Source organism: Zalophus californianus, chromosome 2 (assembly GCF_009762305.2).
Source record: "Zalophus californianus isolate mZalCal1 chromosome 2, mZalCal1.pri.v2, whole genome shotgun sequence".
Lineage (NCBI taxonomy): Eukaryota > Metazoa > Chordata > Mammalia > Carnivora > Otariidae > Zalophus > Zalophus californianus.
The window spans coordinates 67,315,659-67,459,837 of record NC_045596.1 but is presented as its reverse complement, the minus strand read 5'-3'; the positions used below and the strand labels follow the sequence as shown (position 1 = coordinate 67,459,837).

At 40.4% G+C, this 144,179-nt stretch overlaps 1 protein-coding gene across 4 annotated transcripts; it reads right to left on the bottom strand.

The window, feature by feature from the left end:
- Nucleotides 1-76,782: 76,782 nt before the first annotated feature.
- GPAT3 (glycerol-3-phosphate acyltransferase 3) lies at nt 76,783-143,949 on the bottom strand. 4 transcript variants are annotated; one of them, XM_027600585.1, is made up of 13 exons: nt 143,823-143,949; nt 142,679-142,969; nt 135,229-135,295; nt 104,892-105,162; nt 101,087-101,161; nt 93,160-93,249; nt 91,360-91,453; nt 87,511-87,626; nt 86,082-86,137; nt 85,208-85,293; nt 83,266-83,394; nt 82,261-82,340; nt 77,844-78,050 (listed from the first exon to the last, which is right to left on the bottom strand). In XM_027600585.1, exons 2-13 carry the CDS (start codon nt 142,817-142,819, stop codon nt 77,954-77,956), a joined length of 1,302 nt encoding a protein of 433 aa, XP_027456386.1. In that variant the 5' UTR covers nt 142,820-142,969; nt 143,823-143,949; the 3' UTR covers nt 77,844-77,953. The 4 variants fall into 4 exon arrangements, with proteins under 4 accessions (XP_027456384.1, XP_027456386.1, XP_027456385.1 ...); XM_027600584.1 differs by lacking the exon at nt 143,823-143,949 and adding an exon at nt 143,302-143,439; XM_027600586.2 differs by lacking the exon at nt 143,823-143,949 and adding an exon at nt 143,118-143,137.
- Between the last annotated feature and the right edge of the window lie 230 nt (nt 143,950-144,179).

Sequence of the window (144,179 nt, the reverse complement as noted above, 5' to 3'; positions counted from 1 at the left end):
ATATTATACAAAGTAGAAAAACTTATACACTAAAAATTGTAAAACATTAATGAAGGAAATTAAAGAAGAGACAGATAAATGGAAAGACATCCCATGTGCTTGAATTGGAAGAATTAATGTTGTTAAGATGTCCATACTATGCAAAGTGATCTACAGATTAAATGCAATCCCTATTAAACCCGATGGCATTCTTTACAGAATTTTTTTAAAATCCTAAATTCAAATGACTCCAAATAGCCAAAGCAATCTTGAGCAAGAAGAGCAAAACTAGAGGCATCACACTTCCTGATTTCAAGAAATAGTGCAAAACTACAGCAATCCAAACAGTAGGGTACTGGCATAAAAACAGACATATAACCATCTTAATTCATTCAGGCTGCTATAACAAAATATACCACACACTGGGTAGCTTACAGACAACAGAAATTTCTCGCCCACAGTTTTGAAGGTTGGGAAGTCCAAGATCAAGCCACTAGCATGGTCACTTTTTAGAGAACACCCTCTTCCTTTTTCACAGCCAGTGCCTTTTCACCGTGTCCCCACATGGTTGACGAGATAGAAGTCTCTCTGGAGCCTCTTCTATAAAGCACTAATTTGTTCAGGAGGGCTCCATCATCATGACTTTAGCACCTTCAAAACTGCTACTTCCTAATATTATCTTTGGGGGTTAGTATTTCAACATATAAAGTGGGAAGGTAGGATTGGGGGGAGGGATACAAACATTCAGACCATAGCATAAGCCAAAAGAACAGAATAGAAAGTCCAAAAATAAATCCATGCCCAGAAATAAATCTTTGATCTTCAACAAGAGTGCCAAAAATACACAATGAGGAAAGGATAGTCTCTTCAGTAAATGGTGCTGGGAAATCTAAATATCCACACAATAGAAGTATCAAATTGAACCCTTATCTCAGAATATATACAACAATCAACTTAAAATTCATAAAAGACAAATGTAAGACTTGAGACAGTAAAACTACTAAAAGATAACATAAGGAAACACTTTCCTGAGATTGGCCTGGGCAATGTTTTTTTCAGATAGGACCCCAAAAGTGCGAGCCACAAAAACAAAAATAGACAAATGGGATGGCATCAAACTAAAACGCTTCTTGGGCGCCTGGGTGGCTCAGATGGTTGGGCCTTCGGCTCAGGTCATGATCCCAGGGTCCTGGGATGGAGTCCCGCGTCGGGCTCCCTGCTCCACGGGGAGCCTGCTTCCCCCTCGGCCTCTCTCTCTCTCTCTCTCTCTCTGTCTCTCATGAATAAATAAATAAAATCTTTAAAAAAAAAATAAAAAATAAAACACTTCTTCACAGCAAAGGCAATAATCAACAGTAAAAAGGCAACCTATAAAATGAAAGAAAATATTTGCAAACCATACATCTAATAAGCGGTTAATATTAAAATTATAAGGAACTCAACCAATTCAATAGCAAATAAATAATCCAATTTTAAAATGGCAAAGATGGCAAAAGATCAGCATGCCTGGGTGGCTCAGTCAGTTAAGCATCTGCCTTCAGCCCAGGTCATGATCTCAGGATCCTGGGCTTGAGCCCCGCATCGGGCTCCTTGCTCAGTGGGAAGCCTGCTTCTCCCTCTCCCACTCCCCCTGCTTGTGTTCCCGCTCTCGCTGTGTTTCTCTCTGTCAAATAAATAAAATCTTTAAAAAAATTTTTTAAAAAATGGGCAAAAGATCTAGAGACATTTCTCAAAAGAAGACATATAAAAAGACAACAGATTAATGAAAAGGTGCTCAACATCATTAATCATTAAAGAAATGAAAATCAAAATGATGAGATATCACTTCATACCTGTTAGAATAGCTATTCTTATAAAGACAACAGATAATAAATGTTGGTGAGGATATGGAGAAAAAAAGAATCCTTGTACATTATTGTTGGGAACATAAATTCATACAGTCATTATGGAAAACAGTATGGAGGTTCCTCAAAAAATTAAAAATAGAACTCCCTGCGATCCAACAATCCCACTTCTGGGTTATATCCGAAAAAAAAAAAAAAAGGAAATCAGTATTACGCAGAGATATCTGCACTCCCATGTTTACTGTGACATTATACCCCCCCACACACACACACAATGGGGTATTTTCCGCCTTAAAAAAAGAAAGAAATGTTTTCATTTGCAACAATATGGATGGACCTTGAGGGTACCACGCTAAGGAAAATAAGCCAGACAGAGAAAGACAAACACTGCATGATCTCACTTATATACAGAATCTAAAAGAGTCAAATTCATGGAAGCATAGAAAAGTGGTGGTTTCCAGGGTTTGGAGGAGTGAGGGAAATGGGAAGATACTGATCAAAGGGTATAAAGTTTCAGTTATGCAAGATGAGTAAGTTCTAGAGATCTAATGTACAGCCTGGTGATGATACTTAACACTATGTCGTATACTTGAAATTTGGTGACAGCAAGTAAATCTTAAGTGTTCTCATGACAAGCACAAAAAATTGTCAACAATATAAAGTGATGAATTTGTTTGTGGTGATCATTTAAAAATGTATACATATTGGAGCACCTGGGTGGCTCAGTGGGTTAGGCGTCTGCCTTTGGCTCAGGTCATGATGCTGGGGTCCTGGGACTGAGCCCCACTTTGGGCTCCCTGCTCAGTGGGGAGCCTGCTTCTCCCTCTCCCTCTGCCCCTCCCCCCAGCTTGTGATGTCTCTCTCAAATAAATAAATAAAATATTTAAAATATATATATATATATCAAACCATCAAGTAATACACCTTAAATATATACAATGTTTGTCAATTACACTTCAATAAAGCTGAAAGGAAAAGGAAAAAAAGATTACAGAGCCATAATTAGACTGAGAGATGACCTCCCAATGGAAACCCAGAGACCACGGAGAATACTTTCAAACTTCTGAAAAGAAATAACTCAAAATCTAGAGTTCTGCACACAGCCAAAATGACCTTCAAAAATGAAAACGACATTTTCATGCAAATTAATCTATAGTAACAAAAAGACGATCAGTGGTTGGGGCAGTACAGGGAGAGAGAGGGATTACCAAAGGGCAGGAAGAAAGTTGGGGTCTGTGAATGTGTCCACTATTCTTATTGTGATAGTTTCACATCTGTATGTATATGACAAAACTTACCAAACTGTATACTTCAAATATTTCCTGTTTATTGTATGTCAGCTGTATCTCAGTAAAGCTGTTTTTTTAAATAAATAAATAAATAAATAAATAAGACATTTTCAGGCAAACAAAACTGAGGGACTGTATCACCAGCAGACTCACCCTAAATTAAATTCTAAGGCTTGTCACTACCTGTTTTTTTTTTCAGATTTTTATGTAAATCTGTTGAAGAGGGGAAATAATGGTTAAATTGAAATCTAATAGGTAAAATTAATCTTGGTATCACTCTTTAATAAATTAATAACTGTATAGACATTCTTGCATGTGTTAAAACTTTAGTTTCCTACAAATTAACTTTTTGTAGTAAAAATAAATCCTACTTTGTGAAAATCCATTAATCTTATCATGTTCTTGTTCTTACAAATAAGGAAGCAGGGTTTCGTATAGGGTGGCAAGAGGTTAAGTTAATCCTTTTTTGGAAGGGGAAAGGTGAGGTGAGGTAGTTTGTGTTGCTATGCTGTAATTCACAATCTTGGGATCTTTTGTTCAGAGCTATAATAACACATAAACATTCAAATAATCATCCTTCTTAGACTAAATTTTCGGTCTGGAATTATTATTTTGCTTGCCAATGATCTACATGGTAACCTATACCAAAAATCATACAGAGCACTGTGTGTTTTCCCAATGAAGTACTAAAAATATTCATAGGCTCTGCTTGTTCTCGTTCATGGTTTCCACCATGCTCTATTGGCATTCTAAGTACCAGAGGGTACAACCTTGGAAATACCAAGAAAAAGGAAATAGGGGTACAAGAAGAAGGAAAAAATGAGAGCAAGGTTACAATTTATCAGGATTTATATAAAGCAAGGAGAAAGGCTGTTATTTTATTTTTTTTTTAAAGATTTTATTTATTTATTCATGAGAGACAGAGGAGGGGAGAGAGAGAGAGAGGGAGAAGCAGAGGGAGAAGCAGGCTCCCAAGGAGCAGGGAGCCCGATGCGGGACTCGATCCCAGGACCCTGGGATCACGACCTGAGCCGAAGGCAGACGCTTAACCATCTGAGCCACCCAGGCGCCCGAAAGGCTGTTATTTTAATGTTTGTCACCAGGGTGCCTCTTTGGGGAAAAAAAAAAATGTCTTTATATAAGGACATACTTTGAAAGCCTACTAAACAGGTAAAAAAATAAGACCCCAAGACTAAGGATTGGCTAGAGAGAGTGAAATGATCCTCTCGGCCAGAGAAAATTAGGCAGATCTGAGAAGGCTATAGAGCAAGAGGAAGGGAGGAGGCAGGAGAAAGGGAGAGAGATAAGGAAGCTGGGCAAACTGGCAGGTGGCTGGAGCCTATCTAAGAAGCTGATTAACGAGGATATCTAAAGGTCTTTAAAAAATAGGATGTTAGTACTTAGTTTCATGCTGTTTGTGCCTCTGAGCTATAAACCCCCTCCAACATTCTAAAACTTTTAATACATTCTGCTATAAACACAAATTCCCCATGAGAGTTATTTGAAGAAAAATCCATGAAAAGGGCCAGGTTCCATATTTGTCATTGGCAGAAAAAAGCTGTAGAAGATGTAATGTTCATGAAATTGAACGTTCAGAGAGGTCAGGAAGATAGTCAAAAGTGAGTTTGGAAATGTAAACTACAGGAATTTGTTGAAATCGTGACCAAGTGCTGAGCTTCTCACAGAGTATTGGGAAGTCTATATTTCATATAATCTCACAGACGAGGTGACTACAGTTGACATCTGGATCCCATGTCTTTTTTTTTTTTTTAATCCCCTCTACCATCAAAAGCATTGAAAAGAATATCTGAGAAACACAAGCTTAATTGAAGATAACAAAGCTACCCTATAACGATCAAAACAGAGTGCTCCCATGAAGCAAGTCAACATCCAGAAACCTTTAATAAATATCTTCTGGCTACCAACATTGCCTCCTTGCTTCAGCTTTGACTCCAATCTCTAACACTATGCTTTGCACATAGTAGGGACCCTAGAAACTACTGCTGAACTAAATTAAATGTATGGGCTAAGAGCTTGTTCTTATTAAGATCTTCTCCTTAGTAAAGAGTATAACCTCATTAAAGTTCTCATTAGTGGGTATTCATGCAAGCAGGCACGACTAAGGACTTTCAAGCATCATAGGGCATAAAAATACCATTTTAGAAATGACTTGTTTCTGGAATTTTTTTTTTAAAGAACTGTCATTGGAAGTTTGGGGGAAAAACACACCTGGTATCTGAAGAAACGTCCTCACTGGCACAGGGTTTGAATGCTTGCTTGTGGACACTCACGCATATACACAGTGAGTAGAATTCCAGAAATGGTAAGCACTCCTTCTCACTAGATGACACATTGAATGCAGATCATATAGGTGAGATGATTGAAAAGGAAAGAGGCTGAGTGGGTCACTGTATAACTGATATAGAAATGAACAAACAAAAATACTGAAGAAAATTTTAGAAGAGAAAAAAATAACAGAGAAAAGCTCTTTCAACCATTGCTAGAATAATTAAATTTGCAGGAAAAAAAATCCGTGTTCTGCTCCCAAATACCTGTTCACTGAAACAGCTCTATTATGAAAAAGTTGAATGAAAAATATACAAACTAATCAAGAGTTTATTTCAAAAAGCAATTTCCTTATATAGCAAGAGAAAAAAATTATGAGCTCACAGCTCTATAAAGAGGAAAGATCACATTTGTTTAAAGGCCTTCGTTCAACTGAGCTACTCTGTAGAAAAGACAGAATTTATATCTGGAAGTGGAGAGAAAAGGTCAGTATTCCAGGAAGAAGGAAATGAGAAAGAGAGAAGAAAGGTGGAGGGAGGGAGGGAAACGGAGCAGATGGTAAGACGCCATGTATTCTTCAGGATTCCCCATCTTGTAACATCTCCTCAAATATTTAGTTAATGCTGATGAAACTTACTAGATCTCTGTTGAATGTCATCGTATTAGGGAGGGGAGAGAAAACCACTGAAATAGAGTGAACTTTGTGCTCAGGTGGTAAGAGTATTTTTTTCAAAAAGTTTTTTTCAACTCTCATAAAACACATATTAATGACTTAGGTAAGCTGGTTCAGGGAGCATCGGAGGAACTGGGTATCTATAGCCAAGTGAAAGAGAATGTCAGAATAAGATTGTTAGGTTCTGTACAAAAGAAGTAGTGTCCTACAGGGTGATAAAAGCATAGCCCTAGGATAGAAATCATTTATATTTCTATTAGAAAAAAAATTCAGAAGCTAACATGAATTTCACCGTCTGGGCTCTGAATCATAGCAAACAGTAAGCCAAAAAGATGTATTCCCCCTTTCAAGGGGGATGACAAAACTGTGGCCTGGAGGCTCGCCACCTGGTTTTTGGAACACAGCTACACCCATCGGTTTGAATATTTCTTATGGCTGCTTTCAAGCTACAACAGCCAACTTGAACAGTTGTGATAGAAAACTGTAATGGCCCTACAGTCTAAAATATTTACTATCTGACCCTTTAAGGAAAAGCCTGCCTAGATGACTAAATAAATTACTACGATGGACGGTAAAAAATAATCCAATAGGACATTGAAAGGACATGCTGCCCAATCTGCCTTGCTTCCAAATTTTGAACAATTTTTCTTAACAAGAAAATTTAGGGGGGCTAAAGCATAACTTTTTGCTGCAAGTTTCAGACCACAAAAGTATGAAGCTTAGAAATTAGTAAAAATCAGGGAAGAGCTTTGAACTTTCACAGACAATGGAATTAACTGGAGCCATAATCCAATTATACTTCTAAGGGGCAAGATTGCTGCAGGTGGTCTCTAGATAATATAGTAACTAATGGAGTCAGTATACATTGTCTACACTTTCTCCTTCTCTTTACAAAACACAGTGATAACTGTTCATAGTAATAATCCTGAGATACAACACAATTCTGAAGTCTGGTAGTGCTTCATGAAAAGTTCTCTAACTTGCTGAGCAAGTTCCAGCAATAGCATGTTCTCTTAGCCTGAATCTTATGGTACAAACACTACGTAATACACAACCTGTGACAATGATTTTCAAATTGCACTCTGTAGGGGAAGGTGAAAGCAGGAGAGAGAAGTCAGCAACAAAGATTCCCAACTCTTATTTTCATCCCAGCATCTGCCTTTTACCAATTTAAAATAACAAGTTTCCTCTTTGAACTAAGGCCTATGTGGAGAGAAAAAAATTTAAAAAACACACATACAAAGCAAGTAAAAAAAAAAAAAAGTGCCCAAAGATGATGCTTAGTTGTCAAGAATATTCAATGTAAAGAGAACAAACAGAAGTGAAACAGGATATTACAGCAGATCCTACAGCAATTAAAAGGATGCCATTAAAAGTACTCAAACATTATTAAAGTACTGTGAACAACTTTATCCTCACAAATTTGACAACTTGAAAGAAATGGACCAATTCCTCAAAACTCACAAACTACCAAAAATCAGCCAATATGAAATAGGCAACCAGAATAGTCCTACAATCACTAAAAAGAACATGGATTCAAAATTTAAAAACTCCTGAAAGAGAAATCTCTAAGTCACAATGTTTTCTCTTAGAATTTTGCCAAGTTTAAACAATCAACACCAATTTAACACAAGCTCTTTTAGGAATGTGAAAAGGAGAGAATACCTCCCAACTTCTTTTATGAAACCAGTATTACCTTGATACCAAAACCAGATTAAAAAAAAAAATAGTCCAAAAGGAAATATATAAATCAATATTTGTCATGAACTTAAACACCAAAATCCTAAAAAAATATTAGTAAATTAAATCCAATAATATATTAAGGAAATAATACACTATGACCAAGTGGCATTTATCCCAGGTATGCAGTCTGGTTCACTATCCAAAAATCAATCCATGCAATCTACCATATCAACAGGCTAAAGAGGAAAAATCATATGATCACATCTATTGACAGAAAAAGCATTTAACAAAATTCAACACTCATATATGATTTTTTAAAAATAGGCACACTAGGAATAGAGAGAAAATTTTTCTATTTCACACAGATTGAGTCATGTGTCTTGCCTCCAACAACAGACCATACCTGATGCTAGGCTCAGGGAACCAACTCTTACCCCACAACCTTTGCTCCTAAAAGAGCATCTCCAAAAAGCGACAGCCAACATCCTACTTAATAGCAAAAGGCTAAATGCTTTTCCTCTAAGATTGGGAACAAGGCTTCCACTCTCACCAAAATATTCAATTTAAAATGTTCATATTTAAAGTAGTGCTGGATGTTCTAGTCCCTGCAATAAGGCAAGAAAAAGAAAGAAAAGGTATACAGATTGGAGAAAAAAAGAAATAAAACTCTATTTGCAAATGACATAATTGCCTATGTAGAAAATCCCAACGAATCTATAGAAATAACTCCTGGAACTAATAAATATGTTCAGTGAGGTCACAAGACACAAGATCAACACAGAGAAATGAATTCCATTTCTATATACTGACAACAAATAAGTGGAAACTCAACACCATTTACAATTGCTCCTAAGAAAATGAAATACATATAGATTTAACAAAATGTGTACAGAATCTGTAAAATGAAAATCATAAACTGCTAATGAAAGAAATCGAGTAAGATCTAAATACTTGAAAAGATGAACTGTATCATGGATTGGAAGACTCAATGTACTAAAGATGTCCATCCTCTTTTAATTGATCTATAAATGTAATGTAATTCCTACCAAAATCTCAGCAAGCATTTTGTTGACATCAAGGAGCTTATGCCAAAATTTATATGGAAAAAGAAAGCTCCCAGAATAGACAAAACAATTTTTAAAAAAGGAAAATAAATCGGGAGTGATCATTTTTCCCAATATTAAGGCTTACTATATGACTACAATAGTCAAGACTGTATAGTATTGATGAAGGAATAAACACAAAGATCAATGAAACAGAACCTTAGAACCCAGAAAAAAATCCATGCAAATATGCCCAATTATTTTTTTAACAAAGGAGCAAAAGCAGTTCAATGAAGGAGAGATGATCTTTTCAACAAAGAGTGCGGGACCAGGTGAATATCCATTTAAAAAAAAAGAAAGAAAGAAAGAAAAAAGAGAAACTTGACCTAAATCTCACACCTTATACAAAAATTAGTTTAAATAGGTCATACACTGACATGTAAAATATAAAACTATAAAACTTCCAGAAAAAATACATAGAAAATTTGGGGGACCTAGGACTAGACAAATGTTTAAAGAATTAACACCAATTTAATACAATCTCTTTTAGGAAAGTAAAAAAGAGAGAACACTTCCCAACTCATTTTATGAGGCCAGTATTACCCTGACACCAAAGCTAGATAAAAACAGTAGAAAAAAGAAATATATAAACCAATATTTGTCATGAACTTGTACACCAAAATCCTAACAAAATATTAGTAAATTAAATCCAACAATATAAGACCAAATTCATGATCCACAAAAGGAAATATGGATGAATTTGACCTCATCAAAATGTAAAACTTTCCTTTGACAAAGTCTATGTGAAAAAGACAAAAAGTCAAGACTCAGACTGGAAGAAAATGTTTGCAAACCACATATTTGATAGAGGACAGGTATCTAAAATATATAAAGAACTCACAAAATTGAATAGTAAAAAATTCAAGCAGTCCAATTAGAAAATGGGCAAAAGACATGAAGATACATTTTGATAAACAAGATCTACAGATGGCAAATAAGCACACGAAAAGGTATTCAACATCAGTAGCAATCAGGGGAATGCAAATTAAAACCACAATAAGAGGGGCGCCTGGGTGGCTCAGTCGTTAAGCATCTGCCTTCGGCTCAGGTCATGATCCCAGGGTCCTGGGATCGAGCCCTGCATCGGGCTTCCTGCTCGGCAGGAAGGCTGCTACCCCCTCTCCCACTCCCCCTGCTGGTGTTCCCTGTCTCGCTATGTCTCTCTCTGTCAAATAAATAAATAAAATCTTCAAAATAAATAAATTAATTAATTAAAAACTAAAAAAAGTAAAGAAAAACCACAATATCACCACACAACTATCAGAATATCTAAAACTAAAAATAGTGATGACACCAAAATGCATCCAATCCAGAAACCTAACATGACACATCTTATTAGAAAGCTATGCTTGCCGTTTGTCACTTAAATATACTGTTTTCCTTATAGTTTATTTAACTCCAGGCTCAATTTTTTTTTTAATCTCTATGTGGGATAGAGGCATCTTAATAATAAATTTGTAATGTGTCTTTGGCCACTGTTCGTACTGAAAGTAGGTAGAATATAAGTGGTTTTAAGCAGAGCTCTACACCTGTACAATCAGGGTCCAGATCTGGACTGTACCCCTTACTCCCTGTGCGGTATGGAGAGAGTTGTTTCAATTCTTTTATGCCTCAATTCTCCATCTGTAAAATCAGTATAACGATAGCTTCAACCTCAAAATACGGTATGATTAGATGAGTTAAGGCATGTAAAAAGCTTTGAACAGTGCCTGGCACATTGTAAGTATTAAATGAAAGTGCACTCTATTACTTATGTCCTTATTAACATTGCCACAATGAGAATTTGTTCTCTCTCCATATCCTTTATCCCATGACAAGTGCAAAATAATGGGCCACCATAAATTGGGAGGCATAAATAAAATCTCTCATATGATTTTCACACTGAAAATCCCTCACCTTCTGTATAGTATTTCATGAAATGGCTCGGGGTAAACAATTCCTGTCAAGATTCCCAACAGAACCAGAAGTGGGAAACACTGGGAAAACTCTAGCAAAGAAAATTGCCTATGAAATTGGCCTGATTCCTGCTTCTGCAGGTTTTGGATAAGGCACCAGACTTCGGGGCAGTTACTGGATCTAAATCTCATCTCTTTGGATTTTGTATTTAAAGAAATGATACGATTTTTATAAAAGGACAATAGCAACCTGGAATGGATATTTTCCTTCTGCTAAAAACTTAACAGTACCTTCCTCTCCCACCTGATGTCACCTGATTAAAGCACTCACCATGTCTTTTCCTAGTCAGAGCAATCAGTGAGCATGCAAATATAATCCCTTTAGGAGTGGAGGTGGGGGTAAGACAGCAGAGTATGACTAGGTAGAACATGTTAGCATTATTAAGAAAAAAAGTCTGCATCTCTTCCTCTTCCTTTAATCCATTTATTAATTCATTCACAAGTCTCTTAAAAGTTCCTCTATATGGCAGGCACTCTTCTGGGTGCTGAGAACACAACAAAGAGTAAGTGAAGAGAAGATCCCTGTGCTCATATAGCTCACAGCCTCGTGGGGAAAGCAGACAACATAAAATTACACTGTTGTATGATGCCATCCACGAACAGGAATAGCAGGATGATAAAGAAGCACATAGGAGAAGCACCTTACCTGCGTCTGTAGGATCAGAGCATGCCTTCTGAGAGCAGTGGCATCTACACTAAAACTTAGGGTAGAAGTGAGGTGCCCAGTTAGAGCATTTTTTAATTAGGGAGACTCCCACTTTTTACAAATCAGAACATGCTGAAACACTCATGGAAAGGAGCTAGCGGAGAAAGACAGGTTAAAACCTCAAAGAAAAAGGAGAAAACCAATAGACTCAGTACCCCCAAAGCAGAGGTAGAGGTAAGATGTAGAGAACATGCAGAGATTTGCCCCAGAAGGGAGAGGCGGGAGAGTGTAAAAGATCTGGGTGAGGGGTGGTTGAGACCAGCCCAGAGGAACCACAAGGATTTCTCAGCAGCAGGGAACACAACTGGGGTTGGAGACCATGAAGAATTGAAATGAGATGGCGTCTCCTTTTTGGTGCCCCTGTGAGAAGCAAGGGAAACCTGGATGCTATCTGCATCTGGAATAAGGTGTTCTTTGAAAACACATTCAGGAAGCCAATCTGAAATGGCTACCTGTACGATTCCAATTATATGAGTTCTGGAAAAGGCAAAACTATGGAGATAGTGAAAAGATCAGTGGTTGGCAGGAGTCGGGGGTAGGGATGAATAGGTGGCATACAAAAGATTTTCAGGGCAATAAAATTACTCAGCATGATACTACAATGATGGATTACACATCTGTCCAGACTCACAGAATATGCAACACCAAGAGTGAACCCTTAAGGTAAAGGATGGACTTTGAGTGATTGTGACGTGTCAATGTAGGTTCATCAGTTTTAACAAATGTACCACTCTGGTGGGGGATGTTCATAATGGGAGAGGTTGTGTACACGTGGGGGTAGGAGGATATGGGAAACCTCTGTGCCTCCCTCCCAATTTTGTTATAAACCTAGAACTACTCTAAAACAAGAATATGGGGGGCGGGGGGCACCTGGGTGGCTCAGTCAGTTAAGTGTCTGACTCTTGGTTTTGGCTCAGGTCATGATCTCAGGGATGGAGCCCCACATCAGCTCCATGCTCAGCGTGGAGTCTGCTTGAGAGTTTCTGTCTCTCTCTCCCTCTGTCCCTCCCCCGGCTCGTGCTCTTGCACTCTCTCTCTCTCTCTCAAATAAATAAATTTAAAAATCTTTGAAAAAATGTTTTAAAAAAGAAAAAAGAATATTTTTAAAAAACAAAAATCTTTCAGGGCTCTGTACCAATACATAAATAATGAGAAATTCAGAAAAAGAACCTCAATACATCCCAATGCTTCTTTTAAAAAGAAAGCACTAATAAATCATCTGACTTAAAAAGCACTAAACAGAACTATAAATGCAATGCATACAAGGCATCTCATTTCTGGGTTGAGATCCAGAGAGAGGTTCCCTCTGCCACATAACACATCAGGGGCGGAGCCTGAACACACATCCTGTTGTCTCCTGACTTCCAGTCTGTGATGTTCCCATACTTTTTATTTTTTCCATTAGATACTTCATTAGATACTTTTCTGTTCTACTACCAACACCAAAGCAACATTATAAGATGTTTCAGTTTAGTCGGTCAACAAGTTGCTAGCCCAGCCCAGCCCAGCCCAATTTATGTGCGGAACTGATGGTTGGTTTTGGTGTCATGCAGACCCAGCCTAAGTGCTGGCCATCAGGGGCTCCTACACACTTCTTAGAGATTAAAGCACAGGCATCATTTGTCTCTCCAAATCCTAGCTGCTGGCATCCCTGGATAAAGAAGGAGTGAGAAGGGGTTAGGGAATTCTCAAGTCAGATCAAGCAAGAATTTCTGGAAAGTGAAAGGCCGGTAAGTTGTTCTCAGATCCACAGACAGGGCTGCCTTCCCAAGCCTGGAGAAGCAACACCTCCACATCGAGCTGCCCATGTTCTAAGTCACTGAAGCCAGCCCATGCCTCTTCTTCTTCTCCTCTATTTCAGACTTTCCAGGACAGATCAATAGAAGGACAGAGCAAGAGGTGCTCCTCCATCACACATCCTAAAGACAAGGCATCTTGAATGAAAGCTTCTATTTCCTATCTAGTTTCTAGGCAAAGGGTTAGTGCTAGCACCCCCCGCCCCCAAAAAATGCGGTCACAAGATTTAGCTCTAGCCCTTCACGCATACTTCCATTTCCCCACCACATCAGCCACCCCACTCTGGACCTCCACCCTCTAATGCTCCCCTGAAATACTCTCATCCTTTCCTTCCTCTCCCAAAGCACATCCAAATCAAAGCTCTCCCTCTCTTCGTGTATGATATCCAAGCCAAGCATTAAGCAAGGACAATATGTAATTAATACATTATTTCATGTGCACTGTTATATATATTATCTGCAGTTCTGCACAATCGCTCTGTGTACAGTTTTGGAGCTCGACAGTCCTGGGTGCAATTCCTGCCCCTATCACCTGCCAGCGTTGCAACCACGGGCAAGCAACTCCCATTTCCTCATTGATAAAAGGGCGATAGATACAAGGATATCTGCCTCATCTCATCACAGCCTGCACAACCAGCAGAAAGAAGGAAAACAAGACTTATTGTGGCAAGGGAAGAAATTTTCACATAAGAATTTTATCTCCTGCTTTTAAGAAAAAAGAAGACCCCTCACTGCCCCAGCAACGACGTACTAACTGCTGCTCGCAGCCAGTGGAAAACCACCACTGCCTCAAACTCTTGTTCTTCTTCAGTGAACTTTTTGTTCAAAACCATCCTCCTCAGCTTCGTCCTCAAATGTAATAAAAGCTGACCTTCCCCCAAAGTGTGTGTGTGTATCTGCTTCACATGAGTGTTATGAGAATTAAATGAATATGCGTAAGTGCTGAGACGAGAGCCAGGCACATGAGAAACCTCAGTAAGTGGTGACTGTTGTTATTTCTGATTCTCACTACATACCTGTGATGCAAACAGGGTTTTTAATCACCATTCTAGAGCAGTCACGTGACTTGCCTGCCCAAGGTCACAAAGGAAAGCGTGTATCCTTTTTCCCACCAGAGCCCTCTAACAATATCCCTTTAATCTTCCTCCATCATTTAAAAATAATAATAATGACAATAATAATGATAGCTAATACTGTGCTATATGAGGAAACTGAGGCACAGAGGGTCAACGGTACCAGCTAATAAGTGGCATAGTCAAGAACCAAACCCAATTAACCTGGGACTAGAGCCCAGGCTCTTAATTACCACACTGTTAAAGGGGCACCGTTTCATTCATTCATTCCATACACAATTCCAAACCTGTGCTACGCTTGGAAACTACAGGATGTATAAAATAGTCCTCGACATACAGTAGCCTGCAATCTAGTAAAGACAAATTACCATACAATCCGATAAATGTTGTTTTAGTGGCATGAGTAAGGTGCTTCAGAATCACAGAGCAACTAATGGTGTCCGGCCCAATCAAGGAAGGCTGCATACAGGAGGTGCCCTTTAAGGGAAGGGTGAAGATGGAGCAAGGCAGGACATTCCAGGCAAAGGAAATGCCATTTGTAAAGGCTTGGAAATTCAAATGTGCAGATGCACTGGGCCCAGTGAGAAGTTCACTGTGGATGGATTAAAAGTGCATGGAGACACAGCTGGAAAGATGGATAGGAATTGCACTGGAGAGGTCCCAACATTCTAAACTAAGAAGTCTGAATTTTATCCTTGGAACAGGAGAGAGGAAAACTAGGTTTTTAAACAGCTGTGTGGAATACTGTGATTTGATCATTTTTAGAATAACCCTGGAACATGATCGGCTGGACTAGGAACACATTGGCAGGATGTCCAATTAATAAATGGTTGAAATGGTATAAGAAAGATAATTCCAAGTATGGTTGACCATCAGAATGACCCAGAAAAGTGTTTTTAAAATATGAATTCTTGGGCGCCTGGGTGGCTCAGTTGGTTAAGCAACTGCCTTCGGCTCAGGTCATGATCCTGGAGTCCCGGGATCAAGTCCCACATGGGGCTCCCTGCTCAGCAGGGAGTCTGCTTCTCCCTCTGCCCCAACCCCCTCTCATGCGCTCTCGCTCTCTCATTCTCTCTCTCAAATAAATAAAATCTTTAAAAAAATTAAAATAAAATAAAATAAAATAAAATATGAATTCTTAGGCTCCACCCAAATGAGTCAAAATCAACAAAGGTAAACTTGGGGAAACTGTGTATGTATTTAGGGGGGTGGGGAATGTCTCCATGTGTGTGTTTTACTCTCCAACTGATTCTGAAGGTAAACCAGATTTGGGAAACTCTCATCTTTAAAGAGGCCCAGTAAGAGTCCAAAACAGTAGCGGGAAAGATAAAAAGAGGCTAGATTAAAGATACAATTCTGTATTACAGAATTTTCAGGATGTTTGTGGGAGTGTAGTTGATACAGGATCCTCTTAATGAATCCCAGGAGATATAGGGGAGCTGCCTCTCAGGACCTAAAGTAAGATAAGAGGAGCCAGTCAACCAGCATGATATTCCCAAGCTATTACGGAGACTCTAATAGTATATAATTAAGAATTACATCTATGTATCAGAGGAAACCTTGCCTTGCCCTACCTAACACTACTTCACTCACACTTCCATCCTTTCTCTGCTCTCTGCTCTAATTCCAAATCAGTGTCCCTACTAAGACCCAAATCTTGTCACTGAAATATCACCATGGCTCTTAAAACTTTTTTTCAAGCCTGTTGATTAAAAAAAAAAAAAGCCAAGTTGGAACGAATGTATTCTCCCCAGTAAATTAGCTACTTACTATTCCCTGACCTATTTTTCCTATCACAGTCTCATTTGATTATTCCAAGCAGACAAGTCTATTTTCCTCTTTTGGCAAGCAGATGAGGAAGGTGGGATGGAAGTTATATTAAGAAAAAAGTAAGTGCACTGTAGTGCATACTTGAAAGCCTTTCTGAGATAAAAGGACGGAACTTAGCCGGGGAAAGTCACAGTGTCAAGCTTAAATGCTTTCTCTACCGGTGTGCTTTGGGGGGGGGCGGGGGGACACATAACCTGGAAAGCCAGTTCGGGCAATTATATTACCGACAGGGAGTTTTATGAGACAATATCAGAGGGGAAGTGCGATGAGGCTATGTCAAACCATAGACTGCACACACACACACACACACACACACACACACACACACAAATGGGATCGTAGAAACAGGGACAAATAAAGTTGGCAATGAAGAGGGCATCAGTTTAATTGCTTAACCTTTCCTTTCGACTGCATCTGTAAGTGGAGCAAAATGTCACCTCCAGTCCTCCAGTCTCCTGAAGGCCCCTGGTGCTTAGTGGGAAAACAAGGACCCTGGAGCCACCAGCAGGCAGAAGAGGGAGCTGACGGCCCACGGAGAAGTCAGGACCAGTCAGTAACAGGGGAGATAAAGCGTATAACCCCTCAAGTGCTGTATTTCAGCCTTCCACCGAGTCCAAAATGGCAGGTGGCAAAGCTCTGACCCCAAAAGAAAATGATTTGCACTGTTTGCACTGGTGGGAGAATTCATGGAAGAACGGTTACTTTTGCTTCACGCTTTGTAGGCACCATTAGAGATCGCTGGGAATAGACGTATGGGAAAGGGAAGCTGTCTTTGCTGGGCAGCTCTGTGCATGGAGCCTTGGGGACCTGAAGGCTGTGAATTCTAATTCTAGCTCTGCTGCTGATTTTCCATGGGACTTTGAAAGGATGCACTTCATATCCTAGAGCTTCAATTTTCTTCCCGGAGAGGTGGGCCTGAACCTTACCAAGAAATGATTATGAAGCATGCATTTCATTCACACGCCCAGAACAGCCTTAGCACATGGGTTATTCCCAAGAGTAGCAAATTAAAATGTTTCTAAGCACAAGTTGGCTAGAAAAACCAAAATACTAACATGACGGTAAATACATGTTTTACTTAAATCTCATCTTAAAAGAGTGGCATTTTTTCCTAAAAATCATCAAGTGCTAAATGAAATAAAATATCAAAGCTCTTTGAAGAAACATTAAGTGCTATTCAAATACTGGGCCATGTCATTATTATTACTAAGAAAACAATTGTGTGAGGGGCGCCTGGGTGGCTCAGTTGGTTAAGCGTCTGCCTTCCACTCAGGGCGTGATCCTGACGTCCTGGGATCGAGCCCCCGAGTCATGCTCCCTGCTCAGCAGGGAGTCTGCTTCTCCTTCTCCCTCTGTTTCTGCCCCTTCCCCCGCTATTGCTCTTTCTCTCTCTCTCTCTCTCTCAAATAAATAAATAAAATCTTAAAAATAAAATTGTGTTAAATCCTGAAGGGTCATGCTAGCTACACCCATCCTCCACTAATACTTCCATTTATTCCATATTTATTTTTCAAGTACCTTTCTTGTGCCTGGCATTAACCAGGCACTAAGAATGCAAACATGAACTGTAGCCAGACACAAAAGGACAAGTATTGTATGATTCCATTTATAAAAAGTATCTAGAATAGGCAAATTCATAGCAACTGAAATTCAAATAGAGATTACCAAGGGCTGAGGAGAGAGAAAATGGGGAGTTACTCCTTAACGCTTATAGCTTCTGTTTCAGGTAACAAAAAGTTTTGGAAATGGATATTGGTGATGGTTACAAATGTTGGGAATTATGTACTTAATGCCACTAAATTGTACACTTAAAAATGGCTAACATGGTGGAGCACCGGGGTGGCTCAGTTGGTTAAGTGTCCTACTCTTGATTTTGGCTCAAGTCATGATCTTAAGAGTGGTGAGACAGAGCCCGTCTTCAGGCTCTGTGCTGGGCGTGGAGCCTGCTTAAGATTCTCTCTCTCCTTCTGCCTCTTCCCACCCCACCCCAACCACCTCCCCTCCCCAAGCTGGGAAAAAAAAAACAAAAAAGGGGCTAACATGGTAAACTTCGTGTTATATTTTACCACAATTAAAAAAGAGTTGAAACAAACAAACAAACAAAAGAAGACGTGAAATGCATGATCTTTCTTCCTCCTGACAAACACAGGACACTTCCCTCCCAGCCAGAAAACTCTGCTGTTGTGGATCCCGGTGCTTTCTGCTCCCCAGGAAGTTTTCTCAAGGTTCTTTATCATCTTGTGTTCTGACACTAAGAACCTACTGGATTCGGGTTATTTCTAGAATATTGAGTGTTATCAAACTTTCATTATCTTGGATGTTCACTGAAGCTCTCTTCTCACAGCTGAGTAAATATTCTTCCAACAGGAAGCCTGACAGATGAATTGAATTGTCTTGGCCCCGAAATGTATTTTCACGTCAGAACTCAGACAAGTGTGACAGTTTCTTCCTCTAAGCCCCTCTTTTGAATAGTTTAGCATGACTCAAGGCTCTCCCACCTTCCCACACCTTCAGGTCATTCTTTTCCAAGACAATTTGCCATTAAGAGAGAACATCCCCTCACAGGAGAAGGAGCAGTGTCCAGGCCCTGGGAAGGAAGGTGGATGATCTGTCTAACTTGGAAAATCAACTCTGGAAAGCTGAATTCTGATTCTGGTCCTGTTCCTAGTTTAACCATAAGACCAAAGCCAAACCTTCCAATTCCTCCTCTTGGAAAAGGAGAGATTATAACACCTTCTAAAAACCTCACTATAATTTAATGAATCAAATCCTAAGGGAAGGGCGCCTGGGTGGCTCAGTTGGTTGGGCGACTGCCTTCGGCTCAGGTCATGATCCTGGAGTCCCGGGATCGAGTCCCACATCGGGCTCCCTGCTCAGCGGGGAGTCTGCTTCTCCCTCTGACCCTCCCTCCTCTCATGCTCTCTCTCTCTCTCATTCTCTCTCTCAAATAAATAAATAAAATCTTTAAAAAAAAAAAAAAAATCCTAAGGGAATATGTTATGAAAAAGATTTAAACAGAGTGAAATTATTAGGTAATTAGTTCATGAATTAAATCTCTTTCATTGGGATCCAAGATTAACCCAATTTACAATATTTACAGTTATTAGTGTTATAGTCAAGGTACTGAATTTAGGGTTTACTTGGCGTAGTACCGGCTGATGTGTTTGTTGTCTTTCTCTAAGATTATAATTTAGACCTATTTTTACATATCAGTTCTGTAACTCACCTTGAATCTCAACTTCACAGACACACCAATTTCACTAACTTGTCAAGTTTTTAAATTCATGCCCCACCCTGGATTAGAGTTGTTCAACCTTATCTCTAGAAACATTTTAAACTAGCAAATTGGAATCATTCTTTGTTGTGATGGGCTGTCCTGTGCATTGTCGGATGCTTAACAGCATACCTGGTCTGCATCCCTCTCCTAAAGTTGTGACAACCCAAAAGTGTCTCCAGACATTACCAAATGTTCCCCAGGGGGCAAAATTGCCACCAAAACTACCCTTTCCCCTTGAGAACCGCGGTCCTAGTTAGACCCTGTTTCTAGCGTCTAACACTGAATAAGCACTTATGACAACACCACCATTCATTCCCTTCATAACTCCTAACTGGCCACCATTTGTCTCACTTCTGTCCTTTGGAACACCTTCCCTGCTCCGAGGAATAGGGTAATTCTTGTCCAAAAGTCTCATCTATGCATATAGCCCAGGCATGAGATAGTCTGAACAGTATCTAAAAGAGACTCAGTCCCTTAAAAGCCTCAATCATTCCTGAAAATATTAAGCTAGGAATATTTAAGTTGATTTTGAGGTAAGGTTTACAGATGAGAAACAGATAAAATAAAACCCGACTCAAACCCTCACCACAACTCAAAATGAATCTTAGCAAAATCCTTTTAGAAAACGAAACAAAAAGTTGTGTGACCTTTTCAGAAACCATCACTCACTTCATATTGTCTCAATCCGATTTCAGTGAGAATTAAATACTGCTTGTGTGTCAGACCCTGTATTACAAACCTCTTTAACTTTTTTAGCAAAAGCACATTCTTTTTGGAAAACCATTCCCGACTCTGTGTGACAAATGTGTCTAATTTCAGTCTGACTGGAAATATTTTCCACATACTTTCTGACCCCAAGACCAGCTTCGTAAATCTCAGATGGTATTTGAGAGACTACAGTGTGATTTAAAATATTGGAAAACTTGAAATTTCAGGAAACTGATGCAAACTGTTTAATATTTACCTCTCACTTTCAAATTTCCCAGATCATCTAGTGAGCTGTTTTCAGGGTGTTTTTTCCAATTGATTGCCAAGGTAAACATGGCTTACATTTGAGGGAGGGCACGAGGAGAACGATATTTCTACAATGCACGTTGCTTTCTACCTCTGCCACCTGATCAGGCCTGCAAGTGGGGGGAAACACCCATTTTTGGAAAAGTAGATAAAATCTCTTAGTTTTAAATACCATAACTACATGACCTGAGGAAGTACAATTTTTTATTATGTAAAAAATAAGTTCCATAAATTCTTTTCATCCAGTTACTAAGTACCCATTGTGTTTTCCAAGGAAAGATGTAAGCAGACAAAAGTCCAGGAGTTAAAATTTCAATTCTTTGGTCTCAACTACCTATCACAAGGCATTAGCGAACAGGAGCTGAAACAGTGTGCTTAAGCCCAGACATGTATTGTTAAATGTGACATGCTCAATTTATCATTAGTTATGAAGTGAAAACGGATGAATACACATTCAATTTAGTTCAGCTGCTTTCTTCATTTATCACACTCTTTCATCATCCATCATCTTCCCCCACCCTTTTGATTTGAACAAATAACACACTTTCATAAGTTTAATCTAATTAATCATAATTGTAAGGTAATGTTCCCTTAATGAACCATACATCTGATTTTACAAAGTTTGTTGCAATTTTAATAAAATGTGCTCCAGATAGAATCTATAAATGTTCCCTTTGAAGCCCAACCACCTAATCATTCCTCTGCCTAACTCATGTTTCTCAACTCTGCACGGATGCACACACACGCACACATGCACACACACACACAGGCACACTCTTCTTTCAGGGTTGATGAAGATGTAACAATACTGAGAGTCACTGGAGTGTGTTGGTCTTCTACAGAACAACTGTTTCAGTAAATTGGAAAGTGTTCATCGTTTTATGAGGTGAGATAGGAAGTTAGGAAAATTAATTGCAGAGTAGGGGGAAAAAAGGAAGGAGGGATGGAAAGGATTCCTCTTCCGTTGTTACGAACCGGAAGTTGGACCTATATGGTAACTACAAAGACTAAGACAGAAATATAAAAAAGAAATTGTTATTTGTGGGTGGCAAATGATGCTACAAATCCCCAAATCCTCTCTTTCTAATATAACTCCAAAGAAAATCTCATAGGAGAGGTGATAGTCTAAAAACTATTGCAGTCACATATCTTCCCACACATTTGAGCAGGGGGAAGAAGAGGAGCCCCTACATCTGCACAAGCTTTGGTTTAGGGGACAAAGCACCAGAGAACACTTAAAGCCAGAAGAAACATTAAAGCCATTTTACTCGAATCCTGTGCTTTTTAAAATGAGGAGACTGAAGCCACAGAGGTCGAGGGACTTGCCTGAGCTCACAGAATTCAGTGGCAATAGAATCAAGACAGCCACAGAAGCCCATGTGAGCTTGCATTCACCTCCATGTCACAGAAAATTCACAAGTCTTTCCCTACCTGAGACTTTCTATTCTATCTGAAAAATAATGTGGCACACGCTGGAAAGAAAAGTAGAATTCTTTAGAGCCCAGGCCATAATAGTAATATGAAGAAACAATCTCAGAGCACTTGAAAGCCAAGGGCCACAACGATACTACCTGAAGGGGCCCAAAACCTCTCTACTGCATCTCTCTCATCCTCTCACAAAAGATGGTGCTCCACGTCTCACACGGAGTGTTGCCGCGCTGCCTCGGCCCAGAGCACTTTGAGTTCCTGCCCCAGCAGGGGGGCGGGGGGGTGCTTTTCTTGACTGACTAGCTGCTCTTTATAGTCCTTCTCATGGGTATGATGAGGTCGGCTTCTCTCTTGCAGTCTCGTTACTGACACTGGCACCATTTGCCCTAGCTTCCTCCTTGTGCTCCTGACATTCTAGCCCAGGATATTTCTTAACTGCTCTTTTTCCACGTGAGGGCAAGATGATGGCCGAACTAAAGAACCAATTAACATAAATATAAAGAATAGGACCTATTAGTCATTCCCACACTTTCTGGTTTAAGGGCTGAAACCACCCAATAGTCCTGACATCCACCTTGGTAAAATGCTTCTCTGCCCTAACACTGATTACAAATTTCATTCATTATCTGCCTTGGAGCCAATCTCAGCAATCAATGCACAAGAAATGATCACACACTCACAAACAAAACACACAGACAAGGTTAATTCCTTTTTAAATGAAAAAAAGTGCTGATACCAGTCCTCCCGTACACTGCTACTAAAAGTATAAACTGGCAGGTGTCAAGCAGAGCGAGGAAGCAACACTGTCACACTCATCAAAACTTTAGATTTTGGCTGATGCTTTGATAGAAAAATTCCAATTCCAGTAATTTCTTCTAGGTAAATAATCAACGTATCACAGCTTGAAAGCTTGAAACACTGTTAAAAAAAATTGGGGGTGGGGCGCCGGGGTGGCTCAGTCAGTTAAGCTTCGGCCTCCCGCTCAGGTGATGATCTCAGGGTCCTGGGATCTAATCCCCCCTCCCCTCCCCCCTCAGGTGGGCTCCCTGCTCAGCGGGGAGTTTGCTTCTCCCTCTCCCTCTGCCCCCCACCTCGTGATTTCTCTATCCCTTTCTCTCTCTCTCATCTTTAAATAAATAAATAAAATCTTTTTTAAAAAAAATTAGGGGCTATTTGAAATGACATTGTAAAATAATGTTAAAAGCCTTAAGGAAATGTTCACAAAATATATTAGGTTAAAAAAAGGTAAATGAGAAGACAGTATTGTAGTATTATCTTATTTTTTAATTTTGTGAATATATTCTTTTTGTAAACAGATTTGATAAATATACACTAAAATGTAAGCATTAACTATTTTCATGTGTAAGAATTATAAAAATTATAATTCATTAATTAACTGTGTAAGTTATAGCGATCTGTTTAATTCTCTTGTGAAGTTCTGAAAGCGGGACTTGGCCTATCTTGTTTACTGTTATAGTCCCACTACTTTGCATGTAACTAGACAGCCATAATAGTAACAGCTTTCCTGAGAAACAGTGACAACTAGTGTGCTAAGGAAACTAGTGAAAACTCTATTCATTCAGGAAGTCAATGGAAGTTAGATAAGAAACTCACATATTTGCAAATCAGAGATCAGCACTGATAAGCATGCTTTAAGGTTTCTTCCTTTCAATCAATAGTTAATTGAACAGCTCCTGTGTACCAAGCATTCTAAAGTTCCTTGAGATGGAGGAAAGAGATGAGCACAGTGAAGAATAAAGGGAAAAGAGAACCTTTTCCTTCAGAAAAATTACAAATTTTATTGGAAAAACAGAGCCTATAAGCATGTAATTCCATATAAGACAGAATGAAATGTGATACAACAGAGCTATAAATTAAACGCCATGAGAGAAGAAAAAAGAGGGATTAAATGCAATTGGGTGGTGGGGAGGTCAGAGGAGGCTTCAAAGAGGGGCTGACACCCTTAAAAGATCCATGGTTGAATTTCGATACATGGAGAAGAGGGAGGTCTTTTCTACATTTAACCTTGAATTAGAATAAAACTAATTCCCAATAGCCTGGCATTTAATCACTGCAGAATCAAAAGGCCAAGCAGACTCGCTAAACATTCAGGGACAGATTTTTTCTAACCCAGAGGGCGTGCAGCAGCAACAACAAATTACAAACTTTGCCCCATAGTTGGATGCCCATCCAGCCCTCACCTGCCCAGCCTGCCGAGGAGCAGAGACAGGTTCTGAGCATTCAATTTACTTTTTTCCAAAGCATTTCTCACCAGCTGATTAGCATTACTTTATGTGCTTTTTGTCTCTCATCACTAGAATGAAAGCTCCAAAAAGGCAGGGATTTTTGTCTATTTTGCTCTCTACAGCAACCCCAGCACCTAGAACAGTGCCTAGAATATGACAGGAATTCATAAAATACTTGTTAAATCAATTAATAATTGTGTGTGGTGTGGCACATGCAAGGTATGCCACCCTCTGGGGGAATACCATCACCACCATTGAGACAAGGAAACTAAAGAGACCCCATGAAAAAAAAATTTTTTTTTGTTCCTTTTCCTGCTTCTATTCTTGCTAAGACCTACACCCCTACCTTACTCAAGCCTAATAGAAAGATAGTGTATGTCCTCCTTGTAAAGGTCAAGGAGTTGATGATTTCTTGGAGTCGTCTAGCACAACAGATAACATCTAAGGAGTGACCTGACAGAGTTGTCATGAACATTTTCCAAGCCCACTGACTCACCAATACCCCTGGCTCCAGGGCATAAGTGACTTATGGAGGACAACCGAGCACTTGCCCTGTTTGGAGCAGTTTCTGAATGCCTAAGAGGACATGTACCCCAGACCACCATCCTAAATAAAAACCCCAGGCCCCAAACAAAGACAACACTCACTCTTTTTTCCTTCCTGAGTCTCCCAGATGCTCTCTCTGTATCTGCACTCTCCCCATGTCTTCAATAAACTCTGCTCTCACTTCCTCTCAGCTTGCTTTCTATCCTGTGCAAAGCCAAGGACCCTCTTGGCTAGTCTTGTAGAACCCCCCTCTGGGTCCTCAGACCCAGTCAGCTTGCATCACTACCATACCCAGTTTAAGGGCCAACTAAAACCCTGAATCCAAAATGTATGTCCCCCATAGGTATGTGGAATTCAACTGGTAAATTCAGAACACTTTAAGAAATGGAGTACTTTCAGAGGTTCCCAAGTTCATTACCCTAGGAAAGACCTTAGATGGCCTGGTTCAAATCCCTCAAAAATTCCATCAAATTCATTCATTTCCTCACTCACTCCTCCATGCTTTCATTTATCCAACATTTACTAATTCTTGACCTGTTAAGAAGTATCATTATAATAAAGAATTTGTCTTGGTCCCAGGTTTCTGGGTGAGAGCTCTTAAACCCTTGGAATTTCCTGAGTGATATGAGTGTCTTTGTTATTCATGGTGGGTCCTTGGACCACACCTGCACTTATGCTACGGAAATGATTCAGGATATGGGCTGGCCAGGCCAGAAAGAGCAAGCATGTGACTAGAGGGTTGGGGCTTTGAGCTAAGTGATAATCAGCCCATCCTCCACAGAGGAAAGGAGGGTTGGAGATTAAGTTCAACCACATGGCCCATAATTCAGTCAGTGACACTCCAATAAAAAAAATCTGATCCCTAAAGCTTAGATGAACTTCCTGGTTAGTGAACACACTAATATGCTAAGAGAGTGATGTGTCCTGATTCTGTGTGTCAAGGACATGAAAGTTCTGTCTTCGGAACCCTCCCAGGCCCAACCCTATGTATATCCTTTATAATAATAGTGAAATAGTGAATTATCAAACATGAAGGGGTCATGGAAATCCCCAAACTATAGCCAGCTGGTCAAAAATGCATGTGGCCTAGGGTCCCCCAAACTTGTGGCTGCCACCTGAAGTAAGTACAGTGTTGTTGGATACTGTGCCCTTAACCTCTAGAGTCTGCATGCACTAACTCTGGGTGGTTAGCATTAGAACTCCACTGCAGTATTCCAAGTATTATTTTAGCTATGACCCCAAGGGAAGCTTCCACAGAGCATTCAAAGGTACACTTTGGGAAATCAGACTTAAAGAACTTAAGATACTATCCGTTTATCACCAGTAAAAACCCAGGATAGAAATAGCCCTTGGGACACCATCAGTTAAGCATCTGCCTTCGGCTCAAGTCGTGATCTCGGGGTCCTGGGATGGAGCCCTGCTTGGGACTCCCTGCTCAGCAGGGAGTCAGCTTCTCCCTTTTCCTCTGCTCCTCCCCCCACCTGTGCTCTCTCTCTCTCTTCTCTCAAATAAATAAAATCTTAAAAAAAAAAAAAAAGAAATAGCCCTTGGTTATCAATTAGTTATATTACAAAGCAGGAAGGCTCCGTCTGGGAGAAGAATGCTTTTCCCTGATGGCACCATCACTACAGTAAGGGGACAGGGGCACTGGGAAGACTCTCCAAGTTCATCTAACAACCCACCATTTGGCTGAAGGCTATAATTCCAGCATTCCTTTGTTGGGGGCTGGGGGGGGGGGGGGCGGTTCCACGAGCACTTGTATATCCTGCAGAACTGGTGTATTGGAATTCTAGGGGAAATCCCAGAACTGAGGTTTTTACTTTCAAGTACCCTTTTCTAGGTAGGAAAGCCAAAAATGCTCTCAGAATATTATATCTCATGAGATATCAAAGGCCAACATATATTAACTGACCCTTGAAGAACCATCTTGGAGCATGGTAGTGGCTGCTCCAAACACAGCAAAATAAAATCCTGTAGGCCTGCAGCATGCGTAGAGTTCTAGCCTGGGCTCAGCTATGTACAGCTGCTAACTGCATTCTACAATGACAAGAAAATCAGAGCAATACATTGGGCCCAGAAACTGACATTCTTATCCTAAACAGTGATACACATGGTGTTATGGATTATAAGATAAGAAAACAATTCTGACATTAATTTCCCAGATGAAACCTTAGGCAGTTTCCTAAACTTTAAGAGCCCCATTTTTCTTATCTGTAAAATAAGGATGACAACCTATGTCCCACATGCCTTAAAAGATTGTTGTGAAAGAAATGGAAGCTATTTTAAAAGTATGCTCATAGTCAGATGTGGATTGTTATTATAATACAGCCCAAGGAACTACTGAACTTGAGTCTGTTACAGAAAATAGTTATTGCTTATCTTATCTACTCATAAAGCCTTTCCTACTCCTTGACCAAAATCTATAACATGTATGAAAGGTCAAAAATAAGACCGAAGAGAATGGTTAAAATTAACAAGTCAGGAAACGACAGATGTTGGCGGGGATGCGGAGAAAGGGGAGCCCTCCTACACTGTTGGTGGGAACGCAAGCTGGTGCAGCCACTCTGGAAAACAGTATGGAGGTTCCTCAAAAAGTTGAAAATAGAGCTACCCTACGACCCAGCAACTGCACTACTTTGGTATTTACCCCAAATACTACTTTATTTACCTTGGTATTTACCCCAAAGACACAGATGTAGTGAAAAGAAGGGCCATATGCACCCCAGTGTTCACAGCAGCAATGTCCGCAATGGCCAAACTGTGGAAAGAGCCGAGATGTCCATCAACAGATGAATGGACAAAGAAGATGTGGTCCATATATGCAATGGAATATTATGCAGCAATCAAAAAAATGAAATCTTGCCATTTGCAATGATATGGATGGAACTAGAGGGTATTATGCTAAGCGAAATAAGTCAATCAGAGAAAGACAATCATCATATGATCTCACTGATATGAGGAATTTGAGAAACAAGACAGAGGATCATAGGGGAAGGGAGGGAAAAATGAAACAAGATGAAACCAGAGAGGGAGAGAAACCATAAGAGACTCTTAATCTCAGGAAACAAACAGGGTTGCTGGAGTGGAGGTGGGTGGCTGGGTGATGGACACTGGAGAGAGTATGTGCTATGGTCAGCGCTGTGAATTGTGTAAGACTGATGAATCACAGACCTGTACCTCTGAAACAAATAATACATCATATGTTAATTTAAAAAAAAAAAGCCAAAAAAAAAAAAAAAAAGACTGGAATTGTACTTTTTTGGAGACCTTAGCAAAAAGAAATTTGGAAGATCTAAAACAGAAACAATTGAGGGAGTCCTTGAGGGCTTGTCTCCTTTGCTAGTAAGCCGGAATAAAATTTTCAAGAAAACTTTCAAGAAAGCTGGGATTAATAACGATGATATACCATGTAATGAACAATTTAAAATTAATCCTATCTACTTATATAATGCATCACTGTCCAATTTCACACTGATTAACCTCTTTCAGCCTTCCAACAATGCTATGAGGCTTTTTAAATATGATTCTATAAGTCCAGAAATGCTAATAATTTGCCCAAGGCCACAGAGCTAGCAAGTATCACCCGAAAATAGCAGATCATGGATAAAAATAGCTCATATTTACTGAGTGCTTACCCTGTGTCAGACACTACTCAAGGCATTTTCACACACTTAATTTGTCTAGTCTTCCCCTAAACCCTGGAAGATAGGTCATACTGTTGTCTAACTAAGGAACTAAGAAAGGGAGAGATTGGAAACTTCCTCACAGTCACAAAGTTAATAAGTGATAGAACTAGGATTCAAACTCAGAAACTACACACTTAGCACCAACTCCATCAGTAAAATGGTAAGATGAAACCTACATTGCTGGGTTACTGTAAGGACTTTTAAACATAATAAATGTAGAAGTGCTGAATCCCTTACCTGGTATGTGATATTAAGATACGTTACTGGAATCTGCTCCTGTGGGGCCAGATCTTCTGATTCCTGACCAGACTCTTTCCCTGACATCTCATCTTGGGGGGTAGATGGCATTCTAAGGTTCCAAGAAATAGTTATCAATATGGCAGGGAAAATTACTAAATTAGAATGTAATGACCTTCAATGAGATCTTGGGCCAAACTTGGCCAAAACTGTAAGGCATAAATCTCTATGTCAAACATAACAAGTGAGAGTCAGCCTGTGGTGGTAACATGATGTAACCTGGTTTTGTTCCTGTCAATCTGGGTATCTTGTCACCTCAGTGATAAGAGGTGGTTAGCATTATTAGCTTTATAATTTCTCTTCTCAATAAAATACTCCAAAGTAAAATCATGTGGGCTTCCTATAGATCTTAGAATGAGAGAAAAAAATTTAAATAGTCTAAAATTTATTTGCAAGTGTATCACCTACAACAATGTCTAGGATGAGTTGAGTTGAATGAATGAGACAAAATTACCATCCTTTATAACCCTCTACTGGTATTGCTTCTTAAACAAAAATGATCAAGATTTTTAAAGGGCAAAATGATTTTTTTTATCTTTTAAATTCTTCAATATTAAGAAATTTAGCATCTAGATGAGCTCAAAGACAGTGCAGAATTACTATAAATATATGACAATTCCAACATCTAAGAAAAAGGTATTATCCTTATTTTTGGTCCATTCACTAATTTTTTTTTTTTAAAGATTTTATTTATTTATTTGAGAGAGAGAGAGAATGAGAGATAGAAAGCACGAGAGGGAAGAGGGTCAGAGGGAGAAGCAGACTCCCTGCTGAGCAGGAAGCCCGATGTGGGACTCGATCCCGGGACTCCAGGATCATGACCTGAGCCGAAGGCAGTCGCTTAACCAACTGAGCCACCCAGGCGCCCCATTCACTAATTTTTTAATTAAAAGTTCATATTACAGAAATTATGAGAGTTTTATATAGTATTATGCCTAAATATTCTAAGTATTTTTTTTAAGATTTTATTTATTTGAAAGAGAGAGAGAGCATGAGCAGGGGGAAGGGAGGAGGGACAGAGGGAGAAGCAGACTCCCCACTGAGCAGGGAGCCTGATGCAGGACTCAATCCCAGAACCCTGGGATCAAGGCCTGAGCCGAAGGCAGATGCTTAACCGAAAGCCACCCAGGCGCCCCTAAGTATTTTAGAGTCTGTAGTAAGCCTACAATTTTATTTACTCCTACCTAATTTTGACATTGTTATTATGTAAGCCAATAATTCTTTTTTCCTGACATCTAGAAATGTAGACATCACCAATTTTAACAACAATTATTTCTGGATGATGGAATTCGTATTATCTATTGCTTTTATTTTGCATATTCTTATTTTTCTGGAATTTAATGATAAGCATTTTTACAAAAATAATAAATGTATCATGTTTAATATCTTCCTAACAAGGCTATCATGTATTCAATCATTTTAAAAAGTCATTCCTGAGCACCTACTATATGCGAGGAATTTTTTTATACATTCCCTATCTAACAAAGATTAATAAGATAAAACCTCTAAGCTAAAGGATAGAAGGAGACAGACTTTTAAGACAATAAGATCAATAATGTGTCCAACTGATGCCCAAAAGAAAAATATACTAGGCTCAGTGGGGATAAGGATGCAGAAGAGGGAGGGCAATCTATCTGGGAGAAGAGCGTGGGAGAACCTTCATAGAAGATGTGAACTTTCATAACAGAACAAAACCTACATCCGTCCACCGTCTGCATTCTCCCAATTTTTATAAATTTATCAATTCTGTGAACAGGCTATATTTCATCTAAAGGGTCTACAGCATAACTTTGACCTAAGAATCAGTTAAGATTCCAAATCAGTATGATTCCAAGTTGAAGAAAGGACTCAGGAGTGACCAATGGCTTATAATTATATTCTGGGTTCTTCACCATAATCCAAGGTAGCTAGTGAAAGGCAGACATGAGGCGGCATAGATATTGCTATGGGAAAATAAAGGAGTTTTTTTTTTTTTTCCATTCTCCTAAAATAATCAGTTACTACAGTCACAAACTGAAGAAGACTAAAATTTTTGTCTGCCAGGTGATGCAAAACTGTGCAAAAGGGGCACTTGGGTGGCTCAGTTGGTTAAGCAACTGCCTTCGGCTCAGGCCATGATTCTGGAGTGCCTGGATCGAGTCCCGCATCAGGCTCCCTGCTCGGCAGGGAGTCTGCTTCTCCCTCTGACCCTCCCCCCTCTCATGTGCTCTCTCTCTCTCTCATTCTGTCTCAAATAAATAAATAAAAATCTTTAAAAAAAAAAACCTGTGCAATGAACAGAAAATCATGGCGGAAAAAAGCAGAGAAACCAGCACAGCCAAACCATCATAGCTAAAGTGTCATCCTCACCATGTAGTTATTCTGTTTATAATTTTTATCCTCTTGAGATATGCAAGCTTTCCAGTGCTACATAACAAATAGGAAACAAGCTCGGGCTTATCCCAGCCTGAATCATACTCCTCACATCATGGCAGGGCCAACTACAGACTGTTGTGGTCAGAGGAAGAAGAGAGAAAGGAAAAACCTAAACCAAGACTTCTCCCTACCTCTTCCCAGCGCTGGAGTCATAGGCTGCATGCCCAGTCCCTAACCCTTTCCCATACCACTTCCCAGAGTCACCACCTTGTCCTGCGTGGAGGGACAAAGTGCTTAGGAGACTCGCTGAGTCTGGATTTTTCGCTGAGGTATAAACGAATCTTCAGTTGTTTCATGGATCTGAAAACTCATCATCAGCTCCTATATTTGCTGCCTTTTCTTACTGGAAATGAACAATGAAAGGACTGATAAGGATCAGAGTCATGGGTAAGAGGTTGGTACCTTCCACCTATTTCTCTTTGTTGCTGGGATTAAAAATCTTTATAAAATTGAAATAGTTCTGTCACAGATATGATGGTAAGGCACTCAATATCCATTCCACCCTCCCCCTGGTATGTCTTCCTGTACTGAAAAGCCTGAAAAGCTACAAAAGCACAGTTGATAAACAACTGGAGTTCTAGATGCGATTTTGGTTTGACCCATCCAATGAACATGTGCAGTATCTGGAGTGTGGAAGTGGTGGAGGCCATGCTACTGTTTCCTTCCACCATTTCCACTCTTTCTGCAGATAAGCACATTAGGGAGGTTCAGCAAGATGCCCCATAATGTGAAAAATGGGTCCAAAATTTTTAATCACAGAAAATTCAGGCCGGTATTATGAGATTAATGTAATGACTAGAGCAAGCCCACCCAGCTAGCCAGCTGGGAAGTTCTGAGGTTCCAGCTGTACAACTAAAATTCACTCTGTCCCAGCTCAGGCTTGGTGTCAACAGTGGCAATTGTTTCTTCAGCTTTAATATCAATGATAATTCCAAGACAGTGACAGCAATGCCAGAAATTTCCCAATTAGTTTGTAGCATCTTTGTCAGCTCCAGCCAGAGACTGGGTTGGGAAGAATACTAAAGATTCAGGGACCCTCCTACTAGGTCAAGATAGGATGGCCTGGATTTCTCTACCTGGTCATCCCCTTCCCTCATTCCCACTTGCCCCAAGAGAGAATTGAGGTTTTTAGCCCACTCGCATTCTCAAACAGAGCTGGCTAGAAGAGAGCAGCCAATCACATTATATCTGTATGTGCATTACTGTGGGCTAGTGTTATAAGATTTGATTTTTCCACAGATCTTGTCACTAGCTTTGTGGAACTTAAGAGAAAAGGAATGAGCATCAATTTTGCCATGTGAATCATAGCAAACACAACATGGTTCTGGTATAAGAGATAGTAGTAAGGACAACCCAATCACTGGGCTTCATCACCCGCTGCACCGGCAGGAGACCCCACCCTCCCTCACCGAACCAGTTTCCTTGCCTCCTCCCTCTACCCTTCCATGTTCCCACGATTTCATCAACCTTGTTAGGATTCTTGCCCAAGGCAAACAACAAGGCATACCCTTATTTCAACTATCCCCCCCCAAAAATATTTGTGGGACCATTCATGAAGGGGTCCCTTGTTTCATTTCTAGGCCTTCAACAGAAGGAGATAGGTGTCTGGACATATTTTTCCCCACATAATCATTACAACTCATAGTAATCAGTTACTCTTGGTTTTATATTTAAGTGAGGTATGTGGCTTTACGTGTATATGTTAAACCATATGAATTTGCTGTTTTTATAGGGTAAAAATGATGAAATATTGGTGATTTTATATGGCTCAGCCTAATATTTTAATACATTTTGGAGCCAAGCTGTGGACCATATATAATGTTACCTACATAGTTTCAAATAACTGGAACTTACAAAAGAATTTCTGACAAGTATTTCTATATTAGTAAGATGATTCAGAGCAGCTATAGTGTTTTATTTACCCTGTATTTCTCACAATACTTATCATAATATCTTACATATTGAGCTTCTCAATAAATGTCTGTTGAATGCAAGATGTAGTTATTTATTTATAACTATACCTTGCTCTTCAAAGGACTTAAGGTCTCATTTTACAGACTAGAACTCATTTTAATAAGGGCTAATACCCAAAAATCGTACACAATATTTTCAAAAGAAATTTTTGAAGGGGAGAGCCTGACATGGGACTAAACCACTTAGAAAGATTTTAAATCATAATCAGTTCCAAATTCTAAGCTACCCTATCTACACAGAATGGCTGTCAGACACCTCTCCTTGCTTGAGTTCCCAAACTTCAGGGTAATCAAATCAGGCTGAAATTATTGTCTGTTACTTTAGGGTTGGGGTGCCAATCTGGACCAACTGCCAAGCCTGAGAAGTGGAAGATAAAAGTGGAAGCATCCTTCACTCAGACTGAATTGACTCATGGAGAATCTACAAAACATCAAAAGATGTAGACGATGTAGATGATGGATGGATTCAAGGATGTGCAGACAGATAAAAGGATAGATAAATGCATGGATAGACAGAAAGAGAGACAAATAGTTAATACGCTCTTGTAAGGAAGAAAATGAGGAACAGGAAGATATGATGCATGTCTCTTGTTCCCTACATATATGTATATACACTATTGTCCCTGATCTGCACAAAGCTTTCTTTAAAAATAATGATAATAATAATAATTATTATTATATGTAATATCCATTTGCCCAGCTAAAGAGCATCCCTGCCTTAGCAAAGTCCAATTCTGCTGAGCACAATCTCCTGCTAAGCACAATCTCCTGCTAAAAAACAGGCTGAACCCTGATGATTACTAAATAAGAACATAATTAATTATTTCTTCAACTGAATAGTCCTGAATTCTACCACAAATCAATCAGTTCTTCTAGCCTAAGAAGCTCTGACTCTATTTTAGCTCAATGAAAACAAAATCAATGAAGGCCAATTATAGCCCATCTCGTTACAGTATGCAAATGGTGTGCCATACAAATGCTCAGTCACTGCCTCAGAGAAGACTGGGGGAGCCAACTGTGGGCTGCTGCTGGCCCCTAGCTGCTTAGGCCACACAATACTTGCCATACCCAGAGTATGCACGTGGGAGGCCAAGGCTAAGCTACCTTTATTCATTCTTTTAACAATTATGTATGTAAAGGCTTATAGGCAGAAGGCATCATGTTGGGTCATCACGGTGTTGGGGGCAAGTCTAAGGGCAGATACCTGATGGTAAGGGGTACCTGTTTCTAGTGTAACAAGATTCTGCATCTGAAAGCTGGTTTCTTTATAATTCGTAAGTCTGCAGCCTGATGTAGTGCCTGATGTAGTACCTAGAGATTTCTGAGCAAGGATAACATTGTATCACAGAGAGCCAGGCAAGGCTCAGGGGCAGACACAGGACTGATTAGCACAGAACACTGAGGGGGTATAAAATAAAGCTCATCTACTCCCCAGGATTCCCTGACATCCACCACAACCCAGCCACAAGGCTGAAATTTCTACTACTGCTATCACTCTTTGGGGCTAAATCTTTGCATCTCTTGGGAGCTCTTCTTAAAATACAAAGGCATCAGATGGAAAGAATACATCACTAAACTACTGTTTCCCAAACTTCAGGTATTTGTACACCACGTTTTTGTATCAGAGTACTACCTGCAGTATTACAGTTTACTTGCCATATTTCACTGAATCTAAAATGCCCTGAGATTGATCTTTCTTGATTTGACTATAGTCAAAGGCCATACCACCAGGCCATGGGCTTGATAAATGGCACCAATTGCATGATGCACCATGAATTTAGAGTCATGAAAATATTGGGAGAAGATGTGAATCTTTAGAATACATGGAATAGAGTAATATGTTTTTTCTTTAAGTCAATTCACTTTTTTTACTTAATAAATTTAGAAAACTTTTTTTCCACTGCATTTAAAATCAGCACCATTGGCATATATAAAAGGGAACTGCAAAAATAAACGCAATGAGAATATTTTTTAAAATTAATTCTAGCTAATATAATTAATCAAGGGTACATTTTTATTTATGCCCCCTTTTAGTGTGTATATTATACTTCTATACAAAAAGTCTAGGAAAGAATTCTGGCTCCCAAGGCTTTGAGCCCACACATAACTTTGTTACTTTGTTAAAAAGGGAGATTGACAGCTGTTAAAGGATTAAAAACACACTAGCACCAAAATGAAACTTTCTCCTCCACTGAATCAGATTTGAAAAGAAATTGAAAAGGGAATAATTTCCAGTTATATGATTATGTGACTCTATGTGATGTAATGCCACGTTCATGTGCCCCCTAAAATGTTCTCCACCATACCATTACATCTATGTGATGTAATGCCACGTTCATGTGCCCCCTAAAATGTTCTCCACCATGCCACTCACTAAGAGACAGTGAGGAACTACACTTAACTCCTTTAGAAAGAGTTTATCAGAATTAATAAACTGTCAATTTGGTAAGCCAAGGAAAAGATCCTAGGTAATGGGACAAAGGAAAGGTACATTTTGACAAGTGGGGGAGGAGGGTGGTGTGTCGGGGGGTGAGGGGAATCCCAAGACTTGAGCTTTTACAGAGAAAGCAGTCCAAGGGAAAATATCAGAGTGGACTAGGAGGCACTGAACTGCCCCAGAGAAGCAACATAAATGGCCTGGGCATCTGGGGAAGAGATGTTCTGGCATGTGTCCATAGAAAAAGGAGACAATTAAAGAGTAATTAGGAGAAATAAGACACCAGTCTTGCCAATTAAGTAATTTTGGCATCATAACCAGAATTCTCTTTGAAATGGGCACTGTTTATCATTTAGTGTTGTCAGAACATCACTCCTTCACAGAATCAAGGCACAGAAGGTTCTATGACAACACAGGAAAACAGTACATACTTAAAGACCCTGGAAAACAAGCCCTCCCTTTTGGTCTTTAATTGCTGTTATTTTAGTTCTATGTTGGTCTAACTCTCTTAATAGCAAAACATACCAACCCCTTCATGCTCCCCTCTGGAAAATATGAAGAACAATTAGCCAGAATGGTTTTCAAAATAATCCTTCTTCCACACTAGCTGCCTCCTTTCTAAACAAACAACCCACTTCCTTTAAGCAGAGATACAGCTACTGAGATACAGATCACGTAAGAGGCAAAGCCTGGGTTTCCCCAGTCAGTGTGCTCTGCAAGTCCGTATTCTTAACCAAGACGATGCAGGAGTGGAAAATTCAACCTTTTACTCCCACCATTGGCCTTTCCCACATTTCTTACTCCATTTATCATTTTGTGTTTCTTTCCTTGAATCTACTCATCTCTTTTAATGTACAGTGACCAAAATTGGTAATTATATTCTGAATAATGGTTGGTCAACGCCAAGTGTATCCTTGCCCTTTTCATGTCATACTCCTCTTAATTCATCTATCAATCATGTTCCCCTCTTAAATAATAGTATTACAAATTGCTGACACATATTCATTTAGAGTCCACAACACTACAGCCAACTGTTTTATACCCTTGGATGCAAATCACCCACGCCTGCGCATTGATATACAGATCTCACTTACTTAAATTATCTTCCTCCCAGTCTTCTTTTTCAAACATTTTCATTCTCCTAAAGTATGCATTACCTATTCCCAGAGCCCCATTCGCTCTTGATCATGCAGAAAGGTTTTTTAAAAAAGATATCAAATGCCCTGTGGCCTTTTGATGTCATCACTGAGTCTCTTTCTTTCCTATCTAATTAAAGGACAACACTCTGCTTTACTCTTGCTCCTGATAGGGTAAAAGAAAAAAAAAAGTTCTATTTCAGCTTTAGAAGTTGCATCTCATTTCCTGCTTTAGTAATTCTGACCTTACTTTTATGAACCTTTCTACAGGTATTTGTCCTTAAAGGTTCAGCTTTCTCTAAAATCTTTTCTATTTCAGAAGCTTATGTAATTCTTCAATAGGTCAATTAGAATTTTTTCCTATCTTTCTAACTTTCTTAGACGTATATGTGAACCTATCCTCCCTCTTGCCCTTGACAAAGTTCTGATAATGCACTTTAAGAAATCTAATCTCATGTTTAAGTAATAAGAAGAAAAAGAGATGAAAAGAAGGAGCCCAGGGGAGGAGAAAGTGTCTTAACAGAAAATGTCATATTGTGGCTGGGATTTGATTCAACCCTGAAGAACGCATGGTCACTTTTCTTGAAATATCTTCTTCCTTTACATCCTCATACTTCCCTTTTCTACAGTATCTTCGAGAAAGATATTCCCTATGATCTCCATGCAACCAATCCAAAATTTGTCCTTACCACTCTTCCCTGCTCTTAAACTGAATTCTCTACTTGCACCAGAGCCCATTTCCTCCTATAATGTCCTCAGCACAGTTGTATGAATGAAACCTAGGTCCCTACCATGCTTAATTAGAACCCCAAATTTTATGCAATACAGTTCTTTGACCACTTCCCAACATCCCCACTGCCAATACATTGCAATACAAACCACCCAGATAACTGCAAAATCCCGATTGTTGGCCTACTGCCCCTCTGACCCCTCTACAGACTCTTCTCCATACAGCAGAAGAGTGATCTCAAAACATAAATCACATCATGTTGATCTTTTGCTCTTCATGTTCTGTTGGCTCCCCTTTCTACCCAAAATAAAATTGAAACTCCTTATCATGGCCTACAAGACCTTCCATCATCTGACCACCCACCTTCTGACTCATTTGGCAGCAGGACTTTTGCACTTATTGTCCCCTGCCTGGAACATTCTTCCCTTCACATCTTTCTCTGTCTAAATGTCAGCCCTGATCACATTCACCTTAACCTGCTTTATTTTTCTTCATTCCAATGACCACCACCTGACATCATATTTATGATACATGTGTACATTTGTTTAGTAGGTCTCTTTACTTAGAATGTAAGTTCTCTGAAGGCAGGGATTTTGTCTGTTTTGTTCTCTGCTATATTTCCAGCAACTGAAATAGTGCCTGGCATAAAGCGAGTACTCCAAAAGTTTTTCAGAATGGTTAAATGATAAAATAATCTCTGATCTTTTTACCTCATAATTGGTCACATTCCTGCAGGTGCACAAATAAAACACTGTAATAAGAACAGATGACTTGGAACTCATGTCTTTGCTCCTATCAGAAGTCCCATACAGAAGAAAAGTATTTGACTTTATAATGATAATGCAGCTTGGAAATGTCTGTTGTGGAACACTACTCTGAGTCATTCATCGCAAGCTCACTAGGGAAAATAATTTGCAGTTCAGCTACGGAAGAAAATTTTACTTGGCCTACTGCTCTTTGCAAAGGTCAAAAAGGACAGCATTGTGATCGGGGGTCCGGAGGGGTAAGAAATCCTGAGGAAATCGTTATTCTGGATTGCATTATGAAATCTAGGAAAACATGAGAAGCTTGTTAAGTACTGAAAAAGAAGGCTAAAGTAAGGATGCTACTGGGAGAATGGGTTCCTTCTCTTGTGTACACAGCTACATATTCCAGTGACTTGAAAAGCCCAAATTAGAATCACTTGTGAATTTCATTTAACATTGGGTCTATTCTGAATAAAAGCTTGAGGGAGGGACGCCTGGGTGGCTCAGTTGGTTAAGTGTCTGCCTTCACTCAGGTCGTGATTCCACGGTCCTGGGATCGAACCCTGCATCAGGCTCAGAAAATTCTTATTATGTTTCCAAGTGTTTCACCACCATTAAGAATCAAGATGTGATCTATTTAGCAATTATTCATTCATGCATTCTGTCATTCAGTTAAGACATGGTCAATAAATATTTGTACGCTTACTATGTCTGTAGTATCAGGGAAATAGCATTACTGGCAGTAGGAGGAGAATGACAAGAAGGTTGAAAGACATGGTCCTTCATGTATCATATGACCTCACTGATATGAGGAATTCTTAATCTCAGGAAACAAACTGAGGGTTGCTGGAGCGGTGGGGGTGGGAGGGATGGGGTGGCTGGCTGATAGACATGGGGGAGGGTATGTGCTATGGGGAGCACTGTGAATTGTGCAAGACTGTTGAATCACAGATCTGTACCTCTGAAACAAATAATACAGTATATGTTAAAAAAAAGAAGAAGAAGAAGAAGAAGAAGATAGTAGGAAGGGACAAAGGAAGAGAGGGAAATCAGAGGGGGAGACGAACCATGAGAGACTGTGGACTCTGAGAAACAAACTGAGGGTTCTAGAGGGGAGGGGGGTGGGGGACGGGTTAGCCTGGTGATGGGTATTAAAGAGGGCACATACTGCGTGGAGCACTGGGTGTTATACGCAAACAATGAATCATGGAACACTACATCAAAAACTAATGATATAATGAATGATAATTAACATAACATAATAAAATTAAATTAAAAAAAAAAAAGACACGGTCCTTGACCTCACAGAGATCACATGGAGATTACAGATTACATTGTATTTGTCAATTAGGCTTTAAGCACTACTGTTCCACAGTGCTCTGTGGAACAGAGAGAGTTGATTATGATCCAAGCATCCAGGAATGACCAAAGGGTCTGAAGAGAAATGATCTGGGCACTTACATGACCATGGCCATGGAGAAGCAATGGTTTTCCAAGTGTATTACAAAATAAACAGCTCCTTTAAATTCATCGTTATTAAATATGCTTGTCTGTGAGAATTTGAGATGTTATTTATTTCTTAATGAGATTTTAATGGGTGTGGGCCTTTTAAATAGTTTTCAAGGACAGGGGCTGCTTTTTCCAATAATATTTAAATTGCCTTTTCTCTCTAAGTATTATCTGGTATTAGCAAAGTGCTGGATTCCAAATAATTCAGGTTCTGTGTTACAGTTAAATGAAATTAGTCATAGGATCAATATAGGTGAATGCCTTCCCGCACTGCAGAAGCTAGAAAGATAAATCCATTCCATTTCCCTGACTCATTTGAACACGCTTTGGGGACAAGAGCTGGGTTCAAACCTGACCTAAGGAGGGAGGGAGATAACCATTCTGCTGGCGCGCATTTAAACAGAAGACCCTGGCTCTGGAAGCAACAATAATGGAGTCAGCCTCCTGACCCCTAAACGTTGGCCCTGGTGGTATGTTTCTGAACCAACAGTGCAGGCTGTGGTTTCCAGACCCAGTCTCACAGCTGAGGTCGTGTGACCCTGGAACAAACAATGGGCCCCGAGGCCTCCTGATTCTCTCACTTCCTGACTGTGCTGAAGTCATAGTTCCTTGGTCAGGCCAGTTCAGGTTGTCCTTTTGGCAATGGCTCCTGGAGAGCCAGCCCACACCTGCTCCTGCAATCCCTGCAACACTTTTGTAAGCACATTTATTCCCTATGTTACATCTCTTTCTGCTTCAAATAGCCGAAGTTGTTTCCTCCTACATCCCCCCGAGGCCTGACTGACAGATCTCCTGACCAAAACTGTTCCCAGGTATTTCCTCAGGCAAGACTGGATAGCCTGTGTTTTTTCCACCTGTCTATAGAAAACATTCTCTAAGTCTTATCTAAACACTACTTTGTGTGGTATTTTAAGGTCTTTTTTCCTTTTACACCACTTTCATGACTCCTAAAAAAGAACATAAAATCCCTTTTATGTCTCCTGGTCCTCCCTCCTCCAATTTTAGTCAGCATCCATTTCCTGGTCATGGTAAGCTCCTCGAAGTGGATCTGTTAATGCAAGGGTAATAAATACAAGAACGTGCCTTGAAAACACTGGAAGGGGGCTGGGACAGACTGGAACCAAGAAACTCCATTTTTACTTCAGTACAAGTTATTTTGTTTCAAAACTCTTCACCTGAGAGGGGCATCTGGGTGGCTCATTTGGTTGAGCGTCTGAACCTTGATTTTGGCTTAGGTCATAATCTCAGGGTCATGAGATCAAGCCCCACATTGAAGATTTGCCCTCTCCCTCTTCCTCTGCCCCTTTTCCCCCCTCTCTCTCTTAAAACAAAACAAAACAAAATATAAAGCAAAAAAACTCTTCACCTAGGATTCCATACTTTGGTTGGTTGTTTTGTTTTGTTTTTTTGAAGTACAGTTGACACACGTTACATCAATGTCAAGTGTACAACATAGGAATTTGACAAGTCTATATGTTTTGTTATGCTCACTGTAAGTATAACTACCATCTGTCTCCATAGAATACTGTTCCCTTACCATTGACTATATTCCCTATGCTGTACCTTTTATAGGATTCCATACTTAATTGTAAGACAGAACACAGAGATAATGTAGTCAAACCTTCCAATGATGAGAAAATGAGGCTATTAGTTCTTCTTCAAACACCACCTTCCAACATGGAGCAAAATAATAATAATAATAATAATAATAATAATAATAATAATTGTTCCTACTTATATGTTACATCAGTAATGATTTCCAAACCTCCCATCAGCCCTAAGACATTTCCTTACTACAGATGAAAAAACTGAGGCACAGAGAGAGTAAGTAAATTGCCCAGAGTTTTAACTCAGTTTCACTCTAAAAACAAAATTGCTTCCAGTACATGCGTTCAATCCACACTGAATAAATCTTTTTTGAGCACCTCAAAGAGGTTGTGCTTCTCAGGGGCCCACACCTTCCATGGGCTAACATAGGAGATGGAGCTTTGAATAGGTTGGACACAGTTCTACAGCACACTTGCCTCTTGAGACAGAAGATGGCCAGTCATGCCCACTGCCATTGCTCAGGAAGCCTCATGTGAACAGCTCTCAAGGCATCAGAGACCATCCCTTTTAAAGATTTGGTTCTGACTTTTTCATCTTTGCTTTTCATGCCTGAGGTTGCAACCCAGCATTGGTATTTATTTGTTATGTAACCTTAGGCATGTTATTTAAACTCTTTGAGGGGCGCCTGGGTAGCTCAGTCAGTTAAGCATCCAAACTCTTGATTTCAGCTCAGGTCATGATTTCAGGGTTGTGGGAACGGGCCCTGCATCAGGTTCTGCACTCAGCAGGGAGTCTGTCTCAGAGGCTCTCTCCCTCTCCCACTGCCCCACCCTACCGCCCAGCCTGCTCTAAATAAATAAATAAATAAAGTCTTTTAAAAAAGAAAAAATAAACTCTCTGAGCTTCAGTTTCCTCATCCTTAAAGTGATCATAATAAAACTGCCTCATTTTAAAAAATCAAATGTAAGATTGTAAATGGAGCACTTAGAAGAGCACCGGCAGGTAGTAATACTAATATGCACTGCTGTGGTTGTTGCTATCATTCCTGCTATTACCCCTGTAGCACCACAGGATAGCAGAGGTACACAGAGTATTCAAAATTCACTGGAGTATGAGAAAATCCTAGGGTATCTTCTCAGAGTGAGAAGACCACAGGAACAGATTGGAACTCACTCATTTTAATCTAACCCGGTTTAAAGCTTAGCTTCAAGACATAAGTCAGTTCCTGATTTCCAAATTCGAGAGTTACTATAGTTTGTCTTGATAGTCCACACCAATTTCTGTCTCCCCAAATCAGAAGTATCTCAGTGCATTCCACTGGTCTCTCAAAAGGTAAGTCCCTTTATAATAGACTGTGCTATACGGAGATCCCAGCCTCGGGACTAAAGGACTTATTCCTCCAACTGCTGGCCGTGCTGCCCTCCAACAGCTGTCAGCTCTCAGCTCTTGGGAATTGCCCTCCGCTGGCTGAAGGCAACTGCCACAACCAGAGTCTTACCCTCTGCCCAGGATCAATGTGGGGACATGAAAATCCAAGCTGTGAGCCCAAGCTGGGGACGACTCTGAAGGGCTATTGCAGAAGCAGAGCTTTCCACGGGGTCAGCCACATTACAGCATAACACCTCCCCAGCAGGTGTCAATCCCAAGAGCCTGCCCTCACAAACTCCTTGCATGCTACCATCTGATTCAGAGTCCCCTTCCTGGAAATCCAGCCTGCAGCACCCACTCTGTAGTGTAAACTCCAAGTTTGCCACCCGTCAAAACTGTTCTCTTCACAGATACCAATCTCAGCTCAACACAGAGGGCACCTCTGCAGCTTCTGCACTTCCCCATCAGCAGTAGATGCCTCAGGAACTCTGTCCCTCTTCTGGGTGCTCTATTGTTGAAGGACTTTCACAGCAGTCTGCTTATAAACTGGTATAAGAATTTTAGTACCTCGACTCTATCAGCTTCTTGCGTAACAGCTTTTTCCCCCCTCCACCATTACGCATCCATAGGCTAAGGCAGACACATTCAAATAATGTTCCTCCCAAAATCTTACTCTGGGCTCATTTAGGGATTAGGCTCACGAAGCCCGGCTCCTACCTCATGTGGGGTGAGTCCTCTTTATACAAATAGACTTATAGGCTGAACCCGAGCTATCGACACAGCTGATGCTCACGTGGCTCGTCCAGTCCACAGGATTTACCATTAACTACTTCAAGTTGTTTTCTGGTGGAAGGGGAGCATAAATATTCACCTTCTGAGCAGAGAATAGTCTAATTCAGCCCACTTTTAGATGCAATTTGAAAAAGACTTTGAAACCAACAGAATTGTCTTTGTAGCAAAATTTACCCCTGGGAGGATGAATTTAGCACATTTACTACCTGGTGTGTATACAGCTTCCAGCTGTCCAGTAAGGAGGACATGCCATACATTGGCTTTGGTGCCTAGGGCGAGTACTTCAAGCATGTCTCTCTTCTCCTTGAGCACCAGCCTGGCCTTTAGTCATGTCTGCTTCCTGCTCTCACCTGGGTCTGAGCACTGGAGGAGGATTAATACTCAACTCCAGGACGACTCTCCCTTGTGCAGAAAGCCAGTGGAAGTGCCACACGGAGAGAAGAGCAAGAGAAATCGGGCGGTGCGGGCTTGTGTGTGCAGGATTGGCTTACACTTCCGGCTGGTCCCGCAGTCGGTCACACTCTGATGCTGCGCTGACAGTTGTCCATGCTGCACCGCCCCCCCCCCCAAGTGGAGTGATCAGGCCCCAGTTCTCAGCTGAGAGGAGCAGATAACACTAAGAGGGAAGAATAAACCACATCCCAGAGGAATCCCAGGAAGAAACTTTTTAGTTCTGAAGAAATCCTGGATCAACCGTTTTTTAACATAGGTCAGATTTTAATCCTACGGAATTTATCCAATGGACACTTTAAATCTGTGTAGCAGCTAGAAAATGGTTTGTGTAACTACAGTACACAACAATGGAAAGGAAGATTTTAGTTCAGGAGGAAAAAACGCACAAACTGAGCAGAGGAAGAACTACCAAGTGTTATTTCATCATAGCAAATAGATGAAATGCCTCTCCTATTATTAATAATGATAATATGCACAGCTACCACTTACTGGGTACCAACTGCGTACCAGGAATTGTGTTCAATTGCTTACATTAGCTCCTTTAACTCCCCTGACCAAACGACAGTGAAGAAATTGTGCCCCTGTTTACAGATAAGAAAATGGAAGTTTGCAGGGATTACGTGGATCGCCCTAGGTTACGCAGCTAGAAAGCAGTGGAAAAAGGGATTCCAATAAAGGACTGCCGGATTCTGCCCTTCACTTCTATTCATTGGTCATTGGCACTTTTCACACTTTGACAAAAACCAAGATAAACATCCTGCACTCAGCCTACTTTCTTCTTCTTCTATTAGTGAGCACAATCTATGCCAAGGCCTGCCCATCCTGAGATTCCCTCAGAGCCCTGCATGCTTAATTCCCGATGCCTCCTGTCTGCAGACCCTCCCCTGGCCAGCCTGGACTCTCCAGCAGGATGCCTCTCTGGCCGGGCTCACAGTTTCCTTCCCTCACACCTAAGGCCACGTCAAGGGGACGCACCTCTCAGAGGTTCCGCGCATGTTTTCTCAGTCAGCTACTCACTCTTAATATTGGAGACAAATACATAAGAGATTCCAGCTGATTTCCATCTTTGAAATTTCCAATAAAGCCCAAACCTCATTTTGAATTGAGGACGAACTCTTTCTGACTCAAGGGCTTACTTGAATATTTTCTCTTCTTAGATACTCTGTAAACACTGAGTTATTTGCAGCGCGTGTCACGTGTCACAACTACAGGTAATTTACGTTTCATTGGAAGAGGAATGTCCGAGAGCTGATCACCTCCACTCTGAAAGGACCACCCCATCCTTGTACTCTCCAGGCCTGTGTATGTGTTCCTTCAGCATTAGGCTGCTTTGCCTGCAGCTATCTGAAGACTACTCTTCTGGGTCAAAGTTCATTGAGAGCAGCTTTGTTTTGCTAATCTTCTGTCCTTGCAGGCTCTTTACAGAGGAAGTGCTTAAAAAAAGTTGAGTTGAGTTTTATATTTCTGTCATACAGAAACAAAGTCCAGAGAAAACCAGTCCTCTATGGATGCCTGAGTGGCTCAGTCCCTCAGTTCGTTAAGCGTCTGCCTTCTGCTCAGGTCACGATCCCAGGGTCCTGGGAGGGAGCCCCAAGTGGGGCTCCCTCCTCAGTGGAGTGTCTGCTTCTCCCTCCACCTGCCGCTCCCCCTGCTTGTGCGCACTCTCTCTCTCTGACAAATAAATAAACAAATCTTTAAAAAAAGAAAAGAAAAGAACACCCATCCTCTAGAGTGACCAACTCATCCTGGTTTACCAGAGGCTCTCCAAGCGTTTGGCACAGTCGCATGTCCTGGGAAGCCCCGGATGGCTGGTCACCTGCCACCATCTCTGGCAGATGTGCATCTACTTCTAGGGCTTCCCACCAGTCTCAGGGAATACTCCAAGGAAAAACCAAAATCATCATACGTACACATCGGGACTTTTCCAAAACACATAAAATAGAACCTAACATAGGTTTAGAGACATAATTAGCTACAAGATAAACTTAAAAAGAAAACGGGATTTTAGCCCTAAAGATATTTCTTTTCTATCTCTTTTAAAGAACTTCATAGTTACATCCTAACTACTGAAGATACAGTTGGAAGGGAAAATGACGGCAGGAAGAAGCCAGACCCTCAATGTGCACTGTCATCTCTTAGGACACCAGTGCGATGTGAACGAAACCACACCTGTGTAATTTTAGCAGCATACTGGACACATGTTTAAAAAAAAATCAATTGTTCTTAAGAGCCAAAGGGTTAAGGAGAGGTCGCAGGCACAATTGGAGAGCCTAAAAGCCAGATATTATTTTTGAGAGATTATAATAGCCTGGTGATCAGTTCAAGAAAATCGCAGTCATTCAAGATGATGTCTTACATGTACTGGCTTCTCTGTAAAATGAATTTACCTTTTCATTATTATTTACTGAGTGAGCCAGTATTTCATTTGTATGGATTTTATCCAGCAACTAGGGGGAAAAAAAAACACACAAAATCTAATAAAAAGATGAAGCTTCTGTACAATATTTTGAGTCTGTATCCTGTCTTTTGAGGTCACATTTCTGTCTTTTTTATGATGTTCATTTTTAGAAAATGAAAAAAAAATGTATACATATGGACATATGCATTTTATGTATTCCAATTGACAGTAAATTCAACCTGACAAGTATGGAGACAGACTTACCAGGAATGACAGCAACGAAACAGTGGTAAAAGTAAAATCGCAACCTCACAAGCAGGTTGGTCTCATCGGTTTATCATTTCAGTAATAATGTTGCATCTTCTCTGCTTGGGACAGGCATTTCATTTCTACCATTTCAGGATGGGTGGTGGGGATAGAGTACAGTTAGATTTGGCATGTGCCATTCCCTGTGCCGAAAGCTGAACCCCTGAAAACACGTTCATTAGCAAGTCTCCTGCTCTTGAAAGGGATCTTCACTAAACCCCCAACCTTTCCATTTCTCATCATCCACATGGTGGTAGAAAGCTTCACAGTTAAACATCTTGTTTATAATATCCTTGCATCATGGTGCCATCCAGGTCAGAGTTCACTAAAAAGCCTTTTAAAATTAAAATCTCTTGTGCAATTATTTTCCAACCTGTGTACCCCCAAAGGGCCACAGTGTCACTGCAAAGGGTCCATGACTCTATTTTGGATTCTCCCAATCAATAGACACTAAAAAAATACAGCTACTGGAAGTAACCGAAGGGTCCATCAACAAATGAATGGATAAGCAGACTGTGGTATATACACACAATGGAATATTATTAAGTCTTTAAAAAAAAAGGAAATTCTGACACATGCTACAACATGCATGAACCTTGAAGACATTATGCTAAGTGAAATAAATAAACTAGTCACAAAAAGACAAACACTGTATGATTTCACTGATATGATGTGCAGTAGTCAAATTCATAGAGACAAAAAGTAGAGTGATTATCAAGGGCTGGGGGGACATGGGAATGGGATTTATTGTTTAATGGGTATAGAGTTTCTGTTTTACAAGATGAAAAGAGTTCTGGAGATGGACGGTGGTGATGGTCGCACAACATTATGACTGTATTTAATACCACTGAACCGTACACTTAAAAATGGTTAAGATGGCAAATTTTATGTAATGTGTATTTTACTACAAATAAAATATTGAAGAAAAATACATGTAGCTACTACCATATAAGGGTTTTAAACTTTTTCACACAGAAACAGGGTCCTCATACCCAAAAAGGTTGGGAACCACCAGTCTAGTGGGAAAAGTATGGGTAGGAAACAGAAGCTATATTTTTATCCTATCTCAGACACTAACAAACTTTTGGAGCCTAAGCAATTTATTTGTCTTCTCTGTGCCTTTGTCTCTTTGGAAAAATGAGGACAGTGAAGGGAAGTTCATTGGAAAATATAAAAATACCCTTCAAAGGAAGTAGTTATGACTTACCCAGCTTCCTGCCCATTGCTAAAAACCATTACCCCAGATATTGAATTAGAAATATTCATTTCTCAAATAAGTACCCTATCCCCCTGGAACCATAATTATGAACCCCAATTTCACTGATTAGGGTTATTCATTCCAAGCCCACCCCTAACTGTCAATACTTGACACATTGTGGTTCCCAAGTCTTCAGCTGCTTTGTGAGCACCGGAAAGTTTACCTGTCAGACGACATTGCGTACAGCATGGAAACACATGAGGTGATATTCCCTTCTAATCAGCAAGCCATTTACGTGTCTGTATGGCCCAGATCTAGAGCCACGGAGGCAGCCCTGAACCTTATGGGTCCATCAGGAAAGAGCCAACAGTCATTCAGTACTCTCAGCCTGCTGCTGTAAAAGGAAAAGCTGGGCCATGTGTCACTGAGGTGGGGAGGTGGGACAGGTGTTGGCTTGTTTTCTCAACTAGCTATTACAAAATCTCCAGGCTCACATACCTATTGTTGATTTCCCCTAATTTGAGAACTCAAGCTGAATCCTAAAACTTAGCTCCAGCTGAAAATCAAAATTAAGCTAAAATCAAAAATAAAATCTGCAGTAATTCTGAACAATGGTGGTCTTTGAAGCAGCATAGTTGTCCACTTTAATTTAAAGATGAGCTTCAGAAATTCAATACTAAAAACCTATTTGAAACCACAACTCTGTGGCCCATCTTGATAGATATAAAATAACATTACTGCTTGTATGAAATAACATTAAGGGGAAAAATGGAATATAAAATGGTATTTTTAAGACAAAGTAATAGATTGATTATAACTATGCAGAATGCTTGTATGGACATTAGTAAAGATAGATTATTTTGAATTAAAAAATGGTTTAATGTTTGTTAATTTTGGTAAAAATTTGTTTACATTTAGAAGGAAATTAGAATGGAAAAAGAGATGTGCAGAAAGATTCACTACAACTTCAGTGGTGATCCTGTGATGCTAGCCCATTAAAAAGCTCCCTCAGAAACCTGTGACATACTCAGGGTCAAATGTCCATAACTCAGTGGTCATTTCATTATCTAAATCCAGTTGGTGTCATCGTAGTCATATGCTCCCCCATCACCTTTATTTTTGTCGTCCTTTGCTCTGCCCAGGTCGGAAGCTGCAAGTTGTTAGAGAACCAAAAGTACAGCTCCACTGGAAATGGGTAAAATCCCCCACATGTTTGGTCAGATGGTATTATCCATCAGAGCTGGAGGGACACAAAGCCAATCATGAGAGAGGAGTCTCTGCTGTATGTTAATGCTGACCTTCTCTGGAGCAACGTGCTCTCTTTAGCTTCTACACATGTCTAATCACTAGGGAGTTGTCTAGCTACACGAATTTTTCACATTTCTCAGCTAAATCAGTGCTACAAATGCACAATGCAGCACTTAGAAACATTACGTGAATTTATTAAATTCTCTGGAGGACTTTGGGTCCATAAAGCAGTAAATTGATTACAGGGAACTGAGGCCATAATATTTTCATCAGCAACAAAAGCAGCCATGCTCCCATATTGTCCATGGCATAGGAAGAGGAAGTGTTCCTCACTTCACTTAAGCCAGCGAGCTGAGAATCACACAGCAAATGAGGAGAAAGCTCCAGGATGCGCCGACATAATCTGTCATTTAATCAGTTTCTTTCAGGATGCCAGCTTTCTGGTACACCAGTTATAAGAAAACATGTGAGAAATATAAATGGCCTCTTTCTGCCCTGGATTTGCCTATGAATATTTTCAGAATTAGCTCCTGAGATGATCTGCTCATTGACTTTACTGTGAAATGGCCTACTGATTTTGCTATCAAAATAAGGAGCATTAGTAGCAAGCCAAGGGGAGATGATGGGTCAAGGTTGATGACATAATTTTGATACTAAACATCCTTATATGTGGTTTGGTGACCATGTGACTGACTACCAGTAACCCCTCCAAAGAGGGAAGGGACAATCCTAACATTTTCTAGGATGCCTAATATGCCAGGAAGTACTATAGGAGCTTTTCCCAGAATCCCAGATGCTTTTCAAGCATCACAAAACCTTATGAGCAAGGAATTATAATTCCTGTTTTTAAGTGAGGAAACCAAGACTTAGAGAGTAGTTAAATAAACTGCCCCAAATCACAGAGCTGATACATGGTTAGGTTGGGATCTGAACCACGACTGTGTGTTTCCGAAGATGTCCTTTTTCTATGACCCCACTTCAAAATATTTGCTATGTAAGTTTTCAATTAGCAATAATTGCGCCTTGGGTAAACCTCATTTTCTAAAACTTTGACTCTTGCAGAAGGTAACTGAGCAGCTCAGCACTTTCTCAAATTATACATGCCAGAGTATTAAGAATTACTTTGTGAGGGGGGCCTGGGTGGCTCAGTCAGTTAGGCGACTGCCTTCGGCTCAGGTCATGGTCCCAGGGTCCTGGGATCAAGCCCCGCATCGGGCTCCCTGCTCAGCGAGAAGCCTGCTTCTCCCTCTCCCACTCCCCCTGCTTGTGCGCTCTCTCTTTCTGTCAAATAAATAAATAAAATCTTAAAAAAAAAAAAGAATTACTTTGTGAGTTGTTTTTAAATATAGTAATTTCTGCCACTGCATGGGGCAACTTTCACCACCCTGAATCTTTCCGGATGATGAGAAGAAGGTAAATCTGGGGGCAATCTTGTTAGTGTCTTGGCACAGGAAGTGTCATTGTAGAGCCTTCTCCTAGAATATGACATTGATCATTTTATGGAGTCTTCGAACTTTCTGCAAGCATCCTGGAAAAGAGTCTGATTATAAAATTCAGGTATGACGGTGATTTTTATTAACCTATCACTAGATTTATTAAACATCTAAAATGACAATAGTGCTTCCCTCTGTTTGAAGGGTGTTAGCACAAGAAGCACAATCAGAGGGTCAGCAATTCTACTTCTCTGTAGCCTCCAGAATAGTAGATAAGGTCTCTGTATGAGGGAAGCAGGCACCTTGGATTTAGAGAATCCTAAGGGGAAGAAAGGACCATGCATTTAGGGAGTATTGACTTCCTTCCCTGCACCACAGCCCTTGGATCAAGACCTTGAGCTATGATGGAGAAGAAGCAGGGTCTCCATAACGCCTGAAAACAGCTGGGCTAATGGCTAACATCGAAGGACGGGCTCTGTTTTATTAATTTGTGGATTCCCAGTGCTTGGCAGACTGCCTGGTACATAGTAGACCCCCAATAAGTGTTTATTAAATTCAACTGAAATATTAAGACAGCTCAGCAGTTTGTCAAGTTATACCTATCAAAGTATTAAGAATTACTCTGTGAGTTGTTTTTAAATGTAGTAATTTGCAAGCACAAATGTATTTCATACGTGGTTATCCACTAAGCCAGGTTCAGTTCTTTCCAGTTCATCTTAAAGCCATATATTCAAGCAACCCTTGACCCTGGAACAAGAACCAGCCACTGTACTCGAATTTTTAGCATATATGCCCATCCAGAACAGTCTTTTCAAAACTGGAATTATCCCATCCATGCCAGGGCATATCATCAATTTGGAATTAGCCATGGTTTTTGTTTTCTTCTTCCCCATGCAATTGGCTGCAGTTGTATAAATGGCAAAGATTGTCCTTCCTTCTGAAAGGGAGTGGCTGGTTTTTTCCCCGTTATTGCATGTCTGTTGCTAAAAATCCTATCAGTCATTCAGAAACTAATCTAATTCACTTTTGAGATTAACGTTGTGAACTCCATCACAGTCCAAATCCAAAAAGCCTCAATTGCTACATGAAACAGCACCACCTACTGGTAGGACTGTTGCATTACAACCTCTTTTTTTTTTTTTTTTTTTTTTTTTTTGGCTCTGAAATCTACCTAAAATGCTGAATTTTCTCCCTTTGGGAAACTTTGACAAGTAACTTCACAAACAGAACCAATTAGAAAGACTTCAAATATAATGAATTTCTTACTCTATCTTACCTTCATGGAAACTACTCCTTGATTACAATACTTGTTTTTTATTTATTTATTTTTTATTTTTTTACAATACCTGTTTTTTAAAAAAAGGAAAATATCTCTACCTTTTTTTCTTGGACCATAAAGTTGTAAAAGACAAAAGTTTCCTGTAGGTCTGACACCAGTATCAGATGGATTCAAGCCAAGCACTTCGTGTCTTTGTGTTAAATTAGTTCAGCTGTACTATTCCACGTGTAGCAAATTTATTTCTTACAAAACACCAAAACTAGCTTTAAAAATAGAGTTGGTTTGGGGGCGCCTGGGTGGCTCGGTGCCTTCAGCTCAGGTCATGATCCCAGGGTCCTGGGATCGAGCCCCGCATCGAGCCCCACATCGGGCTCCCTGCTCGGCAGGAAGCCTGCTTCTCCCTCTCCCACTCCCCCTGCTTGTGTTCCCGCTCTGGCTGTGTCTCTCTCTGTCAAATAAATAAATAAAATCTTTAAAAACAAAACAAAACAAAAATAATAGAGTTTTTTTTTCCATCGTGAACACTTATTTTTTCCTAAACAAAACATTCATCCAACAAATATTTACTGATCACCCAGAGGCTTGAGGATACCACAGTGGACAACACAGATCTTGACCCTGCCCACATAGCCTAGAAGGAAAAATAGCCTGTACAATGTCAGAAGTTTTATAATGGAGGAAATATGGATCTGTGGGACCACAGAGCAAGGGCATCTAACACAGTCAAGGGGGACTCAAGGACAACTTTATAGCCGGTACTGCTGGTACCCCACCCAAATCCACTCAACCCACACTGAAAGTCATTGGTAACTTCAGTAGATAGTTGTAGTCACACTGATGGCTTCCTACATCAAGCACTTCCTTGCCCCCTCAGTAGATAATCCTGAAAGGTATTCCAGTCAAGAGCCTATGAAGTCCCTAGCAGAACATATGCAATTCGTATGTCAACAGGACTGTTAGGATGTCAATAAACTCAATAAATAACATCCATCTTCCCCACAAATGTTGTGAGGCGATTAAAAAATAAGATCAAAGAGTAAGGCAGGTAAGAATTGGATGTCACATTGTTAATATTGGAGAATGTGGCCCATACCTTTAGATAAGTGAGCTCCACAATATTCAACCTAAGAATCACACTCATCTTCTGAGTCCCAGGCACCACTGGAATGGAGGGAGCCTCAAAGAGACAGGGTCTGTCCCTGGTATATTTACGGTAAAAAGGGTCAGAGCAGAATGCGAGCTTCCTGCAGGCAGGCTCACTCCCAAGAGAAGAAGAGGAGAGTCTGGGCCCCAAGTCATGTTTACTCCTTCCACATTCACCAGACAGATAAGTGACTCCCCCTCCAGAAAGAAACAAAGAAGGGGAAAAAAAAAAAAAAAAAAGCCAAAAGTACTACACTAGCAGAGCTTCCTTCACATAGAATAAAATATCAACGATGGGAAGAAGTGTCCCCAACACCAACCAACCACCAACACTCCATCCTGTCAGCAACACCTTAACATAATTTTGCTGGTCCAGTGATTCCCCCACAACACCACTCAGTATGATAAATAAAACCAAAATATTTTAATTTCCATACTCTTTCCAAGTGATATTGGCCCCAATTAAGACCACAGTAAGCAATTACATGAGAAGACAATCATTAAATCAATGGTCTCTACAACATTAATAAGTGAATTTCAGCCATGTAGTGCCTGCCTATAGAAGGCATTAAGGAAAGCTTTGCTTTTTTCTGATTTTTCTTTTAACATTTTTGTCCCCTTAAGGCTCTAACACCATTAGATATTTATTTAGTCCTCGTAATAACCTTATGAGGTTAGTCCTGGTATTATTCCCACTACAGGAGCCGCCCCCTTCCCCATAGGGAATACATTCCAAGACCCCCAGGGGATGCCTGAAACCGCGGATAGTATGGACCCTTAAATATACTGTTTTTTTCTATGTATACATACCTATGATAAAGTTTAATTTATAAATTAGGCACAGTAAGAGATTAATAATAAAATAGAACAATTATAACAATATACTGAAATAAAAGTTATGTGAATGTGTTCTCTCTAAATACCTTCTCGTACTCACCCTTCTTGGGCTGACGTGAGTCGATAAAACGCCTACGTGATGAGATGAAGTGAGGGAAATGACGTAGCATCCTGACGCAGAGTTAGGCTACTATTGGCCTTCTGACGATTCGTCAAAATCATCTGCTCTCCCCTTGATGGTGGGTAACCGAAACTGCAGAAAGCAAAACCGCAGATGTGGGGGTAGCTGGGGCACTGTACCCAGATCAGGAAACCGAGATGCAGGCAAGTTGGAAAATTTGCGGAAGGTCACACAACTTATAGAAGTAGAGCCAGGATACAAACCTTGGTCAATCTTACGCCAAAACCCATGCTCTTAAAGCCCTAGCCTATCGTTCCCCTGTAATCATTAAGCTAAGTATATGTCTTAAAACAAGTCAATTTGCTTTAAATTGGAAATGCCAACAGGACAATGAGCTCTGAAACTAATTAATGAATAATGTAAATTGATTCCAATATCATTTCATGATTAATTATCCCTCAAGTGCACAAACCAAACTCTGCTTGGAACAAGAGACTAAGAAAACTAGAAAGAGAAAGAAAATGCATCCATCATTTTAGATAAGCCTTTGCCAAGTGTCTTCCGATTTGAAATAATCTTAGTAATATCTCTAACTCTTTGAGGTGCTATTTATCCCTATCCTCTATGACAAGGAGAGTCTTTTATTTTGGAGGTTTCGATTTTCCATAAGCACCACTTGTAAAATATATACAATTCTGGAAAATGCTGCAAATAGAACGTATATACACAATGCATACTGCAATTGCAGCCCCTTGCTACTTAGTACCATAATTATGTTTCATGCCTTTAAATTCAGAGAAGTCAGAGACATATTCCTACCCCCCAAAATTATACCTGACAAATATTAGGAATCAAATCAGCATTTATTTGAATGAATAAATAAATGGATGTCTCTGAAGTGCTTGACTTATGAAAATAAGTTTCTCACAGGATTTTTCTCCTTTGGAAATTTTTTTTTAAGATTTTATTTATTTATTTGACAGAGAGAGAGACACAGCGAGAGAGGGAACACAAGCAGGGGGAGTGGGAGAGGGAGAAGCAGGCTCCTCGTTGAGCGGGGAGCCCGACGCGGGGCTCAATTCCAGGACCCTGAGCCACCCAGGGTCCCTCCTTTGGAAATTTTTAAAGGTATATTAAGTGGACCCAAAGCAGATCAGTTCAAGTGAATTGACTTTATGGTCAAGCTTTGCCCCCACCCCCCAGGGGAAATAGTTGGAGCAAGAGAAGCCAAGTATCTGGCAACCAAGAGGAATACACACTATCCAGAAATCCTAAACTTGGCGTTGAATTCATCAATTCAATGTATCTTTGAGTTGTCTCCTCCTGAGGAGGGGGATGAGTTTGTGTGTTGTATTGTTCTCAGGAAACAAAGTATCTTGGCACTTTCAAAATTGCCTGCATGGGGAAAAGGTATGGATATGCGCTGTGTCCAAGTAGTGGGATGTAGTAGTGAGTTAACGTTACTCCTTCAGTTTGCTCAATTTCCCAGGAAGCATTCCCACACATTCTGTCACTGAGGTAACATGCTCATGTCACTAGGTCCCTTCTCCTTTGCCCCTCTCCCCGCCCCCCGCACAGGGGATGATCACCAGACTCAAGCTGGCTGTTCATGGTGTCTCGTTCCCCTTACCACATGATTGGTGCAAGGCGTGGCATGTGACACAAATCAGGCCAGAGTCCTTTCTTGAGACCCTTCTATTTGTTCCTGAGTCATAATGCAGAAACTGTTTGAAATCGGACATCTGGCAACAATCTTCTTTGAAGCAAAGGGAACTAAAACCAAACAAAAATGAGAAACAGAGGGGGCAGGTTCTGGTGACCCTGGGATCATGACCTGAGCCAAAGGCAGACACTTAACCATCTGAGCCACCCAGGGGCCCCCCATCATGAACTTTTTAAACACAATCTTTCTGGCAAGTTGAGGAGTTGAATTCAATATGTTCATAATGCTGACCACAAGATGGCACCTAAAGCATTCTTTCAAAAGCTTAACCAGACACTAGGGATGATTGCCAAATTCTAATGTTTTATTTATGCCCCACATAGATCCTATTGGGTTGCAATATTGTTCCATTCTAGAGGATTCCATATGCATTCTGGTAGTTAAGTGTTAAGACCATCTTGCACTTAACAGTCTTCAACAGATGGTCAAATCACCAAAATGGTGAACAAACGTAAAAAGGTGAGTTTTGGTCATTTCTTTCATAACAGATCTACCTGTGATGTGTTCAGAAAATTTAGTCATATGACCATGCTGTATGACAGCTGAAATCACCAAACCCTTATTACACACCCATGACATTAGCCTGATTATCTGTCCCTTTTTATGGCCAGACACAGCTCTATATTATTTTTACACTGTTTTCCCTGCTGAAAACTCAGAGTCACCAGCTTATGTCCCTGTCTATAAACCAGATTTAGTGTCTACCAACTGGTCCAAAAAGTCTTCTTGAAACTTGCCTTCAGTTTTCAGTCACAACCTACTTCACATAAGGTCAGCACAAAAATATACTACATCTTACAGAGTGTATCTTTGGATCCTGTTTTGTTTTGTTTTAAGATTTTATTTATTTATTTGATAGAGAGACACAGCTAGAGAGGGAACACAAGCAGGGGGAGTGGGAGAGGGAGAAGCAGGCTCTCGGCTGAGCAGGGAGCCCAATGCGGGGCTTGATCCCAGGACTCTGGGATCATGACCTGAGCCAAAGGCAGACGCTTGACGACTGAGCCACCCAGGCGCCCCTGGATCCTGTTTTAATGTGAGCTTATTAAAATGGAAAGACAAAGCCTCTTGGATAAAATACAAGGATCTCACTACCGGAATAAGTGTTTGCAAACCCTCTTTATGGGGAAAAGTCCTTCTCTGTTGCCCCTCTTTGAGAGTAAAACACCATCACATGTTATATCCTGATCACAGCCTATGATTTTTTTTTTTTTTTAGCATTTGGCACAATTTGTAATTATACACTTCAATTTAATTGTTTGCTTAATATTTTTCTCCCTTTCTTCATGGTTACTATCTCCATGAAGGAGGAACTATTTTTGTACCACTATGTACTTAGCACCTGTAACAATGACTGGTACTCAATAAATATTTATTGAATGAATAAACAAATGAGAGCATCATGATTCTAAGCCAATTTCCTGAATACAGAGTTACTATAAAACAGGTGCAATTATTTGTCAAGATAGGATCTGCCTTTCTCCCCCCACCCCAGTACACACGCACACACACACACACACACACACACACACACACACATGCACAGACACACAGACCCATCTCTGGCACTATCTTTTCTTGCTTAAAATGGTAGTGGGAAGAGCTTCAATCTAGAAATCTGACTCTCTTCTTTTTCATCTATAACAGCCTAACTCAATGAATGTTTATATGTAAAGGTACTTAGTAAGTTGCTACATGCATTGAGAGATAAGTGGGTTTATTGCTAATAAAGTGTTCCTTCTGGACAGTGCCCCTGCCCTTTTCAAGCACCCTTCTCCCCTCTTTCCACACCTGCTCCCTTAAATCCAGCAGCCTGATGACTAATGGTTTGGGGCAGGGGGTTGATGATGGAACAGAGAGCCTGATGACCCAAATCCCAAGAGGAAGTAACAGCCTGAAAAGAGTTTAATATGTTAAACTTCGCTCAGGTGTTGGGAGACCAGCCTCTCAATGAGTCTCCTTGCCATTCTTGAGCCTTTAAGGAGGTCCAATAAACAGTACCCGTCCCCTCTGCCTGACTGCTGAACTGAGCCAGAAGTGAGATAAATGGGTCAGCCTGCAGAGAAGCCAATTACCAACTTTATTCATAAAGGCTGGATTGGAGAACAATGCCTACCCTGAGAGTCCGACAGGCTTTCTCAGCCTAGACTTGATCTCAGAAGCTCAGCTGAGGGAAAGTGGGCAGACTCACGCATGTCATTCACTGCCTGGGCAGGAAAGGGCAAAGGGACCACACCTCGTTTTCAGGACTTTTCATGGGCTACCTCCCCCCAAGCCAGAAGCATGTCTGTCACACACTTGGCATCTTTTACTAACCTCTAACTAGATTTAGTATTTCCTTCAGTTTGAGTTATAAACAACAAAACTTGTAGTACTAGCAGTATCTGTGACTTAACCAATCAATACCACAAATATTTGCACAACACTTTACAGTTGTTGCAGATATCGTAAAATATTACATGAACTCATCACAACTTTCAAATTACAGTAGTTATTAGACCTACTTACAGACCTACTGAAGATGTGCATATATTACAAAGATTAAGCCATTTTAATAACTATATTTCAATATAATTGGTTTCCTTTGTGATCCTACTTATTTTACTTTATGCATTGAAAAGTATTTTTCTGAGCTTTACTAGACCAGCATATGATTACACGGCACAATAAAAGTTAATCATCCCTGTTCTAAGGGGATCCAATACAAGACTTTAAGCCGAATGACACGATCAAATTTGTCTTTCATAAAGTAAACTCTAGAGGCACCTCGGTGGCTCAGTCAGTTAAGCATCTGCCTTCGGCTCAGGTCATGGTCCCAGGGTCCTGGGATTGAGCCCCGTATCAGGCTCCCTGGTCATTAGGAAGCCTGCTTCTCCCTCTGCCCCTCCCCCTGCTCCCACACACACACACACACACACACACACTCTCTCTCTCTCTCTCTCTCTCTCCCTCTGTCAAATAAATAAGTAAAATTTTTTCAAAAAATAAAAATAAAGAAAACTCTGGGAACCTATACAGAGTGATCTAGGGTTAGGGGAAATTAACATGTCATACAAAGGTCTTTGCAATGTGGCATTCAATGCCCCTGCCCTGCCTACTGTCCTGCCTTTCTCCCACATCTATCTGACCTTCAGGACACCTGGTCTTCTCACTATCTCCCGTACATTTCAGGCTCGTTTCTTCTCTAGGACTCTGCACATCTTGTTCTCTCTCCCCTGAATGCCTGACATCCTCTCTTCCACATCATGAGCACCTACACATTCTTCACAACACAGTTCACATCACCCTCTCTTGGGAGCTACCCTCTGTCATATTCCCATAGCCACAGCACGTTGGACATAACTTAGCACAGCACATAACAGATGGCGTTCTTAGTGATCATGTCTCTCTGTCTCCCAGACTAAGCTGTAGCAGCTATTGTCTTGGTATTCACAAGCATGCAGTCTGCCAGCCCTTTTGATCTGTCTTGCCTCTTGCTGGTTTTGTTGTTTGCACAACAAAACCTATCTTTTGTGCTTCAGAGGCCTTGGTCCCCACTGCATACAGAAGCGTCTTGTGGGCGCCTGGGTGGCTCAGATGGTTAAGCGTCTGCCTTCAGCTCAGGTCATGATCCCAGGGTCCTGGGATCGAGTCCAGCATCGGGCTCCCTGCTCCTTGGGAGCCTGCTTCTCCCTGTGCCTCTCTCTCTCTCTCTCATGAATAAATAAATAAAATCTTTAAAAAAAAAAAAAAGCATCTTGTGCCTCTCCCCTTCCCTTTGGCCACTCTGCCCATGCAAGTCATCCTGGGTCCTTCTCCTCTTCACACCAAGGCCTCTGCAAGTTTCTAGTTGGCTCCCAATCAATCCATGCCCCTCTGGGTACCTGTTCTGTGCAACTTCCTGTGTGTATGGGGGTGAACGGGAGGGATTCTGTCCCAACATACCACATACGCCACTGTTCTGCGCTTCAGCTCTGCCACGTTAGCAGGAGGGTTGGGACCGAAGGACGTCTTTTCGAGACTTGCTGCCTCCAGACTTCACTGGGGAAATGAGGGGTAGGTGCTCTCTGCCCTGACATACTCCAAACTTACTGGAAGTGTCTCCCCTTCTAATCCTCCAACTCCACCACATGGCTCAGTGTAGGAGTCCCCTCTGAGGAGTTCACCAGCCTCGGAGCCTCCGTCATATGCCCTCTGAAGCTTGTCTTCCTACCTGTCACTTAGGCTTTGATGCCTGTTGGGTGGGGAACTGCTCCCACACCATTATGCATCCTTCTCTACACTACAGTTAGAAAATAGTCAATGCTTAGAGAGAGGGACAAAGAGAGAAAGAAAGAGAGAGAGAGAGAAAAAGAGAGAAAGAGAGAAAGAGAGAAAGAGAGAAAGAGAGAAAGAGAGAAAGAAAGAAAGAAAGAAAGAAAGAAAGAAAGAAAGAAAGAAAGAAAGAAAGAAAGAAAGAAAGAAAGAAAGAAGAAAAAAAAGTCAATGCTTAAGGACTCCTTTGCTTTCTCAAAAATCTGACTCTTCCAAAAGTAATCCTGCTTTCCAATATAAAAATGAATGCTGCAGGGGTGCCTGGGTGGCTCAGTTGGTTAAGCGTTTGCCTTCGGCTCAGGTCATGAGCACGGGGTCCTGGAATCGAGTCCCACATGCAACTCCCTGTTCAGCAGGGAGCCTGCTTCTCCCTCTGCCTGCCGCTCCCCCTGCTTGTGCACGCTGTCTCTCTCTCTGACAAATAAATAAAATCTTTAAAAAAGGAAAAAAGTATTTTAAAAAATGAATGCTGCAGTGTGTTTTTTAATCAATTCAGAAACTAATTTTTTACATTTTTCAGGGCCAAAGCAATGAATCCTGCCAACAGGCAGAAGACTAAGGGGGCAACAGAAAATTTGCAGGAAGAAAAGCATTTGCAATTTTATCTCACCACACTAGTCTGTTATGTGCAGACTTGGAAATGAACAATAAAAGTATTTGGGTATGATTTTCTAAGTCAAATAATGAGTTAAACTAAGCTAATAGAAGTCTTAAGAACTTAAGAAAATCTAGCATCATGGAAAGTCAGAGTCAGAAAAACCTGGAGAACTCATTTTTGTCTAACCCCTCTCACTTCAGAGATGAGACACTGAAGGTTCGGGAAGGGACAAACAGGTGGAATTCCATGACTCGCCCAAAGACACTTTTTATTTTTAGCTGCCATCTATTGGGCACATGCCAAGCGCACTACCATCACGATCACCGTCCTCCCAGCACCCCTGAGCATTGCTGTGATTAGGCTCATTTTACAAAGGAGTAACTGGGGGTTAGTGTATTCGCCCAATGTCATAATGCTACTAAACAAAGGGCCAGTTTTCAATCCCACGATGTTCGATGTGGCAGCCCAGGCTCCTCACCTAAACGTACTGTGTGTCAGGCAGGGCACTGAGGGCTGAGAACACAAGAGAAAACAAGATACCCCACGAGGCCCCGAGTTACTGGGTCTGCTGACGATACATGCTATTGTTAGTCTGCTATAGGCTGCAGTCATATTGCTGTCAGGTTAGAAACAAGGATTTCTCCTTTGAAATCTACTCAATAGCAGCTATTCACAGGCAATGTCGTTTAGTGCAAAGATCACAGACTTAGAGTCTGAAGACTCTGGTTCTAATCTCAACTTTGCTGCTTACTTGTCAAGTATGAGTCCTGTGCTGGCCTCTGTTTTCTATCTGTACAAGTATAAAACACCCATCCCGGCTAGCTCCGAGGTCTATTGTGAATTGCAATCATCATAGACTTGAAAGCCCTCAGCAAAAAGTTAAGAATGATTGTAAATACCCATCTGACATCACATTGCATATTCTCCCACAAAAGTTTCCAAACTATCTTATAAATGATTACAATCAGTTCGTGAAAATTTTAAAAAATCAAGGCACCACAGTGGTTCAGAGAGGGAGGTGAAGGATGGGAACAGAAAAGAACCACAGGTCAATACAATAGCATTAGTCATATTCTGGCTCTGAGGTTGATTGGTGGTTCTACGGGTATTCCATTTATTAGCGTGCTTCTTTTTTTTTTTAAGATTTTACTTTATTTACTTTTGAGAGAGAGAGAGAGCTCACAAGTGGGAGAGAGGGGCAGAGGGAGAAACGGACTCCTTGATGAGCAAGGAGCCCGATGCAGGGCTCCATCCCAGGACCCTTGGATCATGACCTCAGCCAAAGGCAAACTTAGGCTTAACCGACTGAGCCACCCAGGCACCCTGTACTCCTTAACATATACATGTGATACAGACATTCATTTTTATATACTAAATACTGAATAATAAACGCTAGAATTTTTAAACAAAGAAAGTAAGGTGTTACTGGACAAAGGCTGAAAAGAGGTTAAAACCATGTGGACTCTCTTCAGAGGAACTTTTGTGTTTGGGTTCTTTTATGGAGGGAACTTAAGGCCACACAGATTCTGTGGGTGGAGGGAGCATAAAAGCAACATATCTGACCTACAGACTTCTTTAAACTCAGATCTCACCACGTTTCAGCCTTAGAATAGTTCAGTGCTCACTTTTCCCTTTTGAATGGTAGGAGATCCTTCCCTCTTCCAAGAAAGAACTCTCATCTAGTCTAGAGAGATAACACATTTGTCATAACTATAAATTTATTTGGAAGAACAACTGGGCTTTAGACAGGCCATCTGGAGAAGACAAATGTTTCATGTAAGCATGTGGGAAATTTCACTGACAACATATGTAGCTAAATGAGTGGTCTTCACCGTTGCCAAGAGGAAAAATTCCATTACACACAAGGAAGGTATTTCAACCATCACCTCAAAATAAATACACATCAGTATTTTAATTTAACTAAAACATATGTAAGGTGTAGCTATGTTTCTTTTCAAGGTACTGACAACCAAATATGCAGCCTCTGCAGAGGGATGCATTGGATTCAACCCCACGGGACAGCCTTGAAAGCCCTGCATTCTTCTGCTCACATTTAAAGAAATATGTCTTCCTGCAACCTCCCCTGCTTTGCACACCTTCCACTCCTCCAAACACTTGATATGATGTTACAGAAGAGTATTAGACAGGAAACAAAAGTTCTAGTCCAACCCCCATCACTAATTCACAGAGTGGCCTCAAACAAGTCCTGTCACCACTGTTTTCATTTTATCCCCTCTAAAATGAAGAACTAATTCCTTCCCTATTTACATCTTAGGGTTTCTGTGAAGATACTATTAACACCTTGTGTTAACATAATATTGTACAATTTAATAAATGTTTCAAATAGATTGTTTCATTTAGTCACAACTGTATCCCCATTTTACAGATAAGAAAAGTGAACCTGTACTAGGGGAAATGTAGTGCTACAATAAATAAATCGGGAAAAGTCAGTGCCTTAACACAATAAGGTTTATTTTGCATTCACGTAACAGTGTGATGCAGGTGTTCCTGGTCACTGAGGAACTTTCTTGCCTGAGGTGGTTGAAGAGCCCAGGCTCCTGACTGGAGTCCTCTGCCTCCAGCTGGCAGACAGACAGAGAAAGAGTGGAGAAGTCACACCTACTTCCTAACAACCTCAGCCTGGTGGTGATCCAGTGACTTCCATTCACATTGTATTGGTCAGAACCAGTTATTGGCTAGATGCAATGGGGCCTGAGAAATGTTGTCCCTGGCTGATCAGCCACTTCTCAGTGACAGTGTTATTCTGTCAAAGAGAAAGTATAACTTCAGGGTGAACAGTTAATCACCTCTGCCACGATAGAGTAGTTATGTAATTACCTTAAGGCTATATAACTAGTAGATAAGCATAGTTATCTCTGCATAGCACACTACCGTAAACTCAGTGGCTTAAAGCAACACACGTTTGTTTTCTCACAGTTACTATGCATCAGGAGTCCGGACGTGGGTCAGCTGGCCTCACAAGTTACTACAGAGTCTCACCAGGCTGCTCAGTCAAGGTGTCAGCCTGGGCTGAGTCCTCATCTGTAGGTTCAACTAGGGAAGGATCCACTTTCCCACCCACATGGTTCTTGGCACCATTTGGTTCCTTGCAGCTATAGCATTCATGACAACTTCCTACTTCAAGGTCAGCAGTGAAGAGAGAAAGACTCCAGAGTGAGTAAGCTAGCAAGACACAGTGATATATAATGTAATGGGATCATGGAAATAACATCTCATCATTTTTGTTATATTTTACTGGTTAGAAGCAAGTCACGGGTCCACATACACCCAAGAGGAGGAAATCACACAAAAAATATGAATACCAGGAGAAGGGTTGTGCGTCCACCTTCAAGTCTGTCCATCACAATAAGAAACTCAAACCCAGATTTTCTGATTACAAATCCAATGTCCTTTCCATTTAATCACTTGTTCAACTTTTGATTCCATAGTCCTTATCTGTAAAACGGGGATAATATTTGTATATAACATACCCAGTTGTTATGATAAACAAGTGAAATAGTGGATGTGCATGCACTCTATAAGCCATAAAGTACAATGTGAATTTAATAAGCATTTATTGTTATTTTATCCCCTTGCTTGTGATGTTTCTTGCCTGTCTAAATCCTCTTCTCCCCTCAAGGACCACCTCAATGTAACCTCCTCCATGAAGTATGTGTATTGGTTGGGATTAGGTTCAGTTTCATGCAATAAGGAAACAAAATGATGACTCAAATAACATTGAAAGTGGAGCAGATAAGATAGATCCAAAAGTCATTGGGACCCAGACTCCTTCCAGATCTCTGGTCTGCCTTTGCCTGGAGTGTGGTCCTTGACCTCAAGGTCCAAAATGGCTACTGGAGCTGCAACCATCACATCGCAAATGAACCAGCTAGAAAGAAAAAATATTTTTTAGATACCTCCCAGAAGTACTTGGATTCATGTTCTTCTGACAAGAAACTAGTCCTATAGTCCTATAGTTATACATGGTGGCAACAGAGCCTGGAGGACACAGTTTTCCACTGGGTGTGCTGATATCTTAAATAAAAGTGGGGTTCCATGACTAAGAAGGAATTTGAGGACAATAAATAGTCTCTGCCACAAGGTGTTTTGGAAACAAGTATACACACATACCTGGAGGAAAGGGGATAAATACGTTTCAACAGCTTGGAACCAGATTGTGGAGAGCCTAAAATTCCAGGCTTAGGAGTTGGACTTCGTTTGGTATCTAAGAAGGAGCTATGGCATGATGAAAGGGGGCTTGAGGGAAGTTCAATGTAGTAGGGATTGCCTCAGACTTAGAGAATTTTAGTTCTAAAACTTTTGCAATCTAGCAAGAGATTGAAAAGGTCTGAATGCTGCTTGAATGGTGATGACAAAGAAGAATTAAATAAGAGAGATATTTTAAAGGAAGAACACAATTACGCGTAAAAATCACAACACTGGAAGCTATGCAGAGAGCCACCCTTATTTGAAATCAGAGTTCTTAAAACACCAACTACCATTACTGGCCAGCTACTAATCTACCCACACAGCAGGGGCCACATGCAGCCCCTCCATGAGGGGCACCCTTAACAATCTCAGGAGTCAGGGCTCGAAAGCCTGACTCACTGTCATGGCCCCTCCCTCCTCAGGAGGCTGGAGACATCTAGCCCAAGACCACAGAGATCTGCAGACAGCCTTAGCTTCTGCCTGGGGATATAGCAACAGACAACCTGAGGTGGGCGACCAGCCAGGTGAGGCATCCAACCTGGAAAAATAACATTTTTTTTTCCCCATCCAGTCAGAGGGTTGTCAGGAAAGATTCTACTTCAGTAATCATAGAAAGAAAGAAAGAAAGAGAGAGAGAGAGAGAGAGAGAGAGAAAGAAAGAAAGAAAGAGAGAGAGAGAGAGAGAGAAAGAAAGAAAGAAAGAGAGAAAGAAAGAAAGAAAGAAGGAGAGAAAGAAAAAGAGAAAGAGAGAGAGAAAGAAAGAAAGAAAGAAAGAAAGACGAATGAATGAATAGAAGTCCCTAAAGTTTTTGTTCAGAAAGTTGGGCTATAGAACAAGTGATTCATTCTCAAAGTATTTTGAACTGTTGCCAGAAGATCCACTTTCTTAATTTCATCCATAAATATCACATGACAATAGCAGAACAAAATCTCCTGAATTGGAATTTATTAGGAAGAGCAGAGCAAAGGAAGAAATTTAAAATCTATGACCACATAGAAATTTCCCATTATTTAAAAAAAAAAAAAAAAGACTGCTAATATGACATTATTTACTTCCTTAATAGAAGAAGAAGTTGACCTTCTGGCCTCAGGCTGTTGCTTATGTCTATGAATTTTCTTCTAATGATGTAAGCAATTATTTGATGAGACCACTTTCGAAGGAAATGAGATCAGTACTAGGCAATAAATGCTTCTTTCTCCAAAGCGAATCTCATAAGAATTCACATATCCACTTGGAATTGCTTTAAAAAAAAAAAAAACTGAACACATTAAAAAAACCAACTCTCATTTGGTCATCACTTCAGTGATTACTATGCCTTTGTTAGCTGAATGAGTTGTGCTGACAAGATACATGATTTTGATCCAAAACTCCCTCAACAACGTATTAAAAATAGCAGACCGAAAACGAACGGAGCATAGGCAACCAAAGCCAGACAAGTGTTAAAGGAGTCACACTATAAATAGAAGAAACGAGAAGATCGAGAGAAAACAAGGTCAAAGCAACAACCAAAATGCTTTTCTTTAATACAGACCAAGATTCCCAGGTGAGAAAATGGGTTACTTCTTACATTGTTTGTTTGGGGATTTTTTTTTGGAAGGTTGCCGTGGTTTACACATTCGGAGATGGTGAGAGTTGGTTTTTGTAAAGCAGCATTCTGTCCTGCAGTAGTGGCGTGTTTACAGAAGAAACACATGGCGACCTGCCTGCTCGTGCTCCCCCTAGAAGTAGGACTACATTGTAGGACCTCAGATTCCCCATATTGATAAATCCCTTTGAGAGTCTGTTAGATTATCCCTTTTATGTTCAGCGGTCAGAGTGGTTCAGAGTGGTGTGTTCTATGATGAAATTTACCACTCCACAACATTTTTTTTTTTAAGATTTTATTTATTTGACAGAGAGAGAAACAGAGAGTACAAGCAGAGGGAGAAGCAGGTTCCCGATGCAGGACTCGATCCCAGGACCCTGGGATCACGGCCTGAGCAGAAGGCAGACGCTTAACTGACTGAGCCCCCCAGGCGCCCCCCCCCCACAACTTTTACATAAATCTGTGCTTCCTGTTGAATATGGGGACTTCTCTCTGACTACAAAGAGTAGAATCGGGTATAGATTAACAATGAGGAATATTCAGGACCTCAAATGCTTTTTTCCCCATCTCACCCCGAAACGGTGGACAGAGACTTCTGGAAAGTCTTCCTCCGGTTCCAATGAGTTGGCACCAGCTGGCCCTTGCGTCAGACTGCCTGGCTCTTTGCCCTGGCACTGAGCAGGGATTGCGTGCTCTACCTCTGCAAGCTCCGTTCTCTGCAGAAATGCCCCACACTGGCTTCTGTGCCTCGGACGGCACTTCTGCACCAGGCAGGAAGCTTCCAGACGCTCCTGGGCACAGTTACCTGTCTCAGTTAGACTCAAGTTGAACGACATGAATATTTGTATTTTGTATTTAAATCATTAAAATTAGGTCTACAATTGAGGGAAGAAAATTCCTTAAAACTGCATGTTCATTGCATTACAGCTGTGCTATAATTTTTGTCCGGCAGAGCCCTCGGCTTTTTCATAGGGTGTCCTGGAAGGTATTTATTGATGGAGGCAAAGGGAGACCGAGTGAATGAGGCTCTGGCCTTTGGAGACCCATCCCGGATTCAATATTATGTTTTATGGACTGTGTTTTAGAGTTCTAAAGGAGGAAAAAAAAGAATTCCTTAGTTAAAAAACAGAAAAATGCTTGTGTGTGTATGTGTGTGTGCACGCGTATGTGTGTGTGTAGACCATGTGTATGTGTACATATATATATTACACGTGTTTATTTATAAAACCATTTGTTTTAGGGCTGTTTCATTTGCAACACACTGTAGCTATAAACTGAAGTGACTCTAAATGCAAACCCGCTCTAGCTTAAATAGGAGGAAAAGATTTTATCGACTTTTGTATCTGGAAAGTCAAAGGGTTTTCGGGCTTCAGGCATTGTTGAGTGAAAGGTATCAAACTATATCATCTGGATCGGTCTCTCTTTTTCTGTCTGCTTTCCTCTGTGTTGACTTCATTCTCAAGAGGTATTTTCCATGTGATAGTAAAGATGACCCCCCTAGGATCTCTAGATCTGGGTAGTTCTTTCCACGTGCAATCTCAGAAGAAAAACTCTATCTCTCTGTGTCCCTATTGCTCTTTCAGAAAGTCTCTGCTTGACACTCTTAGATCACATGTCCACCCTCGGACCAGAAAAAATCCTCTAACTCACCAGCCCGGGGGGCAGGTACCAACCTCTGTGGCAGGGGAAGTGGCAGGGAAGAATATGGGAAAGAGAAGGATAACATTTACCCACTGCCTCCAAGTAATATCAGACTTCAATCTGCTTCGTAGTCATGTTAGGAGTTAGTTGGACGGTTAGGTAGTCAGGGCCAGGGTTCCCAACAAGAAAATATGGCATCAGGACAGCTAAGATAAAACAGCACTGACATCCCGTTTTGCAGCTTGGACAGAACCACACTAGCATTCTGCTTTGCAGCCTTTTCAGAAATGACTTCTGCAAAACGTCCCAAAATAAGGCAATTAACCACAAAGCATTTGTCACGATCACGGGCAAGGGGCAGTTAAGACATAAGCCCCCAGATGTCAGCAAAAAAAAAAAAAAAAAAAAAAAAAACCAACAGCACAGGGACATTAACTTAATAGGTAGACAGATACGTCACCAAAGCCCTGACTGGCAGGACTCAGCACACCTGATTGCATAAGATAGTTCTGAAAAAGAGCTCATAAAAACCCCTACACTGGGGCGCCTGTGTGGCTCAGTCGGTTGAGCAGCTGCCTTCGGCTCAGGTCATGATCCCAGAGTCCTGGGATCGAGCCCCACGTCCGGCTCCCTGCTCAGCGGAGAGCCTGCTTCTCCCTCTCCCACTCCCCCTGCTTGTGTTCCCTCTCTTGCTGTGTCTCTCTCTGTCAAATAAATAAATAAAATCTTTAAAAAAAAAAAAAACCTACACTTAGAAACTCCGGGGACAACCCTGAAGAGCCCCCCCTCTCTCCAAGAGCTTTATACCATAGCTCAGTAAACTTTGCCTTGCTGCCCACCGCTCTTCGTCTGGTCTACCTCTTCATTCTTCAAAGCCGCGTGACCAAGAACCACGGACACTAAAGGCAGAGAAATCCTGCAACAGTAATATCACACCTCAGTCTTCAAAATGAAACTTGAAAGTGTAGGCCTAAAACATTTTCATATTCTTTATTAAAGCCAAAATAATATCCACCCAGGAAAGGGACCTAGTTATTAGAAGAGTCTATGTCTTAAATATGTCTTAAATACTTGTCTACGTGTAATTTGAAGAAGCATGTAAGGTTGAAAGCAAAGGTTGAAAAAAGATACACTCTGCAATCATGAATCAAAACAAACAAGCAAAAACCAGGAGCGGCTCTTCCACTTGCCATTTCTCTTCTCCTTCTCCTGAACAATTCAGGACTAAAGCTGTAGGCAGGGCAGAATCGGGTGGACCTCGTCAAGGTGGTGGGAAGGCCCCGGTGGAGCAGAGCAGGTGTCAGAGTCCACGCACGATGATGGGCGGCGGCGGGGGGGGGGGGGTTGGATGGCCCAGTAGGACGCCACAAAAAGACTATTAGCATGTCACTCCTCGTTGCTCCTGCCAAAGATGCAGAACATGGATCTGGGCATGAAAACATCATGAAAAACTCACCCACATTAGAGGGCATACTAAAAATAACTAGCCTGTAATTTTCAAAATTGTCAAGGTCATGAAAGTCAAGGAGAAATTGAGAAATGATCACAAATTTACCCATTCATTTAGCAAATATTAAGCTTACTGTGTAGTGGAGAATGCATAAAACAAATAACATAATGTTTGGAAATATGTGCGAAAGAAAGAAAAAAAAGCAAGGTCAGGGGATAGGAAGTGAGAGGGGCTGCTACATTAGGTAGGATGGCTAGGCAAGGAGGGGATATTTGAGCAAATGAAATTGGAAAGGAGCTTTGCAAATATCTAGGGGAAGAACATCCTAAGCTTAAGGAACAAGTGTCAAGATCCTGAAGCATGAATATTCTTGTTGGCCTCAAAAAAAAAAAAAAGAACAGAAAGGCCAGAGTGTGGGGAGAGGTTGAGCAAAGGAAAGAATGGTAGAAATCAGGCTGAAGGGGTGATCAGTGGCCAGGTCATATATAGCAAGGCCTTGGAGGTCAGGGTAAGATTTTGGATTTTATTCTCAGCGTGATGGAAAATCACCAGAGAGTATTGAATGTGGGAGTGACATGATTCAGTTACAACTTAAAATGCTCACACTAGTGGCTGTTGACCAAATAGACAATTTTTTTTTTTAAAGATTTTACCTATTTATTGGACAGGGAGAGAGAGAGCACAAGCAGGGGGAGCCTCAGGCAGAGGGAGAAGCAGGCTCCCCACTGAGCAAGGAGCCTGATGCGAGACTTGATCCCCAGGACCCTGGGATCATGACCTGAGCCAGAGGCAGACGCTTGACCGACTGAGCCACCCAGGTGCCCCCCAAATAGACAATTTTGGAGCCAAGAGCAGAGGCAGGGAGATCAGTTGCAAGATTCTTACTATAGACCAGGTTGAGGGGTGATGTTGGCTTGGGCTCAGGCAGTAAAGGTAGAAAAAGAGTAAATGGCTCCAAAAATGCAAGAGGGAAACATTTCAGAGGCAAACAGTTCTGTGATTATAAACAACCCTCTCCTATTCAGGTTTTTGTTTTGTTTTTGTTTTAGTTCTGTTTGGGCAGGCGGTGGGGTGGGTGGTGCGTGTACAGAACAGGGAATCCATTCACCTGAGTTTTCCCCAATTTCATCAGAAAGCACTTATTCATCCTTCCCAGCATGCTCAAATGTCCTCCCTCCCGCACACCTCCATCCCCTGCATTAATCACTCTCCAGTCTCCTACAGCACTTTCCTCCTGGGACAACAAAACAAAACAAAACAAAAAAAAAACCCATAGGCCTTGCCACTTCCTCTTGTACTCAGTGGTGGAGTCTCCACTTCCGGATTCTAAGCTTCTGTAATGCAGATTCCCGTCTTGGGCAACATAGAGCCTCAGGACTAACAGTCATACGCATTTCATCAACTGTGTGTCAAATATCTAAACAAAATCACTATTAGAAGCATTTTCCAAAAAGAGGTATTAAACCAAGGGATTTATTGGGGGAAGCTATGGTATCTCATTTGTCACTCCATTGGTGAACCAAACTACTGTAGAACCTACTGGATAGAACAGGGTTTCGAGGGGCGCCTGGGTGGCTCAGGCTCTTAAGCGGCTGCCTTCAGCTCAGGTCTTGATCCCAGGGTCCTGAGATCAAGCCCCACACTGGGCCCCCTGCTCAGTGGGAAGCCTGCTTCTCCGTCTCCCTCTGCCTGCTTGTGCACTCTCTCTACCTCTCTGTCAAATAAATAAATAAAATCTTTAAAAAAAAAAAAAAGAGCAGGGTTTCGAAGCCATTCCCCTGCCTCATCCTGAGCAAAATTCTGGCTCTTCAGAAACAGTTTGAGAACCTGCCTCATAAACAACCAGCACTGAAAATTCCTTCTAGTTAAATAATTTGGTACTCTTTTCACGTGTGCCTAATTTAGCAACAACTAGACCTCAAGGGCTGCCCCCATCAAAAGATGGTTGCTGTAATAAACAGGCCTTAACCAAGGTCAAATCCTCAGTGGACTCAGCCATAAGCATTGCCAGGTGTGCGTTCCTCAGAGCTTAGGTTCACTACCTTCTCCCAGCCACGGAGCGGCATTCCATTGACACCGTATAACTGTATCAGTATACTTTTCTATAAACTCTTTCTAAGGAATGTTTAGGCATTTACTATCCCAGTCTTATCTGAAAAAAATTAAAGGCCACTTTGAACTCATTGTGACGGTTTTGTCCAAACATGCTTCTTGCTTTTTTTAATTTTCCATCTGCTTCTGTAGATTTCCATGAACCCGGCCATTTGTCTTTCTTTATCATTGCTGTGTCCCCAGACCCAGAACAGTGATGGACACTGCAGGCACCAAATATACGTGTTTTACTTTATAAAGCCAGAGAAACAGTAATTTGAAAGCTTTCCCAACTCTAACCTGTGATTCCCAATTGATTTTTTTAGCTGGCAAGGATGTATCTTAACCAAGTCAAGGACGTAATTTTCAAAGCTTTTCCCAAAAAAAATCAAATTCACTTATTTTCAAGAGAAACACATAGTATATTTCACCTTGAGAGGAGACTGACTCTTTGGTCCGGCTCTTCCAGACCTCCCACTCCCTAATTATAACATGGGGTTCAAAGGGATCTAAAATATTTTAGTTCACCAAGATAGAACACGTGCTCTATTTGCAAAGCTATCCCAGGCCTTTCCCAGATATAGAGCCAAAAGGCCAGCAAAGTAGCCAGAATCGCTCTATGCTTCCTACAAGGGCAAGGGGGGAATTTTTGAACCCTATGAAGTGCCATAAAAGGCCTTGACAGGACCTCAGCCCAGGGTGTAACATGGGCATCATGAGAACTTGCAACTTACCACAGTGCAGAGATGCCACTGAGCCTGCAGCTACTTTCAGCTGCTTTCAAGCTATTAGGTTACTTATTCTCTCCAGATACTAAAAATCTAACTGCTTTTCCCATGTTGGTCTGTATCTTCCTGTGTGCCTTCATCAGAGTATTTAATTTATAAACAAACAGTTATGATTCTGAGAAATTTTGCTCTTTATATTAAAATAATGGCTCAGAGAAACTTTTTTTTTTATTTAGAGTTGTTGCTTTCTCAAGTTTTTATGTCTACCAACATATAACCCACCCTCTTTTTATATGATAAGGGAAAATGATTTTGAACGCTTTCGTAGACTAGCAAGGTTATGACTACTCAGGCCAAACACCGAGGGAAGACAGGCTAACCCAGAGACAGCCACAGAGCACAGAGGCTACCTGTTGGCTTTCTGGCGGAGGGCACTGGCTAAACCAAACTGGAGCAGCAGTTTCCAGAGCATCAGGGGCCTAAGGGACAATAGAGAAAATTGAATGCCTGTGCAAGGTGAGATCTCTAGTCTCCAACTACTGACCCTTCCCTTGAAGGTCGGATCTCAAAGGGGTACAGCTTTTAAGGAAGAAGAAAGGAGAAATCTCCCATCCCCCACTCCCAGATGCCCGCCAGCGAGGCTCGTTGTCAACCCTTAGTGCTAAATGAAAGGGAAAAATAATTCTCCCCGAAGGATTTAAAATGACTTGCCAATTAAAAGGGATGAACTGCTTATAAACACAATATGGATGAGTCTCAAGAACATTATGCAGAGGATTCAAAACCACAAGATGGTTCTCATTTGGGTTTATAGGCTAAATTCTCACTGTTTACATGATGGTTCAATAAACTTCCAGCCAGTAATTTAGTTTAAAGTGGTCCCAGATTGCTAATGCCCTAGAGCCGGGGTAGGCAAACTATTCTGGGTGAAGGACCAGAGAGCAAATATTTCAAGCTTTGTGGGCCAATCAGCCACTGTTGCCACTAATGGACTCTGCTGCTATAATGCAGAAGCAAACACGGACAATGTATAAATAAATAGGTGTGGCTGGCTTACAATAAAATTTTATTTACAAAAACAGGCAGAGGGCGGGACTTAGCCTATGGGCTATAGTTGGCTGATTCCTGCTCTAAAGGCCTAATGGATGATAAAAATCCATAGAAAATGACGGATCATCATGAGATATCTCTAAACACAGAACGAAATAAGACTCCATTAATGAGAAGCAGTGGGGGGGGGGATGGCTCATACCCTCAAAAGATGTAAGATTTTGGAATTATTGGAAAAAATATAAAACCAGTAAGCATAAGATACTTCAAAACTTATTCAAGAGTAAGTACATTGGAAAAAGAACCAACTATAACTCAGAGAAATGAGAAATTTAAAAACTAAAATTAAAAAATCAATGAAAGAACAGCAGATCAGATAGAACTGAAGAGGGCAGTGGTGAAATAGTACAACTACAGAAAAAAAGTCTAGAGAGCAAAGAAGTGGGAAATATAAAAAAGGGATTAAGAGACATGTAGGGCAGAACAAGAAGGTTTGACATCTGTTTAATCAGACTTCTAGCAGGACAGGAGTGGGGGCTGAGACAGAGACCGCATCTAAAGGGGCATCCGAGAACTTCTGAGGACTGATAAAAAATATCAATCCACAGATAAGAACCCAAACTGTCACAAGCAAGATAATTAACAAGAAATCCACACCTAGATACAACAGAGTGAACTTGTGCAATAACAAAAACTAAGAAATGATTTTAAATACACTAGATACAACCTTCAAATACAACCTTCAAAAAAACCATAATCAGGCTGGTAGCTGACTTCTCAATACCAAACACAGAATGATCTTTAATGTGCTCAGAGAAAAATAACTCAATCCGAACATAAACTTCTACATCCAGCAATAACTTTCAAGAATGAGTATAAAATATACTTTCAGAAAATAAAAACAGGGGTTAGTCATTATCAAACTGTGATCCCAGATGGTAAAATTAAGAGGTGAGGAATAACAAAAAAAGTGGCAAAAGTGTGGGTAAACATTGACTATATAAAGGAATAACCATGCTGCTGCTGATGACAATTTGTGGGATTATGTAAGTAACTAAAATTCATAATATCATATAAATTGGTGGAGGGGTGGTGGTGAAGCATTGGAATGCAAGTTCTAGGGTCCTTGAGTTGTTCAGCAGTGTAAGGATAGTGATCCATTTTAGACTTTGATAAGCATGCAAGATGAAATTTATAAGGTAACCACAGGACAAATAGAAACAAGACCATTGATCTCCAATTTAAGTAGAGAAAATTGGAAAGGGAAAGTAGTAAGTTCAAAAGAAGACAAGAAAGGAGAAAAAATGGAAGAAAGTACAAAATAAAATAATAAAAAATAAATCCAAATATGTTATTACACTAAATATAAATGTTGCTCTCCTACACTGCTGATAGGTCATGTACAATGGTACAACCTTTTTGGAAACAGTTTGGAAGTTTCTACACTAAAGTTAAACATTCTGATATTCTACTATGGAGAAATCCTAATTCCTACTAAACATACCAACTAGAGAAAAACTCTCGTGCGTGTACACCAGGAGACATTTACAACAAAGCTAAAAATAACACTACTGTCCATCAATAGTAAAAGGAATGACAAGTTGTGACTTTTCATGCCTTCTAGGATATAGAGTCATTCATATTCTTATTGGCCCGGGTAACATGTATCCAGGGTAATACTGGGAAATAAGTTTGCAATTGATCATTGTCCTTAAAGTGTACCTGCACACTTTTATATACACTTGTGTGTATTCTATAATCTCACAATAAATAAAGAGAAGATAACTGAGAGTCAGAGAATTGTCAAAGGCTGCAAAGCCTGTGAGTGCCAGAGCCACAATTAGAAAACGTCTTTGTGACTCTCAATCTCAACATCTTAACCATTATTCCAAAAAATGACATCAAATACTACGAGCATCGATCCACTAGAAACCAGTGTTAAATAAACAAAAGCAAGCCCACAGCTTCTGTCAAGATCTTTACCAGGGCCCCTAGTTTTCAGTACCAATCCCAAATGCCAGCTTCGCCCCACCTCCTATCACATCCTCCTCAGGCCTGGCAGAAAGCCACATCTCAGAGACAAAGTCTGAGCGCAACTCTGGCCAAAAGGCAGTCTTCATGACCACAGAACATTACCTATAGTCACGAGAAATGAAGAACCCTTGAGTTATCAATAGAATGCCCCAAGTGCAACATATGCATGGAAGGGATGATGGCAAACCTACCAACACAAAGCTGAATGTGCCTTGGAAAGTCTGCTTATCCAGGAAAACTTCCCTCACGACTGTTCTTTGCGTCAGACTATGATCCGGGACTATTTCCCATGCTTTGAGTATATTTACTGTTTCCTACCATGGTTGCTCATCCAATCCAGGATATTTCAGAAAATCTTGGCATTCCTAGAACCCTGTGTCTATAAATATGACCAGGACAGAGTTGGAATTTAAAAAGGCAAACTTGAGGCTCAATGAATGAATATGCAAGGTTAGATGAAAGGTCTTATTCTCATGTGATTTTTCTACCAAATTTTGCCTACCCTTGATATCCCGTTATAACTACGGACGACTCAGAAGTTTAGAAGACTAAACTCTGGGTAGAGTATTTCTAAAGCAGGTATAAAATAATATTAGGGAAGACAAATGCAAAAACGGGATTTCTAGGGAGCATATGCTAAATCTGAGCAATATTTGCTTTCTAAGAACATGTTTGCGGAGGCAAGGCAATTCCCCAAACAGCTTGAAAACTAGTTGTATAAGTCAAAGACCTACAAAAGTTCTTATTGAGATAGCATTAGATTTTCTAATGACTTTGTGATAGCATAATTGCTTAACAGTGCTGTTGGAAAGATAATTCTTATTGGTGTCCAAACAAACAGCCATTAGTTGTCCTATCAGCTTTTCCAAGAACGGGGCTAATTAATAAAGTGGCTTTATTAACTCAAGTTATATTGAATATGAAAAGTTAAAGGGAAAAAGGAACTCTCTGAGAAAAAAACAAGACAAAGAGTTACCCCAACACACATATTTGAATTTGCTGATTTTCAGTCAAGATCAAAGGGAAGAATCAGGGCCCCTGGTGGCCTCAATCAGTAGAGCATGCAACTCTTGATCTCACAGTGGTGGGTTCGGCCCCCATTGGGTGTAGAAATTACTTAAAAACAAAAATCTTTAAAAAAAAAAAAGATCAAAGGGTAAGAACAAAGGGAAAAAGAATGGGGGGAGCGTAAGAACAGAAGAATAGCTGACCATTAGGGTAACCTGTTTACAAATGTTCCTGTGGGAACAAACCCATCTGGTTCCATCAGAATATAATTGATAGGGCTATGCTGGACATACCTATAGTCAATTAAAAGAGAGTTGCCTGAGTTCACCTACAAATTAAGTGATGTCTATGACTTGCTCAAGGCAGAGTTCACAGGGTCAAAGTCCAGATAACTAGGTTTAAAAAAAAAGAAAAAACAAACCCAAACTAGCTGTTCATGTTCTCATTTCCCAGACGTTCCAGTCCAATAAAATCTAGCTATGTCATTGATATGAAAAACAAACAATCCTTGTTTATGGTAAGAAACAATTTAACTTACCCCAAACCAGAAGAGGGTAGAGGAGAGGGAAAACAATGCAACACACACTTAGAAATATAGAATTTATTTATAGTCACTGTAAGACAGTTTCACATTTTGTACATGGTTACCAGAAGAGATGTAACACTCTCAGAGTTTAACATGGCATTATATTGCTATCAAACATTGCTTATGCTGTGTGAGTTGGGAAACACTTATTTTCCCCTTTAAAAAATTTAAGGCTCAGTTTCCAAAAAGTAATTTTACCACTTATTTTTCTGTTTAAGAAACTGGGAACATTCTGAAATAAACCTCAAAGGGGTGGAGGGTGAGGGGCAGCACACACACCTGGCTCATTCATACTCCTGCTGAAGACAATGTGATTTGTCGTTGTTAAAGGCTCCTCCTGTTTGAAAATACGTTTCAGCACAAAACCAAATCAGTAGATGGGAGAGGCACTAGATAAAGATCTTTAGCGTACAAACAAGGAGGACTTAAAACTTTATCACCAGCTGCCAGCTAAAAAGTGTTTATTCAAAATTCGCCTACCTATAAATGCACACACACAGTAACCTCTTTGGTACAGCTTACCAAATAGTAGTTCTCTTCTAACACACCAGTAAAAACAAAAATATTTACATTTGCTTTCAACTTTCAGATGAAGTGGCCACAAATTCGTCCTTTCTCCTAAAAAACGTCCTCCATTTTTCTTTTTTGATCTTGCAGTAGAAGGTAACCATGGAGGTAACCTTGAACTGATGTGTAATCTCGCTGTTTAAGTGATTGAAGAGGGAGGTGAGGGGAGAAGGAGTGAGAAAATTAATCATGAAAAGAGCTTGGGGGATATTTTTTTTGAGAATTACCATATCAACGAGTTCGAAACACAGTGAATTCCAAAAGTGTTTTAGAAGCACTTTTTCCTGCACAAGTATTTCGTTCAATCAACGATGACATCATCATTTTACAAAAGGCAGGATCTGCTTAAACTCAGTAAACCTACCTTACAGTTCATGAAGTTAAGCTATAACAATAACAAAAGCTGAAAAGGGCCCCCAGTGGGTTCTGCCTCTGGCACAAAGAGGTAGAGACATCCATCCTGTAGAAAAGATTAACAACAACAAAAAACAAAACCAGTAAAACAAAACAATACTTTACTCCCTCACCAAAAAACCCCAACGCATTCCGTTTCTAGGGGCTGGTTCTGAGAAGCCAAATTTTATCACCAGGGTAGGATTCAGTCCAATTCAAAGAGATCCATTGCCCACAATCATCTTGCTGTAATTCTTCTGCTGCTCTTCCTTGAAGGTGTCCTTCACCTTTGCTCTCTTCAGCCCTCCATCCCTGGGAATAAAAAGGCAAATAAATAAAAGATACTCCCAATGATGCTTTTAAAGCATTAGCTGCTAACACACGGTTGTGCCGCGACACTTCAGTGGCTGGCTGGTCAGCAATGGGGCAAAGAACATGGGATTGGAAAGCACAAAGACCAAGATTTCAGCGTCTGTTCTACCGGTCACCACATGTGTATTACTTTGGGGAAGGAACAGTCTCTCTGAGGCTTGATTAAAATATAAAATAAAAAAATCAGGGGCACCTGGGTGGCTCAGTTGGTTAAGCAACCGACTCTTGATTTCGGCTCAGGTCATGATCTGAGTCGTGAGATCAAGCCCCGAGTCAGGCTCTGTGCTGGGCGTGGAGTCTGCTTGAGATTCTCTCTCTCCCTTTGCCCCTACCCCCGCCCCCTGGCTTGCACTCATGTTCTCTCTCTCTCTCTCAGTAATAATAATAATAATAATAATAAGTTAAAGAAATAAAATATAGAATAATATCTCCACTCAGTTTCTTTTTAGAAGTTAGGTTGCTATATTCAAATATTTGGAATTTATATTAAAACTAGGATTGTTTGCCTATCCTTTTCCCCAAGAAAAGCAAAGTATCGTTTCCTTTCATCTAACCAACCTATGTCTTACTAGAAAATCATCTGGGACATTTAAAATATACACACAAGTAATGGTGAGGGTACTGTATATGTATGAGTAAATTACTTAAAGATAAATGGGCTAATCATTATTCAAATCTAATCCTATGTCTACCAAGTTATATTTTCATTCAAAGCACTATATATTTCAAGTATTTGTAATCTTCCATATTCCAAAACAGACTCAGAATAAAAACAACAAAATCATAAATTGCATTTAATTAAGCAGTGGTTAGTGCCTATGTAAGCAGCATTCCTTAATTCAGAGCCTGTGAATCTTTGAACTCTGTCCAGGATGGTGAAAACACAGAGCTGCCTGGGTTATAAGGACTCTGCATGCCTTTCCTTCTTTGGACACACAAAGAAACACAAAGAAACAACAAATTTGAAGCTCTGGGAGGAGACTGGACTGTAAGGGGCCACAATTTCTCTCCTAATCTAACATTTTTGATTTTGAACTCCTAGGAGAGCATGGATGGTGAACTTGCTTACTTCATACTGTTTAATTTTAACCCAGTTAAGCACAAATGTTTACCAAGTGTCTTCTGATGATGATGAATGGATCATAGGTTAGCCCATGAACTCAATGACATGAAGACAGAACTTGACCTACAAACAAACGCCTGCCTGAACCACTGCAATGTTCTGGCCTCTAGAGTCAAATCCAAGACACAGCCCACCAGTAAATCCTCAACTTAAAATAGACTACAATCCACACATCTTCCAGGGGCTCCGCTGTAGGAAATTTCCATAAAACAAGGTTATAAATTGTTGTTAGTTCCCCAGAATTGTCCCCAAAAGCCTCTTTTATCCAAAGGAGCTGCCTCTAACTATTCACAGCATTTATATGAATTCTGAATAGTAAGAACCAAGTGGAGGAGGGATAGGTAGAAGAAAGGCCATTCTTTCTTTCCTAAGGTCCAGGCCAAAACTGACAAAAAAGTTAGCAATGTTTGCCCCCGAGCATCCTGACATTATTTTGATGCAACTCTCCTAAGCACTCAGAAAACTAACACTGTTCTGAGTACTCCAACTGTGACGTGCCCCCCCCCTCTAGAGACTTTAAAGTTTTACCCAATTCCCCTTTGCAATGGCAGCAGATCTGAGTTCCTAAGGAGGTCAGCAGCCATATATAAAAGCCTGTTTGAGATGATACAATCAAGTTCCCATTTAATCTAGGAAAAAAACAATGTAGACAGGTTCGTTGATACCCAATGTGTGAATGACAGATACACCTGGAAAGGCAGTGAGTCTTTTTTTTTTCCTAAAGAAGAGGCTAGGTAATTAAAAGTAATCTTTTATAACAAAATTGCATATGGCCCAATATAAGGGAATTGAAAAATTCTGAGGATCGTTTTTTTTTTTTTAAGATTTTCTTTTTTAAAGATTTTATTTATTTATTTGAGAGAGAGCGAGCACAAGCGGGGGTGAGGGGCGGTGGGCAGAGGGAAAGGAAGAAGCAGACTCCCTGCTGAGCAGGGAGCCCGACATGGGGCTCCATCCCAGGACCCTGAGATCATGACCTGAGCTCAAGGCAGATGTTTAACCCACTGAGCCACCCAGGTGCCCCCTAAAGATCATTTCTGATAGATTTTGCTTAAGTCAATCTGATTGAGTGTGGCTGACTTGGGTAGGCTGTTATCTTTCAAGGATTTCTTCCTTTCTTTGGTTTATGAAACTATTGATCCAAAATTCCAAGATTTTCACATGGCTTTGGGGCAGGAGCAGGGCTGAGAAGTCAGGTGAGAGAAAGCAGGGTAAAGAAATGAAAACAAGCAAAAAAGGGAGGCCAGATCCAGAGTGAACTTGGATCACTAGGGCATTTATAAACTAGGACCTGTGTAAGCCTGTCATTTGATGATGCTATGATGTCTGTAACTTAGTTTCACATATTCCAGCTTGGGTAGTGTGATACAAATGTTAGTTTTAACCTATTTTGCTCCTAATCCTGATGTTAGGGCCAGTCAAGTAGCCCTAAATCAAGGACTCATACTCTGGGGATGGTCAGCCAGGCATTGAATTAGAAGAGCACCCTCCAAAGGTGCCACTCTAAAGCTTCAGTTGTCTTTGTCTTTCAACAACTTCCCAAACCTTGTTAATTCACATAAGGAATTTTAGAAATGGGTTTTCACTATAGAAATTAGTGGCTTCCTAATTAGCATAACGGATGCCAGAAACAAGTTTCTTGGGTGAAACTGGTTGTACTCAAGATATATGAATGGATAAAATATTCTAGAGACATTCCCCACCCCTGCATAGAGGAGTGTAAGAATCCAGTTAGCTCTTATTCCAGAGGCTTAATTCCTGAGCAGTCCGGAGTCCCACTGGAGGTTCACAAGTTCTTGGTTGAACAGGCTGACAGCCTGACTCAGCCAAATCTTGCTCCTAGAGCATTACTATAATTGCCTCTAGTGAACTTTTCATGCAAAGTGTTTACAAAACACCAAAAAAAGATAAACAGGGGGACTTTATTAAACTTACAAGATTTGAAGTATGATTAATCTCCCATTATAACGTAGATATAGTTAACTCTCACTGATACAGACTAAATGTTTATGCACCACCCCCCAAATTCATATATTGAAGGCCTAACCCCCCAATATAGTGGTATTTGGAAATGGGACCTTTGGGAAATAATTAGGTTTAGATGAGGCACTAATCCTCAAGGTAGGATTAGTGCCCCTATAAGAAGAGACACCTGTGAGGATGCTCTCTTCTCTCTTCCTCTCTCCCTATATTCACGCAAAGGCAAATAGGTGGCCATTTGCCAGCCGAAAGGGAGAGAGAGCTCTGACCAGAAACCGACCTTGCTGGCACCCTGATCTCAGACCTCCAGTCTTCAGAACTGTGAGAAAATACATTTCTGTTGTTTCAGCCGCCCAGTCTGTGGTAATTTGTTATGGCAGGCCGAGCAGACTAATATACTCACCTACGTGCAACCTTCCTCAAACAAAAAATTAAATCCAGAGTTTCCATAACGAAAATATTTCACTTATTTCCTTTCAAGTTTTTAAGTTTTCTTCAATAGAGTTACAGCTAACATTAAGCATAAACACGACCCTTGCTCCCAGGGTCCATTCCCCACCCCCAAATCCATTCTCACTTTCTTCTTCAGTAAAAGAACCTTCAGTTTTAGCTAGATATATGGCCTTCCAGAACAAAGACGGCATTCGCCAGCCTTCTTTGCAGCTCTTATCACATAACTTGAGGTCTAGCCAATGGGCAGAGGTGGAAGTGTCCATCCCATGCTCGTAAAGAGACGGGCACATCCCTGTTTTCAGTCTTTCCTGCCAGCCACTCTCGATGCTGTGGAGTAGCACTGAAGTAGGCATCCTGGACCCTGTCATGGAAGCACACTGAGGACGGGATATCATAGAATGACCTGTTACACCAGCCTGCACTGGCCATGTTTAAGCAAGAGGGTAAACTTCTACCTTCTTTAAGCCATTGTCCTCTCAGTGTAAACCACTGTCCCTTTCAGCTAAACCTCTAGCTAACCAGCACAACCAATGACATTATTAAAAGTGATTTTTTAATTAAAAAAAATGATAGTACTTCTGAAAAAGGTCTTACCAGGGAAGCTCAGTCAATCCTCCTTGCACAGCAATGGCAGACTTAACCCTGTTAGCAAACTGGACGGCGTCTTCTCCTTCCTGGGGAAAAGAAAATTATGCACATCCTGGGAATAGAGTTTTCAAATAATTCTTAAATATATCATAGTCTCTAGATTTGTTTGAAAATGTAAGATTCAGGGGCGCCTGGGTGGCTCAGTTGGTTAAGCATCCGACTCTTGATTTCGGTTGGGGTCATGATCTCAGGGTTGTGGAATCCAGCCACACATCAGGCTCCACACTGGGCATGACGCCTGAATAAGATTCTTTCTCCCTCTGCCCCGCTCCCCAACATGCGCATGTCCTCGAGCTCTTTCTCTCTGTCTCTTTAAAAAAAAAAGTAAGAGTCACATTTTAGCTCAGTTCTATTCTCAATCATAGCAAATATCATTTGTTCTATCAAGAAAATTAAGTCCTGTATTGTTTAATTTTGTATCATGTATATACATTTATTATGCTCTTTATTAGTCTTATCCAATATATAACATTCCATAATATCTGTAGGTTCACTAGGCCAATAGCAACTATAAAAACTATTATGGAAAAGAGTCTCTGAATATAAAATAGCCTGATTTGAAGAAAGCTAAGTACATTTATTTATTTATTTATTTATTTATTTATTTATTTATTTTTGTAAATTCATTTCAGACAGAGAGATACAGAGCGAGAGAGAGAGCAGGAGCAGTGGGAGAAGCAGACTCCCTGCTGAGCAGGGAGCCCGATGCGGGGCTCGATCCCAGAACCTGGAGATTATGACCTGAGCCGAAGGCAGACACTTAACCATCTGAGCCACCAAGGCGCCCCACATTTTTTTTTTTAAATCACCCATTTGCTGAGAAGGCACAAAGGAAGTTCAGCTCTAGCTAATGTGAAGAAAGGAGGCACCCAGGATTTCAGGTAAAAGTTTTCTCGCCTTGATCTGACTGAATAAAGCACCAAAGACCAGTTGTTATCTATGGATAGATACCTCTCTGGTCATCGGGGGCATGTACCACACGTCACAGACGATGGCCCAGCTGGTCATCATGCGAAGCAGGTAGCTCACCATGTTGTATTTACTACTATTCCAAAATGCATCCCCAAACTGAGGGTTGTACTAAGAAAAAAGAAAAGAAAACACATTCCAGTTATGAACGAAGTGGTGACCTTTCTTATCCATGTCAGGGTTTCCAAGGTGACAAGTCAAACATCTCTATCAGACCCCAAGAGAAAGAGAAGCTACTTGGCTTGATAGAAATGATCAAAGAAGTAAACCAGGCCAGCTAACTCCTCTGACCTGAGCCCCAGAGTGTTGCAAAATGAGGGTTATCCACCTGAGTCTGAAAGATCTGTCTCCCCACTTAACTGAAGGTGGGTGAAAGTAGGCATGGTAACTGTTTTGCTTATTACTGTTTTGTCTTCGGTACTTAACACAATACCTGGCACTCAATCCCCTGGTACCTATCAAGCAAACAGGGCAAAATGTAAACAGTTGGTGAATCTGAGTAATGAGTACACAAATGCCTTGAGGAAGACCTTACACACAAGAGGTCTTCAGAATACGATGGTTGGCTAAATATCTCTAATATAATGACATCACAATTTTTCTACCAGCTAACTGTACAACTGTGAGGCAAATTACATAACATCTCTGAGACTCAGTTTACAAAATGAGAAAGTTTAACTGAAGTTGTGGTTTCTAAACATTTTGGCTTAGCAGCAAATTACAAATCATTTTCTTCAAATTACATCTAATGCAGAATTCCAGTATATAAAACAGATTTGAAAAAAGAAAAAACAGGGGCACCTGGGTGGCTCAGTCAGTTAAGCAACTGCCTTCAGCTCAAGTTATAATCCCAGGGTCCTGGGATCGAGCCCCACTTGGGGCTCCCTGCTCAGCAGGGAGCCTGCTTCTCCCTCTCCTGCTTTCCCTGTTTATGCTCTCTCTCTCTGTCCTTAAAAATTAAAAAAAAAAAAACAAAAAAAAACCACAGATGTAGAGAAAAGGAAACCCTGGTAAGGGTGTAAATCAACACAGCCACTGTAGAAAACAATATGAGAGAGTCCTCAAAAAATCAAAAATGGGACTACCATATGAACCAGCAATCCTGCTTTGGGGTATATAACCAATGGAAATGAAAACAAGATCTTGAAGAGATATCTGCATCCCCATGTTCATTGCAGCATATTATTCACAAGAACCAAGATCTGGAAACAACCTAAGTGCCTGTCAACAGATGAATAGATAAAGGAGATGTGGTGTATATATATATATATATATATATATATATATAGTGGAATATTATTTAGCTGTGAGAAGGAAGGAAATCCTGACATTTGTGACAATACAGATGGACCCTGAAAGCATTATGCTAAGTTACGTAAGTCAGACAAAGAGAAGTACTCTATAGTATCATTTATATGTGGAATCTAAAAAGCTGAACTGACAGAAACAGAGACTAGGAGGGTGGTTACCAGGGGCTGAGGAGAGAGGACAAAGTGGAGGAATCGGGGAGATGTTGGTCAAAGACTACGAACTTTCAGTTCTAAGATAAGTAAGTTCTGGGGACCTGATGCACAGCATGGTGACTATAGTTCGTAATACTGTATTATATACTCGAAAGTTGCTAAGAGAATAGATCTTAAACGTTCTCACCGTAAAAAAGAAATAGTAATTATGTGATTTGATGGAGGTGTTTGCTAAAACTATGGTGGCAATCGTTTTGCAGTATGTAAGTATATCAAGTCAACATATGGTATACTTTGAATTTACATGATGTTATATGTCAATTATATTTCAATAAAGCTGGGGCAGTAAAGGTATACAAGTGCTTGTTATTCTTACAGATTTTAAGGTTGAAGTTATATCAAAATAAAGTTACCAAGTCACTGCCCTTTTCGGGGGGCCAGGGAGCGGCATCTTATTTTACCTTAATTGCAACTGGATGTATGGTTCCTCCAATTTCAAAGCTTCCCTTTTTAAACATCATGACTGAAGTGTTGTTGATGCAAGTCCCTGCAGAGGGGTGGAAAGGAGGTGGTGAATATTTTTAAAGGTGGTCTTTTTTAAAATAAATTTTAAAAAGGAATTATTTTGATATAAAATAATCTAAAATATTCAAATCATGGCAAAATTATAGTTTACTATCATTTCATGAAATAGATCAATCCCCGCTTAAGTAAGTAATTCAACAGCTCTAAGCAAGTTTAATAAACTTTTACTTTGTTATTGAATGCTCTAGAGATATAACTTCGGCATAACAGCTGACAATTTTCAATACTTTAAAATAAAGACCTTTGAGAGGCCCCTCGGTGTCTCAGTCAGTTAATCGTCTGCCTTCGGCCCAGGTCATGATCCCAGGGTCCTGGGATCAAATCCCGCATCAGGCTTCCTGCTCAGTGGGGAGTCTGCTTCTCCCTCTTCTCCCTGTTTGTGCTCTCTCACTATCTCTGTCTCTCTCTCTCTCAAATAAATAAATAAAATCTTTAAAAGATTAAAAAATAAAATAAAATAAGGACCTTTGAAAAATTATGAACAATACCTATCCAAGTTCATTACCCAGAAATGACTTTTAAGATCAAAACGGCACGATGACTTCCAAAAACAAAAAACAAAAACAAAAACAAAACACCATGACTTCCATCAAATGTCAGAAGAAAGCAAGGGATTGCTAGCTCAGAAAAGGGCAGCTCATTCCTATGGGACAGCAGAGATCTGGACTAAGAATGCCAATTCTAGAATAATCCAAGTCCTCATACACTTTTCACGCTTGTTGTTATCAACTAAGGCTCGTCCTTTCTTACCTTCAGGAAAGATTAATATGGGTAGTTTTTTCTTATCAGCAATGTGTTCTTTTAGTCTGTGAAGAAAAATAAAGGATCAAAATGCTACCTTTATAAAGGTAGAGGTGTGAGTCCTCTTTGGTCTTCTTTACACTCCACTAGCACAAATATAATTGTATAGCAAGAAGGAGGGAAAAAATAAGACATAAGTAAAGGAAATCAACTCAAGTTGGCCCCTTTCTAAAAAACATAAGGTCATCTGTACTATTTCAATTTCTCTCCTTTCACAGTGAGCGATCTTCAGTGCTTTCCGCCTACTCTTAAAAAAGAATGTGAGGTAGTCATGTGACATGTGCTCTGATGCCCCCACATCAGGAGGTTTATGCCCTTTTCCAGGTACTTAAATTTTGTCATCTGAAAAATGAGAATACTGATGGCCGGACCAGTCTGCTTCGTAGCCATTAAGTATAAAGAAACTCCTTAAATGAGTAGGGCTCAGCTTTCCTGTGACACAGACATCATAAAGCTGAGAACGCAGCTTAGGTCCTGCCTTCCCTGCAGCCAGCCCTGTATTTCCAACTGCTCACCAGAAGCTGGGAAGGCTCAGATAGAAACGGTACGGCTGCCAGTATCCCGACGCTAAATCATCTCCAACTGCAGAACAGTTTTACTGACCTTAAACAGATTTCAACAAGTACTTTTCATTTTATTCTTTTTTTTTTTTCAGGGGCGCCCGGGTGGCTCAGTGGGTTAAGCGTCTGCCTTCAGCTCAGGTCATGATCCCAGGGTCCTGGGATCAAGCCCTGCATCGGGCTCCTTGCTTGGCAGGAAGCCTGCTTCTCCCTCTCACTCTCCCTCTGTGCTCTCTCTCTCTCTCTCTCTCAGATAAAAAAATAAAATCTTAAGGAAAAAAAAAAGCATAGCTCGCCTTCATGTTTCTAGAAGCAATAACCCAAGGGCCTTTGGTTAAAGGCTTCAGGCAAAAAGCTGTTTCCCAACAAAGGCTTCTGGTAGCTCATCTCTATCCCAAGCCCTAGAGGTTCCTTGTTTCATAAAGAGCATTAGCTCTGTCTGTCTCTAGATGGACTTAAGTGATAACGGACATCCAGCAAACAATCAGCCATCTCTTTACTCAGCAAACAGTTACCAATTATTTAACTTTCAAGGTAGTAAGTCTTAGTTCTGAAAACTCAGTGCCTGGACTATACCTAAGCCAGAGCAATACAGACGTATGGGCCTTCTAATCTCATATTTCCCACTATGACTACAGACTTAAAATTTTTAAGAACGTAGCTAAGACAGGTGATTCAGCAGAAAAAGCTAACCACAAATAAAGCTCTGTATATTTTAGGTTTAATCCTTAGTACTGCCCTGTCCTCTTTGGCAGGAAGGTCAAGATTTATCAGAATTTATGCTACCCCAAAGGATACCGAGTAATGTCACTGCTTACCTCTTAGTGACCAAGTGTCGATCCTTCATTTCTGAGCGTTCAAACCAGACATGTGGACAAGCCTTGACCATAGCTCTCTGAATAATTCCCATCAATCCACCATGGACCTGGCCAACCTAAAGTACCGTGAGAAAAAAAAAAAAACATGTAAAGGCACAGCAAGGCAAAGAGAGCTTTTTTTTTTTAAGTACCAGTAAGTTCCTATTCCCCACCAAGAGAAAAGATTGGCTTTCTTCTACTGACTGAAGTTCTTAGTCTAACCAAAGGACATGAATGGCCAAATATAAGCAAAAGGTATTCTTTAATAGCACCTTTGAATTTTAAGCTTAAAATGTTGCTACACTAGTTATACTCTAGCTTTAAAAAATTAGAAGTCTCTCGGGCGCCTGGGTGGCTCAGTTGATTAAGCGACTGCCTTCAGCTCAGGTCATGATCCTGCAGTCCTGGGATCGAGTCCTGCATCGGGCTCCCTGCTCAGCAGGGAGTCTGCTTCTCTTCTCCCTCTGACCCTCCCCCCTCTCATGTGCTCTCTCTCTCTCACTCTCAAATAAATAAATAAAATCTTTAAAAAAAAAAGTGGAAGTCTCTCGACCTAGTCAAGATAAGATAAATGCAAGTTAAAACTACACTGAAATACCATTTCTCACTCATTAGACTGAAAAGGACTTAAAAGCTTAACAATGCACTCTAAGCCAAGGCTATGGAAAATGGCACTCAGGGGCAGCTGGGTGGCTCAGAAGTGTAAGCGTCCGACTCTTGATTTCAGCTCAGGTCATGATCTCAGGGTCTTGAGATCAAGCTGGGTGTGGAGCCTACTTAAGATTCTCTCTCCCCGACGAACCATGAGAGATGATGGACTCTGAAAAACAAACTGAGGGTTCTAGAGGGGAGGGGGGTAGGGGGATGGGTTAGCCTGGTGGTGGGTATTGAGGAGGGCACGTTCTGCATGGAGCACTGGGTGTTATGAACAAACAATGAATCATGGAACACTGCACCAAAAAGTAATGATGTAATATATGGTGATTAACATAACAATAAAAAAATTTAAAAAAAAAGAAGGGAAACAGGTCAGAAATACAAAGGGAAAATGAGAAATAACGATTTTTGTTGCGAAAATCCCATTACCTATAAAATAAAAGGTAGTTTTCAATATTAAAAAAAAAAAAAAAAGATTCTCTCTCCCCTCTCCCTCTGCCTGGCCACCCCCCACCCCGCCCTGCTGGCACTCTTGAAAGAAAGAAAGGAAGGAAGGAAGGAAGGAAGGAAAGAAGGAAGAAAGGAAGAGAAAGAAAGAGAGAAAGAAAGAAATCGGCACTTATACATGGCTTGGGATGGGGGAGATTATAAACCCATAGAAGGAAATTTGGCAGTATCTATCGGAACTACATAACTACATACACATTTATCCTTCAGCTCAATAATTCCACTTCTGGGAATTTACCCTGAAGATATATCTCCAATGAAATGAAAATACATATGCACAAGGTTTTAACTGTAACATTATTTGTAATTTCAAGATATTAGAAACCATCTAAATGCTAAACGTAAGAAATCAGATGAATAAACTATGCTACATACACACAACAGAGTGCCATGCAGCTGGGAAAGGAGCAAGGTTGATCTCTACGACTGATAAGGAGTGATTTCCCAGAGTTACTGGGTTGGGTTTTTTTTCAGTTGGGGTTTTAATGTTTTTTTTATTTGAGTATGGCTGACATACAACGTTACCCTAGTTTCAGGCGTACAACACGGCGACTGAACAGAGACCTGTATACATCATGCTATGCTCACCACTCTGGCAATATTGCTAAGTGAAAGAAGCAAATTTGCCAAAGGGCAAATATAGCATGCTGCCCTTTTGTAAAATAGAAAGGGAAATATATACATCTATTTATTTCTACAAAAAGAGAAAAAATCCAAAGCAGTGAAGTTGGAGATCTACAAGGGGAGGAGGGAATGGGGCAAAATGGACATGGGCGGAAATGACGCTGTAGACCTTTATTATTTAATTTTGACAAACCAACAAGGATGGGATTAGCAAACCAACGCAAACTGAAGGAAGGGGGAAAAAAAATCTAAGACATGTAAAGATGGTATTTGACCACACACCCTCCATCTCTCCTCAAAGAGAACTGCACAATACTCTGGATTTTTCTTTCTTTTTTTTTTTTTTTTTACAACATTCGTTTTTGTAGTAAAACAGGTGAAGCAATTCTGAAACAATTTTAGATGTATCATAGGATTGAAAAAATAGGTAAATATGTTGATATGGTTGGGAGCCAGGGTATTCACTATAAATAAAGGGAGATACAAATACGGATTGGGAAAAGCAAGAAAGAACCCTATGAATTGCATGAATTGGTACAGACCCAAATTTCCAATATTATATTAATATTAGAAATAAATACTCAATATCATTAAAAATATACATAATTTATACACATTTTATGTAGAGAGACAGAGAGAAAGCCAGCACATGAGAATGCAAACGATAAAGCAAATGGAGCAAAATGCTGCCAACAGGTAGATGTGATTAAAGGGCATATGGATGTTTATTATTACAATTTGTCTATGACTTAGAAAATATTTGGACTCAGTCACCAATGAGTTGTATTCAACTTTTTGTTGACCAGGACACAGAATGAATATGGTCCCAGAAACAGAAAATCGTAATTTGGCAAGTTGGTTAAAATGCCCAAACCTCTGCTTTCTTATCTGTAACAAAGTATCAGCCCGAATCTCACTGGATTACGGGGAGGTCACATATAATGTATGTGGAAGTGCTTGACCACATAAATGCAAGGAATTATTACATACACCCGGAATGGTGCTGGGTGTATATAACAATCCTACTAAGGATTGTTAACAGGAGGGTCCTTGAGTGGGCTTTTAAACAAAATCATGCTTGTATGATGCACAAGTATGTCACTGTTTTTCTTAAGAAAGGGTACATAACTATTAACGGATTCCTAACCTAAAAATGGTTAAGAACTACCAATTCCCGTAAGTCTTTTCCTAGAAGTAGTTAAAGCTTCCTTGGATTCAGAATGGGCTCCACAACCTAGACAAAATAATGGATTAAAATGTGGTTGCCCAAGAGATATATATCTGAACTTATATTTTAGACGGATTAACTATCTGGCAATAAATTAGGAGTTTTTACAAAGGCCTTCAAAACCCCCTCAATGATTGAGAAAGGCAACGTGGTCTATATATTTGTCTTTCTTGCTTGATCTTCATTAAAAAGTCTGATTTTTTTTTTTAACTGTATATGATTCCCGGAAGGAAGACACAACTAATTGGCTGGTAAGGGATTTGCACAGCTCTAAGGAGGAAGACTTTAACGTCTCAAAGTGTTATTTATTAAACATTGCAGGGATTTTAGAAGCAAGATAGAATCAACCTTGCAAAGTCCTATCAAGCTCAAGTATGTCTACATTTCAGTAAGTCAAAATTTTTACTCCCTTTTTTTAAAAGACTGATTTATTTATTTTTTATTTTTCTTTATTTTTATTTTTTAAAGATTTTTGTTTTTTTTAATTTTTAAGTCATCCCTACACCCAACGTAGGGTTCAAACTCACAACCCCAAGATCAAGAGTCACATGCTCCACTGACTGAGCCAGCCAGGCGCCCTAAATTTTTTACTACCTTAGATATAATGGCTACTTTCCTTCTTTTTCTTGCACCACGTAGTGTTCATTTAATGTATTATATAAGTTATACAGCTACAGTAGTATAACCTAGTCACTTCCTAATATAAAACTTTCTAATGTGTGCCAAAATAAATTAAAAGTTTGAACAATCCACAAAAGATGCAATGACTTGAACTATCACTGAGCTGCTCTTACCATAGCATAGCATCCATCCGTGGTCAAGATCAAAACATCTATTGGGGAAGTGTGGTTGGCAACACAAATTCCTCCCTTCTGGGGTCTGTACTGCCTGCAATTACAAACAGTGGTAAATACTAAACCCGGAAATTTGTCATTATTTTGCAGAACAGTATGTATAGATTCATCTTATATTGCTTTAAAAAGTACATTAAAAAAATATAGTTTCAAAGTATATGGTCCCATCTTAAAAAGGTTATCTCCAGGCAGTATGATGGGAGTGGGATAAGAGTATAGGAAGGGGCTGATGACTTGCCCTTTATATATGTTTACATTGGTTTTTTGTAATGATCCATTTTCCTTTTATAATGAAAAAGGATAATTTAAAAAATATTAGACTGAGTTAAAAGGTTCCATAACCTTAATATTGTGATATGCAAGTTTCACTTATCTTAAGTATTTTCCTATTATTTCAGGTTTCATAAGCATCATTTTTAGTAGTTTCACAGTGACCCACAGAGTAAATTTACTATAGTTTCCTCCCTCCTATCCCCTTAAAGCAGAGGTTGACAAACTTCCTATTGAGGACCAGATAATAAATATTTTAGGTTTTGCAAGCCAGCCAATCCCTGTCAAAACTACTGGACTCTGCTGTTTTGGCACAAAGGTAGTCACAGACAATATATAAATGAATGAGCATGGCTATGTTCCAATAAAACTTTATTTACAAAAAACAGATGGCAGGCCCCATTTGGCCTCTAGGCCCATAAGTTAGTTTGCCGACCCTTGTCATAAAGTTCAACCAGTATTCAACTAATTAAGCAAAGTAGTCTTCATAGGCTCAATACAGAGAAGAAAGAGAACCAAATGCATAACAACTTTAGCATGCTTTCCTTAAAATTAGAAGCAATTCTATATATAATAAGTTGTGAACTCTCTATGTAATTAAATCACCTTTTCTGTAGATAGTATCTCTTCTGACCACAGTTCTACCAAAGCATTTTCTTCTACTCCTCATCCCAAAAACTCACAGCTCAAAGAAAAAAAACGTAATTTTAGAAATTTAAGGGGTCTTTTATGTCAATTACACATGGTAAAGCCAAAGGAGATAATGTCTCCCTTCCACAAATGAGATAGAAAGATCCAGTCAACAAAAAAGAGGGGCTTTTCTAGAACTTTTGAAACAATGAAATCAAATGTAAAAAAATAAAATTGGGTTAAGAGCAAAGTAATTCAAAAGCAATCAAAATTACTTCAGTCAGCTAATACCTTCAGTTAGCTACCATTCTCCTCTATGGTTAGGGGTGAGGGAAGCCAAGTGTGGTGTTATGTCTTAAGGCTCAGTTATGGAACGTCAGAAGTGGCGGGACTGAGACTAGAAAGCAGGTCTCAAGGCTTAAAGGCCCACCCTCCTTCCCCCACACTACAGGCCTGTCAACTGCATCACTTTTTACATCGACAGACCCAGTTCACACCCTGACTCTGCCATGAACTAGACAACCAGTCCCAGAGCTCCCCCTCTTCGCCTGCAGGACAACAGTGCCTGTCCCGGGGGATGACCTAGGAGAAGCACAGGCCTGGTCTGCACACCAGAAATGCCCAATTATTAAGTGTCATTACATTATTATGTGGTTCTTTCGACAAATGGATGGCTTTTTAAAAGATTTTTGTGCAAAACCATCATGTCTGTGACACTCTAAGCAGCAGGGATGAGCATACTGGAAGTACGCTGACTTCACCTGCTTCCTGCACCCACAGCTGTCAGTGGCAGGCTGGGTTTACGAATAGAAAGGCAGGTGAAAGCCCGCAGACACTCACTTGTTATGATAATGAATGGTACCGGAGAGGGCTCGCACACAGATCCGGCAGCACGTCAGGTGGACCACTTCACTCAGCCAGTTTTTGAGGCTGAAAGAAAGAGAAAACAGTTCATGGCACAGTCGTGGGCACTCCTAGGAAACAATACAAAAAAAGCTTCAGTGTGCTCCTTCCCAGTAGCATACACTGTTCTGAAACACAAGCACAGTTGACTTCTTAAAGTCTCATTGAGGCACTTAGGACAAAACTCCAATGGAAAAATAGCTCCCACCCAACGAGATTATCACGATAAATTCCTGACCACAAGAAGCTGAAGCATCTTTGCTCTCAGCCTGGTGAGCCTGAACATGTGTAAGACTCTCTTGCTGGGGGCAGAGCAAGATGGCGGAGGAGTAGGAGACCTGGATTTCGTCTGGTCCCAGGAATTCAGCCAGATAGGGATCAAACCATTCTGAACACCTATGAACTCAACAGGAGATCAAAGAAAAGAATAGCAACAACTCTCTGAACAGAAAAGCGACCACTTTCTGGAAGGTAGGACATGCGGAGAAGTGAATCCGAGGTGATATTTGGGAGGACAGATGGCAGGGGAAGGGGACTCCATCTGCCGCTTCTGGCAAGTGATAGAGCCGTGGAGCACAAAATCGGAACTTTTAGAAGTCGGCTCCGCGGAGGGACGTCGCTCCAGTGGCTAAGTGGGGGGGGGGGGGGGGAACCCTCACGGGACAGTGTGGTCTCAGGACCCTCGGGGTCACAGAAAGACCAGGGGTGCCTGAGTGTGGCAGAGCTCCCAGGTATCGGAGCAGGGAAGCCGGCTGCAGAGACGGAGCCGAGGCGCGGGCTCTCAGCCCGGGGTTGCCATAAACCATGATCCACAGCACAGTCAGGCCAGTGCTCCTACAGCAGGGACCCAACAAGCGGCAGATCTGGGGAGACTCCTCTTCCTCCCCCGGGAGGAGTGGTGCGGGAGCGCACCGCAGGGATCTGCTGGGTTTAGAGACTCCACACTGGGTCGTGAGCCAGAGATAGAAATGCTCGGTCACAGGCCAGGTGAGCATGGAGTGCGGCCGGAGACTGGGGAGACGGGAGTTACTGACTGCTTTTCTCTGGGGGGCACACTGAGGAGTGGGGCCCTGAGTTCTCATTTCCTCTGGGGTGGAGATTGGGAGGCCGCCATTTTCAATCTCGTCCTCCAAAGCTGTACCGAGAGCTTGCAGGGAACAAAAGCTGCCAAGAGCAAACCTGAGCAGATTCCTTAGCCCAGACCGGCAAGGGCGGGGCAATTCCGCTTCCGGCAAAGACATTTGGGAACCATAGCGACAGGTCCCTCCCCAAGAAGATCAGCAAGAACAGCCAGCCAAGACCAAGTTTACCAATCAATGAGAAAGCCTAGGGGAATACTGCACATAGAATTCATGTTTTTTTTTACCATGATTCTTTAGTCTTTAAAAGTTAATTTTTTTTGAATTTTTCTTTTTCCCTTTTCAACCAAAATCTTATCAATCCCTTTTTTAAAAAAACATTTTTATTTTTCATTTTTAGAGTCATATTCTATCCCTTCATAGTAGTTACCTTTATATTTGGCATATATATATATATATATATAAGTTCTCTCTTTAAAATTTTGAGATACAGTTTCTTCTAACAGATCAAAATATACCCTAAATCACTAGTGTATGGCTTTGTTCTAGTCTCCTGCCTGATCACATTCTCTCCCTTTTTTTTCTTTTTTTTTAAATCCTCTTCTTTTTCAAACAACTTCTTATCAATTCCTTTTATAAAATCTTTTATAATTTTCATCTTTACAGTCATATTCCATCCCTTCCTCGTAGTAACCCTTATTTTTGTACACATATAAGTTTTCTTTCTTTAAAATTTTGGGAGGCACTTTCTTCGACCAGACCAAACTACACCCAAAATCTAGTGTGTGGCACTGATCTATGCACTGGCCTGATCATATTTGATCATACTCTGGGTTTTTTTTGTTGTTGTTGTTGTTCTGTTTCTGTTTGTTTTTATCTTTTTTTTTTTCTTTTTTCTTTCTTTCCCTTTCTTTTCCCCCAGTTTCAGGTCTTTTCTGATTTGTTTAGAGTATATTTTCTGGGGACGTTGTTACCCTGTTAGCATTTTGTTCTCTCATTCATCTACTCTCCTCTGGACAAAATGACAAGATGGAAAAAATCACCTCAACAAAAAGAACAAGAGGCAGTACCAACTGCCAGGGACCTACTCAGTATGGACATTAGTACGATGTTGGAACTAGAGTTCAGAATGATGATTTTAAAGATACTAGCTGGGCTTGAAAAAAGCATGGAGGTTATTAGAGAAACCCATTCTGGAGAAATAAAAGAACTAAAATCTAACCAAGTTGAAATCAAAAAGGCTATTAATGAGGTGCAATCAAAAATGAGGGCTCCAACTGCAAGGATAAATGAGGCAGAAGAGAGAATTAGCGATATAGAAGACCAAATGATGGAAAATAAAGAAGCTGAGAAAAAGAAAAAACAACTACTGGATCACGAGGGCAGAATTCGAGAGATAAGCGATATCGTAAGACGAAATAACATTAGAATACTTGGGATCCCAGAAGAAGAGGAAAGAGAGAGGGGGGCAGAAGGTATATTGGAGCAAATTATAGCAGAGAACGTCCCTAATGTGGGGAAGGAAACAGGCATCAAAATCCAGGAGACATAGAGAACCCCCCCTCAAAATAAATAAAAATAAGTCAACACCCCAACATCTAATAGTAAAACTTACGAGCCTCAGAGACAAAGAGAAAATTCTGAAAGCAGCTCGGGACAAGAGATCTGTAACCTACAATGGTAGAAACATTAGATTGGCAACAGACCTATCCACAGAGACCTGGCAGGCCAGAAAGGACTGGCACGATATATTCAGAGCACTAAATGAGAAAAATATGCAGCCAAGAACACTATATCCATCTCGGCTGTCATTGGAAATAGAAGGAGAGATAAAAAGCTTCCAGGACAAACAAAAACTAAAGGAATTTGCAAACATGAAACCAGCCCTACAAGAAATATCGAAAGGGGTCCTCTAAGCAAAGAGAGAGCCTAAAAGCAGCATAGACCAGAAAGGAACACAGACAATATACAGTAACAGTCACCTTACAGGCAACACAATGGCACTAAATTCATATCTTTCAATAGTTACCCTGAATGTAAATGGGCTAAATGCCCCAATCAAAAGACACAGGCTATCAGATTGGATAAAAAAACAAGACCCATTGATATGCTGTCTGCAAGAGACTCATTTTAGACCCAAAGACACCCTCAGATTGAAAGTGAAGGGGTGGAAAATCATTTACCATGCTAACGGACACCAAAAGAAAGCTGGGGTAGCAATCCTTATATCAGACAAATTAGATTTTAAACCAAAGACCATAATAAGAGATGAGGAAGGACACTCTATCCTACTTAAAGGGTCTATCCAACAAGAAGATCTAACAATTGTAAATATCTATGCCCCTAATATGGGAGCAGCCAACTATATAAGGCAATTAATAACAAAAGAAAAGAAACACATCAACAACAATACAATAATAGTGGGGGACTTTAACATTCCCCTCACTGAAATGGACAGATCATCTAAGCAAAAGATCAACAAGGAGATAAAGACTTTAAACGACACACTGGACCAAATGGACTTCACAGACATATTCAGAACATTCCATCCCAAAGCAACGGAATACACATTCTTCTCTAGTGCCCATGGAAAATTCTCCAGAACAGATCATATCCTAGGTCACAAATCAGGTCTCAACCGGTACCAAAAGGTTGGGATCATTCCCTGCATATTTTCAGACCACAATGCTTTGAAACTAGAACTCAATCACAAGAGGAAAGTCAGAAAGAACTCAAATACATGGAGGCTAAAGAGCATCCTCCTAAAGAATGAATGGGTCAACCAGGAAATTAAAGAAGAATTAAAAAAATTCATGGAAACCAATGAAAATGAAAACACAACTGTTCAAAATCTTTGTGATGCAGCAAAGGCAGTCCTGAGAGGAAAGTATATAGCAATACAAGCCTTTCTCAAGAAACAAGAAAGTTCTCAAATACACAACCTAACCCTACAGCTAAAGGAGCTGGAGAGAGAACAGCAAATCAAGCCTAAACCCAGCAGGAGAAGAGAAAGAATAAAGATCAGAGCAGAAATCAATGAAATAGAAACCAAAAGAATATTAGAACAGATCAACGAAAGAAGGAGCTGGTTCTTTGAAAGAATTAATAAGATTGATAAACCCCTGGCCAGACTTATCAAAAAGGGAAATGACCCAAATTAACAAAATCATGAAAGAAAGAGGAGAGATCACAACCAACACCAAAGAAATACAAACAATTATAAGAACCTATTATAAGCAACTACATGCCAGCAAATTAGATAGTCTGGAAGATATGGATACATTCCTAGAGACGTATAAACAACCAAAACTGAACCAGGAAGAAATAGAAAACCTGAACAGACCCATAACCACTAAAGAAAATGAAAGAGTCATCAAAAATCTCCCAACAAACAAAAGCCCAGGGCCAGATGGCTTCCCAGGGGAATTCTACCAAACATTTAAAGAAGAATTAATATCTATTCTTCTGAAACTGTTCCAAAAAATAGAAATGGAAGGAAAACTTCCAAACTCATTTTATGAGGCCACCATTACCTTGATCCCCAAACCAAAGACCCCATCAAAAAGGAGAATTACAGACTAATATCCTTGATGAACACAGATGCAAAAATCCTCACCAAAATACTAGCCAATAGGATCCAACAGCACATTAAAAGGATTATTCACCACGACCAAGTGGGATTTATCCCTAGGCTGCAAAGTTGGTTCAACATCCACAAATCAATGTGATACAATGCATTTATAAAAGAAATAACAAGAATCATATGATCCTCTCAATAGATGCAGAAAAAGTATTTGAGAAAGTACAGCATCCTTTCTTGATTAAAACTCTTCAGAGTGTAGGGATAGAGGGTACATACCTCAATATCATAAAAGCCATCTATGAAAAACCCACAGTGAATATCATTCTCAATGGGGAAAAACTGAGAGCTTTCCCCCTAAGGTCAGGAATGCAACAGGGATGTCCACTCTCACCACTGCTAGTCAACATAGTACTAGAAGTCCTAGCCACAGCAATCAGACAACAAAAAGAAATAAAAGGCATCCAAATTGGCAAAGAAGAAGTCAAAATCTCACTGTTTGCAGATGATATGATACTTTATGTGGAAAACCCAAAAGACTCCACCCCAAAACTGCTAGAACTCATACAGGAATTCAGTCAAGTGGCAGGATATAAAATCAAGGCACAGAAATCAGTGGCATTCCTATCCACCAACAACAAGACAGAAGACAGAGAAATTAGGGAGTCAATCCCATTTACAATTGCACCCAAAACCATGAGATACCTAGGAATAAATCTAACCAAAGAGGCAAAGAATCTGTACTCAGAACACTATGAAATACTCATGAAAGAAATTGAGAAAGACACAAAGAAATGGAAAAACATTCCATGCTCATGGATTGGAAGAACAAATATTGTGAAGATGTCAATGCTACCTAGAGCAATCTACATATTCAATGCAATCCCCATCAAAATACCACCAACTTTTTTCAAAGAAATGGAACAAATAATCCTAAAATTTGTATGGAACCAGAAAAGACCTCAAACAGCCAGAGGAATGTTTAAAAAGAAAAGCAAAGCTGGCGGCATCACAATTCCAGACTTCAAGCTCTATTACAAAGCTATCATCATCAAGACAGTATGATACTGGCACAAAAACAGACACATAGATCAATGGAACAGACTACAGAGCCCAGAAATGGACCCTCAACTCTATGGTCAACAAATCTTCAACAAAGCAGGAAAGAATGTCCAATGGAAAAAAAGAGAGCCTCTTCAACAAATGGTGTTGGGAAAATTGGACAGCCACATGCAGAAGAATGAAACTGGACCATTTCCTTACACCACACACAAAAATAGACTCAAAATGCTTGAAAGACCTAAATGTGAGACAGGAGTCCATCAACATCCTAAAGGAGAACACAGGCAGCAACCTCTTTGACCTCAGCCGCAGCAACTTCTTTCTAGAAACATTGCCAAAGGCAAGGGAAGCAAGGGCAAAAATGAACTATTGGGACTTCATCAAGATAAAAAGCTTTTGCACAGCAAAAGAAACAGTCCACAAAACCAAAAGAGAACCGACAGAATGGGAGAAGATATTTGCAAATGACATATCAGATAAAGGGCTAGTATCCAAAATCTATGAAGAACTTCTTAAACTCAACACCCAAAGAACAAATGATCCAATCAAGAAATGGGCAGAAGATATGAACAGACATTTTTCCAAAGAAGACATCCAAATGGCCAACAGACACATGAAAAAGTGCTCAACATCGTGCAGCATCAGGGAAATCCAAATCAAAACCTCAATGAGGGCGCCTGGGTGGCTCAGTTGGTTAAGCGACTGCCTTCCGCTCAGGTCATGATCCTGGAGTCCCAGGATTGAGTCCCCCGTCGGGCTCCCTGCTCAGCGGGGAGTCTACTTCTCCCTCTGACCCTCCCCCCTCTCATGTACTCTCTTTCTCTCTCATTCTCGCTCTCTCAAATAAATAAATAAAATCTTTAAAAAAAACAAAAACAAACCTCAATGCGGTATCACCTCACACCAGTCAGAATGGCTAAAATTAACAAGTCAGGAAACAACAGATGTTGGCGGGGATGCGGAGAAAGGGGAACCCTCCTACACTGTTGGTGGGAATGCAAGCTGGTGCAGCCACTCTGGAAAACAGTGTGGAGGTTCTTCAAAAAGTTGAAAATAGAGCTACCATATGATCCAGCAATTGCACTACTGGGTATTTACCCCAAAGATACAAATGTAGGGATCCGAAGGGGTACATGCACCCCGATGTTTATAGCAGCAATGTCCACAATAGCCAAACTGTGGAAAGAGCCAAGATGTCCATCAACAGATGAATGGATAAAGAAGATTTGGGATAGATAGATAGATAGATAAGATATACACAATGGAATATTATGCAGCCATCAAAAAGAATGAAATCTTGCCATTTGCAACGATGTGGATGGAACTGGAGGGTATTATGCTGAGCGAAATGAGTCAATCAGAGAAAGCCATGTATCATATGATCTCACTGATAAGAGGAATTCTTAATCTCAGGAAACAAACTGAGGGTTGCTGGAGTGGTGGGGGGTGGGAGGGATGGGGTGGCTGGGTGATAGACATTGGGGAGGGTATGTGCTATGGTGAGTGTTGTGAATTGTGCAAGATTGTTGAATCACGGACCTGTACCTCTGAAACAAATAATACATTATATGTTAAAAAAAAAAAAAGAAGAAGAAGATAGCAGGAGGGGAAGAATGAAGGTGGGGAAATCGGAGGGGGAACCGAACCATGAGAGACGATGGACTCTGAAAAACAAACTGAGGGTTCTAGAGGGGAGGGGGGTGGGGGGATGGGTTAGCCTGGTGATGGGTATTAAAGAGGGCACGTATTGAATGGAGCCCTGGGTGTTATACGCAAACAATGAATCATGGGACACTACATCAAAAACTAATGATATAATGTATGGTAATTAACATTACATAATAAAAAAAAAGAGAGACAGAGAAACCAGGAAAAAAAAAAAGACTGTCTTGCTTTCCGTGAGTCCCTCGGTCCGTTTTCTTTCTTTCCTTCATTTCCCCTTTGAAAAACAAGTTCTCACCATATATAGGAAAGTGTGATGGCAAATCAAATACAGACTATGAATATGAAGTAAGCCAAATTTTAGTAAGTGTATCGAGGCCATAGATTTGCTGCAATATGTAGGGATCAAATATTCTTCTTGTGGACACATCTAAGAAAAGTGACAATCCTATTTATGGCTGAGTGGAAGGGAACATTTCACCTGCTGTCTGGCAGCTGTCCAACCAGTGTAGTTCCTATAACCAACAAACTGATCCCAATGAAAGCCAAGGTGACCCTGAAAGAGAAAAGAAAAGGTAATGCAAAAGTTAATCGCACAGTAAGGGGAAAAGGGAAATAACCTAAAAGTTCGTAAATAAGTTTTATTCTATCTACAATATGGAATATGGTGCTGCCATTAAAAGAATTGGGTAAATCTATAGATTCTGACATGGAAGAATGGTCCTGGGTACATTTTGAGAGGAAAAAAAAAAAGCAAAATAAATTTCAAAATAACATGTAGAGTGTGATACCATTTTCGAAATAATAGCATATAACTAGTTTATAGATGCACAGAGAAGGCCTGGAAATTTATTCACAAAACTATCAAACTCAATCTATGTAATCATCCAAGGGTTAAACAGGCTAGTGAAAAGAATAAATTAAAACACTTGCCCTTTTGCTTTTCTGAATTATTTTAATATTTTTAAATATACTCATATTAACTTCTTGTATATATAAGAAAAAAGGTTTATGTTGTATGAAGAACTCATGTGAGGTTGAAAGTAATTATCTTATTTTGTCCAGGATACACTGGTGGGCATAGTATGATTGTAACTATCTTCCAAAGGTCTAAAAATAACTTGTTTTCCTGTGGTTTTTTAATGACAGGGGGAGGTACGATTCAAATTTTTCTCAAAGGAATTTAAAATTTAGAGCAAATAGCAAGAAAGGCTCTTTCATAATAAGAACACCAAATTATAGCACCATGCAGAAACCCTTTAATGCAAATCTGTTGTCCCTTTGTAGGTCCATGGTAACTCAGAAGTTAGTAACAAGTTGACTGACAATACCTCTAATTCCACAGACACTTTCCATTTTTGAAAGTGTCGAATCACTTCAAAAAGAAAATATTTTCAGAAATGTACGTAGAATTACACAAAAAGATGAAATTGAAATTTAAAATCTTTCAAAATAAATGGGGCTTCCTTATAAACACATTGTTAAGGTGTTAAGCCTCATTAAAGTCTTAAAAAAAAACACAACAAAAACCTTGTTAAAGTCTTGGTTTAAGACCATGTGACAGAGCAATCTGAAGGCCAGATTCAGTTTTCTTTCCATGCAATATTTTCATGCTAACCACAGAACAATAACTAAATCACTGTTTAAATCTCATCCACTAATTATGCAAAAGTTTTAAAACATTTTCCTACCTTGTCTTAATGAGAATCATTTGTTCCGAACACACTAAATCAGAAGGGGTTACATTTGAACATGTTCAACAATGGGATCAAAACTATTGGAAGTTTTTATTTGCTAGATTAACAGGCCAGAAACTTCTGGTTTCCAGTTTAAGTGAGCCAACCTGAGAGCTCTCATAGATGTCACAAGTTTTCAGCCACAGTCTGTTTTTTTTAGGAGTTTTACTGAGATAAAATTTACCTATCATACAATTTACCCATTTAAAGTAGGCAATGGTTTGGGGCATATTCACCGAGTTGTACAACCATCAACATAATCAATTTTAGCACGATCTGCTTTTTGAGTGTTCACTTTGTAGCAATGGCTCATCTTATAAAGCATTTACGGAGCAATTCTTTCACACTAAAGAGAATGGACTGAGAGTAGGAGTCTTAATTCTTCTATTGCCTTCTTCTTGGGTGCTTACATTACTGGATTTTCCTACATCTGTGGTTTCTTTGCAAGAATCTACTATGTTACTTCTTTAGTTTGTGAGCGTTACGAGCACTAGTTTAATCTAAGTAGATAAAAGAATCATAACACCATTTGCTGGCACCCACAACAGGTGAAAGCTAACCGACAAACGAGAGCATCTCAAATACTCGGTCTTGCAAAAATCCTCACTCTTCCCTCAGGTGGCCTTGGATACAGTGCCTGACTCATGGGCCAAGTGCAGATGTAAGAGCTAATCTATATCGTCAACTTTACTGAAGTTGCATTTTTTTTAAGAATAAAAACAGAATAAATGGAAGCTCTAATTATAAATAGCCTAGAAATGTCTAATAAATAAAAGCTCAAATATTTCCTTCATGCATATCGATGGACAGTCTTGCGCACGTTCAGAGTACATGAACTGCCCCCCCCCAGTTGGGGAACACTGACTTAAGGTTCAAGCAAAAGTATATGTGAAACCCTGAATTTCATTTTGTTATCACAGCTAAAATGATTCCCAAAAGACATACCATGCCCTGACTAGCAAACTGGCAACATGGGCAAAAAAACCAAAAAAACAAAAAAACACACACAGAAAGAGCTTAGAAATATGCCTTTGCCTATACTTAAGCAATCTCTTCACTTGTAATAAACCTAAATGAGGCAAGTATAGGCCCCCCTGGGGATGGTCAAATGGTTTCAAGTCATGTGCAAATTTGAGGTGGCTAATTCAATTGCCTGGACAGTTCTATTGAGAGGGTGCCAAGGCTATGTCCAGGGAAGTGAAGCAAGACCATCAACAGCAATATTGTGACTGGTATACATGCCTCCTACCTGCCATCACCAGGCTGGACACACCTTGGCCACCAGTGCTCCACCCCACTGCCCAGCGTCACCTCTGCTACTCTTATGTTCCCCATGGTGGCTCCAGTAAACTGCACTTGAAAGTACCTCCTCATCAGGCGGCATTCCAACTCAGAACCAGAAGGGGACACAGATGGCGAACTTTTTTTTTTCAATTAACGTATAATGTATTATTTGTTTCAGGGGTACAGGTCCGTGATTCATCAGTCTTACACAATTCACAGTGCTCACGATAGCACATACCCTCCCCAATGTCCATCACCCAGCCACCCCATCCCTCCCACCCCCCCTCCACTCCAGTAACCCTGTTTGTTTCCTGAGATTAAGAGTCTCTTATGGTTTGTCTCCCTCTCTGGTTTCATCTTGTTTCATTTTTCCGTCCCTTCCCCTATGATCCTCTGTCTTGTTTCTCAAATTCCTGGTATCAGTGAGATCATATGATAATTGTCTTTCTCTGACTGACTTATTTCGCTTAGCATAATATCCTCTAGTTCAACCACGTCGTTGCAAATGGCAAGATTTCATTCTTTTTGATGGCTGCATAATATTCCATTGTAGATATATACCACATCTTCTTTATCCATTCTTCTGTTGATGGACATCTAGGCTCTTTCCATTGTTTGGCTATTGTGGACATTGCTGCTACAAACATTGGGGTGCAGGTGCCCCTTCGGATCACAACATTTGTATCTTTGGGGTAAACACCCAGTAGTGCAATTGCTCGGTCGTCGGGTAGCTCTATTTTCAACTTTTTGAGGAACCTCCATACTGTTTTCCAGAGTGGCGAACTTTTATTAAGAAAAGTGAACCATGATGGAACTAGGTGGGACAAATTCTGTCTTCCAGATGGCTCTCTCGGGTGGTAACCATTCTCAGTAATTTTTTTCTCTCCTGTGCAACTGTGAACTCCTACAGACCAGCAGGGAAAGGCAGTTACAGTTTGGTTGACACTCTGGTGAAGGCAAAACCGTAAATCCTTTCTTTTTTCCAACTTCCCTTTTCCATCTATCCACAAATGATTTATGACTGAAAGAACAACATGGATCCAGACTGACATATATTCCATTCTGAATACACAACTTCACTGGGGGTAAAAAATGTGAAAGGAGAATAGATACTTGATATGTTGGTATGGAGGTCACAAGGGGTAGTGTTTTGCAGGTAGGAAGGGGCAAAATTAGTGCCATAATACTCTCGTGAGACCATTACATACATGATTTAAAAAGAAAGCTGAACCAAGGATACCATCAATTACTGGGCAGGAGACATACCTCAGGGGTAGTAGGACACAGTAGCGTACTAGGACGCCCAGCACCCACACCATGGTGAGTCGCAGACTGATGTACTGGAAATTTATATTGGTCCTTGTGAGGAGATTCCATGACACAAGCTCCTCTGAGGAGAACCTCTGGGTCACTTCATCTTCCACAATGGCTTCCAAGCCCTTCTTGGAGAAATAAAACACGTCAGACAGCTCAAAGTCCCTTCCTCGCAGACCAGAGAGCCCTTTTTCCATGGGTGATTCATCTCTTTGGATAATACCTTAAAAGAAAGCATCAGGACATGAGAAAATGCCATAGGACACAAGAACTGACCAATGGGGCAACTTTGTGCAGAAGATGGTTCAACAAATTTAATGGGTAACGTGAAGCAGATTTCAAAAATAAAAGACAAGCAACTGCAGTGGGAAAGAGGTGGAATCAGTCTACATAAAATGACCTCTACCCAATGACTTTAATGCATTACAAAGAAATTTGGTCCTCAATAACCCTTTTCTTGTTGCATTGCCTCCTTACACACCATTAGGGAAAGAAGTTACAGAACAAACTCTCTGCAAGTATAGATCTAGACTGCGTAAAAACAAAACCTTCTGTTTTCCCCTGATAAAAACCATAAAGCCAAAAGTAAGCAAAATGGCAAAAGGTATTTACCACAAATGGCAAAAGGCTGATTTTTTTTAATATGTAAAAATGATTTAATAAGAAAATCAGTCTCAAGGTCATGAACTGAATTCATAGAAACATTAATAGTTAATAGACCAAAACCTCTTACTAGCAATCAAAGAAATGTGAATTAGACAAAGATTGGCCTATTTACATCATCAAATCAGCAACATTTTTGTTTAATGATAAAGTTCAATGACATAAATAAGTATTTTCACATTCAATTTGTGTGAACGTGGAACTAGTAGCAAGTTTCTCAAAATCCCTTTGGCATGAAGAGGCTAAAAATCGGTTTGTTGATGATTCAGTAATTCCAATTTTAGTAATCTATCATAAGAAAATCATCAGAAATGTAGGTAAGAATGTTCACTGTAGCATTTTCCATTATGATCGATCCAGACAAGATACAATGCATCTAATAAATACTGTAGTTAATAAATACCTTAATGTTAAGTGAAAAAAGGCAGGATCTAAAACTATAGTTTAACTTTATTAAATAGATATACATAGAAAAAATGTCAAGAGGCCACATTAAGTGGTCATCTGGGAAATATGATTAGATTTTCCTCTTTACGCTGTTATTGTCCTTCCCATAAAGAAAATAATTCAAAGAATTTTAAATAGCATAAATTTTGTAAATTGAAAAAAATGATCACTGCCACCCAGTTCTGACTACTAAAAAGAATCACAGATGAGAAGATCTTTAAATAAAGAGTGGTTATATACACAATGACATACTATCCAATCCTCCCTCTGGGGCATGTCGCAAAGGAATTTACTTCCTCAATTAGAAAAGGCTTTCCTTTTGAGATGGAGAGTAAGATATTAAATTCCCTGAAAGAAGATCCCCTTTGATTTTCTCACTTTCCAGTTTACTAGGAAATCAGCTGTGACTGGCAGTGCTGTATTACCTATCCCCTGGAGAACATGTATGTGCATCCATAGAAGGAGAGGTAATAATACATTTTGGTTTTTTTTTTTGAAGGAATAGCAGCATAATGCCCTGGAGTAGAAAGTAAAGAGGACCTGGAGTCCAAAATCAGGTTCTGTTTAGGACAGCCACCAGCTCTAAGATTATGCATAAGAGATAAAGTCACCTAACTTGGTGTCCTCCTTTATAAAATAGGAGGTGGGAAAATTTTTAGTTTATTTACAGGGCTCAAGTTTCATGATTTTACTTTTGGGTTCTGGGGGTAGTTTTTGTTTGTTGTTACCAACATGAAAATCTAATACCTTATCATCTTAAGAATTAGAGCAATAAAATAAGCTCTTGAATGATTAGATTATCTTTTTCTGTCATCAAGTCTAAGTGGTTTAACCTTTCCTCACCCTCTCTGAAAAGGATTTGATTCCTATTAGAGGATGAACCAAGACAGTGTCACTACTGAATTACCCTCTTGCTCTGTGGACAGCTGTAATACCTCAGAGCAGGTTACTCAATCCAATTACTGGCCAATATTCAGCAGCGTAAGAGTTTCGTTATTTAGCAATATATAGGGTTTTGTGGTTTTTTGGTTTTTTAAGTCTAGAAGGGGAGGGAAGAACAAATTATTCGGCAAATCTCCGAATGAAACACACTGGAGACAGCAGACAGCCCTTCTAAAAATAACCTTTTCCAGAGGGGCGAGAGATAAGAATGCAAGTTCAAGTTGCCTCATTTTTTAACTAGGCCAGGAGAGAAGAGATCTGTAAACAGGGGCCAGCCCCCAGCCCCTGCCCACTTGATGTGTAATATTCTCTCTGCCCCCTGACCTACTTAATTCTGTGTAACTCAAATAAAATAGGATTCAATTTTATATTTTTGTTAAGCCTCTTTCAAAGGTATGTGGGTAACTTCAATGCCTCTAATTGACGAAGGATTAATTTCCAGGATATAATAAGACATACAAAAAAAAGTAAAAAAATATTTATAGGGCAAACCATTCATAAAAAGAGTAAGCCCCCCCCAATGACTACACATTTTAAAAAGATGTTCAACTTCACTATCAGCAGAGAAACACAAACAAAAACAACAATGAGGGGGCGCCTGGGTGGCTCAGTCGTTAAGCGGCTGCCTTCGGCTCAGGTCATGATCCCAGGGTCCTGGGATCGAGCCCTGCATCAAGCCCCGCTTCGGGCTCCCTGCTCCGCGGGAAGCCTGCTTCTCCCTCTCCCACTCCCCCTGCTTGTGTTCCCTCTCCCGCTGTCTCTCTGTCAAATAAATAAATAAAATCTTTAAAAAAAAAATGAGATACTATTTCATACCCATAAAGACTGACAGAAATTTTAAATTGAGTCATATCAAGTGTTGGTGAAAATTTGGCCAATTGTAATGTAATTAGTATAACCATACTGGAAAACAATTTGGTACCATCTAGTAAATGTAAAGATATTCATAGCCAGCGACCCAGCAATTCTACTTCCACGTATAGCTCAGGAAGATTTTTGTTCAGTAATTTCAAATATACAGAAAAGTTGCAACGAGAGTTCACTTTACCCAGATTCATGAATTGCCAACACTTTGTCACATTTGCTTTATTGTTCTATCCCTGGATGTATAAAATGATACTTTTTTTCTGAACCACTTGAGAATAAATCACAGATCGTGCGCTTTGCCCCTAAATATTTCAGCACTTATTTCCTCCAGACACGAGGTTTTACTTATTTAATCACAATGAAATTGTCAAAATCAGGAAAGTGGACATTACTGCAAAACTAGCATTGATTGTACAGACCTTATTCAAATTTTGACAATGGTCCCAGTAATAGCCTTCGTATCATTTTTTTCCGGCCCAGGGTTCAACCAAGGATCTTACATTATACTTATATGTCATCTCTGTAGTCTCCTAATCATCGGAAAAAGTTCCTCAGCTTTTCTTTGTTTTTTTAAGACACTGACATTTTAAACCAATAATATGTTGTGTGTTAATTAACTGAATTTAAATAATAAAAAAGACATTGCCATTTTTTAAGAGTACAAACCATTTATTTTGTAAAATGTCTCTTTGGGTTAATCTGATGTCTCCTCATGATGAGATGCAGGTTGCACACTTTGGGCAGGAGTACTATATAAATGATGTGTCCTTCTCAGTACATCACATTGGGAACATGTGATCTGTTTGTCTCATGATTGATGACATTTAACTTTGATCACTTGGTTTGAGGTAGTTAGTTATTACTAGGTTTCTCCACTGTAAAGTTACTATTTTTCTCTTTTTGATTAGTAAGTGGAGAATTATTACCTATAAGTATCTATAAAAGAGAGATACTTTGAGACTACGGAAATATCCTGCTCCTCAAATTTTCACCCAGTGGTATTAGCAGCTTTGATGCTTCTTGCCTGAATAAATTGGTGCTATGTGCTTTTTTTTTAAGACTTTTTTTATGTTATGTTAGTCACCATCATTAGTTTTTGATGTAGTGTTTCATGATTCATTGTTTGCATATAACACCCAGTGCTCCATGCAATACGTGCCCTCCTTAATAAGATTTTATTTCCTCTTTTGAGAGACAGAGAGCACAGGAGCAGGTGGGGAGGGGCCAAGAGAGAGGAAGAAGCAGCTCCCCACCGAGCAGAGAGATCCCAGGACCCTGAGATCATGCCCTGGGCAGAAGCCAGATGATTGACCCACTGAGCCACCCAGGCGCCTCACTATTTGTCTTTTAAAATGGTATTTTTCTCCATTCCACCTTAAAAAAGAGCTTTTCTGTTATACTCTAAAAATTCTTATATAATTGTGCAAAAGTAGACATTGCTTACAATAGCAATCTAAAGGTACAATAGATAAATGGGTGTATAGCAATATATACAAATATCAAATTATTATGTTGTACACTTAAAACTAATATGTTGTAATTATACCTCCATAAAAATAAATAAAAAAACCAAAAGGAAGCTCATATAAAAAAGGAGATGGACACATACACTGTATACTACACAAGAGCTAAAAGAAATTAACTGGAACATTTACCAACTTAGGTAATTTGCAAACGTCAGCATGAACAAACAACTCAGGATGACTGATACGTGGAACGTGATGTTTTTATAGAGCCTGGCTAATGCAAAACAATAAATATTATGTGTTGTTTAAGGATACATACAAGTATAGGGAGAGTATGAAAATATGCACAAAAATAATAAACATGAAAAGCAGAGTAGTAGTTTCAGGGGTTGACAGGGTAATGGAATCAGGGAGTGATACACAGAAGATTTTAATTGTTTTTATAAAGTTTTATTTATTAAACTAAGTAGTGGCTACACATGTGTTATAACAAGAACAAAAAAGGTTACGTGGAACTGACAACTGTTCCTAAAATGAAAATCTGTATTGTCAGAGAGCTGGTACCAGCTTAGAAGCTCTTTCATAAGGCACACAAAATCTGAAAACGGGTATTATTATAAAATTCGATGTCAAAAGAAGCACTACTGAATACATAATATTACTTCCTTCCCTAATTATATTGACTACTGAGGGTCAGACTTACTGATTCAACTTACCCTAGGCATACCTTCTGAGAGAAAAAAAATATTTAATTTTGTCAACATAGAGGGAACACTCACTGTGTATGAGGCATCAAAGTACCGTTAGAAAGAAAAAGAGGCAATATTTCTTTTGGCATCAAGAAATGTTCGTAAGTAGACTAGAAGTCCTCAAAATATAGATATAAATACAGATCAGATTTAACTGGCACAGACACAGTTTTGATATCAGTTTTTATTGTCATTAAGGAAACCTAGTTTTATCACTAACAAATTAGTCCTGATCCTTCAGAGCGATCCACATTTCTTAAATTGATAAAACCCTGACTCTAGGAAACATTTCCTTTTATTTCATAAGTCGGGTTCAAAACAGTAAAGCCATAAACATTTGAACTTTGTCCTTATACCAAATGCTCTGGTGAACCCGACAAGGTCCATACTTGGATGAAAATAAAACGAGAAAAACTCTCTCTTTCTAATATGAGAGATTAATTACACAAGCTGCCCTGTGCCCTATGCCTTTAGCGAGTCATGGTACATAAATAATACCATTTTATATGAAAAGCCTGTTAAAAGAAATAGAGGTTGAAGTTAAAACCATCTCAAATATAATTAACTCTAAATTAGCTGAGTGAACTCTTGGAATGACTGCCCATTTATAAATCACAGTAGTTTTGCCATCCTCCAGGTGTAAAGCATGCTTTCTACGTCAGCAGTTAGGGAAAATTAGGGTCCACTACAGACCAAAAGTGTATACAATAGGCTTTATATAGAGGAGCTGATCCTTAACCTGCCAATGGGCTATATTCCAAAAGTCAGAAGCTCAGAGTTCAAAACACACGCTCTCCTGGAAACTTTGATTGAATTAAGCGCAACTAACCCAAAAGTATAGGTGATCCTATAGTAGTAGTAGTACATGAAATATAAATCTCCTTTAGCACTGTTTCTACCAGAAATTTTTTAATTAAATCTGGTTTGGAATTAACAAAAATACACTTCCTTGTCCTGTAGTGACTTAGAGGGGGTATTTGGGAATTTTCAGGGATATTGGTAATGTTCTATTTCTTGATCAAAATGAGAGGCACATGAGTAAGTTCACTTCGGGAAAATCCTTAAGTTGTACATTTATAATTTTACATTCTTGCCTGTGTCTGTTAAGTTTCAATTTTGAAAAAATTTTACTTGCGATCTGCTGTACAATATTGCCTATACTTAACAATATTGTATTAAGCACTTACAAATTTGTTAAAAGGATAAATCTCATGTTCAGTGCTCTTACCACAATTAAAAAAAAAAACCAAAGGAGGCAGTATCTGTAAATCCCGTTTCAGTGATTTATCCACTATAGGATTAAATACTTCTTCCATTATAAAAAAAAAAAAAGTTCATACCCCCCTAAGCAAGTGGGCAGAGAGGAGTTTATCTGTGGGGGAACCAACCACTGGTAGTGAAGGCCTTTTCCTGGTGTGAGGAGATCCTCTGAGGGGCTCTGGTCCATGGCAAGAAAGCCAGGCCTACATTCTACCCTGACCATGCCCCCAAAATCCTTCCTGACCCATCAGTGTGATAAAAGAAGAGACTAAGGCAAAGTAGTGTAAAGATTAACTGCATGGGGTTGGTGGGGGTGGGGGAGGTGGACCAATGCTTCTGGCTTTAAGAACAGAAATATTCAATGTCAAGCTCCAGAGGAACAGACCCACATTCAAGCAATCACTTGGATGTAGTTAGAGACTGAAAGGTCTTTACACACTATTCACACAACTAAGGGCCTAGGACGGACGCCCCAGACCAGCAGGCCCTGTCCTTGTTCTTGTCGATCAATCATCACACAGATTAATACATCCGTCAGTCCATCAACTACATAGTCACCTAACTGCACAGCTTTCCAGCCCTCTTTTTGTCTCCTTGGTTCACAAAAATTTAGCTGTAATGCTGCAAGGCTAAGCTCTAAATACATCATGTGCAAAAACATCCCTGGGCCATTAGTCAAGTCATAATTTCTGGCATGCAAATTAAGCAACTTGACTATGCTTATTTCGCAGTGAATCCTTTGTGTTCCTGATTACCGCTGCTCACCTTCCTAAGTACTTTTTAAAAAATCCAGTTTATTGTTATTAACTTAGTTAAGTGTAACAATGGTGTCAGGGTTATATTTAAAACAAAAGTCAGTTTTTTGAGATGTATACACTGAGGTACTTGAAGGTAAAATGGCATACTATCTAGGATTAGTTTTAAAATGGTTCCATAAAAGGATACACATTAAGGTGAGAATATGGTGTTTCTGATCGCTTATCTGTATTCTCTAATTTTCTATATTGCTCATATACTGCGTCTGTAATTAAAAATTTTTTTTAAAGATTTTATTTATTTATTTGACAGAGAGAGACACAGCCAAAGATGGAACACAAGCAGGGGGAGTGGGAGAGGGAGAAGCAGACTTCCCGCGGAGCAGGGAGCCCGACGCAGGCCCAATCCCAGGAGCCTGGGACCATGACCTGAGCCAACAGCAGACGCTTAAGGACTGAGCCACCCAGGCGCCCCTGTAATTAAAATTTTAATTAAAAAATACTTCCACAAAGGCAAAACTGAAAAAAAGGATAGATGATGTAAATTCTTGTTGAATTTGGGTGATGGGTATAAGGAGTTTAATTGTACTATTCTCTTTACTTCTTAAAAATGAATGCTATATTTTTAAAAATCTATTTCCGAAACTTATTTGAAAAGTCAATTTAGCTGGAAATCAATTTCCTCATCTAAATCAAAAGCATTCATTCATTTAATCGGTCAGTCAGCCACTATAGAGAGAGAGCCAGGCACTAAATATAAAGGAGGGAAAAGGAGCTGAACTCAACAACTCTCAAGCACGGCTGTGTATCAGAAATATCTTTGGAACCTATAAAAAAACACAGATGTCAGGGCCCAATCCCAGATCAAGAACAAGAATGTCAACTACATTTTTAAAAATATACATGAATGGATAAAAAACAAAACTATAAGGAAATACAATTAGTTCTGAAGCACAGGGTAGTTTCAAGGAGATAAGCACAATGCTTTTTCCTTGTCGTTACATACCTAAGTTCAAAAACACTTCTAACCTAATGACACTCAGAAAAAAAAAAATATTAGGGGGCGGGGCGCCTGGGTGGCTCAGTCCTTAAGCGTCTAAGCTTCTGCCTTCGGCTCAGGTCATGATCCCGGGGTCCCGGGATCGAGCCCTGCATGGGGCTCCCTGCTCTGCGGGAAGCCAGCTTCTCCCTCTCCCACTCCCCCTGATGGTGTTCCCTCTCTCGCTGTGTCTCTATCAAATAAATAAAATCCTTAAAAAAAAAAAAGGAAAAAACTAGGTCTTTTCTGACATAATAAGATTTCATATGGGTGATTTTTAATGTTCTTATTTATACATCTACTTTTTCTGTCTCCTTTTTCGATAAAGTGTATGTATTATATTACATAGTGAGAGAAAAGCACTTAAAGTGCTATTTTTTTAAAACCGAAATGAGATACTACTACGTACCCACCAAAATGCCTATCATTAAAAAGACCCCAAATGCCAAGTGTTGAAGAAGCTAGGCAGCAAGTGGACAGAACTCACACATTGCTCTGGGTGTACAACCCATTTTGGATTACCAGTTAGCAGTTTCTACTACAGTTAAGCATACACTTGCTTACCCTATGACCTTCAATTCCCCTTGAGGTATGTCCTCTAGCAAAACAAGCAAATAGGCTCACAACAGTGATCATAGCAGCTTTACTCCTCACGGCTAAAAACTGCAAACAACCCATATGTTGATCAACATGACAAGGAATAAACAAATGATGTATTTGAGTAAAGGAATTCCACAGCAATTAAAATTCACTGAGTCGTGCAACAACATGGAGAAATCTCATAAATATGCTACTTTGTGAAAAAATAGGTACATTTATGTGAATATCAAAAATAGGAAAGACTAACAGATGACAGAAATCAGACGAGAGGTTCCAGCAGGGTCCCAGGGATGAGCACTACATATGGGCAGGGGTTTGAGAGAGCTTCTGAGATCTGGGCTGCGTTCTTTAGAGGGACTGTAACAAACAACAGGTCTATAAGTACCCAAAAATATATCTAGCTGAACACTTGATATTTGTGCCTTTTAATATATGTTAATTGTGCCTCCATTTTTTAAAAATCAGAAAAATGTTACGTTTAAGAGTTGCCACAATTTGTAGCTATAATCCCAATTAGAGGTTCTAGGAAATCATACCTTTTTTTCCCATAAATATTTTTACATTTCCTATTCTAAACTAGGAGACAACTTATATTTATTGAATGTTTTCTGATGCCAGACTGTGTTAAACCCTTGACACCTACACTGACATAATCCCCAGAATCCTATGAGGTTTTGTCTGTTACCTGCATTTTACAGATGAGGAAACTAAGATTCAGTAGGGTTGAGGAACTTGCCCAGGGCCACAAAGACAATAAGGAAGAGAACCAGGATTTGAAACCAACTCTGTTACTCCAAAACTAATGGCTTCCTCACATCCTAAAGCTTCAAATTCCACATCACTCTGTCCAACACCTACCTTTTGACAAGCCCCAAATATGTAAGACTTTTCCCATCGACTTCATGTCCATCCCCAGTTCACCTTGCTAAAGAGAAAGCCCTGAGTAACAGTTCTTACTAGTGTCTCTCCTGCCTTTGAGGGAAGGAATCGAACTTGGATGTAGGAAAACCTTTATATGGCCCCCTTTTATCATTAATCTGCATATGCACTTGTCATTAACTGACTGACACTTTCTCATCCTTCCCAGATAATTGTAACCCACATTACTTTTTTTTTTTTAACTAGGGCAGGAATCTTTTAGAGCCTGGAACACATCTGATTAGGTCTCCGTGTCTTCCCATGATAAGCCCAACAAAAACCAGCCTGGGCAGCAGCCCACTTGATGCTCCTTCCCCAGTTCTATAGTTCACCCAGGTCCAAGCTGTCCGAGGAAGCTCTTCTGTCCAACTTATGACTCTTATGACTTCAACACACACGTGTCCTGCCAGTATCCTTGCTCTTCCAGTCCTCCCCGAGGCACAATCAGCTGCCCCCTGTATCTTGCAGGTCAGTCAAGGTTTAGAAAGGATAATCACCCTTGATGTTGCCAAGGTTTTTTGGAAACAGCTTCTATCTCTTTTGGTCCCAACAGCCTGTTATACCCTCACCCATGACTCTAGGTTTGAGTTCAAGGTCACTGAGCCAAAGACAGATTGACCATGAAGCCAATAAGGTTCATCTTTGGTCTCCTCACCTGCATGGCTCCTTCCAAGGTCCCACACCTAATTCTGTATATTCTTTTACCTAAAGAGAATCTCCAAATTGTATAAGCTTCAGGCACCCACAAAACTTGCATTTGCCCTCACCTCTGAATCATATGGTCATTTTGTTGCTACAAGCAACAGATCTGTGATAAACCATTCACCCTGTAAATTAAATTGATTTAAAAGGAGAAATACTTGGGGTGCCTGGGTGGCTCAGTCAGTTAAGCGTCTGCCTTTGGCTCAGATCCTGATCTCGGGGTCCTGGGGTCGAGCCCCGTGTCCAGTTCCCCGCTTACAGGTAGCCTGCTTCTCCCTCTCCTCTCTGCTCGTGCTCTCTCTCTCTCGCTATCTCTCTGTCTCTCAAATAAGTAAATAAACTCTTAAAAAAAATTTTTAAATAAAAAAAGGAGAAATACTTAAGATGAGAGAACCACGTTATGACCAATAAGTATTAGAAAACTGGGAGTTCAGGGACACACATTAACATCTTTCTGCTTAATTTCACCTACTATTGATAATATATTATCTATTTGATGATCGAATCAGCAATATACTCCTTAGGGGCTTGCTGTTGGCTAGGTCATCTTTTGGTTGTTGTTTTAAGGTCTGAAGTTTCTTTAATTTTGAAAGTGGAAGATTGAAGAGAAAAATTTTTTAAATGTGAATACAAGCAAAATGAAAAAAACTTCACTACATAGAAATTTCACATGTGTCCCTGTAGCAGCAAAACTGCTTTAGAAAAACCAGATTACCATAGGCCATATGATAGGCCCATAAAAAGAAAAGGGGGCAAAATCAGCACAACTATTATGACCTATCATATATGTGAAATGTGCTCAGAATAAATGCTGGCTTAGCATCTCCTTTGGTTTCCTAAGAGGTACTCGATCATGATTGCCTAGTTTAAAAAAAAGCATTAGTTATGAAACTAGTCATGTTCCCCCTGGCAATGTTTCCCCAGTTGGCACATTTAAGAGTGACATTCAACTTTTTTATTTTATTTCATTTTTTTACATGAAAGGAATAAAGTTTGCTTTAAGCACTGATACACCCCCACCAATTAATCCAATTAATAAAACCAAAATAGGGGTAGAGGAGAAAGCCCCCATGTAATACAAAATAAGAATTTACAAAGAAGAAATAACATAAACAGAAAATTATAAAAATCATAAGAAACAACTTTGCACAAAGTTCTACACGAATGACTTTAATAAAAATCTGGCAAAATGTAGCTTTTCACTTAAAAAACCTTTGCTAATACTAACACCAAGAGATGAATGCTCTAAAGAGACTCATTTGTACAAATGAAACAATGTGTGGGGTGTAAAAAAAATTTTACCCCCCCCATAAGCACCAGACCCATTCCATTTTACTAGAAATTCTATCAAAACTTGAAATTGAAGAAGGAAGGGAGGAAGGGAAGAAGGAAGTAAGTAGGTAGCTAATACCCTCATCTCAAGGACCAATTGCAAAAGTCTACCCTCACTTTTGGCAGACAGGTTCCAGCACCACATTATGACCAGCCAACGTTTAGTGCGTGCATAAATGCAAAGGTGACTCAACTGTGAAGCTACTAATGGAATTCGCCCTCATACACCGAAGGGGGGGAAAATATATTCATCACCAAAGATGCTGAAGGAAGCACAAAAAAGTCCACTTTCATTCTTGATTTAAAAGAACAAGAATCAACAAATACGTAACATAAGCTGGAGAGCTAGATCAAAGGCATACGGGGCATACTGGGAAGACACTGAAAGCCCCACAGCCTGTCCCCAGCCACAATGGCAGCCAGCACCACCGGCATCCGGCACTGGACCGGAGTGGAAACCAACACAATTGGACAAGGGAAAGAAAGAAAGTATAAGCTGGAAAAGAAAGAAAATACAAACTAAGTTGAGTAAGAAGTCATTAAACCATCACTATTTGAAGTTAAAATAACTACTTATCTGGAAAAAAAAAGGAAAGAAAAAAGAAATCTATGGTATGAGAATTCTTACCTTTATATCCTTCTATGTTCCTAAAATCAAAAACCTTCCAGCCTTGAATGACACACTGGCCAGATGGACCTAACAGATATATTCAGAACATTCCACCCTAAAGCAGCAGAGTACACATTCTTTTCAAGTGCACATGGCACATTCTCCAGAACAGATCACATCCTGGGTCAAAAATCAGGCCTCAATGAGTACAAAAAGACTGAGATCATGCCACGCATATTCTCTAACCACGATGGTATGAAACTAGAAGTCAACCACAAGAAAAAATTTGGAAAGACCATAAATATGTGTAAATTAAAGAACATCCTACTAAAAAATGAATGGGTTAACCAGGAAATTAAAGAAGAAATTAATAAATACATGGAAGCAAATGAAAATGAAAACATGACAGAACAGAACCTTCAGGATGCAGCAAAGGCAGTCCTAAGAGGGAAGTAAAACAATACAGGCCTTCTTCAAGAAGTAAGAAAAATCTCAAATATACAACCTAACCTTACACTAAAAGAGCTAGAAAAAGAACAAAAAAATGAAGCCAAAAGCCAGCGGAAGAAGGGAAATAACAAAGATTAGAGCAGAGATAAATGATATGGAAACTAAAAAAAAAAAAAAAACAAACAATAGAACAGATCAATGAAACCAGGAGCTGGTTCCTTGAAAAAATTAATAAAATTGATAAACCCCTAGCCAGACTAATCAAAAAGAAAAGAGGAAGGACCCAAATAAAATCACAAACGAGAGAGAGAAATAACAATAAATAACCACAGAAATACAAAAATGAACTATTGGGACTTCATCAAGATAAAAAGCTTCTGCACAACAAAGGAAACAATCAACAAAACTAAAAGGTAGGAGACACCTGGGTGGCTCAGTCGATTGGGTGTCTGTCTTCAGCTGGGATCATGGTCCCGGGGTCCTGGAATCGAGCCCTACATCAGGGTCCCTGCTCAGAGGGGAGCCCACTTCTCCCTCTGCCACTCCCCCTGCTTGTGCTCTCTCTCTGTCAAATAAATAAAATCTTAAAAAAAAAAAAAAACTAAAAGGTAACTTACGGAATGGGAGAATATATTTGCAAATGACATATCTGGTAAAGGGTTACTATCCAAAATCTATAAAGAACTTATCAAACTCAACACCCCAAAAAAACAAATAATCCAGTAAAGAAATAGGCAGAAAACACGAATAGGAATTTTTCCAAAGAAGACATCCAGATGGCCAATAGGCACATGAAAAGATGCTCAACATCACTCATCATCAGGGAAATATGAATCAAAACCCTGATGAGATACCACCTCACACTTGTCAGAATGGCTAAAATTAACAAGTCAGAAAACGACATATGTTGGCAAGGATGCGAAGAAAGGAGAACTTACACTGTTGGTGGGAATGCAAGCTGGTGCAGCCACTCTGGAAAACCGTATGGAGGTCCCTCAAAAAGTTAAAAATAGAACTACCCTATGATACAGCAATTGCACTACTAGGTATTTACCCAAAGGATATAAAAATACAGATTTGAATGGGTACATGCACCCCAATGTTATAGCAGCATTATCAACAATAGCCAAACTATGGAAAGAGCCCAAATGTCCACTGACTGATGAATGGATAAAGAAGATGTGTATATATACATAATAGAATATTACTCAGCCATAAAAAAGAATGAAAGCTTGCCATTTGCAAGGACATGGAGAGAGCTAGAGAGCATTATGCTAAGTGAAATAAGTTAGTTAGAGAAAGACAAATACCATATGATTTCATTCATATATGGAATTTAAGAAACAAAACCAATGAACATAGTAGGAAAAATGAGAGGCAAACCAAGAAACAGACTCTTAACTACAGAGAACAAACTTATGGTTATCAGAGGGGAGGTGGGGTAGATGGGCTAATTAGGTGATGGGTATTAAGGAGGACACTTAAAGAGATGAGCACCGGGTGGTGTATGTAAACGATGAATCACTAAATTCTACACCTGAAACTAATATTGCACTGTACGTTAACTAGCTAAAATTTAAATAAAAATTTGGAATGAATGAATGAACAAAAAAAATAAAATCAAAAGCTTTTCAATATACAAACAACAATCAGAAGATATGATGAAAGAAGCCACTCCAGTTACAATAGCAACCAGAAATATAAATTTAAGAGGAAATATGCAAAACTCATCTGAGAAAAACTTTAAAACATCCCTGAGGGATATGAAAGAACACCTAGACAAATGGAAAGACATAATGTCCTTGTAGAGTCTTACTCAACATAGATAATGTCAAGCTGCCCTCGGAAAATTTATACATCTCATACAAGTCCAATAAAAATAGTTGCATTTCCTCTGGATCATGGACAAGCTGTATCTCAAGATTGTATGGAAAAAGAAGCAAGCAAGAATAAACAGGAAGATCCTGTGAAGGGAAAGCAATGAGGACAATAATCCCTACTGGATATTAAAACAATCTATTAAATCTATTAAACTATTAAACAATAATTAAAACAACATGATGGTACATAAGAAGATAAGTAAACATACGGAACAAAATAGAAAGTACAGAAATAGATCCAAACAAATATAGGAAATTAAGGATGCACTACAAATCAGTTGCATAGAGATGAACTTTTTTTTTTTAAAGATTTTATTTATTTATTTGAGAGAAAGAGAGAATGAGAGATAGAAAGCATGAGAGGGAAGAGGGTCAGAGGGACAAGCAGTCTCCCCACTGAGGAGGAAGCCCGATGTGGGACTCGATCCTGGGACTCCAGGATCATGACCTGAGCCGAAGGCAGTCACTTAACCAACTGAGCCACCCAGGCGCCCGAGATGAACTTTTTAACTGGGTTTTCCACAACTGGAAAGCCATCTGGACAAAAACACCAGAATAAAAGAATCAGTGGTCTAGAACTACAGTTAAAAAGAGCGATTCGCACTCATATAATGAAATTTCTTGTTAAAAAAGAAGAAAATTTCTAAGTAATAAATGGAAAGGACAACAGGATATGGGGGAAAACACAAGGCTCAGAACAGTGTTTACTGTATGTCGTCTTTGGTATTAGTAAGTCAAAAAATCACAAACATTTGTATTATAATAGATGTTTGCAATAGCATGAAGAAACACTGCAACAATCCATAAGAAACTAACAGGGAGTAGAGGTAGAAAGCAATGGGTGGAAGCTATACTTATCAAAGCACATGTTTTTAAATTACTATGATTTTTGTACAATGTGAATGTATTACTTATGCAAAAAAATTAAAATATTTTTTAAAGATGTATAAACCCAAATTTAAAACATTGCCACAAGAACTTGCAGACACATATCCTGTGTGTTCATCTGCTAGCTGTCCCAGAATCACATCAGTCTGATGGCCCAGCGTGTCCTCAAAATTGTAAAGACAAAACAAAGTGAAACTTGACTATAACCACTTTCCGTATAACCCCAGTGTCACCCTTGCATTTCAAATCTTACCCCAAAATACTTATTTTCTAGGTTAGCTTTAGAAGTCTCTGATAATCCCCTACCTCATGTGTATAACTCATGGAAAAGCAGTTTACAGAGAAGGCATTCAAAGATTTTATTTCTGAAAAGGAGTTGGTAGAGGACATCTCTTATTCTTGGGAGAAAAATATAGCACAAAAGAGTATCGGTGAGCAGAGGAATGAGGAGAGAGAAAATATAAAGTTAGAATTCTCTCTTCCCTCAGTTTTCATTCCCTCTGCTCTTATTTTCTTCCCTGGTTGATTCTTGTCTCGTCCATTTATCTTTTCCTGTCCCTTTCCTATGAATTTTTCTCTAGTGTTTGTAAATGTCTTTCACTCTGTGAGTTCACTAAATCCACCATTTCAACTTTCACCCTCCATAAATAACTCCCAAATGTGCACCCATAGCCTGACTTCTTCCCCAAGGCTCACACTTTATATGGCTGCCAAGTCATTCCATCTCTCCACCAACCCACTGCTCTTGTGCAAGGCCCCATGACCTGTAGAAAGATTTATCATGCAAATGGATGTCAAAAGAAAGCTCAGGTAGCAATATTCATATTTAAAAGACTGTAACAAGAGACAAAGAAGGACACCACATGATAATAAAGCAGATAATCCAACAAGATGTAACAACTGTGATTATTTATGCACCCAACATGGGAGGACCCAAATACATAAAACAGTTAAAAACAAACATAAAGCACCGAATCAATAGTTATACAAAAATAGTAGGGGACTTTAACACCCCACTTACATCAATGGCCAGATCATCCAAACAGAAAATCAACAAGGAAAAAATAGCTTTGAATGACACACTGGACTGGATGGACTTAACAGATATATTCAGAACATTCCATCCTAATACAGCAGAATACACATTCTTTTCAAGTGTACATGGAATATTCTCCAGAATATATCACATATTCAGCCACAAAACAAACCTCAACAAACGTAAAACGATCGAAGTCATATGATGCATCCTTTCTGACCACAACACTACTAAACTAGAAGTCAACCACAAGAAAAAATCTGGAAAGACCACAAATACATGGAGGTTAAATACATGTTACTAAACAATGAATGGGTCAATTAGGAAATAAAAGAAGAAATAAAAAAGTACATGGAGGGGCACCTGGGTGCCTCAGTCGTTAAGCATCTGCCTTCGGCTCAGGTCATGGTCCCAGGGTCCTGGGATCGAGCCCCACATCGGGCTCCCTGCTCGGCAGGAGGCCTGCTTCTCCCTCTCCCACTCCCCCTGCTTATGTTCCCTCTCTCGCTGTCTCTCTCTCTGTCAAATAAATAAAATCTTAAAAAAAAAAAGTACATGGAAACAAATGAAAATGAAAGCACAATGGTTCAACACCTTGGGATGCAGCAAAGTGGTTCTAAGAGGGAAGTTTATAGCAACACAGGCCTACCTCAAGAAGCAAGAAAAATCTCAAATAAACAACCTAACCTTACACCTAAAGGAGCTAGAAAAAGAACAAACAAAACTCAAAACCAGCAGAAGGAAGGAAATAATAAAGATTATTTTCATTTAAATAAATGAAATTGGAATTAAAAAAAAAAAACCAGTAGAACAGATCAATGAAACCAGGAGCTGGTTCTCTGAAAAGATCAACAAAATTGATAAACACCTAGGGGCGCCTGGGTGGCTAAGTCTGTTAAGAGTCCAACTCTTGATTTCAGCTCAAGTCATGATCTCAGGTCGTGAGATTGAGCCCTGTGTCGAGCTCTGCACTGGATGTGGAGCCTGCTTGAGATTCTTTCTCTCCCTCTCCCTTTGCCTCTCCCCCTGCTTGCTCTCTCTCTCTCTCACTCAAATAAATAAATAAATCTTTTTAAAAATTGATACAAATCTAGCCAGACTCATCAATAAAAAGGGGGGGACTTAAATAAAATCACAAATGAAAGCGGAAAAATAAAACCAACACCACAGAAATACAAAAGATTGCAAGAGAATATTATCAAGAATTATATGCCAACAGATAGAACAACCTAGAGGAAATGGATAAATTCCTAGAAACATATAAACTACCAAAACTGAAACAGGAAGAAATAGAAAACTGGAACAAAACAATTACCAACAATGAAATTGAATTGGTATTCAAAAATGTCCTAACAAACAGAAGTCCAGGACCAGACAGCTTCATAGGTGAATTCTACCAAACATTTAAAGAAGAGTTAATACCTACTCTTCTCAAACTATTCAAAACATAGAAGAGGAACGAAAACTACTGAATTCATTCTATGAGGCCAGCATCACCCTGATACCAAAACCAGATAAAGACACCACAAAAAGAGAGAACTACAGGCCAGTATCTCTGATGAACAGAGATCCTAAAATCTTCAACAAAACAGTAGGAGACCGAATCCAACAATACATTCAAAAAAGTCATTCACCAGGATCAAGTGGGATTTATGCCTGGAATACAAGGGTGGTTCAATATTTGCAAATCAAAGTCCCATTACCTTCCAGAATGGCTTGCCATCTACTGTCTCTCCTTTCTCCAATTCCCTCTCCCTCTTCCTGTCTAATCCCACTTCTGCAAAGCTACCAGATTCATCTTCCCAAAACTCTGAGATCCCCTCACCTAAGGAAGTAATTTCTTAGCCTGGCATTTAGGGCCTTTTAGGACTTAAACCTAAATATCTATCCAATCTCAACTCCTACCTCCAATTCATTTTCACTCATTCTAGCCCCAGCCAAACTAAACTGGTCCTTGGGCCCCTAGTGTTTCCTGGGCTCTCTTACCCTCCTGCTTTTGGTTACAATTTCTTCCACCTGATACCCCATTCCTAAAATCATTCAAAATTCTTCACATCAGCAGAACTCCATTTTCCCCTTTTTTCTGTTTTCTTTGAGCCCATGAACCACCAACTCCACCCATTACATGATGCAGGCATTGTCTTAATTGTTTATAAGCAAAGACCAAAAAAAAAAAAAAAGTTATATGTCATTTCATGACTCATGAAAGTCATTTAATGTCATTTGAAATGAAATGTCATTTCTAACTTCCTAAAACAAGCTTATACTAAAGGACACAAGGGGAGGCTTATCCTATGGAAGGCAATGGCTTCCCTTAAGAAAAAAAGGACATTAGTTCTTTTTGTTGATCACAGAATGCTTGCCTTTCTTTCTCCTTGAATATGTACCCCAATACACATGCTTCTCTACTGACTAGCGATCTTAGGCACAGGCTCGTTGTATATAACATCAGATGAGCATCAGAGGCTGAACACCATCACACGCTGGGATTTCATCATGCCTGCTGGCATCACATACTTGAGATCTGTTGTGGAGAAGTCATGTGGATTGGCGAGTGACAGGCAAATAAACTCGCTGTCGTGAACACATGAGTCACTGAAAATGAGGATGTTCATTTATTTGAGTAGATTTGTATCAACATCATTGCAGAGGCAGGAAGAGGAAGTGATATATTTGCATGATACACTTACAGATACCAACCTAAACAAAAACCTTACCACACTCGGGCTTTCTGGTCCACTCTGTTTCCCTGTGAAATGCACAAGTGCGGGCAGCCCAGCACACAACACCATAGAAGCACAGAGGGAAGGCCCATCGATTCCAGAAACACTGAGGCAAGACAGGGTGAAGGCTCTGCGACCCTAACAGAAAAACAGACCACGCGCCAGTCTTTCCTTTTGTTCACCAGGTGTCCCCAGAAGTTACAGAAGACATAAGGGCTCTATGGGTTTTATTCCGAGGAACCTTCAGACAACAAAGTAGGACTCCAGGGAATTAATGTCCTTCCCTAGCCAGCCCGAGCTTTGAGGGAAACAGAACCCTGAGGAAGAGAAGCAGGAACACCAGGCCCCTGACCTAGAAAAGTCAGTAAGGAGGTACAGAGGAGAGCTTTCAAACTACTGAGGTTGGCACACCAAGAGAAGGTCCTAAGGGTTTTGCACATCCCCAGGGTATGCAGACACCACTAGGCCACAGAGTCATGTTACATGTTAATTCACGTTACAGATGTAATACTGTAGCTTCCTCCTACTCCAACCCAAGAAAAGGACTCTGTCTAATCACAAGTCCAACAGGCTGTCTCCTTTCCCTGAGCCCCAAGAGCCAATCCTCAACAGAACCACCACTATCAGCCACCCATCTCCCCAGCCTTCTGGGCACCAAGCATGCTTTGGCACCTTGGCCCCTCACCTTCTTCTTCATTCAAAAACTTATCCTGCCCCAAGAGCTTCAGCAAGAAAACAGAGAAGATTGGGAAATGCCATTATAAAACCCCCTAGAGAGGGGAGAAAAGGTGTAGAGGGCTTAAAGCGTGCTGCTACTTGTTGGCAGAATAAAGAACTGATGAAGAACTTTCTTGCTTTCTCTGCTTATGGAGCCAGTGGCCCACAAACAGATAACAATGCTACAGAGACAAATACTACTGAAAGACAGATTAAAAACTGAAAAACTTAAAATTTGTATATGGAATTTATTACAACCAAGATGACAAGGCACTGCTAACAACTAAAAAGAGTTTTGTTATATAATCCATGCCTTTCCCCAAATTCTCAACTGTCCACTCTATGTGTAAAACTTTTCTGAGAAATCTACCCAGTAGCCTGACCCAGTTTTATGATCATTTTTTGCTAAGGAGCTCTTTCTTACACATAACATTTTACTTTAACGTAAGCCAGTCTTTTTGTTCCATCTTTTATGGATATGGAGAGAAAGAGGGATGGCTTCTTCCTCCTAATAATTAACCAACTGTCACATGAATCATCCCTTGGTTTTCTTCCAAATTCAGTCATCAACCTTCACAGGTCTGGTTGGCCACTACAGTCATCCTTTTTGCAAGCTTCAAAATTTCCTCTTTACTATCCTTAATAATAAACAGTAAACCTGGGATTCTCTGTGCCTTGACATCACATCTAAACCACTTTGCATTTGAGCCCTTCATATCTAATGTCACCCTCTTAGCCAACCTTATTTCTATGTTTGTTCCCTTCTACGAACTAAGCTCATTCCCACTGCTATGCAAGCTATTCCCCCATTCCCCAAGTTTAGAAAGCTCTGTCACCTCAGTTAATCCCAAGCCACCTCTACATGACCAGTTCAACACTAACACGTCCACCAAAACATCCTCTCTGATGTCCCCCATCCAGGATGATATCTTGTCATGCTATGGTTATGAACTTTCTTCCTCAAGTTAATTATATTTATTTGTGTGACATTCAATACCATCAGCACCAGCTAGCTTCCGACTGTCACAGGGATGTGTGGAGATTGGTGATATCTCCTTAAGTGGGCCAAGGGTTGCCTGAGGGCATAGTTCAGCATATGACGCAGGTACACAGAAAACACTCGGTAAGCATTTTTCATGCAGAGACCAGGATCAGTGACTGTGAGTGGCTCATCACTGTGGAGTTCAGTGAAGTTCAACATGCTGGTTCTGCCATGAACTGCAGCATCATGGTAGTTTCTGTGCTCGCCCTGGCTTTCCATGCCTGATGGTCTAAAACTCTGCCTTCTGAAGTGGCAAGCCTTTTCCTACCACGTTTCTTTCTTTCTCTTTCTTTGTTTCTTTCTCTCTTTCTTTTTTATAGATATTTTATTTATTTATTTGAGAGAAAGAGAGAGAGAGCACAAGCAGGGGGAGTGGCAGAGGGAGAGGGAGAAGCAGGCTCCCCGCTGAGCAGGGAGTCCAATGCGGGGCTCGTTCCCAGGACCCTGATACCATGACCTAAGCTGAAGGCAGACACTAAACCGACTGAGCCACCCAGGCACCCCAAGGCTGGCTTTTCTATCCCATTCCAAAGCATCCTCCTTGGGTAAAGGATCTTGAATGTCACCTCTCTCTCTGATAGCTCATTCATCAAAACAATCAAGATTACTTTAAATTCTATTCCATTTCCTAGGTTATTTAAAACGCAGCTAAGAGCATTCGGTCAATGATACGGCACTTCCATACGGCACTTCCAATTACATCGGTCATCAGTACAACCCCAAACAATACAACCAAATCTATGCCAAAAACCCAATTACTCAAAAGATTCTCCTCCTTCTAGTTAGTGATCCTTTGGTACACACTGTGAGAAACTCTATCTATTCTCCAGATCAAGAGTGGTGACAAGCTTTTATCAGGAAGACCGACTCCAAAGCAGGCAGCAGTGAGAAGTTGTCTGCAGGTTTGTGTTAAGGACGCTAATCGTGGTTCAGAGGCAAGGACTCATTACCCAGTGATGTCTGCCAGGGTTGTGGGAGGGGTAACAGAGTGGATTTGTTGACCTGTTATTTGGAATAGGATACAATCAAAAGCTTTACTGAAATAAAGGTACATTCAATTTTCCTATTCTCTACATGGTTTATGTATCTGTAATAGAATAATTTGCCCCTTTTTAAATTTTGAATAATTTTCTGTTAGTGTCTCTCAGTTATCAAGATGAGAAGTACTTGGGGCGCCTGGGTGGCTCAGTCATTAAGCGTCTGCCTTTGGCTTGGGTCATGATCCCAGGGTGCTGGGATCAAGCCCCACATCGGGCTCCCTGCTCAGCGGGGAGCCTGCTTTTCCCTCTCCCTCTGTCTGCCATTCGCCCTGCTTGTGCTCTCTCTGTCAAATAAATAAATAAAATCCTTAAAAAAAAAAAAAAAAAAGAGAAGTACTGAACTAGAAGTACTGGAGGTGTACTTGTTCTCCTGAGGAAAGCAAATGAGAAAATCAACTCCCTTTTTCATCATTCTATACCCCAGTAGTTCCCCAGAAACTTACAAAATAAGCAATGTTGATTATAAAAGAGGAAGATTTTAATCCCAGATATAAAAACTAATCATGAAATTAACCATGTGTTTATACCTATTTTGAAGCATAAACGGAGTGGAAGAAGGGACATTGTAATCAGCTGTCAGTCAACACTGCAGAGAAACTAAGAGGCATTTATAATTAATAGGCAGAGTTTCATTTTAACAACTAACGTTATTTTTTTAAAAGATTTTTTTTATTTATTTGAGAGACAGTGTGCAGAGAGGCAAGAGAGAACATGAGTGGAGGGGGGAGGGGCAGAGGGAGAGGGAGAAGCAGGCTCTCCACCGAGCAAGGAGCCTGATGTGGGGCTCGATCCCAAGACCCTGAGATCATGACCTGAGCTGAAGGCAGACGCTTAGCCCACTGAGCCTCCCAGGCGCCCTAACAACTAACATTTTAACATCTCATTCACTATACTGTTGACCCATTTCTTGGCTGACAGCCCACATTAACTTTGTTGACTTGGACATGACTAATGTGATTAAACAAGAAATCCCACAATAGAGAAACATCTGTAAAACTTCATTGTCAAATGAGCCATTAAATCAATTAAAATGTCAACCTTAATGTTTGGCATTGATGTAGAATATCTTTTATTACAATCCTAAATATTCTCAATAGAGTGATTTCTTTAAAAGTTCTGCTGATGATTTGAAACTGGAAATGTTATGAGCTTCCTAGTATGTGACAAAGCCAACATTCAGCAGAGGAGTTCCCATTTGTGGAAGAGTTACCACAACTTCTAAAGGGAGAACTGAGAAGGCACCGATTGACCAGAGGAGCAAATAAAGGGAGAACTGAGAAGGCACGGATTGACCAGAGGAGCAAATAAGGAAGGTATAGTTTAGGCAGGGAGTGGCGGCAAGGGATTTTGAATAGGAAAGACAAATTGAATTCGGATTTCTTTTCAGTTGGCCTTCCACTAATTCTATGATTTGAAACAAGTTACCTGAACTCCTTCCCCTATAGTTTACTCATCAGTTTAGTGAGAATTAACAAGACCTTCGTCGTGTAAATAGTTTTGCACAATGGAGCCATTGTTTAATGGTGGTGATTATTGTTGTTATTATTGATAGGTTGTTGTCTATAAGGTAGAAACAAAATGGAGCAGCTTTGTTCTTTTGACTGGGGTTTTCTCTGAGGGGTAGGGCAGACAGAGGAGTGTGTTTAAAAGCAAAACTAACTTCACAGAAAATAGGAATAGGGCACAAGGTATGTCACCTACTTTGTTAGTGCTATGTGACAAGAAAAATTATCCGAAAAAAAAAATAGTATGTTTTAGGAGCTTCCTAACAGCTTTCTTAAGATGCGAGCCTATCACTTGCCTTCCACCATCACTTCGCAATGCAGAGAAGACCTTAGTCTGACCTGACCTTTTACCTTCTTTCCTGCCACAACCACTCCTTCCTGCTTACTTACTGTTGGCCAGAATTAAGTGCTAAGTCATCTCCTTTCAGAGGTTAGAGTACATAGTTCTATACAAGTCTCCAGTCCAGTCCAAAGTAAAGCTCCCTCCAAAACAGTATTTTCATCAGATTATGAGGCAAAGTTTGAAGGAAGATTCCCTTGTCTCACCTTTACCTTTCCTTAAAGAACAGGCCTTCTCTCCCCCATCCAGTGTTGTCTGCTAACCCTGTTGTTCACAAGCCTTGCCTCACATTCCATCCTTCCCCATATCAGCCACCAAAGACTGGAAATCAAGTTCTGGTCCTTCAAGGGCCTATTTATTAGAAAACTAAGAAAAATTACGCTAACAGTATTGGGTACCAAGAGATGAACGCATTAGTCTCTAAGAGCAGTGGTTTGCAAAGGAGTGGACAGAGGTTAGGGCAAGAGACAGGATTTTGCCCTCAGGGGACATTTGGCAATGTGTGGAGACACTGCTGATTGTCACATTAGGGGTGCATTACTATTATCTAGTGGGATACTGCTGAAGATCTTACAACGCATAGGACCTCTCTCCATGACAAAGGATTATTCAACCCAAAATGTCAGTAGTGCTGAGGCTGAGAATCCTGCCTCTAAGAGATAATATATATTTTGATTAACAACTCTTGTTCCATAGGTTCAAGTTTTAATTCCGGGCACTGGTCAGACTCAACAGAGATGTGTTTCAGAGCAGGTAACCATCAATCACACCCTTGAGACAAATATTTCGTTTTTATTTATATAAAACTAGTTCTATGCATCAGACTAGACTCTAGTGGAGCAATTCTTGATATTTTATTTAGTTGGGTTTTTTAAAATTTTTATGCTTAAAATATAAGTGTAACCAAAAAATACGAGTTTAACAAAGAAAAAAGATACCCATTGTCATATTTGCTTCAGATATTCTTTAGAGAAAAAAATTAGAGATACAGTTAAAGCCCATCTCCCCATCCTTCCTCCTCCCTCCTAGAAGATAACCATTAACCTGTGGTATACATCAGTTTCACATATATTATATACTTATCTACATCTATCTACATAATTACATAGTATCTGCTTATAGTAGTAATTTTAAATAAATGTTTTTATACTATACATTTTCTTTTTGCTCAACATTAATATTTGTGTACTTTGTTCTCTTCACATAAATCCAGTTAATTCATTTGAACCAGCTCCCATACTAATTTTCCTCCTGATGAGTGACTGCATTGTCCCCACATTTTCACTATTTGTATCCACTTGTAGCAAGTCTCCTAATACATACATGCTGAGAGTTTGAATAGGTTTGATATCTTAGAGAAGTGGAAGTGAGGGACTATAGACTAAATTTCATGTAATATGAAAATTTCATGTAATAAATTTCATGTAACAAATATCATGGACTATTGCACTTAGAAATACAGACGACTAATCCTATGGTTTACAAACAAATAAAGGATCAAAACTTTGTCTTGCCCAGAGCTGTATTAAGCTGTGAGGATAAAAATTTATGTTATGCTAGTGAATTTTTTTCAGAATCACCTGCTATTAAGTCATTTTTGTTCCAGGAACAAAAACTGTACCCCATATGTCCAGTAAAGCAGTATCAATAAATAAATAAACATATCTGTAGACCATGACTGAATCTCGGTTCAAACAAATCAATTATAAAAACATATTTAAACTGTTAGGGGAATTTATATATGGACTGTGATTAGATGATATTAAAAACTTAAGTTTGAGTTAACTTAGTAGCACTGTGGCTATTTTTTAAAATCCTTTTTTTAAAAAATGCATGAAAAGATATGAAATCTTATATTGATTGCCTTGATTATTTTAGCAAAAAATAAGAAGGCACAGATGAATCAAGTGTGGCAAAATCTTGACAAATATTGCCTATATCAGGTTCATTCTAGTATTTCTCTACTTTCGTGTATGTTTGAAAATTGTCATCATCATCATCACCACCCTCAGGCACACGATTTACGAACAGAGGCAGACTAATAAGAGCAGGTAGACATTTGGCAGTGATAAGGAAAATCTCACTCTATACTCCTTCCATATCCCATAACTGGATTATTCTTCTCTCTATAACTAGCTAGACAAGTTCCAGTATTTTATCAGCAAGACAACCATTAAATGCATTACACTCCATATCCATGAGGACAGCAGATACTAACTTGTATTCAGGGAATTTACACCAACACAATACTACTAAATCAACTTAGTTGATTTAAACAGACTATCAAACACCCCCACCCCCCACCCCCCAGCCTGCCCAGTGGGGTGCCTGGGTGGCCCAGTAGGTTAAGCAGCTGCCTTCGGCTCAGGTCATTATCCCGGGGTCCTGGGATCAAGCCCCCATTGCATCGCTTTGGGCTCCTTGCTCAGCAGGGAGTCTGCTTCTCCCTCTCCCTCTGCCTCCCCCTGACCCCCGCTCTCTCTCACACACTCTCTTCCTCTCTCTCTCAAATAAATAAAATCTGAAAAAAACAAAACAAAAGAGCCTGCCCAAAACAAAATGAGTATTGAAAATGATATTCAAATTTCTGTCACAAAATATTATCCCACATTTTCTATAAATGCAAGAGATTTAATATTGATGCAAACAATGTTGTACCAGTATCAACATGGTTAATCAAGTGTCACAGAAAGAATTCCAAAAGTAAAATCAGAGGGAAATGTTAGGCAGCCTGAATTCTCTCTGAATCGGTGTAACATCAGAAGTTTCACTATAGCATTTTGTCCTCTGTGTGTGTTTGGGTGGAGGAAGAGATGGGGAATGGGGGTAAGACATACAGGGCAAGAGAGAAATTTAGCATGGGGGTTTAATTAACAATAGGCCACGTGACCCCAAATCCCTATGTGTGGTGCCTGCTGGAGTGGGGCAAAGGGGAGGACCTGAGGACGTGGTATGCATTTCCCATGCAGATATTGCTAAGTCAGGCCAGTGGCACATTCTAGAGGACAGTGCCAAAATGACTGAGCCATGGCTTCTATTTATTTGTATTGTTTGTGACACCTCTAGGACAAGGGCAAACTCGGGCCTTTCTTCCTGCCTGTTGACTTTTGGTGCTAAGCATTCAAAATGTCCTAGTAATATAATCCAATTTATAGTGGAACTGATCTCCGGTTCTGAAAATGGCATAATGAATTACATTCACTACAAGTACAATCCTAATTACTAACTAATTGCAGTCTATTGCACAATAAATCCTCGAAATCAGTCCAGTATCCAAGGATGAGGTGGGTGGCTCTTAACAGTCAATGGTCCCTTGCACTATTTACAACAGAGTAAGATAAAAGTTGATAAAATCTCAATCAGACCATGTTCCTGGGTCTGAGGAGATTCACTTGTCCCATGGCTGGAGTGGTGAAGCACATCTGCCTTCAGAAAACAAACTAGGGTAGAGGGTAACTACATTGTCCACTGAAGTTGAATGTTCAGTATAACATAGTTACTTAAAGAGGGGGAGAAAGATTTATCCTCAGTGTTGTAGTAACAGTGAGGAAATGCCCTTAAAACTGGAAGAAGGTGCAATAACAGGGCTTCTTAAGGAGATCTTGCTCATGAACCTATCTGAAGCTCAATCAATAAAGGAGACTGGGCGCCTGGGTGGCTCAGTTGGTTAAGCGACTGCCTTTGGCTCAGGTCATGATCCTGGAGTCCCAGGATCGAGTCCCACATCGGGCTCCCTGCTCGGCAGGGAGTCTGCTTCTCCCTCTGACCCTATCCCCTCTGATGTGCTCTCTCTCTCTCATTCTCTCTCTCAAATAAATAAATAAAATCTTTAAAAATAAAAAATAAAAAAAATAAAGGAGACCATTTTTTAATAGGAGACCCAGCAGAAGATGGCTGAAGACAGGAGAGAACAATTTAACCACAAAGATAATATTTCCCTAGGTTCAGCTTTCAGTTGGCTTATTAATAAAAGCACAAGAGAAATATAATGCAAGAGGGGTTTAACTGGAGAGAGAGACTCAAAAAGTGTGTCCAAAAATATCCTTCATCAAATAAAAGAGCAGCAGAAGAAATATCTGGTGAAAATAAACATAACTATTTCCCTGATTAGCCATTCTCTCCCTCTCAGTTTCCCGAACCTATCATCAGCACTATAGCACTCAGACATCTCCAGATCACACCTGCACTTCTGGGACCCTTGGCCTGCCTGTGACCCTTGCGTCAACTTTGACCCACTCAGCATTGACTGGCGCTCTTGTTGGCAGCCATACAGAGACCTGAGGCTCCAGAGGCAGAAGACTGAAGCAGCCGGGCACACAGTGCTCTGTGTGTTTTGTGTTTCATCACCCTCGGCCAGTCTGTCTAGGAGGAAGATATTCCCTCTCTGCTGACTCCAAACACCAGGGTATATCAACAAGGCACACACCCCATACCAGGGCTACCCAGGCAGGATGTAAATCAGGATGGGAGTGGAGGTGCATCCCATGCACAGTTGTGGGATTAACAGAGATGAAAGCAGCATGTATCAGAGACTAAATTAGATCCCACGTTGTCCTTTGCTTATGCACCTACTTGAGCATTTATCACAGTGAGCTGTCGGATACCTGTCTCCTCACAGGAACCATAGCTTAATCATCTATAGATATCTCATCAACCTTACAGGTAGCAAAGGCTCAGTAACTGCAATAGTCATTGCCAATTTCACGGCTAAAAGGAAGGACAGCTACTCTGAATGAAAGAAGATAAATTTGGTAGCCTTTAGCCTTATTCTAAACCATTATGATTTATATTTTCTCCTCTTGTTCACTTCCACTCTTTCCTGGAGGTACCATGGAAAAGATAGATGCATGGCAAAAAAAAAAAAAAAAAAATCCAACAAGTGATAATATTCACTTCAGTACAGGCTAAAAAATCTAAACCAATGCTAAGAACACCCTCACCTAGTGATTTTTAATCCTCTTAACCTACCAAATTGGAAAGCCTTGTGCCCTTTTAAATTCATGGCCCAAGACATGCACCACCACCACCCCAATCCATAGGGCTCCATAGAATTTCACTCAAGATCAGTGACAGCCCAAAGTCTCACCAAGCACAACAGAAAACCAGCAATAAAGTTGTTGTCTCCTTAAATCATAAGGATACACATTTAAAAATGTACCCAGAAAAATAAAAAATTAGTAGATCTGCTATGTCCAAGAGAAGGTATCTGACAACTGTATAGCCAGAAATATCCAATCTTGGTAAAATGTTACTGGTGCTAATACCTGATGTTCAAGTATACACATAAAGATCTACTAGTTGTTTCAATCATTTGAACATAACAATCCAATTACACAAAATGAGTAGATGTTTTCACTCAAATAGTTTATTTCCAAAATGCGTTGTGGTATACAGTTTCTACAGTTCCTTTCAGACAAGCCTCCAGAAGATAAATTACTCCTAGTGAAGCGTTTGACATTTTGATTATCTTTAATCCTAAATTAGATGGGCACAAAATTGTTTCTACATTATTTCTGACAAACAAATAAAGGCTTATTAGTCTTTTAATTAAGTCAAGTGACTTATTTATTCTTAATTTCATAGTCATCCCTTCCATAGAATTCTACTTCCCTATGAACCCCGTGTCTTAAACAATTCTTAAAATTCTTACCCGAAGTAAAAGGGTTTATTGGAACAACGGCAAAGCACTAATAGGCAGAGGCACTAGTGAGCTCAGTTGACTTTAACTCAATTCTAACAAAAATTAACAAGTGTTTTTACTATAGGACTTTTCTGAGCCTTTGTCACTATGTAATATTACCTTCCAAAAGCAAGGTGTCACATGTGGTGATTCCCAAGCTTATTTCACGGGGGGGGGGGGGGGGGGGGGGGTAATTATTTATTTCATGCATTACCAATCAGCCTTTAGTAGGAAAGGGTTTATCTTGAGGAACATTTTTGAGAACCACAAATTAGAATAAGGTGCTAATAAAACCTCAAAAATAGGTTTCACTCCAAGATAGTCCAATTAGCATTATTTTCTTAAACCCATTTACTTAAAACCATTAACTACATCTTTAAAACTACAGGCAACCACCTTTAAATGTATGCCTTTAGAATGCCCTATAAGAACACATAGATGAACTAGCACATTATTACCACCTTCACAGTGAAAACTCATTCAAAACTCAGGCAGCTGCTATTCTGCATAAAGAACAAAATTAGGAATGACCCAAGGCCTATAGAATGCACTGCTTTCTATTTCAAGTTCAAACTGGGTAGATGTAAATGTATCCAATTTGGATATCTTGACCATCATAAATGAAAAAGAAGACTTACCAATAGAAGCTGAGTTTTTAAGACCCGACTCCTTTGGGACTCCTTTTTCAATTCGTATTGTGGCCCACTGTTTAAAAACAAGTAGTGTTGTTAATGTAGACTGTTCCATAGACATGATGTAAAATACTCAAACCTTACTTACGCAGAAATGAAATTAAACATTAAGCCCCAGCACTCTCTGAATTCGAGATGCCCTAGTAAACCTCTGCGGTAGGAGTATTCCAAGGCTCAAATACACCCTTATATTCGTCACTGATCATGCTCTAATAAAATAAAATAGGCTTGCAGAAGGAGGCAGTCGACACTTGGGGAGCTGGAAAGGAAGTGGTGAAATCGCTAACCAAAGACACCACCTGGCCACCTGGTCACTTGCCTCTATTGAGATACACAGGGAAAATGTTATTATGAGAAACCACAGCTTTGTGAGAACTGAAGAACAGGAAAAATCAATTCCCATTTTTGTTTTCAATGTACGTAGGCGTATAAAGAAATATATCAAGATGTGATTTGTTATTTTCTTCTTTACACTTTTCCTATGCATTTCCAAAATTATCTACCATTAACATCAGAGTTCAAAAACCACAAGTGAACTTTGTTGACAGCATCCCAGAAAATCCCAATGGCTATTTTTCCAGTTTAGAAAAGGAATGATTAAAATACTATTTTGATGATTACAATTCCAGAAGCTAACATTGTCTAGACTGATTGGAGAGGAAGTGGGAAATTAGAGGTAAAAGGCATTGCGATCATTATAATTAGGACTTAAGTGCCCTTGAAGGAGCAAAAAGAATTTATCAAAATTGTAGTGGCCAAAAACAGGTATTGCTAGGCTCACAAGGAATTAAACAGATTTTTAAAAATTCAAATAAATAAGACAATGAAGGATAGAGACTAAATGACCTAAAACATATACCTGAAGGTCAAGGAGAAGGGCATGATCTGACTACATCAGGACCCCGCACAACATCCCAAAGAGCCAAGTAGGAACATGCTATTTGCACTTACAGAACAGCCTATAAATAGAGACTTAATCTTCCTGGCTTCAAGTGGCGAGTCACAAACGATAAGACTCAATCTTAATCTGATTGTGCCTTTTTCCTTCCTTGCTGATTTAATGCAGGCATTCTCAAACTCCTCAAACTCTAGACATACCTCTCGTCTCTTCTCAATAGAGGTAAAGGTTTATTTCCATAGTTTTTCACTTTAAAGTTTTACTACCTATTGTCATTTATAATCAGACCAAAGAGAGAATTAAAATAAAATTTTGTCAATAACTGAACATTTGTTATCTTGAAGCTCACTTTTTTCTTGTGGCCAGGTGATTTTATATTTTATAGAAATGGCAATTACCTTAGATTAGGACAATTATTCCATGCTTATGGGATGGAAAAAAAAATGATATTTTGAGGTTGTTATGGGCTGAATTGTGTCTCCCCCCAAAATTCATATGTGGAAGCCCTAACTCCCCAGTACCTCAGAATGTGACTGCATTTGGAGACAGGGCCTTTTTAAAAAGGTGACAAAGTTAAAATGAGGCCTTTAGGGTGGGCCCTAATCCAACAAGACTGGTGTCCTTCTAAGAAGAGGAAATTTAACACAGAGAGACACCAGATTTGTACACAGAGAGGAAAGATCATATGAGGACACAGCAAGAAGGCAGCCATCTGCAAGCCAAAGAGGCCCCAGAAGAAACCAAACCTGCCAACACCTTCATTTGGGACTTCAGCCTCCAGAACTGTGAGAAAATAAATTTCTATCGTCTAAGGCCCCCAGTCTGTGGTATTTTGTTATGACGGCCCTAGCAAACTGATACAGGGGCGTGCCTCATACAGCATGATGTACTACAAAGAGCTCCATGTTCTGTCACCAGACAAGTGTCAGAATGCATAACCTCTCCTGGAATGGCAACTCCAAAGGTCTGTCCTACAAAATGCAGTTACAGTGTCCAAGACTAGCAAAGTTTCAGGTTGGAGGAGAAGTCATTTAATGCCAAAGGAAATTTGTACTAGAGAACCATTTTCTTCTGTGGGCTTACTCCCAAGGAAAGGTGAAAAGCACCTAGGCTTTGCAGCCGGAGGCGTATGCGTATGAATTGCGGGTCTGCACTTCCTGGCCGGGTTCATCTCAGGAGAGATTTTTCACCTCTTGGGACTTCGGTTTCATCATCCCTAAACCAGCGACAGTATCAAGATAAAAGATGAAAGACGGTATTCCATCCAATGACTGCCACACAATAGGCCACAAAGTAGAAAATGTTGGCTTCCTCCTCCCTTTTCACACCCATAATCTATTTAGCTTCCAAAATGATCACTTTTTTCCAGACCACCAGTGCATCGTCCAATAAACAGCTATGTCTCTTCTACCATGCCAACTGATCAGGTAGGCCCAAAGCCAGAGGTGGGGAATATCTCTTCAGAAGTTCTAAGCCTCTTCCAGAGGTTATCTCAGAAAACATCTGCCTCCACAAACCACGAAAAATGCAGTTCTGTCCACAAGAAGATCCTCAAGTATGATGGTGGCTTCTAACAATCCCCATTGTTACTCCCATCTCACTTCCCCCTACAAGGACAAGTTGAAAGATACCTCCCATCAGGTTCTCACTCGCCTTTACCTTAAAAATCCTCTTGGGAAGCAAAAAGTAGCTGTCTCTAATTCACACACACACACACACACACACACACACACAAAGGGTTAAGTCTGATTTTAAGGTATCTTCCTTTTTATTCATATATTCATTTATTTATTTTTTAAGTAGGCGCCACACTGGGTGTGGTGTCATGACCCTGAGATCAAGACTCACACTGGGCTTGAACTCACAGCCCTGAGATCAAGAGCTGAGCTGATATCAAGAGTTGGATGCTTAACTGACTAAGCCACCCAGGCACCCCTAGGTCTGAGTTTTAAAGCTTAAATCAAAAGCTTGCAAAAATATGACGTTGTCACCTAGATAATTACAACTTTCGGCTTTTACGCTAAAAAGACATTTAAAAATTAACTAAAAAGAGAAAAGCAGAGGATGAAAATCATACAAAAATTAAAATATTAGGTTTATCCAAATAACAGCAGGCCACCATCTGTAGCATAAAAAAAGTTTCATGACAGACCTGTCATCTTGGCAGAGTGAGAACTCAGCATCTAGATTCAGATTAAAATCCCAATTCTAGGGGCGCCTGGGTGGCTCAGTCGTTAAGTGTCTGCCTTTGGCTTGGGTCATGTTCCCAGGGTCCTGGGATCGAGCCCCGCATCGAGCCCCGTATCGAGCCCCGCATCCGGCTCCCTGCTCCGCGGGAGGCCTGCTTCTCCCTCTCCCACTCCCCCTGTTTGTGTTCCCTCTCTCGCTGTGTCTCTATCAAATAAATAAAATCTTTTAAAAAATAAATTAATTAAATAAAATAAAATCCCAATTCTGCCACTAACAGCTGTATACCACTCTCTAGACAAATTAACTCTGTGACTCTCTATTCCCCGACCTAAGAGTGGGAGTAATATGGCCTCTGTCAGAGAGTTGTGAAATTAAGCGCATTGACTGGGTAGCTTTTCTTTATTATTACTTTCTGTCATAAACAGCCATGGCCTTCTAGCACGTTTATTGTATTTCCAACACCAGGAATAATACCTGAGTATTATATTAACATGACATCTATTGACATGCCTTTTAAAAAAAGATGAAAAACTAATTGGTGGATGGAGGAAAGTGTAAAGGGAAAGAATAATAATTAAAATAAAACATTTTTTTAAAGATTTTATTTATTTTATTTGAGAGAGAGAGAGAATGAGAGATAGAGAGCACGAGAGGGAAGAGGGTCAGAGGGAGAAGCAGACTCCCCGCTGAGCGGGGAGCCCGACGCGGGACTCGATCCCGGGACTCCAGGATCATGACCTGAGCAGAAGGCAGTCGCTTAACCAACTGAGCCACCCAGGTGCCCCGAGAATAATAATTAAAATGAAAGACAAGAATAGTCTGCTCTGAGTATATATGCTAACTCATTAAAGATCTGAAGGTAGGTTAAATCTTAGCCACATAGGAACAAAAGCAAAAAAAACAAAAAACAAGATCAAAGAATATTCCAATTCAAACTCCACTGAGACTGGAGCATCGCCTGTGTATCATTGCTCTCCTTGACCTCTCCTCACTGACCTGCGCAGTAACTCTCTGAGGCATACTCCTCTACACCCATGTTGAAACTTAAGTGACCTACAGAAGGTCACAGGGCCAGAAATTCAAAGGAACCTGTCCATGCTTCCAGCTTATTCCTCAAAAGCAGAGGGAAAAATTAGTCTATTAACATTCATTATCTTGTCAATTGCCTGTGTTATCTGGTTAGATTAGATAATTTACATACCACTGCCCTACCTTCTTCTCTACCGATCCTATATTTATATTCTCTTCCCATCTTTATTTCCCTGTATACATGAGCCTTAGGCCAATGCATAGCAATCCTTCACCACCCTCACCCCCATCAACTTCTGTGGTTGAAAATGGCATTTTTTTAATCTTAAATCCGTCCATGTTCCTGTTTGGGATAAACATGAAAACTTCACACACACACACACAGACACACACACACACACACACACACCCTCCCAGAGATTCCAATACGTATATCCTACCATCCAAATGCACTACCCTCTACATGTCCCCAGCCCAAAGTTTTACTTTTCATTGTTTGAATTCCTAAAACAATTTTCCCAATATAAAGTTGTAATAATGCTGTATATACTCCTTAGAAATCATGACATACCCCTGGAAAATCACCAGTTTAGAGAAACAACCAAATCCGGTGAAAACTAAAAGCTAAGGAATAATGAGTAACAGAAGGACTGGGACTCGCACAGAATCGACAAAAAGGCAGGGTATTTGTCCAGGACTAAAAATGTCCTAATACTAAACAACCAGCACAACTTTTAAAGGAATTATCCCTACAGTCAGGAAAAGCAATCCACTGTACTTCCTAACTGAAATGTCTGTGAAACATCTAAGGCTGTTCTAGCTTAAGGACAAGAAGAAGCCCTGGGTCACCATTTCCCTCTTCTGTGCCTAAAGCAGACATCGCTATGGGATCACAGCTCCTTCCTGAGGAGCCCTGCTGCTCCCAAACACAGGTGCTCCAGTCAGCGACAAGTCAGAGTTGGCCCACAAAATGATCCCCAAAACAATGGGGATCATCACTCTGACCCAATAACTTACTCTAAGCAAAGAGGGTAGTTCCTTAGGCTGCCATCTATCCGGTTTCCAAGTAAGTGGTCTATCTCCCAGTAACAAGCAGCACATCTCTAAAGTCTCTTCAACTCTAGATGGACAAAAAATTAGAACTTCAGGCCCTACCTAACTGAAGACCAGATCCTGAACTGGATACATCCCCTCCAAGTATAGTAGTTATTTGCCAGGCTGACAGCAACTAGCTGGTCGCCCTCCTTGACATCTCTTTAGTTGTACCTTTAATTATTAAAGCAAGACATACTGGTGTCAGCCACTGGAAGCCAGTGTGTGGGATTTACCTTTATTCCAATCTAACTTGGGGTATAAAATCCGAAAGACTCTGCTATACGAGGGAACAACTCAATCATTCCAGAATTCTGAGAAAGAGTTCTGAACACCAGCCAAAGAGGATCATCTGCAATGGGGAGAGTATTGGAAGAAGATCTAGCAGTAAGAGGCAGCCTAAGAAATCCACAGCGCAGCATGACCAAGTTCAGAGTATGAAGTCAATTGGAAAGGTTAAAAACTGCACAGTATCTCCCAGGCAGAAACAACAGAACTTTTAAAACATGAGGGCTAAAGATGAAGAATCAAATATAACTTCTAAGACTAGACAGAAAAATAGCCACAAAAATAAAGTAAAAATCTGGGGCAAAACAGGAGATTAGCAGGTAGAAGAGAGTTGCAGGAGGTTAGTAGGTGAGAGATTAGCAGGTAATCTCCACGCGGGAGAGTAGCAGGTTAGAGATGTGTATCTGAGAGCCACCCCACTCACTGAGGGAGAAAAAAGCCAGGTCCTGGGGGTAGACCGGAGATAAGGGCAGAAAAATGAGAACCTGCATTAGACAGTCCTGTAGAAGTTAGAGAAAAAAAGGATGCTAGTGTCTAAATAATAATATTATTCATTCAATTAATAGTAGCAAATACTGTTTAGCACCTAACACCTACAGGCACCCTTCTAAAATGCTTGACATGTTAACTCATTAAACAACCCTATAGGGGTGCCTGGGTGGCTCAGACAGTTAAGCCTCAGGTCCTGATCTCAGGGTCCTGGGATCGAGGCCCAGCCTCAGGCTCCCTGATCAGTGCGGAGTCTGCTTCTCCCTCTGCCCCTCCCCCTGCTCATGCTCTCTCTCTCTCTCTCTCTCTCTCTCTCTCTCTCTCTCATTCTCTCAAATAAATAAAAGCTTTAAAAAAATAACCTATGGAAATAGGTGTTATATAATTATTCCTATTTTATAGATAAGGAAAATAAAGCACAAGAAGTAGGTGAATTCCCTAAGGTCACAAAATGAGAAGCAGAGCTGATTTTGGAAACAAATCTAAGCAAATCTGTATCCAGGGTCTGTAGTCCTCATCACTAGACTATAGGTCCTCTCCTCGGTTAAGACTCCTGTCTCCACTTAATTCAAGCAAACCACTGAACTTCTCTGAGTCTCTGTTTCCCTGCCCGGAAAAAGGGGATAACACTGGCCCTGCCTACATTTCCAAGGCTTTGGGGAGCATCTGATGAAACAGCAGAGGGGAAAGCCCTCTGTGATTTGATTAAGCTCTGTGCGAGGGTGAGCGGCTCACCTGCTCACCAGGCTCACCTCCATCTAACACGTTTCTTTGCAGAATTTGGAAGCAGGAGTGCAGGGAGAACGGAGGTTAAAGAATACACATTTTCAATGACATTTCAAGTGCTTTTGGTTAGATAAAATTTCCATGACTCCATTAAAATATAATCAGATTTCTCTCTACTGCCCGGCAATTGGTTTCTTATCTTGAGCATGAACTGGAACGTGATGCCTTTCTGGACGGCATGCCTTAGTACACGAAAGGACCTCTGAAACCTGGGGCTATAAAAACTGAGGGGAGTGAAGGGACAGCTGCACTACATAATGGATATTAAGAAATCTGTAATATAAAAGACGGCTGCCTTGTCATTCTAATCAGTAATAATAATAATAGCAATAAAGCAGTGGGTGAAGGTGGTTCTGTTTCCAACTAGGGGAACAACAGGTGGTCCCGTGGTCTCAACCCGGATCCCTCCACTCTGCGGGAGTAGCCAAGATGCTGTCTTCGCGTGACTGCAGGGGACAAACTGAAACGCGCACCCCTCGGGACCACTGACCTTCCAAGACGGTCCCCTCGCCTCAACTCGGCTCTCAGCAGCTCTACTCGAGGACACCACTGCCCCGGGGTCTCTCTCCATAAAAGCCCTTAAAGGTGTTGGGGCGCCGCATCCCCCCCCGCCCCGGTACTCACCTCTAAAGTTTTCACCAAGATCTTCATGTAGATCTCGGAGATGCCCAAAGACACCCCGAAGGCCGAAGGCAGGAGGATGAGGCCGAGCACCAGCGTCAGCCAGGTGGAAAGGACCTTCCCGGCCAGTTCTGCGCCCTCCATGGCTGGGCGCACCTTCTCGGAAGGGGTCCACGGAGGAGGTCCGAGCGCGACAGCTGTCCCTGTCCCCAGGCAGTCGGGCAGTAGCTCCGGGAGTAGAGGCGCGGAGCCGGGCTCCGGAGAGTCAGCGCCGCCGCCTCCTCGCACTCACCTCTGCAGGGAAATTGGAAAGGAAGGAAAAAACTTTCAGAACGACGGCAATTTCCTTCCTTCCCTTTCGGGCTCCTCCCGGCTCGGCCGGTTAACTGTTTCTCCGCTGGAGGCCCAGGCCAGCGCCGAAGCCACCGCAGCGGGCGCAGACCTGGTCGCGCCGGCCGGACGACAGGAGCCGGGGTGAGCGAAGTGACACCGCGGCGCGGCCAGGAGGGCAGCGCAGCCGGGAACGCGCCCCACCCTAGTGCCTAATTTCCTCTGGGTGGCGACTGCGACAACTCAACGGCTGATTCACCCAGGCCCTCCCGGAGCGCGGATCCCTGCGGACTCACCGCACCACTGCACACCCGCCGCGGGCGGAACTGGCGCCAGGCCGAGCACAGCGCCGGGACGAGCTGCGCTCCCGCGCCCGGCGCCCTATTTCTGCGCCCTGCTCTCGCCCCACCTCCCCCGCCACCCAACAGGGAGCTTCCAGGTTGGATCAGCACCGCCAGCGCCGCAGCCCCCCGCCACGCCCCGGCGGCCTCCCTTCTCCCCCGCGCCCCGCCTCCCCCAGCACGCCCAGCCAAGGTCCTTTAGGGAGCAGAGCTTTCTGCAAAATGTTAGCATTTCTTCAGCCCAAAATGAACTACTGACGTATCCGGGACGCTTGAGAGGGTCATGTTTGTATGGCTGTAAAACCACCTCTTTAGAAGGGCTTTCAGGGAGAGGGAAAGGCACAGAGCGCCGCTGAGCTGCTGTTTGCGCCGCTTCCAAGTCTCCCACGCCTCCTTCCCCTCTCTCAGCTGAGCAGCTGTGGGGCTCTCTCTTGCTCATCGGGAGAGGGGAAAAGCTCTCTCCCGGAGAAGCCTACCCCACTCAGCCGCCATGTCCCCGGCACAGGAATCCTTCGGCTGAGGGTCGCTCTCTTCTTCCTGGGGGAAGATTCCAACCACCGCTGGCCCTACCGCTCGTCCAACACTCTCAGCGCACGGAAGCTGCAGACAAATGCCAGGCTGGCTCAAATCTTCACCAAGCTGCCGCGCGCCTCCCGGACATTCAGTACGCCCCCCCTGCCCCCCGAACTGCTGCCGTGCTAGCCCTTACTAGAACAGTGAAGGGCAAAACCCTCTATGGCTATTTGCGACCTGATCTGTTCTTAAGAATGAACGTAAGATGGGATGTCGAGACTGTAGGAGATAAGATCAGGCTGCCCAGGGCTTCCAGATCA

Coding starts and splice junctions, on each gene's coding strand:
- GPAT3 (XM_027600585.1), bottom strand. CDS start 142,819: ATGGAGGGCGCAGAACTGGCCGGGAAGGTCCTTTCCACCTGGCTGACG. Junction 101,162..104,891: donor TGTGTCCTACTACCCCTGAG/GTATGTCTCCTG, acceptor TTTCTCTTTCAG/GGTCACCTTGGCTTTCATTG. Junction 82,341..83,265: donor TGCCCCCGATGACCAGAGAG/GTATCTATCCAT, acceptor TCTTTTCCCCAG/GAAGGAGAAGACGCCGTCCA.